Genomic DNA, 144,179 nt, shown 5'->3' with positions numbered 1-144,179 from the left:
TTTATCAACACATAACCTTCCCTCCATATACAAAGTTGGTTTCTTTGGTTGGGTACATTCCAGCTTTACTGGTGAAGACTTTAGGTGCCAAACAGGCACCTGAGTAGAACCACTGATGTCCTTACTTGAAAGAATCCAAGTCCCTGCATATTGAGATATATATTTAATAAGAAATGCACAGTTTTTTTTTCAAAAAAAGTTGCATTCTACTGATAGAGACCAAGCACTTGATTCATTGCATAAGCCCTTTACATTAAAAATGCATTTTCAAATGTAAAGATATTTAAATAGACCGGAAGATTTCATTCATGAAGTTATTTAATGTAAGGAAGCGATCCAGCTTATTAACCCTACAAAGTTCAATTGCTCTATGAGTGGCTGTTCGGCTGTATGTGCTTGACATTTTGCATGAAGGGGCATAGGTCTGTACTTCATAAATTAAAGTTTAGTTCATTTGCAAATTTACAATATATTGTTATAAGTTCAATCTGGGAAAGTTACAAGGTCACAGCAAAAACAAATAGAAAGAAATTATCAGGTGAATGTATGTGGTCTTCAGTTGTGATGAGAAAACTATTTGAGCCGTGTCATGACAAAACCAACATAGTGCGTTTGCGTCCAGCATGGATCCAGACCAGCCTGCGCATATGCGCAGTCTGATCAGGATCCATGCTGTTCGCTTACAAACCCTATAGCAAATAGAGAAACTGATAGCTAACAGCATGGATCCTGATCAGACTGCGCGGATGCGCAGGCTGGTCTGGATCCATGCTGGTCGCAAACGCACTATGTTGGTTTTGTCATGACGCGGCTCATTTTAACGATTAAACTATGCTCTCTTATCTTAAATATAAAATATTCAGCATGTATTAATGTATAATTAAGGTGACACATTAGTGCAATCTAATTGAAATGATAAAGTATAGCATCAGCTGCTGAGATAAGATTTTAACTAAATTGCTCTTTCCATGATTATATGATAATGAATAAACAAAGCAGCTTGTTATAAATGGGTTACTAGGCAATCATAAAATTCTGAATTTTGATGTGTGAGTATGACAATAAAAGTCAAATGTTAAGAAATGTAAAAGATCTTCTCCCATTTAAGTGAATGATGCCACGACGACTTCATTAACAATATTGTTGTGTTACAATGAGTGTCCATTCTAGAAATTCAAAAACAGGCTTATTTTCCTGTCACTTTAGAAAAATGGGTGTCCTTTTCAAAAACAAGGGGTGTCAATATAAAATTCAGCAATTTGCATTACATTTAATAAATTTTGTTTATATCATGCACGACAGGACAAGTAAGTCAAAATCAGATTTTGCCGGCCCTGATAGTTTAATATTATCTCACAAAATAAACAAACCGTCTCACTTCTGTTTGATGTTTTGAGCCAGCATTTTGTTTTATTTACTGATAATTAATTTACCTGATTATTAGATTGGTGTTAGGCAGGCTTGGGCATCAAAAAATATATTTCCGGTCAATAACTTAAGTACAGAATGATGCACTTACCAAGTTCAGATGGTTTTATCTTAATCAAACTTGGTACATGTATATAGAAAGGTAATGTGAAGACCTTGTTTAGGATGGCATTAAATGGGCCCCCTAGTGTCAAGGTCACTGTTAAAATTGAAGGCATTGTCAGACTGGCAGCCTTCCTTCTATTTATTATTCATAATGGAAACAAACAATATTCAAAGATCTATTTGTCTGTTTCTACTGTTTTTAAAAAATGATGAAAAGAAAGTGGAAAATTGAGAACAAAAGCTTAGTTTTGGGCTATGTGAATTCTTCATTGTCAATGATTTTAAGGTTCAAAATCTTTTTTTATCAGCCTTTAAGATGTTGAAAAAAAAACAGTTCAAGGTTAGGCTTTTATAGTTATTTAATTGCAACTACAAATTAAAACTATTAAAGAGAAATTTGAAATTTTCAAAACTTTTATGCAAGTGCCAGGTTATCAACAGCTGACGGTTTATTATGATGAGAACCTATTAAAAACGCATGACTAAATAATACCAAGTAGTTTTCTTGAAACTCATCGCACTAAAGTCAATACTATTAATAAATGAGTTCTTTTTCATATTGTTTACCAACTTGTTTAAATTTCCTTGTTTGATCTTTAATATCGTTTACAAACTTTTCAAAAAGATTTGTTTAATTGAATATCTTATTTATAAAGAGGCATTGGTTACCATTTGACCTCTGACCTATTCTTCCCAAAACGACATGACCCGTGCAGGTGGGAGAAAGGGTTTCAGCTGCTGATGCTCGGTGGTTTAAATCGTGTTGATTGTCCTCTCATACAAAAGACTTGGGAGAAAGTTGCATTCAATATGCACATGTGTGCATGACAAAGCAGTTTTGAACTTGAATCAAATTAAGTGTTATCCGATACTAGTCAGACAATATGATTGGTTGATGGTCTGTTTGGAGTTTATTATCCCTAATGGTTTGAATGAGTTACCGCAATAATATCGTAAATCATGAGAAATTGCTGAAAGGAGTAAATCTTAAAATGATCAGTACACAAAAACAGTAACCAGTAATCAATTTGGAATATTTCATTTTTTAATACAAGAAAAGAGAAAAAAGAGAAGGCCAGCTTGCAGTTGGCATGGCAATATGATAAATATCGTATTACTCTATTGAAAGTTCTGGTTTGTGGATGATTATAAGTCACTCGGTTATTAACACCTTTTAAAGACTGGGGAACCAACTCCTATAGTTGTTGTTATTTTTTTACAGGTTGAATTTTATATTTTTTTAAAAAGTTTGAATTTTTTAACTGAAATGTGTGTTTTTTAAATGAAATAGAAAACTTCGTTTGATACTTTAATGAAGATTGTGTCACAAAAAAATTTATACTATAATTTAAAACTTAATGACTTAATTAAAAAAAAATAACCCAACTTTTATCTTAGAAGTGTAAATTTAGTATGGGTAGGCATCAATTATAGGGCTAAATAGGTGAGTCTCAGTTATTAGGCGAATTGTAATCTAAATCACATTTTGTAATTACACAATATTGAAAGCATTATTGGATTTAATTCCTTATAGTTGACATTGAGTGAATAGGATAATTAGATTATCATATTTCTTATTTTTACTAAAATAATTATGTCATTAAAATAAACATTTCAAATATTGAAATTTAAGTATGTATATTTTTGTATAATTCTCAGTCCAAATTAGTACATTTATGAAATTAGATTTATACTTAGTAATCGTTTTGCCATTTAGTTTGTTGCAGATTAGGCAAATAACCAAGTGAACAAAACTGGTCTAGGGGTAATTAAAAAAAAATCTTACTTTAAGTAATAAACCCTTTTTAAAACAGGTAAATACAAAAAAAGGTAAACAGCAATTTTTTTGTTTTTGTAACTTAAAATAATTTTTTGATGTAAACAAATTGTTTACAAATACCTGAAACGTAGTATACTGTAGTATACGTTTGGTAAACAAGGTTATTTTGATTTGTTAATCAATTAAGAAAGCACTGTGTTAGATAATTGAGTAGAGTGTATTTGTAATAACAAGGATATGACTGTCAAAAGTTACATGCATCTTGCACCGCACTGGCCTGCATTTGTCAATTACAGCTGTCATATCATTACTAATTGCCAATTAAGTGGTCAGTTTTTGGACATGCTCTGCTCTTGTTGACATTTTGAAATATCTTAAAAGCTAGTATGGTGATGTTTTGTTGCATTTCATACATGATGTCCTTCATGATTTTTTTTTGTTTTTGCAAAAAGAGTCTTAGTTATGTTTTTACTTTTCTTTGCTACAGAATTTAATTTTCTGAATTGAAACATTGTATTCAATTGTATTAAAAACCCTCATTAATATTTATTTTAACCAAAAATTGTAATCCCTCATAGTGAAGCATAAATGATCTTAATGTTAATGTCTCACTTGAAGGTCAAATGTTTGTATCTTCTATGTCCTGTCCACCCCTTATTGTACCCTTAACTCATGAAACTTCTGTCAAATGTTGACCATGTTGAGACAATGTTAAAATGCATATTTCAGCTTTCACTGGCTGACAAAAGACCAAAGGTTACACTTAATGGTCAATTTTACTTCTCTTCACTAGTACTAGGTTTCGCTTAAAAATCAGCTTTTCAAAGTCTTCATTTTTCATGTTTGCTCAATATTTGCAATACATTTTGGAGGATTTTCATGAAACATGTTGGGTCAAGTCTTGACCACAATCAGATGTTGTGTAAATTGTTTATGATTTTTAGCTCACCAGTCACAAAGTGACAGAGTGAGCTTTTGTGATCGCTTTTCGTCCGGCGTCCGTCCGGCGTCCGTCCGGCGTCCGTAAACTTTTACTTTAAATGACATCAGCTCATGAACCGCAGAGCCAATTTCATTCAAACTTCACATGAATGTTCCTTTGGTGGTCACCTTTAAAAATTGTTCAAAGAATTTAATTCCATGCAGAACTCTGGTTGCCATGGCAACCAATAGAAAAAACTTAAAATATCTTCTTTTAAAAAACCCAAAGAGGTAGAGCTTAGATATTTGGCATGAAACATTTTCTAGTGAGTGTCTATCAAGTTTGTTCAAATAAAAGCCCTGGGGTCAAAATTGGCCCTGCCCCAGAGGGTCATTGATTTTCCCTATATGCATATAGTAAAAACTTAAAAAATCTTCTTTTAAAGAACCCAAAGAGCTAGAGCTTAGATATTTAGCATGAAACATCTTCTAATGGGTGTCTACCAAGTTTGTTCAAATAAAAGCCCTGGGGTGAAAATTGGCCCAGCCCCAGGGGGTCATTGATTTTCCCTGTATGCATATAGTAAAAACTTATAAAATCTTCTTTTAAAGAACCCAAATAGCTAGAGCTAAGATATTTAGCATGAAACACGTTCTAATAAGTGTCTACCAAGTTTGTTCAAATAAAAGCCCTTGGGTCAAAATTGGCCCCGCCCCAGAGGGTCATTGATTTTCCCTATATGCATATAGTAAAAACTTAAAAAATCTTCTTTTAAAGAACCCAAAGAGCTAGAGCTAAGATATTTAGCATGAAACATCTTCTAGTGAGTGTCTATCAAGTTTGTAAAAATAAAAGCCCTGGGGTCAAAATTGGCCCTGCCCCAGGGGGTCATTGATTTTCCCTATATGCATTTAGTAAAAAACTTATAAAATCTTCTTTTAAAGAACCCAAAGAGCTAGAGCTAAGATATTTAGCATGAAACATCTTCTAATGGGTGTCTACCAAATTTGTTTAAATAAATAAATTTGTTTAAATAAATAAATTTTTAAACAAATAAGAGCCCTGGGGTCAGAATTGGCCCTGCCCCGGGGGTCATTGATTTTCCTTATATGTGTAAATTAGCAAAAACTTTAAAAAAAATCTTCTTTGAAAAACCCAAATAGCTAGAGTTTAGATACTAAGCATGAAACATTTTCTAGTGAGTGTCTACAAAGTTTGTTCAAATAAAAGCCCTTGGGTCAAAATTGGCCCCGCCCCGGGGGTCATTGATTTTATTTATGTGTATAGCAAAAACTTAGAAAAATCTTCTTTGAAAAAAAACCAAATAGCTAGAGTTTAGATATTAAGCAAGAAACATCTTCTAGTGAGTGTCTTCAAAGTTGTTCAAATAAAAGCCCTTGGGTCAAAACTGGCCCCGCCCCAGGGGTGTCATTGCTTTTAACTATGTGTTTATAGTTAAAACTTAAAAAAATCTTTTTTTTAAAAACTCAACGAGCTTGACCTTAGATGTTTAGCATGAAACATCTTCTAATGGGTGTCTACCAAATTTGTTCAAATAAAAGCCCTGGGGTTTAAACTGGCCCCGCTCTGGGGGCCTATATACAGGTGAGTGACTTCAGGGCCATCATGGCCCTCTTGTTTTATAATGTCAAGATTACACTAGAAGGACAAAAAATTTATTCCAGTTTTAATCATAACAACTTGCCCTAATTGTTTAGTTTAAGATCAAAGTGATAGTTTAAGAATTGTCCTGTGGACCACCATGTTGGAATTTCTTGTTGAAGCTTTATGCCATTCCCCTGTAATGTCTCTGAGTAACCGGCTGTTAAATTGTCCTTAATTAATATAGCCAGTTGGTCTTGTCCATTTTGCAATTTGATTAAATTTTCATACATGGGTTTAAACATACATGTATCTTGGTATAGCCATGACCCTTGTTCTTACTAACCTAGGTTTAGTCATATAGGAAATTGTTTATAGAATAACCCTGCCTAATATATCTGATTTCAAGACAAAGATGTGGAGACTGAGTTTCCTAGTAGTTTTTAGATTACCAATTATATCTGATTTATAAATTATGCAGAATCATTATAATAGAACTGTTATGTTGCAATGAATGTAAAAATTTAGGGTCATTTTATAATATTGCTTCTAATAGATATATTTCAGAATACATAGTTATTATTATCCAATTGTTTTAAATTCGGTCTAGGGTACTTATTTGTTCTTCACAGATAAACACAATGATTGCCAATTAATGTTGCACAACAATGTTTTTTGTGCCCCCACTTTAATGGAGTGGGGGGCATTTAGATTTACTCTTGTCCATCCGTCCATCCATCTGTCCTTCCGTTCTCATTTTGTGTCGCACATAGCTCAGAAGTATTTGACTTTGAGTTATCAAAATGTGCAGGAATGTTGATCAGCATGTGTAGTTGTGCACCTTGGTATTTTTGTGTGGATTTCATTTTATTTAGTATTTGTAGAGTTATTGCCCTTGACTTGGTAAAAATTTGCAATTTTCAACTGGTGTGGCACGTAGTTCAAAAAAATTTTGACCTAGAGTCATGAAACTTAAAAGCAATGTTGCTCAGCATGTGAAGTTGTGCACCTGGGGTTTCGCTTGTGGATTTATTTTGTTTTGTCAAAGTTATTGCCCTTGGCTTACTAAGTTATTACCCTCAAGTTTGTATAAATTTGCAATTTTCAACTTGTTCATACATAGCGCCTAAAGACCTGAAAGTTTACAAGAATGTTGGTCAGCATGTGTACTTAAGCACCTGAGGGTTTGCTTGTGGATTTATTCAGTATTTGTAAAGTTCTTGCCCTTTACTTAGTAAAAGATTTTTAGTTTTCAACTTGTGGCACATGTAGTAGCCCAAAAAATATTTGACTTAGAGTCATAAAGTTGAACAGTGGAGTGTGAGGGCACCCATGTCCTATGGACACATTTCTAGATTAAAACTTTGATATACTGTTGTCTTGTCAGCTTGTCCGACTTCTGGCACTTGAACTTACAAAACTTACATCTTTAAATCAACACTAATTGAATTTGGACATATTTGGTTACATTATCTCAGTTATACTTTAAGGAGAATGCATGATTATGAAATGAAAAACAAAATGTGCAATGCTGCAATCTTGCGCATAGTCAAGTTCGCCAGGAAAAGACGCACAAATAAAAATTTTGCTCTATTTATTTATACCCAAGCAGGCAAGTGCAGACAAAAAAGGACAAGTATTTAATTTTTCATGTCACAACTGGGATTTCTGCTTTTTTCGCTGCACTATATTCTTGAATGTTTCTACATGGGAAAGGCTTCAAATTTCATAGCTCAGTATATGGAACATCGGAACATCCATTCTTGTTTTTAAAAATTTTCTTCTTTTACTTAGGGTACACCAGCGACAGCATTTAAAGTTTGAGCTGGACATAGTACAAGGGGAAAGCAGGTAGATACTTTGGTGTAAAATCTTTTAATATCATAGTTTACATACTATCTGGAGGTTTTAAATTTTCACACAAGACTGTATGGAGGAAAACATTGTTAACAATATGTAATTGTTATTTTCAGTAGGATTAATGATGACTTTTTGTGATTTATCTGAATTTTATAACATAATTCTTTCAATTTACACCTAAATGTATGATTTTTATCATTACATAGATAAGTGTAAATTAGGATAAGAAATATTTCCTCTACCAGTAAAGCTGGAGAGTCGCCATATGATCTATGCTGTGTTGGTGCAATGTAAAAAGCAAAAAAAAAAAATAATATATTGAATAATAATTATGATTTTAAAATAAAATGATCTGAAAGGAAGTACATGGAGTACATAATTGTCAAAATTACACTGTTTAAATGATAAAAGTACACATTTTACTGCCATTCTGTAATAATTAATTGGGTAAAATACCTTAAAAATGTCATTTTTACAACTGTAAATATTATTATGCTAACATCTTGTATCCAATTAGGAAATTGACAGGTGAACCTCTAATGTTGACAGATGTTTTTTAATGTTGTCATATATATAGGTCAACCATTGACCTTTAAGTACAGAGTTCACCAGAGGTTGTTGCCTATGGACATGCTTGACACAGATTTCTGATGTCTCCAAGGGATGCAAGTCTTTTGAAAAAAAAAAAAGGACACCAACCTATTTGTAGATATACCAGACAATAATAATTAATATAGAATTATAGAATGTAATTACGTGTAATGGGAGAGTTCACCTTGTGAAGGAAGTATGTCTTTATAATTTGATACAAGATAATTATTTGTAAAATTATTACTTATGATTTCTATTCTAGAAAGACAAAAAAGGATAGTTACCCCATAGAAAATAAGCTTATTGTTGTTACCTAGATATTTCAATCAGATCCTTTGTATTTTGTACAGCAAAAGTGTAAAAAATCTAATTGCACTTAACCATACTACATGTATATGTTAATTTTTTACGTGCAGATACATGATAAATACACTTAACATTTTATTGCACAGTATTTTCTGCAAATTGCAAAGAATGAAAAAAAAGAGCACTGTTTTTTTTAATACAAATACGTTTTCAATGTTTATCCTTAATTATCATGTTTGTATTCACATACAAAAAAAAAATCAACTTCTTCAAAATACCTAATTGGGTTGATTTAACTAAATCCCTGAAAAATACCATGTTAGGATGTACTAGCCTCTAAAATACCAAAATGAAAATTAATTGTAAATACAAACAGCCAATTGTTTCCATCAACACATCTGAAGAAACTTAATTTGATTCATATCAAGTTTTGTCAGAGAAAAAAAAAAGTCACAGATTTTTCTATCAAGTGATGTTAATCTTCCATGCTTAAATGGAACTATCTTAAAGGCTTTTAAAGAAAATGGAAAGATTATAATTTTCATCCATTAAGCAGCGAACTTACTATTCTATAATATTGATAAATGCTTGAGGCAAAACCTTGTCAAAATCATAACATGGCAATTGCTCCTTTTCACCTGGCAAATTTGTGACTAAATTACAACTTCGAAGTGCACAACTTTGATCACATGACCTCTACACTGATCAGGGTTATCCAGGTGCTTGCTCTGCAGAAGACAGCTGGTCAATGTCGTGAAGGTGCATTCATGTGTGCAGTTAATTAACTCATTGTGAAATGTTGTGTTTTCTTTCAATGGTGGATAATTAACTGATCAATAAAACTTTTTTTTTTGGATTGTGAATAATTAAAGTGGTGCCTTTTTTGAAAATATCAGGATGTATATTAAGGCAGAGGTAATCTAATGGATAGTCCTAATGAAGATACAGTGGGAATAAATCCCCAGCAGATATTTGTTTTTATTTGTTATTCTATTCAAATTAATTAATTTCTTTGATGTCTGTCTTTCATAGGGGAGATGGTACTAATTAATATTGCATTAAGGATTATAGATTTACGAGTCAAGCTCACACACAATATTATATAATTTGTCTTATTTTAAATTTAATTGTATTAGAATTACTTTGTTTGTTTGTCAGGTTATTGAAGTCCCCATATTCTCTTAGCAGTCTTTTTTTTAGGGCGAAGATATCATCACACTGGGGTTTTAACAATTTACATAAAACTGAGCTCAAAACAAAGTGTTGGGCGGTACATTTTTAAAAAAAATTTGATTCAGGTTAAAATAAGACTGACTGATCAGAAACCATATGTATGACAGAAATTACAGAGAATGATTGTAGGGTCATTTGTATGGGTCATTTGAGTATCCCTGTTCTGTGTACACCAGGGTAGCCTGACATAGTCATTGTGAGGCTCGGGGCCAGAATACATTGGTACAAGTTTCCGGGCATTTGCCTGGAGTTAAGGTTTTTTTCTGCTCTTGAAAACTTTCTATATTAAACCAATTGAAATACTACTAAATTCAGAGTTTTCAGGTTTTCTGATATTTTTTAACTTGTACCCATGAAAATGTAGAACCAAAAAGCTTATTTTTGAATTACTTCACTCCGACCTATTTTACACTTTACAGTTGTCATCTTAGTGCAGTGATAGGTTAACTCTAATTAAAATTAAATAGAAATAACCTGTTACTGCACTATTTTCCTGGATATTTTTATGTACCATGTATAATAAATCAAACAAGTAATGAGAATTGTTAGAAAAATGTGCCCCAATCCCCAGAAGCAAGGTTTGCATCACATCTCTATAGAGTTACAATACAGTTTCCTACCCTTGTTTGTAATTTTGTTTGTTTGTTTTGGGTTTTACGTCACATCAACACAGTATAGGTCATATCACGACGTTGCAGCTTTACTGGTGGAGAAAGACCTCAGGTGCCCTACCATGCATTCTTTAAGGCACGAATGGGCACCTGAGTAGAACCACCGACATTTCGTAAGCTAGCTGGATAGCTTCCGCACATGAAAGAATCCAAAGTCCCTGTGTGGATTCGAACCCACAGCGGTGAGGGGCAAGTGATTTGAAGTCAACGACCTTAACCACTCAGCCACAGACGCCCCTTGTTTATAAATAATAACTATAATAGTGTAAAATCATATAGTTTTGCATTGTTAATTATTATAGTTTCATATATTTTCTTCAGATAAGTGAAGACGAGGAAGCTGATACAAACAGGTCACAGCAAGAACAAGTCTCCAGTTCTTCTGATACCAACAAAACACTAAATAAAGAGAATGACAGAGATTCTTTGGTAAATATAAAATCATAATGTTTCATTTCTTTTCTTTTATACATTCCTGCAGCTTATAAACAATACTGTACCATGTCATGTGAGCCTATACAATTTCTTGTGTACCATGTCTTGCAAAGCATGTGATACTTCAGATCATCGTACCTTTCTTTGGCACCTCTATATTTTAACTTTTGACCTTTCTTGTGATTAACAGGACTGTTAAATAGGCTGTGATTCTGAAAAAGCTTGTTTGACTTGGATTTCTTCTTTTATCAAATTTGACATAGAATGTTCAATTTCACAATTTTTTGCAAGGCATTTAGATTTAGCCTTGTCAGTCCATCCCTCTGTCTTTCCATCCGTTCGTACAAACCCAGAGGTACTTGTGTGACTTGGAGAACAATGGGTAACAGTAAATTCTCTTTGATCCTATTCATTCCGTTTTTACTTGTGTGTCTTTCTTTAAGCCTTGTATGACTTTCTTTAAGCCTTGTATGACTAAAAATAGCCAAAACGATCAAAGGAAAGTTACATAAGTACCATTTTGTGAGTACGTCCGTCCGTTCTCTTTTGTGTCACACATAACTCAAAAAGAATTTGACCTAGAGTCATGAAACTTTGCAGGAATGTTGCAGCATGTGCAGTTGTGCACCTGGGTGTTTTTGTTTGGATTTATTAAGTATTTTTAGAGTTATTGCCCTTGACTTAGTAAAAATTTACAATTTTCAACTTGTGTCGCATGTAACTCAAAAAGGATTTGACCTAAAGTCATAAAAACTTTACAGGAATGTTGATCAGCATGTGAAGTTGTGCACCTGGGTATTTTTGTGTTGATTTATTCAGTATTTTTTTAAGTTATTGCCCTTGATTTAGTAAAAATTTGCTATTTTCAACTTGTGTCGCATGTAGCTCTAAAATATTTTTAACCTTAAGGGTCATGACACTATACAGGAATGTTTATCAGCATGTGTAGTTGTGCACCTTGGGTTTCGCTTGTGGATTTATCCAGTATTTGTAGAGTTATTGCCCTTGACTTAGTAAAAACGGTTTCATAATGTTGTGTTATTTGTTCTTTGAGTTCTTGAGTTAGAATCAACCAACTTTACAGGAATAATAATCAACATCACTGTGAAGCTATGCACCTTGGACTTTGCATGTGGATTTTTTCAGTTTTGTTAGAGTTGTCCTTGACTTACAGTAGTAAAGATTTGTAATTTTCACCTGGTTCATGCATAGCTCAAAAATTATTTGACTTGTAGGCCTGAAAGTTTACAAGAGTGTTGGTCAGCATGTGTACTTATGCACCTTGGGATTTGCTTGTGGATTTATTTAGTATTTGTAAAGTTCTTGCCCTTAACTTAGTAAAAGATATTTAGTTTTCAACTTGTGGCATATGTAGTGTTATGCGTTAAATTATAGGTTCTATTGAAGGTGGATTGTATCACAACACAATGTTCCGTTTTATATTTTAATGTTTCTTTCTTAGTGGAATACCACAGATAATATATAACATATACACAGGTTATCCTGATGTTTACAAATTAATATTAAAAACAGTAACAAATATTTCTAGTGGAAAGCCACAATACAATGTTATCACTTGGAAATCCAAAATCTAACTGACTCTAAATTTTCTACATGTATCTTTACAATAATTCTAAAATTGATTTCGTTTTAACTGACCAATAGAATTTTAACATTTTTGTGTCTTAAATAACAAAATGACCAATCAGGTTTCAATACAAAATAATGTAACATAGCAACATAGAATTTATAACAACAATCATCACCTGGATATTTTATCAGTCATAAGGTTTAACAACATGATAAGAACAGACAGCTTAATTGACCTTATCACCTATATATTATAAAACTTTTAGCACAGTTGATTGGACAAAGAGGAAAAGCCGCATTTTAATCTTCCAGTTACATAATTATTAATTTGACATCTGTTATTAAAACATATAATATTTGTAACTTAACATATTTGAAATTTCACACATTGTTCTGAAAATTTGACCTTTTAGAAAATGATTATATTTATAAATCTTTGTGTTTAAAAGAAAATCATCATGCATATTTATTCATTTTTTTTTTGTAAATGAATTTTATCATTTTTCAGCTGCACAACACTTCTCCCTCCTTAAAGACTATTTCACTCCTGTGAAATGAAGCATAAATACTATAATACAAAAATAAATATCATTAAATTAGAATACTGTTTACATAAGATATTCAGTTACAGAAATATTTACTTGAATATAAAGCACCGATTTTGCTGAAAAGCGTAAGTACCATTCACTAATAATAAATATCCTAATCACTGTCTTATTGTAAACAACACAGTTTTAATGACGTCTATTTCTGCTGTATTGCCCCCTCTGTCCTTGTTGTCTTCCATGATGATATTGACCTCCTCTCCATTCATGTCCGAACCCGGTTTCGCACGCATTTGAAAGATCTTGATTTCTGTTCCCTCTTTTTCGACATAGATATTTTGTTTTGTCTTTCAACTGGGCAATTTCATCTTTCAAGGTGTGGTTTTCATCTTTCAAGTCATCTATTTGATCGTTCTTTCTTGATTCCATCATCATAATTTCATAGGCTTTCTGGTTGTGCTTCAATCTCAGTTGTTCATAGTCGTCATTTAGTTTTTTAAATTCTAATATCAGTTTGTCCATTTTCTCTAGTTTTGACGAGTCAGCCCTTAATTTTTCTTTTAGCGATTTGTTTTCTTGTAACAATGTTTCTTGAAAATGACATAATTTTGTTTTCTTGAGGGAAACTTCATTCTGCAGATTTTCGTTAAAGTCCTTTAGTCTTTGATTTTTCAAAATAAGAGCCACATTTTCTGATTTTAAACCGTGAATTGTTTTATTCATTGAATCATTTAAAGATTGTATCTTCTGAAATTCTGCTTTAGAAACGATACTCACAGAGTTGTTTGTTTGGTTCTTCTTAAAGAAGGCATCGTCTTCATTGTAAAATGGAAATGTGTATTCAGCTGTCTTGCGTCTGATGAAAGTTGTCATGCGTTCCTGATCGCGTAGTTTTGATTCGTTTGACTTTTGACTTACTGCTGGACGTAGACAAACTCGTGCAAAATGTCCAATTCTATTACATTTGTTGCATCTTGCCATTTTTGCACAACACTTCTCCTGTCTGTTATTATGATAAAGTCCACATTGTCCACATGATTTTTCGCTTCTGAATGGTATTCCATATGTGAAACTCATTGTTGTTCTTCTTGGGGAATTTGAATTCGTAGTCTCGCTTGCTAAATTGAGAGGTTGGGAAAGACACTGATCTCCGCCACGTGTTATGCGCTGAATTATGGGTTCTATTGAAGGTGGATTGTATCACAACACAATGTTCCGTTTTATATTTTAATGTTTCTTTCTTAGTGGAATACCACAGATAATATATAACATATACACAGGTTATCCTGATGTTTACAAATTAATATTAAAAACAGTAACAAATATTTCTAGTGGAAAGCCACAATACAATGTTATCACTTGGAAATCCAAAATCTAACTGACTCTAAATTTTCTACATGTATCTTTACAATAATTCTAAAATTGATTTCGTTTTAACTGACCAATAGAATTTTAACATTTTTGTGTCTTAAATAACAAAATGACCAATCAGGTTTCAATACAAAATAATGTAACATAGCAACATAGAATTTATAACAACAATCATCACCTGGATATTTTATCAGTCATAAGGTTTAACAACATGATAAGAACAGACAGCTTAATTGACCTTATCACCTATATATTATAAAACTTTTAGCACAGTTGATTGGACAAAGAGGAAAAGCCGCATTTTAATCTTCCAGTTACATAATTATTAATTTGACATCTGTTATTAAAACATATAATATTTGTAACTTAACATATTTGAAATTTCACACATTGTTCTGAAAATTTGACCTTTTAGAAAATGATTATATTTATAAATCTTTGTGTTTAAAAGAAAATCATCATGCATATTTATTCATTTTTTTTTTGTAAATGAATTTTATCATTTTTCAGCTGCACAACAGTAGTCCAAAAAATATTTTACCTAGAGTCATAAGATTGACAGAACAGTGGAGTGTGGGGGCACCTGTGTCCTATGGACACATTTCTAGTTGATTATTTATATTTATCTTTATGCCCAATGATTTATAAAAAAAAATGTAGTTGGAAGAATTAGTGCCATTTAAAGAAAAGAATAATCAGTGAATGTACACTAGTTCAGATATCAGTTACAGATTACTTTGATCTTATAATTGTGTATGACACCAATGTTGAATCTTGCTATAGAATTGTGTATGTTTAAAGTGAAGGATATATTGGTAATATGCTTTCAATTTTTAATTAAAAAAAATCATTGCATTATTAGACAAGATATTATATAAATTTGACATCTGTCAGTTATTTAGACTACTTTCTGAGAGAGTTGTTATTTTGCAAAGTATTTCTAACAGTTTACTCCTTTTGAAGAGTTTTTGCTTTTAATTGCAGTATATATCTTCTGGCTTTTACAAACTCAAGTTTAAGTGCAGAAGGAGGACAAATTTGTTCCTTTAACTGTTTATAAAATCTCCACGTCTTTAAATGAGCATGAGAGAATATTTTATTGTTTTGGCTAAGAAGTGAAAACAACCTACTTTAAAGTTTAAGTAGGTGCACTTTGAAATTGAAGTGGAATAAAATCAAACTATTGATTTGATAACACTAAGTGTCTTAAATGTGCTACTAAAAATAATACTCTTTAAAGAATGATATCTTCTGCAGAAATAGTTTAATCGAATCTAATTTGTACATAATTTTGATGAAAATATATTTAAATGGGTATTTCTCTGTTTTTAGGAGTTTTTTCAATTATGTCCTAGCAGATAAATATAAAGCAAGTTTTCCTATGTTAGTAGTACTGTCCCGTTAATGACACATAACTTCTGCAAACATTGACAGGAGTTATTTAGACTGTCCTACTCTAATATTTATTGATAGATTATTTAATAATCTATCAATATTAATTAAGCCAGGCAAGCCTGTCAAATTCCAGTATTAAGTCGGGTAAGTATATGAATTCTAGTATTAATTAAGTCAGGAAAGTATGTGACATCCAGTATTAATTAAGCCAGATAAGTATGTGATATCCAGTATTAAAGCCAGGCAGGTATTTGATATCCGGTGTTAATTAAGCAAGACAAGTACATTGTATGTGATTTCCAGTACTAATTAGAATAACTAGACTAGGCAAGTATGTGATGATCCAGTATTAATTAAGCCAGGCAAGTATGTGATGATCCAGTATTAATTAAGCCAGGCAAGTATGTGATGATCCAGTATTAATTAAGCCAGGCAAGTATGTGATATCCAGTATAAATTAAGCCAGGCAAGTATGTAATAATCCAGTATTAATTAAGCCAGGCAAGTATGTGATGATCCAGTATAAATTAAGCCAGGCCAGTATGTGATGATCCAGTATTAATTAAGCCAGGCAAGTATGTGATATCCAGTATGTTTTAAGCCAGGCAAGTATGTGATATCCAGTATAAATTAAGCCAGGCAAGTATGTGATATCCAGTATAAATTAAGCCTGGCAAGTATGTGAATTCCAGTTTAATTTTTGGTCCAGTATTAAGCCAGGCCAGTCTGCGAATTCCAATATTAAATTAGACCAACCTTTCAAACTTGGTATACAAATTGTATCAAACGTTGGTATATCAACCATGGAATACTCATGCTTTGGTATAGCAAGTCTTTTAAATCTTTGTTATAATTTAATCGTAATAATTTTTCTTAACCATTTTAATTTCTTGCTAAATATTATGGATTGAAAGTGTTTACTTAATCAAGACAATTATTTATATATATACCCTTAATATATCTATGATATTATTGTCATTTAAAAACTAGAATTTAAGCATTCACACTCATCGATGATAGTTCACTTTTTATCCTGTTTTAAAAAAAAGGTATAAATTGTACCAAATTTGAAATAACTTGTTGTGCGACGAAGTGAATCATGGATGAATGGGACAAAGGCAACAATAATTGGCCACGCGTCTGACACACGCCAGATGCAGTACTGTTTTCACTAGTACAGGGCTTGTTTAATGTACCGATCCAACGAAATTGGCCAAATATAACCATTGAAATTTTCCTTAATAGCTTTGAAATTAGGTTTTGATATCAGAAATATTTTGATAGAGTTCATAGCCATGACAAACATGGTTTAATAAAGTTAAGAAAAATCTCAGTTTCACATTCTAGTTGGTGTAAAAAAAGTGTATTTTTAGGGTGGTATTTATTTTGGTTTGGTCAGGTTCATAGCGTAAAAATTTCTTATTTATAGCTGTATTCTGTGTACATCATATTCATTATGGATTAATGAAAGAAAAATACAAATAACAGGATTTTATTAAATTGAATTTACAAAAGTTGACGTTGGAAATAAAATAGGCAGCATCGTATTATTTGGAGTGTATTGGGAAACATCTCTGTAGGGATTTTATTGGCTTTTATTTTCTGACACTGAACATCATATTGACTTTTATTGGAGTGTCATTTTTATAAACACTACCTTCCTAGAAAGGGGGTTTGAAAATTGATGGAAGATACAGGAATATAGTTTTTTAGGGACTTTGTTTAATGTGAACGGCTAAGGGCAATTAGGGTTTGTTGATTTGAATTGTGAAAAAACACTATGCTTCTATCATATCTAGAGGAATATTTAAAGTGAACAGGTGTGTACCTTTGTGTGTGTGTGTGTGTGATTTCTGTGTCATTGAGATGATTTTAAGCAAATGAGATTTTTTTTTAAATCATAATTTTGTGTATATATACAGGGACTTGTTGAAAACTGTTTTGATGGATAACATGAAGGATTAGATACAAGTTTTAATGAGAAAAATGTATCGTTAAGTTAACGGAAGTAATAAAGAATATTATGCTTATATAAAGTTATGACCTATATAACTTAACTTCTAGATTTGTTAAACTTACGTATTTGTTTAATGTGTTTCATGTATATATGAGTGGTCATTATAAAATAGTGTTATTCAACCTTTATAACAGTATTTCACTGGGCTACAACTTTTACATTGAACAATTTCATACAGTAAACAGTATGAAAGTAATGCTATTAACAAAGAATTTGGTTGTGATAGTTCCTTTGCACAAAGTTATATTTCTACAATTTTGCCTTGTTGAAAGTTTTGTTTTGTTGTTTATAGAAATGATAAAGTGAACAGTTACATTTAGGATATAGAATTATATATGTTGGTTCCAGGTGTTATGATATTGAACAGTATTTGTATGTTGGATTCAAGTATGATTTAAGTGGTACAGATATAATCAGGTTAAATGGAGCAAAACCAATTACCATTAATTATTGATTGTAATTGATGCTTTTATATGAATATTTTATGGGTTACAAATAATAAATTGTTCTTTTTTTCTGGAAGAATGGCCAGGTATACAATCAATATTAGGTTAATTAAAAGGGCAATTATTGGGTAGATGTATTCTGTTGTGATTTTCTTTCAAAGTACATTATAGTAATATTATACTGCTAATGGCATGATATCATATTTGTAAATATTTTCAGTATTTGACTGTTAGGTACAGGTGAAAAACCTGAGAATGTGTTCATGTATTAAGAGATGTGTCTAAAACAGTTTTAAAATATGCCAAAGAAGTTAAGATGAAGATTTGATGATTAAGACCTATATGGACATGACCTGGTTTTCAGTTTAAGATGTTAAAGCAGCTTGATTTAACTTTGATACCTGATTAAAGAGTTTGTGTAGGAAATAACATTATTATGGCTTAAGGTATTAGGACCCTAATGGGCACTATCAGAAACTAAAAAATTGACATCATAGGTCAGTTGTATACCTTAAAGTACATCTGTATGCAAAATTTAAACAAAGTTTACCGTACGGAAATCAAGTTATGGCTACTTTTCTGAACTCAAGCTAGGATGTTATGAGGGCCCTTTTTTAGAAATGTGAAACCTTTAAATAATCTGCAATAACATTCTAATAAAAAATGTTTTCCCATTAATTTTTGATAAGAAACAAATAGTACCATTCAGCTAACAATCCACATAAGCAAAATTATGGTTTCTACTTAAAATTTATTAAATCTGTATAAAAATGTTACCCTACCCCACCCATTTTTACCACGTGTCTGACCATTTTTCTACTTAGGGAGCCTAATTTAAAAAATTCTTAAAATTTACCCAAATGAGTGCCTGTTTTCAAATTTTCCATAAATTTTTAAAAAGGTATATTGGTTGATCTTGTAAAATATGAAATACTTTTACCGTCTAGTTTTGATTATATTACACTTTGAAAATATCAGGTACCATATTTATTACTAGATTTAGCATAATTTAGCCAATAAATACCTATATAAATTAAAAAATCAACACTTTTTTCTTTCCAAATGGGACATGAGAGAAACATAAATAATGTTAAAAGAAAAAAAGAAAGAAAGAAAAAGTTGACCCTTCTGGGGATTGAACCCATGGCCCTCATTTTCAATGTAGTTAACAGTAGTTCTAGCCTATTTGAATACTCTTCAAAGTGGAGGTAATGCATTAGGGTGCTAATACCTTAAATGTATTCACTTGCATATAATGAAGCATAAAACAAGCTGTTATGTTGATTGTAGAAATCATGCAATCCTATGTTTATATTACAATGGACTTTACTCTAATCTAAATCCTATTTCACATGTTGCGATCCATCGTGGATCACTTGAAAATAATTGTTCAATGTCAGATTTTTATTGTTTGCCTATAAAAATTAAAGATGACAACACTGTTTGTGTAAGGAATCTTTTAGGATCCATATATTAAATACTATGATTCCAAATGACCTTAATAATAAGGTATTGTTTGATTTATAAATGTATTACATGAGTGGATTTTATAGAGACATATTAACAAAGTATGATATTTAACATAATGATGATACTATGATGAAATACTATTTTGGAAATTTTGTGTAGCTTATTGACCATATTTGAAATAAATATTTTGATAATATTGAAATATTGGTGATAATATAATAAAGAATGTCCCTTGAAATCATTTATTTTTTACCATAGAGAAATTGATAGTCATATACATGTGTATATAAAATAGTAGGATAATTTAGACAGGCCAATGAAAGGCACCAGGGGATGAGACGGCAATGTTACCCAGGATTTCAGAGAGCTTAACTACTAAGATAATGCACTTGCAATTACAATGTTACTGCAGTCTATCGTTACCACACAAAAGTTTGCTTACTTAAGTTTGCTGTAAATTATATAATGGAGAGCACACAAAAAAAGAAGTCTCTCCCCAGAAAAAAATAATACTAAATTTACTTTTGAGAAAAGACTTACTTTGATTTGTGTTTATAATAATGCAAAATGTAATTTCGTCAGTTAATAGGCCTACTTTATGAAGAATGTGTACATTGTTTATTTTTCAGATGTTCCACACACCAAGTTTTGGGGAAGAAGACTATGATTTTCTTCAGGAAAAACCAGTCATTGGTTTGAAATCATCAGTTAACCAGGAAATAAGTTTTTCAGACACTGCAAATTTTTCAAATGGTTTTGATGCAGGTTTTCAAAATCTTCAGTTTTATCGCCAACAGCAACCAGCATTCCTGACGACCGCATCGCGTTCCCAGTTTACCAACAGTATTAATAATACTCAGTCTGGTGGCTGTAGACCTGCACAGCAGCAACAGCAACAACAACAAACATTACAACAACAACAACAATCATTACAACAACACATCTATGATTTAAAATCGTCGGCACAACATAATCAAAGACTATACCAAATGGCGTCTCAGCGTGATTCCATATTTGAATCTTTGGAAAACATTACTCCAAAATTTCCACCGCAGGATGTGGACATACCGGACATTAGTTCTGCTAATGGAATCGAGACCACAACATCTGCGTCTGTTATGAGTTCAGGATTTTCTGCCAGTCACATGTACGGACAATCAAACATGAATACATCCCCAAGGACGCACCCGGACATCGGCATGCACGCTACTTCTCCAGTGAGTACGATCAGACCGCAAAGTGTTACGACAATATCACCCACTAGTTCTTCTGTATCTAACGTATCAAATGTAACTCCACCAATGGAGAGTAGTGAAGATAGTGATGACAGTGTACCACTTGCTCAGGTGAGAATTTAAGATTAACTTAAGATATTCAGGGCCAGTATTTTTTCAACATTTACAGGTGCTCTCTAAGGTAACTGGTTGATCAAATATTAGTGTTTCATAATAATCATTAATGTTTTGGCAAATATATGTCACAAAGATTCATATTAGTTTTAATTCAATTTTTGATTAATTGTTTCACATTAAACAAAATGCCATATCCTTAACTAATACTAATAGTTTATTGCAAATAGTATATGTCACAACTTAATGTGATCTCACAATCAATTAATGTAATTAATTTATTTTGTCAATTAGCGTTTTTGTATCTAATGTGATTTCTAAGATAGCCTTATAGGAAGCCATTCTGCAATGTTTCTATCAATTAACTAGAGTTACTTAGATTTTTAAAATGCTGAACTGTTGATGAATATGTACACAGATACTTTTATTCAACATCCACAGTAAAGAAAACTATTTTTCACTCATATATAAAGGTTTCTCTTCTTTTGTTCCGTGTAGTGCAAAAATATAATTGCAAAACAGTTGTATTGATGTCTTGTTATTTGCATCAACTCTTCTGTCGATTATATACTTTGTAAGATTTTCAGTTTATGTATCCCTTTTCCCCGGCTTTTATTTAACAACAATTGAAAAGTGAAACATAAGACGTCGACATGTTAAGTTTATTCTATATAAGGTCAATGTTTTATTCAATTGTTGATTCAAATCTTTTACCTTGATAGAGTATATAGAAGACAGACTGCAATGATGTATGCAAAAATTTCATCTCATCGAAAAATAGAACAGTATGAATTGTCATTGATTTTTAGCTGTTTATTTTACAATTTTTGATATAAAAAACAAACAATAATTGCTTTTATAGGAAATATTTTGAATTAACCCTTCTTCAATGTAAGTCAATGAGATTTTAATTGAATATACCTTATCAAATCAATATGTCATACGATGTAAAACATTTCAATCAAATCATTTTCTTTTCCTTCTTATAAAAGTGCATTAGAAAGTAATTTCATTTAATTGCTTATTGTTTGATCTGACAGCCAATGCAGAATTGTGAAGCAGGAATTTTTTCTGTATGACAAAGATGATATTGTTTGATCAACAGATGTTAGACAAAGCCATGAGCTACATTAGTACAAAATGATACATTGTCCATATAAATTATTTCAGAAACATCCATTATTAATCCATCAAATTGAAGAAGCTTATCATTTATAGACATCAGAATATTGCCTCTGTAACATCAAAGACAATGATTTGTTCAAGTATGACATGCGTTCTGTTCATAATTTTCTATGATTTTTGTCATGTATTAAACAGGGGTCAGCATTTTGACCTCATTTGCTGCCAGTGAGAAAATAATAAACGAAGGTGTTTTAATTATTGTTTACCTGTCAGGTGTCTGTCTATATTCCTGAACTTTTGCAATTGACAGAATATGACTGTTTGTGTTTGTTTTTTGTTGTTGTTTTTTTTAATCAAAATAAGTGTAACATTGATGTGTTATGATAAGGTTGTCTTAATATTTTGCTACTTTACTTTAATTAATACTGTACTTGTTAAATTTAAACAAAGAATGACAAGTTAGTGTCAAAACTCACAAGAAGGATTACTTGGCAGCAGCTAATTTGTAGATTGCTTTTATTTAATCCCTTAATGCTAATTTTGTTAATTCTAAATCATCCTATAGTAATTAGCCAAGTCAACCAGTAGTGACAGTACATTTTTACAGTCTGAATGTATACAGTCAATTTAGCATAAGGAGCCAGGTTATAATTTAAGAGCCAGGCTGTGCATAAAGAGTCAGGCTGAGCATTAAGAGTCAGGCTGAGCATTAAGAGTCAGGCTGAGCATTAAGAGCCAGGCTGAGCATAAAGAGTCAGGTTGAACATTAAGAGTCAGGCTGAGCATAAAGAGTCAGGCTGAGCATAAAGTCATGCAGAGCATTAAGAGTCAGGCAGAGCATTAAGAGTCAGGCTGAGCATTAAGAGTCGGGCTGAGCATAAAGAGTCAGGCAGAGCATTAAGAGTCAGGCTGAGCATTAAGAGTCAGGCTGAGCATAAAGAGTCAGGCAGAGCATTAAGAGTCAGGCTGAGCATTAAGAGTCAGGCTGAGCATAAAGAGTCAGGCAGAGCATTAAGAGTCAGGCTGAGCATTTAAAGGCCAGGCTGAGCATTTAAAGGCCAGGCTGAGCATAAAGAGAATAATCATTAAGTGCTAGATCATTATTAAGAGTCGGGCTTAGCAGAACCAGGTTAGTATGCACATCTGTCCAATCTGAACAGACTCTATAATTAAATGTACTAGTAGCTACTTTATTTTGATACTGATTAATGGGTAGTACCAAATTAAATATGCTTGCACAAATTCAGCAGCATATAGGGTTAAATTAAACAAAACACAGATGTTGCAAATGAAATTCCGTAACACTACAATATTTTCATACATTATCAATCATAATAATGAAATAAATATCAACCTATAAATTGGTCACTCAATAAACATTACTAAGCCAGTGAAACAGTGTGGCCATCAAAGATCTATTGATATTGATTTGGCCCTAGTCAATAGTTTCATTACTTTATTTGGTCAATAGTAATTTTCCCAATGCTTAATAGCTACTACCATATACAAAATATAGTTAACTATTATGGCAGTTAGTCATCTATAAGGTGATACATCCATCATGATTTGTAAATACAGTCAAACATGTAAACAAAGGCCCTATAAGGGAGAGATCAAATATGACTTTTGTTGGCAAGTGGGCTTTATTTGGAGGTTATTTTGTTCTTTTTAATCAATGAGGTGTTTGATGCCCAGACAGTATTAATGTGAAGGTCTGATGGACTTCTTTCACAAATTATTATGTTCACTTGACCATATTTTCCAATTATAACAACCATTCCACCAGAAAATAAATATTCCCATTAAAACACTTACAAAATGGGTGTTTTGAAAGTTAATCAACTTTCTCAGCATATGTGAAAAAACATTTACCAGATTGAAAGCAAACTACAGCAACAATTTCATTTAACAAAGTTTTGATTAGATGAACAAAGAGGTTTGATTTCATAATATACATGTACAAGCATTAGTATTGAGGAAATACTTTACAAGGTATTTAGCTATGAAACTTCCAGAAGAAGCTGTTTACAAGTACATGTATAAACTTAGTTACTAATTGTCTTCTTGATATGAAGATGAGAGAGATTCTTTTCCCCTCTATATTGACTTGACATTTCAGTGTCATTCCCGTTTTGACATAAATTCTGAGTAATTTTTCCCAAATGATTAACTTTGGCTTCATTTAAAGTGCAGAATAGGCAGAGATTGTGAGTAATATTCCTTTGACTCTAACATTGTAACAAAGTGCCTTTGATGTTAAATTTGTTATTTCTTTATAATTGAAAATGCTATGGGTATATACATGTATATATTATCTGTAGTAATAAGTACATCTTTATGATGGTCTCTGTAGATTAATATTATATTCCCATTAATAGAAATGTTATAGGAAACTAATATTTATTTTTCTGTTTCACAAAAACATACATTCAATTAGAATGATTGTGTTAAAAGGGCATAGGAAGGCTATTAAGGACGAACACATTCATTATACGCAGTTCAAACGAGGGCAGTAAAATATAGAGAAGAGTTTGTAACATCACTGTCCAATTTTGTTCATCAAATTTTATTTCATGCTTTCGAGTGTTTTATTGTAATATATCAGATGATTATGTTCTGATAAACCACTAGTGAAATTTATAAAATATAATTTTCACTGTAGCCGGACTATTTCTGAATGTGGATGAAAAGAAAATCATAACGAAATGGAATAACAGGCAGAAATAAATGCTGTCATGCATGAATTTTGCTTCTTTAGGAAAAGAAAGTCGATGTCACCGTACATCATGTTAAAAATGTAACAAAATTAGAGAAATTTAACAGAACTATATTTCAAAATTAATGATGTGACGTCATGATGTGATGACGTCACAAAGGAGAATGCGCGACGTTATGCGGCAAAATCAGTAAAAAATACTTGAAATCACTTAAAAGCATGAAATAAAAAGAAAATTTATTTGTTTTACATATAAGATTGAAATATATTTCATCCGTGAACACCAGCTATTATATTTTCACTCGTGGCTACGCCACTCGTGAAAATATTGCATCTGGTGTTCACTCAGTGAAATTATATTTCAATCTTACATGCAAAACAAACAAATATCCTCTATATAATACACTGATAAAATGATATTTGCTTTTAGTGGCAGAGATTGAAGAACTATTTTGTTGATATTTTAACATTCTTATATTTAAGTGCTAATATCATGTTGTTGTACAAGTGTTATATTCTAGGTACAAGTATTATAGCAGATAAATCTGTTCCCTTGTCATGATCCAGAAATCATAGAGGTTGCCAAAAATTAATGAACTTTCTTTAAAACTGCAATTTTAGCACTCTTTATTTCACACATTTTTGGTGTAGGTCAGATAGATTGAAGATTAAAGTCATCAACTTTAGAAAAATATACTGTATCCGGGATTTGAACTTTTTACCTGGAGGTCTGCTAGTCTAAAGGTTACTCTGTTTTGCTATATAACAATATACCGACGGCGAGGGTAAATAGTCCCAACATACATGCATATATAAACGTGTGTAATTGTGTGGGTCTATAATGAAGTGTTAAAAAGATTTCAAGATGTTAACTCCAATATTAACTCCGAAACTGCACTAAATTAAGGTGACAAAATTTTGAAATATGAATTGATTTTAATTGAGTTCTTTTAAGCTTTCAAATTATAATGGTTCAATTTTCCCCCTGTCTTAAGTTCTGCATGAGTGGCATACAATTTAGTTATGACATGTCCATTGCCATGGTAACAAATATGGCAGACAACACCTGGACTTCAAAAAGATGCAGATTTTTTTCACACCTGCAGTGCAAGGCCTATTAACATTTTGTTCTGTAAATACTAAAGACAAGAGGTAACCATCAATGTTCTCACATTTCATTTTATCATCCGAATTAGTTAATTTATAGGCTTTTTGAAAATAAACATTTTATTTTGCAAATTGGATCTGTTTTTTAACCAACAATGGTTTCAGTTATTTTCTTAAAATAAACTTGTTTTTTAATCAGTCATATACAGAAGGTTCAATGTTTAGTTGATTACTGCTCATTTAAAATAATGACAAATGAAACTTGGTAAATAAGTATTATGTAGTAATTGTTACTTTTGTAAAGAAATATGTGTGTTGAAAATGAATGATAGATTATACAGTCAAATATCTCATGTCACATTTTAATCCCCTGCTGCATAGTGAAGTGGCGATATTAGGAATGGTCTCATTCTGTTATAATGTCCATCTGTCCATCTTCCGAGCTTTATTATAACATTAAACTTAATTTCTTATACTGATTTTTAGAACTTTATTGATGCACTATTAAACATGTATATGATGTATATAAAGTTTATCAACAAAGTTTGCTGATCTGTCATTATAGAAACATCAGCATGTATGTCCTGATAGTTCCGTGAAAACAAAATTCCTAGAATATCATTTGCCGTAAAATTCGCCATATTTCATATTGTTTGTTGTTTTTTTTGTTTTCCCTGATCAATATCTTCTTATAATCAGTTTTATGAACAGAAAATTATGTTTGAGAGGTTGTCATTTCATCTGATTTAGATGATAATTTGTGAAGAATAGGGTAAAGAAACGCATGTTTTGTTTGCAAGATGTTCCCGAAATCAGAAGTGATGTTTGGAAAAAATTTAATTTACTGTCTCCCAGTTCTATGAAGTTTTCTGTGAAATTTCTGACATTTATTGTTCCAAAATAATATCTGTTTGCATAAACTAAAGCAAGGACTGAATTTATTTTGAGAGCTAGTCATCAAAATTAAAAAATAAATCATTCTGAAATGTTAGGATTGGTTAGTCGTTTTTAGTTGTTTTTGTTTTTTTTGTTTTTTAAGGATAAGCTGTTTAAGTTTTTAAAATAAGTTAAAATATTTAAAACGATTTGTTTATTTAGTTTTAACTATTAACATGCAGATGGTGCTGAAATTTTGTTATGGATTTGCATTGCTTTGAATTTTGAGCAGTCTGTTTCAAGTTTAAAGCCATCTGATCATGGTCTGCACTGTTCATTATTCAGTCAGTACATACTTAGAAATTTTTCCTAAGAAATAAAAAATTATTTTGTCAGATTGAAAGATGGACAAGTCAATTTAAGCGATTTTAATTTTAGCTTTTGATGGGTAAAAAACCATTTGAGCATCGCCATGATAAAACCAACATAGTGTGTTTGCGACAAGCATGGGTCCAGACCAGCCTGCGCATCCACGCAGTCTGATCAGGGTCCATGCTGTTCGCTATCAGTTTCTCTACTTGTAATAGGGTTTGTAAGCGAAAAGCTTGGATCCTGATCAGACTGAGCGGATGCGCAGGCTGGTCTGAATATTGTATAATATTATGAAAAGAATAAAATATTCAAGAAAAAAATATATAGCGGTGATATTTAGTAGTAGTGGCTATAATTTCACGCCCACTTGTGATAAAATATATTGACAATTTTATTTCATCCTAGGTGTAATCATTTTAATCACAATAGAAACAATGAAACATTGATTGTACAATCCACAGATGGTAAATATATAGCTTTATACTATATGAATTCTAGTTTGTATTACTCACCAAGTTTTATGTGCGTTTTATCAAATAATCGTTGTTATTATTACAGTTGGTAAAACGACAAGCTCAGGATGAGATCCCTACACCATCGAAACCAGCACCAAAACCGGCCGGAGTAAAGAAATCTAGAATGCAAAAGAAAAAGAAGAAGAAAGATCCAAATGAGCCGCAAAAGTGAGACTTGATTATTTCTCATACTATAACATTATCATTATGATAAACTTTAATAGAAATGCTTTTCACATAGCAATTTATTACTTCCTCTGGCCGCCATTTTTAGGGCCATTCTCAATGTATATATCATAATTATGCTTAAGATAAAATAAAAATCTCATAATTTTTCTTTCAAAATATGTACTTACTGAATACTGAACAGTGCAGACCATGATAAGACAGCGGGGACATGCTAGCTGATCTTGGTCTGCACTGGTTGCATAATTGTTGTAAGGGGGGTATACTGGAATCAGCTTGTCCGTCCGTCCGGCTGTCCGTCCGTCCGGCCGTCCGTCGGTTTTTTCTTGTCCGCCCAATAACTTAAGAATCCTTTGACCCTTAGTCTTCATATTTGGCATGGAGGTTAGTCATGATTAGTAGATGACCCCTATTGATTTTGAGGTCAAAGGTCAAGGTCACAGGGGCCTTGACTTCAAAAAGCTTGTCCGTCCAATAACTCAAGATTCCTTTGACCTACAGTCGTCATATTTGGCATGGAGGTTAGTCATGATTAGTAGATGACCCCTATTGATTTTGAGGTCACCAGGTCAAAGGTCAAGGTCACAGGGGCCTTGACTTCAAAAAGCTTGTCTGCCCAATAACTTAAGATTCCTTTGACCCATAGTCTTCATATTTGGCATTGAGGTTAGTCATGATTAGTAGATGACCCCTATTGACTTTGAGGTCACCAGGTCAAAGGTCAAGGTCACAGGGGCCTTGACTTCAAAAAGCTTGTCCGACCAATAACTTAAGATTCCTTTGACCCACAGTTTTCATATTTGGCATGGAAGCTAGTCATGACAAGTAGATGACCCCTAGTGACTTTGAGGTCACCAGGTCAAAGGTCAAGGTCACAGGGGCCTTGACTTCAAAAAAGCTTGTCCGCCCAATAACTTAAGATTCCTTTGACCCACAGTCTTCATATTTGGCATGGAGCTTAGTCATGATTAGTAGATGACCCCTATTGACTTTGAGGTCACAGGTCAAAGGTCAAGGTCACAGGGGCGTTGACTTCAAAAAGCTTGTCCGCCCTATAACTTAAGATTCCTTTGACCCACAGTCTTCATATTTGGAATGGAGGTTAGTTATGATTAGAAAATGACCCCTTTTGATTTTGAGGTCACTGGATCAAAGGTCAAGGTCATAGGGACTTTGACTTCAAAAAGTTTGTCCACCCATTAACTTAAGATTCCTTTAACCCACAGTCTTCATATTTGGCATGGATGTTGATCATGACTATAAGGTGACCCCTATTGATTTTGAGGTCACTGGGTCAAAGGTCAAGGTCACAGGGACCTTGACAAAAAAAAGCTTTTCTTCTCAATTGCTAAAGAATGTCCTGTCCGCAATGTATTGATTTTGACTTTTTCACATTTGAAGCATGTAGAATACATAACTTAGCAATGCACTGGCTTAGTAACCTCAGATTTGGCAGGGAGGTTGTCCTTGAGCTCTAAATGGCCACTGTTGATTCTGACAAAGTTGTATGCGGGGGTATTCACGCCATCATAGTGGCAGTTCTAGTTAGATTCAGTCATGGCCAGGAGGCAGAGATAACTCGAGTTGTTCTTAATTTGCCTTATCAATTTTGAGTTCACTCTTTTGGACTGCTTGGGGTATTCATAACATGACTTGAAGAACTCTAATTTCACAGGCATTGAAGAAGTTTGGATAAAACATGTTTTTGAATTTTTTTTATTTTTTTTAGTAAATATTATATTGGTCTCCAGATACAAATCTATGTAAGATTATGTACATATTTATAATGATATTGTTCTGCCATTTTGTTGTTCTTTTTAATGTTTCATAAATGATGTCTATTTTAGGCCAGTGTCAGCATATGCCTTGTTTTTCCGGGACACCCAAGCAGCCATTAAAGGACAGAATCCAAATGCAACATTTGGAGAAGTTTCAAAGATAGTAGCCTCTATGTGGGAAGGTCTCGATCCAGATCATAAAAATGTAAGTACTGGTTTGTGAGTAGTTTTCAAAGAACAAGGGACAGAAGTACTAAAGTTGTTGCATTTGCTGGCTTATATTTCTAAGAAATTTAGGTGTGAATAATTACATAATTGAGCCACGTCATGACAAAACCAACATAATGGGTTTGCGACCAGCATGGATCCAGACCAGCCTGTGCATCTGCGCAGTCTGATCAGGCTCCATGCTGTTCTCTTACAAACCCTATTATAAGTAGAGAAACTGATAGCGAACAGCATGGATCCTGATCAGACTGCGCGGATGCGCAGGCTGGTCTGGATCCATGCTGGTCGCAAACGCACTACGTTGGTTTTATCGTGACACGGCTCATATATGAACCATTATTTTAAGTTTCGGCCAGTCTGCAATGTCACATCATATTTTATACTGGTTGCAGCTTAATTCCTACATTTGGCACTGAGCTCCTTAAAATTAGCAATGGATAATTCAGTTAAACTCTTCAAGAAAAACATGATCATTACACATAATTGGTAAGTTTCAAAAAGACTTCCTTTACCTTAAAGGCCCATTAAGCCTCAAAATTGCTTTTATTTTTCAAAACCTTATTATTTCCGATGTCCTAGTACAGTTTTCTGTTACTCATTAACCATATATCTGAGCCACCTATTGCTTCTTTTGCATTTTGGCAATCAGTACAATATAGTGATATAGTATTTTGTATGAAAGTCAAAATACTTCTTTGTTTACATTTTGCAACATTGATCATAAATCATTTGACATTTAACATTAATTTTCTTTAGGTGTTAAGCTTTCAAAATGTTAATGTCTTTTATTACAACATTAAATAAATTACACCCATTCTACAGAAGACCAAAAATAACGTTGGTGGTTCTACTCTGTGTCCATTCATGCCTGAAATACTGCACAGAAGGGCACCTGAGGTCTTCCTCAACCAGTAAAGCTGGAAAGTCGCCATATGACCTTTACTGTGTTGGTGCAACATAAAAATCAACAACAATTAAATTTAATTACAGGCATAAAGTGCCTTCAAAATAAACAATATTTTATTGTAAAGCATTCTGATGGAATTATTCCTATTATAAAACAGATAAATCATATCATATAACTCATTATGGTGAATTTTGATTTCATTTTATATTGCGGCCCCTTGAGACTCATTACAAATACTGTAAAATGTAAAATTCATGCATTTTAAATGTTCTGTTATATGAAACATAGTGAAATAGAGGCATCGAAGTGCTACCTGGATCTTATAATGGGATTATATAACAAGATTTATCATTGATATTATATCGCCTTTAATTTCATTTAGACCTTTTATGATGCTCATATTTTATGCCATTGAAGTGGCACTTTAGAATTATTGTACAGATATAATGAGATTGGTTTGAGACTGGAGATCAGAGCAAAAATGTAACTAAAAAAAATAGTATCAATGTTATGGAGGATTAAGTTAAACTTTCACAAATATTGTAGGCATAAGTGACATTGTAATTTTTCTATAAAGGCCCATTAAGCCTAAAACATGCTATCAATTTTTTTTTTTCAAAGTTTTTAACCAGGTTTTCCGAAGGAAAAAACTGGTTATTAGATTGAGGTATGTCGGCGGGCGGGGCGGCGGCGGGCGGATGGGCGGACGGGCGGGCGGGCGTAAACAATATCTTCTGTGCGCAACTCCTCCTACATTTCTCAACGGATTTTGACCAAACTTTCACAGAAGCTTTGTCATCAAGTGCCCTGGCGCATATTGTCGGGGTTTTGGATTAGATAATATTTGACCTAATTATGGCCCTTTGTTTTTTTTTCCTTATATAGAATATTATAGTGAACAATTCTTCTGTGCGCAACTCCTCCTACATTTCTCAAACGGATTTTGACCAAACTTTCACAGAAGCTTTGTCATCAAGTGCCCTGGCGCATATTGTCGGGTTTTTGCGATTAGATAATATTTGACCTAATTATGGCCCTTTGTTTTTTTTTCCTTATATAGAATATATAGTGAACAATTTCTTCTGTGCGCAACTACTCCTACATTTCTCAACGGATTTTGACCAAACTTTCTCAGAAGCTTTGTCATCAAGTGCCCTGACACATATTGTCAGGGTTTTGCAATTGGTATATATTGGACCTAATTATGGCCCTTTGTTTTTTTTCATTATAGAGAATATATAGTGAACAATTTCTTCTGTGCGCAACTCCTCCTACATTTCTCAACGGATTTTGACCAAACTTTCTTAGAAGCTTTGTTATCAAGTGCCTGGCACATATTGTCGGTGTTTTGTGATTGGATAATATTTTACCGAATTATGGCCCTTTGTGTATTTTTTCCTTACACAGAATATAATAGTGAACAATTTCTACAGTGCGCAACTTCTCCTACATTTCTCAACGGATTTTGACCAAACTTTCACAGAAGCTTTGCCATCAAGTGCCATAGCACATATTGTCGGGGTTTTGTGATTAGATAATTTTTTACCTAATTATGGCCCTTTGTTTTTTTTCCTTATACAGAATATATATAGTGAACACTTCTTCTCTGCGCAATTCTGTGCGCAACTCCTACAATTCTCCAGGGATTTTGACAAAACTCTCGCAGAAGCTTTGTCATCAACTCTTGCTGCATGTTGTCAGGGTTATGAGATTTGATAATGTTTGACCTAATTATGGCCATTTATTTTTTTCCCTTATATAGAAATATATTGTTTTGTTCCATATATAGAATATAAAGTGAACAAATTCTTATTTGCACACCTCTTCCTACAAACTATTTTGACAAACTTTCACAGAAGCTTTCTCATCAAGAGTCCTTGTGCATATCATCGGGGTTTGTGATTTTGGGTGGCGGGCGGGCGTTCACTTTAAAATAAATGCCCCTGCATGACAAAGCTTCTGTGAAATATTTTGCTGAAAACCTGGTTGCATCGCATTGCGATGTTCCTTGTTTATTTTTGGTGTTCTGTTACACTTTCCAAAAATGCCATTTATTTGACAATCTTTGCTTCTTTTGCATTTTTGCAGTTAAAACGGTAGTCATACTGCAATGCTTTCGCGCCAAAAATTTTCTGACATCGACCAATATCGTAAAAAAATCGGTCATTTCCAGCATGTTTTTTTTTCACAATCTTCGGTTTTCAATAATTTTTAACTGTTGATAACTGGAATTTAGTACATAGCGATAAAAGATGATTGATGTAAATGATCTAATGCCCAAGATTTTGAGAAAAAAAAAAAAAAAAAAATTTGGAAATAACCGATTTGCTACAATATTGGCTGATGTTATTTTTTAATGCTCCCCGAAAAATTTCGGGGGAGCATATAGTCATAGGGTTGTCCGTCCGTCCGTCAGTCCGTCCGTCCGTACGTACGTACCGAATTCGTGTCCGGCCCATAACTTCCTTATTTGAAGTCAGATTTTTAAACTATTTCACAGAAATGATCACCATATTAAAATGGTGGTCGTGCGCAACATTTGGCTCGCTACCTTGAAGGTCAAGGTCACAGCATGACCTTGCAGCAAAATTGTGTCCGGCACATAACTTCATTATTTGAAGTCGGATTTTACAACTATTTCATAGAAATGATCACCACAATGAGACATTGTGTCGCATGCAACATTTGGGTCGCTACCTTGAAGGTCAAGGTCACGGTATGACCTTGCAGCAAAATCGTGTCCGGCCCATAACTTTGTTTCTGGAAGTCGGATTTAACAACTATTTCACAGAGATGATCACCATATTGAATCGACGTGTCGCATGCAACATTTGGGTCACTACCTTGAAGGTCAAGGTCACAGCATGACCTTGCAGCAAAATAATGTCAGGCACATAACTTCGTTATTTGAAGTCGGATTTTACAACCATTTCACAAAAATGATCACCATATTGAGACAATGTGTCGTGCACAATATTTGGGTTGTTTTTACACTTTGAACTTTGTCTGTGACATAACTCTGACACAACAAGAGGTATACCTTCCTGTGTCCAAAACCTATTCGGGGAGCATCACCTGGTTCAACCGGCTCTTGTTTTTGGCGGGAAAGCATTACAGTAAGACTACCTTAAATCAACATGGGCCACTATGCTGTATGGTGACCATAGCAAGCAGTATAAAAATAGCCTAGCAAGCTCATATGTGCAGTCCAACTTTGCTTTATACTTTTGAATGCTCAATTTGAAGTATCTTGCATCATGAACTGTTACTGAATACCGTGATACAAAATGAGCAGGGTGAAGTGTTGGAGACCAGCAATCATTTCTATCTTGATAGAATTATACTTCATGTTATTTTTTATTTCCATGGAATCCATTCCTATGTCACCTTTCAGTTGTGCTTCTTTATGTGTTAGTTTTCACATTTGTTACTTTTCAGTTGTGCTACTTTGCATGTTACTTTTCAGTTGTGCTACTTTGCATGTTACTTTTCAGTTGTGCTACTTTTCGGTTGTGTTACTTTTCAATTGCGTAACTTAAATATGTGGTAAATCCATATATATTTTACTCCTGCATTATTGCATAGACAGTGGAGGCACAGTATTAAAACAATTTAGATTTCTATCTTGAATTTAGATGCAAGACATACCCCTTTAATCATCATTTCATTTATAGAGCATTGTATTTCTTCTATAAAATATTAACTACATACTTGATTGATTACTTTTCCATTAGATATAGATGAACATGGAAATGTTCTTGATTATACAGATTACACTGGCTTTGAAATTGATGAAATCAGTCCATTATTAATGAAATAAAGCTTTCCCAGCATGTAAGATAAGAAATGACAGGTTTTTAGTGTTGTTGTTAAAAGCGCATTCATTTTGTTGTGGTGTTAGGAAATCAGATTGTTATTTTAGAAATTAAAAGGTGCTTTGTTGTAACAGCTAGATTGAGTTATAAGTAGGTAAAATTGTGGTAAAAAGTTGTAAGGTTACAATAAAAGGTGAAGTGTGGTAAAAATCTGTAAAATGTAGGTGACTTGCTGTAAAGTAGGTGCATTGTTGTAAAAAGATACTTCTTGTAAAGTAGGGGCATTAATTGTTGTAAATAGTTATGAAATAGTGGTGTGTTCTTGTAAAGTAGGGGCTTTGTGGTAAAAAGCTGTGAAATATAGTTGACTTCTTATTAAGTAGGGGCATTGTGGTAAAAAAATGTAAACTATAATGTAGGTTCACTCTGGTAAAAAGTTGTAAAATGTAGGTGACTTCTTGTAAAGTAGGGGAATTATGGTAAAAAGTTGTAAAATGTAGGTGATTTGTTGTAATGGAGGTGCAATGTGGTAAAAAGTTGTAGAATATAATGTTGGTTCACTGTGGTAAAATTTTGTCAAATGTAGGTGACTTGTTGACATGGAGGCCCCTTATCAGTTTGTGGTGCTGTTCACAACTTCACAGTTTTACTGCAGAAAATAAACTTCTGGGAGTAATGATTTCGAAATTATAAGAAAGCAGAATTTGTGTCTATCTTTCTATTTCATGAGTACATAAATAATTTAGATAATCTACTGGAATTCAAAAAACAATATATATTAAACAGATCTGCAAGCATAATACATTTCTTAATGCACAAATAAAGTAAAGACACTTTACTAAATTTTGCAATATTTGGGAAATCTGAAACACATAAAAGAGTTGCAATTTCATGTTGATATTGACGTTTATTGTTCACTATTTCTGTTGAAATTTTATTTCATTTCTAAACACAGGTGTTTCTGTACTGAAATAAAATATTTATTGGTGTTCAAGATGAAAATGAATTATTGTGATTAATTTTTTTTATTTATTTTTTTTTTGAAAAAGATATTGCATTTCAAATTGCATAGAAAGTTGTCGGCACTGTTTTGTTTAACAATGTCTAAAGTTTATGCTTTTATTTTCTGTGGATTCAGATTTAATGTGTACCCAGAGAAGGGCTTTGGAAGTGTCTTAAGTACAAAGGTTTAAAGCATGTGCTAGGGTTTTCATTATTTCGCAAACTAAAGTCCAAATGATATAGGTTTTACACTTATATGTTGATGAATACTCACTGGCCCTGAACATTTTTATAGATTTCTTTGTAGCAACTTAAGATGTGTTGTTTCTTTTTTGATAATGGACAATGAAATAAGGCTGAAATTCAAGCAGTTGTATTTTAAATCTTGTTTCTTTATTGAGAAAATAAAGCTTGAGAGGCTATAATGTTTTCATATTGTAGGTTTTTAACTTTTCTGATTCTTCTTTTTTGTTTAGGTTGTAGGAAAATTGTCAATAAAATGACAAAAAAATGATATTGAAGATGATTTTCACAATAACTTAATTCCATACACAGAAAACAACAGCCAAGAGCTCTGATGTTTATGAAAAACTATAAAAAGCCATTTTTCTTGAGAAGAGAACAGAAATTTTGTTTGATTTAAAGTGTCATAAAAGTTTATTTCTCACAGTGGGACGACTTTACAGCCCTCTCCTAATTAATTTATAAATTACAAATTACATTAATTATTGATGGATGCAATTACATAATGAAAAAAATGTGTAATAATTTCATGATGCCATATAATTTGAAACTACTTCAATCAAGCTTTTATTGATTTAGATCTGTCACTAATGCATTGTTGTTTTTTTTTAGTTTTTCCATCATTGGCCTTTTTCTTCTGTTTTAAAGCTCTATATCAGAATTCTCTTGATGGGCAAGGCATTCACATGTTCTTGGGGTTTTTTTTCTCCTCTACATGAATTGAATTAAGTTCTGTTTACATTTGCTGAAAGAAAACAATGAATGTGAGTGATAGAAACTTAATTAATCGCTTTTTCATCAATGATTCTGCAAAGAAATTATACTTGCCTGCCATGAACATAACAAATAAAGAAGTACATAGTTTTGCTCATGTACTGTAAAATTTCTGTTAAACACCCCCAGGGCTCTAACATTTTCCAAGAGGGGTGGGGGAGGGACGTATTTAAACTCAGTTTTACCTGAATCAAAAAATCAGTGCAAATATGTTTGGTGTTAAGCAAATTTTCATTACAATGTTAAAACAAGTTTTATAATTTAAAATTTTATATGATACATTTTTATGTTTACTATAAAATAAAATGGGTTCTGAAGGTTTGAATGAAATTATAGATTTACTCTCGAGTTCTACTGGTGAGTAGGTTTCCGTATGAATAAACTGGGGGTGGGGGAGGCTTAATAAGGGGGGAGGGGCATTTAATTTTACGGTATATCATCAATAGTTCAGAAAATTGGAATTAGAATAACTTTCAGATTATATTGTATTCTAATGTTTAATCTAATTACAATAAACCAGTGGCCTACTCTTATAATTTTAACAAATTAATAAATTGCGTAATAATAATCAAATTTTATGATTATTTTAGTTTGTATCTTGATCAAATACATACTCTCGCTTTAATTATATATATTTTGTGTGCATACTCAATTTTGTTAATGCATCACAATTTAAGGGCTGATGATAATTTTGACATTTGTAACGATCATGTTTCTTCTGTTTCCCAGCACTATATACGTGCCCTGTCAAGCCGAAATAAAATTTGCAATTGTGCGCTCAGGACCCGTTTTTCCAATCATGTTAATTTCTGCATTATTTTCTGTTGGACTTGCATAGAAATTCAGGAGTGATTATTGTTGTCAAATAAATTGTGCAGATTAAAATGACATGATGATAATAGGAGCGATTATTCAGGCAGAAATAGTTCCGAACAATTCAACTATCACACATGATGGCCTTACAATGATAGAATAATAAATAAGCAGTTTGATGACATTATAGCTTTATGGAAATTTTGTATATCGTATTTTATTGCCGTAGAATTGACTTCTATTACTCAGATTATAATGGGGGTTTCATAAAACTACACAAAGCAGCTTGTTTTATTGCTTTTCCTCGGTATTTAAAAAATAGGATTTTGCATTATTTTAGAATATATATTTAACTAAATAGGAAATTATGTATTTGGTTTGTTGACCGTTTTGCCATATTGTTTGATTTATTTTACTGATCAGGCATAATATTCTCAATGCATGACATTATTTTGTGGGGTAAATTTAGCTCTCCAATACAGTTAATATCAAAATGCTAAAATTATGTACATTAAAGGAATTGAGTTTTGTTAGACTGCAAGGTTGTGCATAATTATCGACTTGTCATTTTACTGCCGCAAGGTGAAATCATGCCAAGCATACATGACTCTCAGCCTGCAGATAGCTACCTGAGTCCTTATTGGTCATTGTTAGTTTGAGTCCTTATTTATTATTTCCTTTGTGCTTGGTTGGTTTGATTCCTTATTTATTATTTCCTTTGTGCTTGGTTGGTTTGATTCCTTATTTATTATTTCCTTTGTGCTTGGTTGGTTTGATTCCTTATTTGTTATTTCCTTTCTGTTTGGTAAGTTTGAGTCCTTTTTTGTGATTTCCTATGTATTTTATAAGTTTGAGTCCTTATACATATGTCTTTAATAAGTTTGAGACCTTATTTGTTATTTCCTCTGACTGGTTAGTTTGTCTCCTAATTGGTTATTTCCTCTGACTTAGATTAGTTTGAGTCCTTATTGGTTATTTCCTTTATCTTTCATTAGTTTGAGTCCTTATTGGTTATTTCCCTTATCTTTCATTAGTTTGAGTCCTCATTAATGTTTCCTATGTTTTTGGTATGTTTGAGTCTGTATTGGTTATTTCCTTTGTTTCTCATTAGTTTGAGTTCTAATTGGTTATATCCCCCATTTACATCATATCATACCAGTAACTGCTGGTCATACAATATATCTTTAAATCAAAGACCATTATTCTGTTCATTTGTTGATTTATTCTGGACAAGGAACTGTAGGTTGGGAACCAATTGATTACCTGAGTAGTATAGAATATTACAATTATATCATAATTCTCTGTTAGAACATTCAATGCTGTCATAAAATGAGTCAAAACTTTATCAAATATAGAATTTCTAAAATATATTGTGTGCAGGTTTGCGCAGAACATATATTTAATTTTAGTAACAGATTTGCTCATACGTATCCATGGAGATTTTGTAAATGTAATAATACCACTGCATTTATTTTGTATAAGCAATATATAATAGAAAAGTAGACATATGACATTTTGATTCTAATCAAATATTGTGTTAGAATAATTTGTTCTCCTTGTTACAATATTTTGTAATGCCATTTTATTATATTTAAATGAAGATGAGATTATGACAACATTTAGTTAGCACGCAGATTTGTGCGGCATTTTACTCATTCAGACAGGGGCGCAGTTCTTATGTTCTATTCAGATATAGCAGGGTTGTCAACAAATTTTTTCTAGGACAGTTTGTTTTGTATTTGAGGCAGTCATATTTGACTGAAACGTCTGGTTGAATCAAAATAAATTGGATAACAAATAAAATTGAAATGATTGGTATACTTAGAATAAATTCAAGACAATATGTGCCGAGAATATACCCATTTAAGTATTGGTACGAATTGCATAATGTTCGAATGATTTTGAGAACAAACCGTTCTGCAGTGATCTCCCCTTACAAGCCGTAGTGTAACCTGTTTGTTGTACTGTGAGAACCACCTCTCTGATAGTGGGCGTGGTTTAGGCTTTGTAACTTGTAATTTAATGATTCGACAAGTCATATTGATCAAAGTTGTCCTGGTTCCCTTCTACCCCGTCAACGAAGACTAAATGCTAGCATATGGAGTATAATATCAAATTTGATATGACAATTTATGGCGGAGCCCAACTTCAACAGAGGCGAAGCAAATGAAGTAAGTGACACTGCCTCAGTTGTCACCTCTCAACGGTTAAGTTTTAGAAGGATCGACAATAGATTGGCTAATTGGCACGTTATTTATTATGTAGATAAAATTAGATAATGATAAAAAGAATATGATTTTCAAACATGGCACTATCACTTCAGTTAAACGTTTTTTCTAATCCCTTAAAGCTCTGTGACATGTTGTACATCATAAAAGCTATTTTTATTAGAAAATTTAAAACACAGAAAAACAGTGTGATTTTGTTAAAACAAAAGAAATACACAAAATCAAGTCTAAAATTTTCCCCATTGCTGTATGGACAAAAGCATATCTACTAGACGCTGCTTGCAAGCGGCGTCTAACTAAATATGAAAGCCTGTTTTTCAAAAGTTTTTGTTGTCCTGTTATAGTTTTCCAAAATGTTAATTATTGACCAAATTGCTTAAATCGTCATTTGCTTAGTACAGTTATGGCAATTTAGTATTTTGTATAAAAGTCAAAATACTACTTTGTTTACATTTTGATACTTTATGACAAAAATAATATCTCATTTAGCTCTACTGTCTTAAGTTGATAAGCATCTAAGGTGCTGTAAATCTGTTATTTTGTTATTTAAACATTATAAAACTCATGTTTTCCCTGTATAAGAGAAGAGGAAAAAAATAATGAGCCTTTGATAAACTTATAATTTTACTCAAATATTGGCAATCAACTATGTTGTCAAGGTACGGGTCAAAATCCAATCAATAAAAAGTATAGAACAATCTATAATAAGCCAAATGAAAATATTAAGGATTACTTTTTAAGAGCTAATTTGAATAATACAAGAGGCTGTATTTAATGAAATAGTTGTTTTCATGACATGCCCAGTATGGCAATGTTGATTGAGTAGTGGGTGTTCGGGTTCAGAATGAAAATGTTAATATTTGTCTCATATGGTAAGGGTGGGTGTTAAACGTTTCTCACATTGTTAATTTTATTGCATTTTAGAGCCATTGGAGTTCAAATTGATCGTAACTCCACGAACATTGGTGATAGTCTGTATCATTATAATGAATGTAGATGAAACATTTAAGATTTAGCTTTCTTTCTTGGATAATAAGTAATTCAATAAAGCACAAGAGCCTTTTTATACTTAAAATTTTTATGTTTTCTTCTCATACAGTTTATAGTTATGTTGGTTTTTTTTCTAAACATTCTTTTAAAATCAGTACCAACTTTCGATTAAAAAAGTAAAAGGGGAAAAAAATTTGTAACAGATTTTTGAGAAAAAAAAAATATTGAGAAATTATAAATCAATTTGATAGTTTTAATTAACGAGGTTTTTCCCAATGAATAATTAATGTAAAGAAGAAATATTTGCAGATCAGCTGGATGATTTATTTTCTAAGTGCCTCCTAATTTACATTCTCCCATAAATGACTCATTGACGTGACTCGAAAATTATTCTTCATTATTACTAATATTTGTTTTCATCTTTTTTTCATCGTCATGGTAACCCTGTGTTTGTTAATTTCGCCATGGAAATATGAACATCATTTTGAAGTATGGAATTTGATGAATCGTGACAGGGTGAAATAGTGAAATAAATTTTGGGAGAGAAAAAAAAAGTTATAAAATTTCCAATAGACTGTCCAGTTACTCTTGTGTAGTCTTTGTCATTTTTTTCCGAGATCTGATAATAAAACTGTGATTATGATATATTTAAGATGATCTGGATTGAAGTCACATTATGCTCATTTTTTGGCTGTCAAGTTGAATAAGATATATCTTTTAAAAGGTTTGCTATAATAATGTTGATTGACCAATGATTTATAATAAAAAATGTTTATTATACAGTATTAAAAAAGGAACTAAATTACTAAAAGACTGCCCTACTCTTTTAAAGTATTGAACCTTACTGATACATTCTGAATGATAATTATAGAAAAATTCTGTTGATCACTTGAATTATGGACTATTTTTTCATTTAGAAAAATATAAAATTGAACACAATTATGGCCAAATTTCAATTATTTTTATTTTTAGCTGACAGTATTGAGTCTGATCTGACAGCATGAATATACAATACAAGCAAATCAAGCTCTATGAAGATGGTGTAGTCCATAATGTTATCATCACCAGTGCTCATATTAATTAACATGTATAATAAAAAAATGAAACTTTTTATTATAAATTACATTTATATATATCAATACATGTGATTATCAGTATAATTATTTTACTTTCAGGATTACAAGAAGAGGACGGAAATTGCTAAAAAGGAGTACTTGAAGCAGCTAGCTGCATATAGAGCCAGTCTTGTATCTCAGGTAAGCTAATTACAGTCTGGTAGTCAATCAGCGTTATTTTCTCATCATAAGACAGGTAGTCAATCAGGGCAATATTCTTATCATAAGTCAGGTAGTCAATCAGGGCAATATCCTCATCATAAGTCAGGTAGTCAGTCAGGGCAATATTCTCATCATAGGTCAGGTAGTCAATCAGGGTAATATTCTCATCATAGGTCAGGTAGTCAGTCAGGTGTAATATTCTCATCATAAGTCATGTAGTCAGTCAAGCAATTTCCTCATCATAGGTCAGGTAGTCAATCAGAGTAATGTTCTCATCATAAGTCAGGTAGTCAGTCAGGTGAATATTCTCATCATAAGTCAGGTAGTCAGTCAGGGCAATATTCTCATCATAAGTCAGGTAGTCAATCAGGGCAATATCCTCATCATAAGTCAGGTAGTCAATCAGGGCAATATCCTCATCATAAGTCAGGTAGTCAATCAGGACAATATTCTCATCATAAGTCATGTAGTCAGTCAGGTGTAATATTCTCATCATAAGTCAGGTAGTCAATCAGGACAATATTCTCATCATACGTCAGGTAGTCAGTCAGGTGCAATATCCTCATCATAGGTCAGGTAGTCAGTCAGGTGCAATATCCTCATCATAGGTCAGGTAGTCAGTCAGGGTGATATTCTCATCATAAGTCAGGTAGTCAATCATGGCAATAAACACATCATTTAATACTTTCTTGTATTCTGCTCATTTTACCTCTAATAATGTCATATGAATTTTTCCATTTTGATCATAATAAAAATTGATTGATATAAAGTTTCTATGGAAACTTTTTATAATATGAAATTCACGGGGGAGGAAGTGTTACACGAAGGATGGAGTTCTTATGATAACTTGTTTGGAGTTCTTATGATAACTGTCACGGAATTCCTGGAAAACGTTACGGATTTCTGTGGAAAACTTTTCTATATACTTCGAGAACTCGCGTAAAAAATGGTTATTTTTAACTTTAAATGGGGAGTTAGAGGTGCTAAATTAAACGTTGATAATTAAGCTTGCCCTACATATTTTAGTCCATATTTCGTCGCCGTTTAAAAAAATCTAGTAGTTTTGAGAAAAATTTCCAAATTACTTGCTAATTCGTACATATTGACTTTTTCATTTGTGATCTTCTTCGTTGCTATACATAATCACCTAATTATAGTAGAGAGTTGCAAACATAAAGCCCGGGCTAATAAATGTATACCCGATTTTTCAAATGTTACGGAGTTCTTGTGATAACTCAAAATATGTCCTGGAGTTCTTATGATAACTTTTGTTACTGCCAGTGTGTTTCTTGTGCATAATTACGGCACGTTTAAGCGTATTTTATTAGTCAATAAGTGTGTAAATCATTATGAAGCATAGTACGCTTATCATTTGCACAAAAATTTGATTATATAACGTTGGTTTTGATCGTGTTTTAGTTCCTAATTAAATTTGTGCGAAATCATATTGACATTATAAAACCCAACGAATGCACTAAATGTTTCTGTGTATACTAGCTGTTCGTCAACAAAAGTTTTATGTCATAAGTTTCCGCAAATGCAACATTGAGGCCATGTGGCAAAATTAAAACACGATCAATGAATATATCTGGAGAAGACATGAAACTGCTTTGGTGTACAGTCTACATAGGATAAACAGGTGCTAAGTTATATCTTCAGGAACGACAACCTCCGTGGTCGAGGGGTTTGAGTCGATGACTTCTAATCCAGTTACCTCTCTGGCGTGGGTTCGATCCCCGGGAGATGCTTTGGTAGTTTAGCACGGAGGAAGGTAGTCTAGTACTGGTGTAACTCTCCAGGAACGATGGAAACTACCCGCCCATATGACTGAAATACTGTTGGGAAAAGGCGTAAAATGAAAAAAACAAACAAACAAACAAAATTCTTCAGGAAAACCTGAATCAGCGGTCACCTGTATTCAGCAGTAACATGGCTTAAACCGCCAAGGAAAAAATATTTAAAACTTACACTTTTTTTCTCAGATAACTTGTTTTAAGCAACCGCCTTTCTAAAGCAGACAATAAGTAGTTGGGCTTCCCTCAAGAAGCGGCTAAGTAAATTGTATCATTATATACCATGTAACGTATATAACCGGGATATCCTTCACACCCATGCACCCGAAATGTATGATCTTTTTATGAATAAAAAATCAACCGATTACTACCGATCTCTTCGACAGATTTGCACGTGCCCTACGTGTTCGAGCGAAAGAAGTTCGACAATATATTTTTGTAATCAATTACAGCAAAAGTTGTTGCAAAATTTCCACTAGGACTCCAACTTTGATAAGAAAAATGTATGCAGTAATTTTCCGAAAAATGGAAACTGCTATACGTCACGTGATGCTACATTGGATTTAATAGAGAAAGGAACAAGGTCGATAAACGGCATGAACCTTACGGTGACTCACATATCTTATTAAAGACTTACTTTCTATCGTCATATCATTGTCATAGAACTTTATACGTTTCTATGACAAAAACTGATACCTTTTAGAAATTGAAATACCCGTTGAATACATAAAGACGACACCCACCTCATTAAATTTAGATAAGGGTAGTGCATACTACCTACTATTTTGCTGATAACCATTTACATGCATACCGATAGCATAGTTACTTAATGTTCTCTAAAACTGCCAGGAATAATGCATATATGACGAAATCATGCTTGAGTATTAAATTCAAAGCGTATTTTTATCCTGTAAGTAAATGCTCTACATCAAGTATGTTTACAGTCATTCCAATAAAATAAAAAAAACACACACACACACACAAAGACCAAAACAAACACAAAAAAACCCACAAGAAACGGAGGTAAGAAAAATATCTCTTGAACTGAAAAACACGATCAAAACCAACGTTATATAACCAAATTATTTTGCAAATGATAAGCGTACTATGCTTCATAATGATTTACACACTTATTGACTAATAAAAATACGCTTAAACGTGCCGTGATTAAGCACAAAACACACTGGCAGAAACAAAAGTTATCATAAGAACTCCAGGACATATTTTGAGTTATCGCAAGAACTCCGTAACATTTGAAAAGTCGGGTATAAATTTATTAGCCCGGGCTTTATGTTTGCATCTCTCCATAATTATTAGGTAATTAAGTATAGCAACGAAGAAGATCACAAATGAAAAGGTCAATATGTACGAATTAGCAAGTAATTTGGTAATTTTTCTCAAAACTACCAGATTTTTTTTAAAAAGGCGACAAAATATGGACTTAACGATTTTTTCTGAAACAAAATACAATATGTAGGGCAAGCTTAATTATCAAAGTTTCATTTAGCACCTCAAACTCCCCATTTAAAGTTAAAAATAACCATTTTTTACGCGAGTTCTCCAAGTATATAGAAAAGTTTTCCACAGAAATCCGTAACGTTTTCCAGGAACTCCGTGACAGTTATCATAAGAACTCCAAACAAGTTATCATAAGAACTCCATCTTTCGTGTAACACTTCCTCCCCCGTGAAATTGGGTTCAGGAAAAAATGATATTGAAAAAGATGAATTTTAGGACTTAAATAATAGTAAAGGTAGCCAATTTAAGAAGATGAACTATGTAGCTAGTTGAAAGCTGGTCTGTTAAAACTGATTTTTTTGCTCTATTCAGATATTACTTTTTTCTGTTTTTGACCTATTATACAAATAAGCACTATGGTTTCTATGTGTGGTTTGTATTTAGAGGTGGTCTTCAAAACAGCTAAGCCAAAATCATCTTTCTTGTTTTGCGCTTAATTGTGTTGGTGCACCGTAAAACCAAATGAAACAAAACAAAACAAAAATGAGCTTTTGAGAAAAAGAAGATAAATAAATTGAACGTTGACACTGAACTGTTGCCAGTTAAAAATTGTATGGACCAACATTCCATTGTATTTAGGACATTATATAAAGACATTTATTATATGAACTTTTCATTCTCAAATCTGGCCAAGTCCATTAAGCTAATTCAGTAAGGGTTTTTGAAGCCAATTTATTTACATATTCTATGTTTAATTATAGTATTAATGACAAAACACAATTAATTTGAATGAAATATTTAAATTTTGAAAAAACTCATTTGTCAATATTAAGAATTCATTAATGATAGATGGTAAAGTATTATTTGATAGAATACAAGATACAGTACATTCCTGGAATAATGTCGTGAAAGAAAGAAAGATTTCTCTGTATTTCATTCTTTTATATTATATTTTTTTTTTTGGGGACAAAACTTGAGAAGAATGTTTTGCCAGATAACACTTAACTTTCAAAAATCGATTTTAATGCAAGGAAATATGCATTAATTTCATAATAACCTTTTAGAAGTAATCTATTCCTTAAAAGGTATCAGAGAGTTTTTGATTCCTATCTCAAGAGGGGGTAGTAATTGGTTGCCACGCTTGAACAAGCGAAATGCAAACTGATCTGAAAGCAGTTGTTGCGTACGACAGGTGACAATCGTAGCTAGGTAGTCTGGAGTAGTCTTGATATTGACGGCTTTGTCATTGATGATGGCTAATTATATGTTAGAAGAAAATAAAGTAACATAAAAGACGGGACAGAGTTATCGGAGAGTAAATGCGAGTCAATGTATGTCAACATCATGATAATTTTAGACGATATCATCATCATCATATATTGTTGAGGATGAGAACATTATATACACCAATAACTTTTTGATTTATCAGTAACAGAATAATGTCCCGTGTATTACTGCGTGGTACTAAAAGTAAGCTAATTGATGGTTGATAATGCCTTAGTATTGATCTTAAAGATAGTTTGACCAGGTTTTCAAGTAGACACCTAACATTTTATCAGTTTGAGTGGAAGGTACTAATTGTTCATATATGACTGATTTAAAAAGGAAAATTGAATACTTAATATATACAATAAGCCTTAATGTCTGTCTGTCTGTACAGGTTTCTGTGTGATTTTAGTTGAGAAAAAATTCAGGGATAGATACAGATATAGAACTTAAGATATCGCATCGCCTTAAGACATCTTTCTGAACTTACATCATTCATTGTTATAAAAGACGCACATTTTAAGGTAATTTCTACAACACACTCTAGATCAAAGCCCTCAAAAGATATTATTTGAATAACAAAAGTAGACTAATTGATTGAAATGTTCTTTTACTTCCTTGTATCTATATGTTATGTTTCTCTTTGAAATAAAATATCTGTTTGATGTTAATGGGGGTAAATATTCTGTCTCAGATGTTAGATTCTACAGCTCGAGGTCCGTTGGATTTTCTTGTAATCTTAATACACAGAATTTTATAGTGTAAATCATCATAAACTGACCAGATAAAAAAATTTAAAAGGCAAGAATGTAAGCTTATTTAAATGATGTTTAAGAGAACAGTCTAATTTGACTATAATAAAAGTGTAAAATGATTTGCTGAACTAGTAAAAGCACTGGTTATTGTAGATGTAGTAACATTTTTTTGTCATGGAAAAAGTTATAAAATTACTTAGTTCTTTTTCTTTGTTTTAAGCTAAGTATAATGCGAGTGCAATAACTTCAGTACAATCTGACATGACTGTAGTATGGTGTGTCTATTTAATTTTAGTAGTACAATATTGAAATTTATAGTCTTAACAAAAATAAGATAGGAAAATCCAACAAACAATTTAGTTGTTTCGCTTGAAAGATGTTTACAAATTGTTGTCAGCCCTTTGTTAAGCATTAGTTATTTTCAGACAAAGATGTGAAACAAACACAAGAATCATTCAAATTTAAGCAACTATTACATTTTTTTGCTTTAAAATGTGATTCAGTTACAATATATGAGCCGCGTCATGACAAAATCAACATAGTGCGTTTGCAACCAGCATGGATTCATACCAGCCTGCGCATCCGCGTAGTCTGATCAGGATCCATGCTGTTCGCTTACCAACTCTATTACAAGTAGAGAAACTGATAGCGAACAGCATGGATCCTGATCAGACTGCGCAGATGCGCAGGCTGGTCTGGATCCATGCTGGTCGCAAACCCATTATGTTGGTTTTGTCGTGACGCGGCTCAATTATGTGAGAGTTATTACACAAAGAGCAAGATAAAGTCCTGACTTGAGTAAATTGTAAATAACATGGGAGTAGAAAAAGCATCTGTTAACTCATTGTGTAATCATACATCTGCCAGTTGTTCTGATATTTAAACTGATTTTAACGAACAAATATCGTATTCTATAAATCTTTGCATGAATAAAGTCCTTGTACCTTGAAAAGTTTGATATGCACATGCTATTTTATTATAAATCTATTACCCAAATGGAAAATTACCATTATGATAAGTTAGAGAAAACAGGTCTAACATAGATACATAGTCAAATTTGATAATTTCTGTAAATAAAGTTAGATGATTAGAAATAAATTATAGATTAATGTCCTGCATTAAAATAAAAAGTGGAGGTAATGCATAAGGATAGTCATACCTTAATATATGTATCATAGTTGTAACAAACACAAAAAAAAAGATAATCAAGGGCAATAACTCTTACTGAGAAATTGTTTGATTTAGTTACCTTTTTATACACAAAGGGTTATGGTCACTAGTCTTGTTGTCTGGAGTGCAGCAAATAAAGAATAGTGGAGATATATAGCTTTGAATGAATAATTTTCTGTGATAGATTGACCTGTATATTCACTGGTTCCCGTTATACCTGACTAGTTTTCTTCGATTAATTATTTTGTACATGTAAAATACAAGTAACCACAGAATCATTATACAGTTTGAAGCAACTTTGTATGAAATACCTTTAATTCTTTCCTAACTTCAGGGGCTACAACTTGCAACCCATGATCTGATTTTGCCTATTAATGTTAAGGTGTGGGTAAAAAGTGAACATTTCCTTTAAGCGTTCATATTAAGTCATAAAAAAATGTTATTTTACAACTATGGATGTTCATCCTTTATTATATATATATATATATATATATATCTTACAAGTAAAAAGGAAAAGACGTCAATACATTGGAGTAGGTTTAATCAACTGTTTTCGGTATATGTAATATATTTATAATAACAAGAAAAGAGGAGAATAACATTTTAGATTTAAATGAGAGAATAAAGACGATGATATTCACTCAATATACTATAGGGAATAAGCACTGACAATGTAACGATAAATCTCAGTTTATGCAAGTCACCCTTGCATCATAATATTTTCACTCTAGTTTCTGTAAATTATTTACAAGTGAATTTAGTCAGTACTAGGTGTGTGATGGAAATTTTAGGACCATTTAAAGACAGAATATTTAAGGGCCTACATTTTTGAGCAAGTTCATCTGTTGATATTATTTTTTGTAATCGCAGCATGTACAATAATTACATTTAAGCGTGCCGGTAGATTTGATCCGAGTAAAAACATATCAGGTTAAGAATGGTGATGCCAACCATGATGACATTATCGGCACAATGTTACTTTATCAATGACGGAGCATCACATATTGAGTATCATTAGGGTATATGATACAATGCTAATATCATTATGTGAGGTAATGATATTGAGTTAAAAGTGTGGCCTCCAGGTTTATGTTGCAAAAGTCATTTTAAATGTAGGGTGAACTTCGGTTTTAAACACAAGTCTAGGTTATTGGTTCTTAAAGAATGTATTTTATATTTCAAAATGATGAGGGGAAAATGATGCAGAGAAATCCAATTTTTTTTTTTAATTTCTGTAAAAAGAGAAGTTTGAAGAAAAGGTAGTTGAGTTCGATAGTTAGTCTGTTGAGTAAAAATCTTTAATCCGTTAATAATTCAATATGTTATTTTATTTCAAGCTTGAAGGCAAAAAAACCCTTCCTTACTTTGAATGAAACATATTATTCAGTTATTAAAGAGATAAAAATTTTCTTTATTTTATAATCAATGACCAACCTCTTTTGTCAACAGTTATCTTTTATTTTCTTAATTTTATTTAGAGCCATTGAAATTTGAAATTATTCAAGATAAACATTTGTCTGTGTTGTCATAATTATGTGTATTTATGTACTTTAATAACTGAGCTGTGAATGATTAAATATTATTTCCTTGTACATGCAATAAACTGTTTAAGCTGAAGTTAATGGCAAATTTGAATTGTTTGTGACAGTGAACATCATTTAACTATTTGGTACACTCCTGGTATTGTTTAGTGTCCAGATATGCTCTGACCTTAAAATGGTCAATTTACTGAATTTTGCTTAAATTGCTATAACTCTTTTCATTACTTGACAAAATTGATACATACTGGGACACATTATAAAAATTAAGTCCTGAAGCACATACTAATGTGTAGAGCTAATAATGACAGGCCTATGTCAGCCTGTGGAACAAATTCATTATACAGAGTCATTGGGGGAAAGAGTTGTGTTAAGTGATACTTCAATAGTCTTCCTTTTTACATGTATAATTATGTTTTATTCTCAATTTCAGACAAGAATGGAGGAATCCCCTTCTCCTCCACACAGATCCCCCACAGGCACTTCTCCACAGCACATGATGGGCTACATGAATAGTATCAGCCCACAACACATGGGTTCCCCCGCACACATGGGCTCCCCTGCTCACATGGCTTCTCCTGCACACATGGGCTCTCCGGCACATATGGGTAGCCCAGCACAAGTGGTTCCTGGGTGTCAAACTCATATCTCTAGTCCGTATCATATGACAAGTCCGCAACACGTGTCTAGTCCTCAAAACATGATGGGCCAGCACGTGACGAGCCCACAACACAACAATCTATACAGCCCACAGTCTCCACCACAACAATATAATGTTGGTAGCTATAACAACAATCAGTCCATGGACATGATGGATAATGGTGGAATGAGGTTTGACTCCCAACGGTTACCACCCACTGGGGTAAGTTTAACATTGTCACCTACTCGCTGAATTAATCATTTATGACATCTTGATTGGGATATAACCTTGAATGCTAAATTTGTTCATTGTCTGTCCTGACAGGTATTTAATATTATAACACCAGCATATGGTTATCATCATTTAAGATCAGCAATAATTAAATGTAAAAGTGTTCAAATATGGCTCTAGTATTTTATAAAAAAATCTTCATTTTTAATTATCATTTTATTACCCTTGTGTAGAGTATTTCAAATAGTGAAGAAGAAATGAATGCATTAACAAATCTGCTGAAAAAGATTGATAATTTCGTGAAATTGTATACAAACACTCTTATGCCATTTGAAACTACTGTCATATAATATTTTTTGCATTATTGATTATGACTGTCATTTCTGGTGAAAAAAGCACATGTTATTGCAGGTTTTATTTAGTTAATATTAATTAAATATGACTATCAAATCTATCTGATCAGGTGTCAAAATTAAGTAGATTGTATCAAAGTAATCATAGGAAATTGAATAATAACAAAATATGTTTATTTATTATGTTAGATGACATGTTAATATTGTCTTGTTTTTTGTTGGGTGGATTTTTTTTGGTCGTTGAGATATTTTTTACTTTTAAAAGGCGTTCATCATTCACTGCTGGAAGTTTATAGTTATTAAGAGAATGTTTTATTTTGTTCACTCTGTGAAATTTCAAGTATTCATCCTATAGCAAACCTGTGAAAAGCATGTTCTTAACTTTCCTTATCTGACAATAATTTTACACTGTATCCTATTTTACAATTTATTTTTGTAACTTTAAATCAAGCTTGGCGATATGTTAACAAAAGTGTAACTTTTACGCTGCCTTAATTAAAAAAAGTATTGGTAGTAAGAAAATTTATCACCTTGTTCTAAGTGTTTTCTGTTTTAATGTGATTTAAAACAAGTTTTGTTAACAAAATATTTTAAATGTTGGTATTGAAGTTGTTTCTTTACAAATATACAATATTTTTCTTTATTTGTTTTGATATAGGAAACCATAGCATCTTTTTGCTACATTATTTTTTAGGCTTTCATTTAAAATAAAGTATCAATAAACCATTATTATAATAAAGGTGAAGTGAGTTAATATGAATTTATGGGTCTCGCACTTGACTTGCTGTATATATAACTGGAATGTTTATGATGATTATTTCAGGGTAATGCAGGGAGGGTATTATCAGGTGGTATGTGTATCAGAAATGGTTGTGTAAATAGGGCAATAGACAACATAGGCTGGGACAGTGAGTACTGTAGCAACGAATGTGTCGTCTCTCATTGCAGGTATGCTATTTTATATCTTGTTTCCTACACTTTATTTTCTTCAGAGTATTTCAATGGTTGAGTTTTACCACGTGCCCCTTCAACAGTGTTTTAGTTGGTTTGTACAGAATTTATTTTTAGCTCGATTGTGTATGAAGCTTAAAGCTTATAGACATACTCTCAAATCCGTACCTGGAACTAACAAGAATTGAGCAGAGTGTAAAGTTCCTTGCTCTAGGAACCAATGGCTGGCCCTAAATGGGGATTGAACCCACACAGAATGCATTCCTTAGACTACTAATGCGGCATGTTAACCACTCGGACATGTTTTGTTAAAAATTATTCTAATAAAAAAAGGCAGGGCTTGTGAAACAATAATGTTTGGTTTCATTCAAGTTTAACATGTAAAGCTGCATGATATTTTGTCAAACAAAAGTCTATTGTGCTACCTTTACTTATACGCAGGTTTAATATTGTTATGATTGAAATTTTCCAATAAGAATTACTATGACTTGTTTTCAGAGATGTTTTCACAGCCTGGGTAGCTAACCGTCAAGTCCCGAATAATGCGTTCACAGTGAAATGATTACTGCATCGCTCAATTGGGAGGAGACATTCCAAAATGGATTGAACCAAAACAAGCAACGCTGGACAACATTTTGTTGACTGAATTACAGTGAACATACTTCACTAACAAACTGGGAACATACTTGTATATGTATGGATGTTTGAGAAACAGGGAACACACCTTTGTTTGTTAATCTGTAATATATGAACATGTATGAAGTGTATTACATACAAAAATAACAGAACTACATTGCTGGAAACTAAGACTAGTTCATAATGATGTGTTGACTTATCTGAAGATATCATATTATACACAAGATCTTGTATCAGTGTACATATATGAATACTAAGTGGCAAATCATTGCTTTGATAAAATTTATATACCTACTTTACATTAAAGAAATGAAAGTTGTATTGTCAAAACATGTGGAAATGTAAATTTAATATGTTTAAGTGATTTTTTTTTTGTGTACATGAAAGAAATATGAGGCTTTTTTCTTCACAAGACTGATGTGTTCAATTTAAAAGAGAGAAAGATATTTTTATTTATTATTATTATTATTTTTTTTTTTTTTTTTAAAGTCTAAAGACAATGTTTTACACATTTAGCAGTGTACTACCTTTTGTCAAGTATTTGCTGCTATTTTCATGACATTGACATGCACATGTTACACGACTCTTACAAGAAGTTTTATACTTAAGCTACTATCTTGTAGTCATGCTAAAAGTTGAGTAGGTAGGTTAAAGCCAGTCTGACCGATGTCTAGGTCTGTCAAACATATACATCTTAAATCATAAACAATTTCTAAGGTGAGGCTGACATTAACTAAGTGTCAGCCTATGTTGTAAACAACATGTCAGATTTAATTATATCATACGCTGATGACATTCCTTGCAATCTCTAAACAGTTCTTTGACATGAAATATTTTGCTCCAGATTTGAGAGACAGTACTGAGAAATGACAGTTATTGTGTCATGTATTGCATTCATTTCAGTATCATATTCGTCGGTTATTATTTGTTTCCAAGGAATTTAATTTCACGTTTCAAATTTTAGAAAATAATAACTGTAATTTTAAGTTTAGTTTCAGTACAAGAGTCTCTACCATTCAAGAATATTTACTGGTATAATATAGGTCTTATATATACTTAAAAGTTAAACAATGTAAAGGTAAACAGAAAACAAAGTACATGTACATGTAGGTTATCTGAAGCAATTATTGTATGGTCTGGTTTATTTCTGATGAACTTTCTTGTATTTTTGTATTTCATATTTGATACTTATTTAATTTGTTCTAAATTTTGAACTAGTAGATCTACATGGTATCATATTATTATATTTATTGATCAAGCTAATATTAAACTTATTTTTTTAATATGAAAATCTAAACAGTATTGAGTTTGTTGGTTTTAAGATTTAAGTTAGCATTTTGTTTGATTTAAAAAAAAGCACATAAGTAAGCGTTATTTTTGGTTGAATGATTAACTTTTGTTGTTTGTGTTAGATTATTTTTTTTGTATATTATTTAATGTTTTTAGATTATGTTACCTTTTGTATAGATATAAGGCCATGCCAACTTTCTTCTAAAATGTACCATGTAGTATTTAGAATTTATGGAAAGTTTTTAATACCAGCGATTTTTATTTTACGAAAATAGTCTTGTTCTCCCTCAGCAGTTAGTTTGTATCCATTTACGTTTAATTAGGACCGTCATTGTATATCTCGATATCGATATTCATCATCTGATACAATAATATAGATACACACTTTCAAATATCGATACAAGCTAAAATTTATTTATTTCTTTTAGTAAATATATACATTTCAATTTTGCTAATAAGAGAAGTCATTTTTTTACAGTTTTCTAGGCTAACTTGAACTTTAAACTGTGTTGACAAAAATAACAGAAAAAACTTTCGGTTAGTTTGTAGTATTTGTAGTATTATACAAGCATGCATAACACCATGATCCCAATTTAAAACACACATTTAAATGTTTTTCATTGTATCTACTGTTAAAGTTGATATATCTCTGAATATATCAATACAAAAGTGTCCATCAATGACAGCCCTAGGTTTAATATGTAATACATTAGAGAAGAATTCAAAGTAAGAAGAAATGTTGGCATGGCCTGTTTTTAGTTATCATATATATGACAGGGACTGCCCACACTTACATACATGTATAAAATTATTTATTTATTCTTTTAAACAGTGCATATGGAATATCTTTTGCAAGGCCACACAAAATAAACAAGTGCTCTTTCAGTTTTAAATGTCTTGGTTTTTTGATTGGGGTGGTACACATAATTCAAAATGTAAGCTATTAGTTATTGTATACAAATTAAATTTTAATTGCTATTCTTTTATTACCTTAGACATAAATTATATACAAGAGTCTTGTATGTAACTAAAGAGCCTGACAAAGGCAATGTAAGAGTTAAAAGCTAATGAACATTTATTAAATGAGTGTGGCCTTGGCAATACTTATCTACCTGAATGAATGAAAATGTGCTCATATTATGTACATAATGAATGGTTGAGTTAAATTGTTTTTTCCCCTATGTACATATTTAAAATTTAAATGCTGCTGTATAAAGCATACTCCAGTATTACATGTTTGTATAAAAAAGTTTTGTGTATCAATTTTCTATGTCTTAAGTTTGCCATAGAGAATTATAGTAAATGCCATAGGGAATTATAGTAACTTTAGAAACATAATCTAAGGGATGGAATATTACTGAATTATTCTTTTTTATCAGCCAGTGATCAGTGAGTGTATATAAACTATCTCTTAAGACTAAAAAATCATTTTCAACAAGACAACTTGTTTTAAACTTAATTTTTTTTTCTGCTAATTTATACAAGTTGAAAGAATGATTAAAGAACTCTATTGAGTTTGGAGAACAAAACTATGATAGCATAAGAATGATTCCTTGTATTAAATCTACATACAACAGCTTTGGATGTTGTATTTGTTGATTAAACAATGTAAGTTAATTATCTTATCAGTTAAAGTTAAAACGCTCCTTCAAGTCGGGGTAGTTATTTTGATGAACAATGTTAAATTATCATGTATCTGCTGTATCACAAACATTAATTTATGTTCCATTTTTGTTTTAAGTATATTTAAGGGAAATATAATATGGTATAAAGTCTTTTGTTTTACAATTGTTTCATTTTGTTTTCATAATTTTCTATTCAATAAGGCCTTGTACAAAGAATTATATAATTTTGGAACATTCGTTAACCATTATTGAAAACATCTGAACATTTGCTGCATTAAACAATTTTGTTGTCATTAAATTGCCCTTCAGTTTCTGTTCTTGCATGTAGTTTTGAAAATGTAAATTTAAATTCTTTGTAACAAAGAAATGGGGAAATATAAATGAAAAATATGGTTTGTTTTGTATAATAATTCATTTTCTTATTTCAGATTCATTATTTATATCTTTGAAAGACGAATGTATTGTTAAATCATGAAGTTGATCGAGGAAATAATATCATTGTAAAATATACCATCAGAATTATAACCTGCTTCAAAAAATCTTAAATAATTTGTTGTAATATATTTGCATTTCATTATATTTCAGAATATGTGAACATGATTAGTAAATTACATTAAATCTAAAAATTAAACAATGCCGTCTTATTTTATCTGTATCCAGTGAGTTAAACAACCAAAATTTATGCATTTAATACCTCCACACAACCAAAGGTAATGCATTAAATACCCCCACACAACCAAAGTTTATGCATTTGATACCCAACACAACTGAAGTTCATGCATTTAATACCCCCATACAACCAAAGTTTATGCATTTAATACCTCCACACAACCAAAGTTAATGCATTTAATACCCCCACACAACCAAAGTTAATGCATTTAATACCTCCACACAACCAAAGTTACACAACACAACCAAAGTTAATGCATTTGATACCCAACACAACTGAAGTTTATGCATTTGATACCCCCATACAACCAAAGTTTATGCATTTGATACCCCACACAACCAAAGTTAATGCATTTAATACCCCCATACAACCAAAGTTAATGCATTTAATACCCCCATACAACCAAAGTTTATGCATTTAATACCCCCCACACAACCAAAGTTTATGCATTTAATACCTCCACACAACCAAAGTTTATGCATTTGATACCCCACACAACTGAAGTTAATGCATTTAATACCCCCATACAACCAAAGTTAATGCATTTAATACCCCCATACAACCAAAGTTAATGCATTTGATACCCAACACAACTGAAGTTAATGCATTTAATACCCCCATACAACCAAAGTTAATGCATTTAATACCCCCATACAACCAAAGTTTATGCATTTAATACCTCCATACAACCAAAGTTTATGCATTTAATACCTGCACACAACCAAAGTTTATGCATTTAATACCCCCACACAACCAAAATTAATGCATTAAATACCTCCACACAACCAAAGTTGCCTGGCCATCTGTGTCCACTCCTGTGAAACTACTCATTCAATTAATATAATAAAACTTGAATGATTGATGTGATGTTTACTTTACTTGCCCATATCATAAGGAATTTGACCGATTTACAAGCCGGTAAGCAGGAAGTGGATGAGTGACAGACCTGAAATGGAATCGCAGGGTATAGGACCACGTGTTACCAAATATCAAGACGCTGTCCCATCTGCCCGACATTCACCATACTACCCGGGTTTGCATGCGTGCAACCCGGCCAAAAAAATAGAAATGCATCATGTGGAGTTTCATTTGATAATCATTATTGCAGCCCACTTTAATGCTCATTATGGTCTGTAATCCTCAACAGAACTCAGTCATAAATTACATGGAGGTTTTTTGGTTGGGTTTTATGGTGCACCAACACAATTTAGTTCATATGGCGTCAAAACAGGATAGATGATTATGGCCAACTGCGAGTGTAAAAATTAGGGGTCAAACCACCCCACCTGCTGGCAAAGAATTCAGTAATTTGAAGCCATTTAGTCATCATTTACGATCATGCAGGGATAATCGGTGGCTACAATTATGATACCTCAACCCTTAAAGGCAAAGCCTCAACCAAAGGTTTTAATCATGCTTTCTTTCCACAATGCATTTGTGTAGATGGACAAAGATAAGTCATTTTCATGTTGTGCGCACTTTGAAAGAAGAAAATACACTACTATCAAAATTTTTTATCATTTTAATGACAGTTGCAAAATTATTAATTTTCATATATGCACATAAATGTCGCAAGTTTCAAATTTTGATATTGTACAGTTACAACAAGTTTATTTAAAGAATTATTGTTACGCTTGAAAAAATAGTCTACATGTTACAAAGAAAAAAAAAAGTTTGGAAATTCAATAGATAATATTACAAATCTTTGTCCTATTTCCTTCATTTGAAATTTAAATGCTATTTTTAATCAGTCTTTTACGGAGTATGTTTTGGAAGATAATCAACTGATTGTACCACTACTTAGTACATACAATTCATTCAAAACTTTACAATCATATGATTACAATATTAACTTATTAAGAATGTTCAGCAAAATAGTGTAGAATTGTAAAAATATCTAACAGAAAAAAAGCATGAAAATATTTACATCATGTAGTTAATGTATATTGAATATTGAATGGGTGATGCAGAATTTAGCAACTGATGAAAAAATAGTTCCCTATAAATCTAATGAACACAATGTCTCTATATGTCATGTACAACATATGGGCATCATTAGCATCATATCTACAATCACATATATTGATTATTTAGCATAAACATGTTCTTTCCTGAAGTTCAAGTGTAATCTTTCATGTTGTTTTCAAACAAATACTAGAAATATGACGTAGATATACCCTTTTTTTGATTTCATTAAAAAAAAAAGTAATCCAAAATTACAGCCTCTCACTTCATAATTAACATACAAACATATACATATATAGATACATATGGTAACAATGATTCTATTAATGTTTACAACATTAAACAAAGCTGCCCCTTACATGATCATGAAACCATTGATACCAAGAAATATGTCACAGTTTTTATATATACATTAGTTAATACCTCATCTTGTTTAATTCATTAGTCTGTCTTTGATAAACAGAAAGTGCCCAGTGACTTATTATCTCCCCTCATTTATTACACTACTACAACTTTACCAGCGTAAACAAAAGTTTCACTTAACAGACACATAAAATATCCAAATATCTCCCATCGTAAGTGTATAATAGAGTTCTTATTTGTTCCCTTTTGGTTCTGCATGTAGCAAAAGCTAGAAAAACATTCATCACACTGTCGTTCATATATAAATACACTGTATAAGTATAAGCAAGAGAAGTAATTTTTGTACATGACCGACTCGAGGTACAAATATTTAAAAGGCGTATCTAGTCCTGATGTCTTCCAATTTTTTGGATACTTCAGCTGGTGTTCTGTCAAGTTCCTCTGCTACACTCTTCTGTTTGGCTACATCCATTGATGGAAACAACTCGCACAGGTCACCATCCACAACATTCTGTAAATATATTCATAGAGATTTTTCTTACCGCTGAAACTAATGAAGATGCTGAAACTAATCACAATTTACTAAATAATGGGCATATCACATAAAAAGTTATAAATTCCAAAATATTCTAATTATATTGCATGGAAAAAGAAATTCAATTTACATTTCAACAACTGCTTTTTACTTTCAATTGCTTACACAACTGAGAACAAGCATATTTTCATCTTTAATATCTAACCTAAACTAAGTTTTTGTTGTTTTTCTTTCTTTTTTTTTTAAACATAATTATGTGTTTCTTGTATTTCCAACAAGTAAACTGTAGACTTGGTGCACAAAGTTGATTCCTTGTACTCCATAAAGTTTCAATTAAGCTCAGCATAAGGTGTAAGCAATAAAGAACGTAAAAATTTGTCACCGTCTTTATCAACAAAACCTATCTAACTTGTACTACTAGAGTATTTACATAATAAAATTGTTTATTTCTTAGATTTAAAAACCATAATGATAATAATGACCAGCCAATGTTATCCCATACAAATAAGCGCACACAGAACTGCAAACAGGCAGGGCTATATACTAGTGGCATAGTTGACTCAGGTCTGCTAGTATTATAATTATATTTACAAACCTTTACTGGAAAGAAGTATGATCTGTATGAAAGGTGTTCTCTCCCACATAGAGGGGGATGCTCCTGTCTCATGTACATCTCCAAGTGTTGGAAGAAGTCTTGGTCCTGTAAATATCATATATTAGAACTCAGATGTAAGTTTAAAATACAAATTTTCTTTACTTTTTGATATCAAACTTCCTTTAATGCCATAAAAATAGACTACTCTTTTTATACACAAACTCTTTTTATACACAATATAGAATAGCTGATTAACATTTATACATACTTATTTGGCATAAAGAGAATCCAAGCAAATTGTCAATGAAGGTCCCTTTTTAAAGAGGAAGAAAGTGCCTGGTATTTTTCTTAAAAAATTTCAAGATTACCATGAAAGATCAGAGTCCAAGTTTCCATCTTTGTGTAAAGGGAGGTAACTAGCTAAGGAAAGAGTCGCTGCCCTTACATAACTAGAGAGAACCTCCAGTCAGCTTGGACAACAACCCAACCAAACATCAAAGATGTTACCGGTCACCCCACCTGTAACACTTCAGAGAATGGATTGACTTTGTCATCATTTCTTTATTTTAAAGAAACGGTTGCACATAAATTATGTTATGTATCATTTTTTATACTCTTCTTGTACTCGTAAAACAGAAAATTCTTATGTTAAAATTGTACATAAAGGAGTACCCTTGAAGATTGACCAACTAGCCAGAAAACTACCAAATATGAACAAGTTTATGTCCTTTCATATAGATAAAAGAATTTGAACTATCGAAGGTGACTGAGAATTCACTGAAATCCCTTAACCCCAAAAGAAACAGACACTTTGTGTAAATTTTAATACTTTCTACAACTTGAAAACATAAATTATGATAAATTACCTCATGTGATGTGAAGGGTACAAGCATGCCAATTCCTCCAGATAATGTAGTATAAACTAGAGATTCCGATCCACCAGGTATCAGTGTGGCTTTCTGTAATGATGTTACCACCTCACCAATATAGAAATTGATCAATATGTCAGCCTGAAATTTGAAAAAAAATATATGTCCAGTTATTTCATTGAGGATACTGTTACGGAGATTGAATAAGGACATCTTGCACATTTGCTACTAGGCCATCCTTAAAAAAATGTTTGTTTGCAGTAACCCGACCCAGAATTTTCAAGGTGGGTAGGTAGGTCGATTTTTTTTTTTTATTGAACTGTACTCCCAAATAAACATGGAATTTCAAAATGCTGGACAATATATGCTTTGATAATCTGGTAACAATTAATAAATTGATAACTGAATTCTAATTTAATAAGACCTACATTTTATTTCTTCCATTAACCTTTAAAAGAACGAAAACAAAGCACAAGGCATAATTTTCTGATTCAAAAAAAAAAAATTTGATCCAGACCATGAAAAAAAATTTGAGTAGGGGCAAATTTTGTGAGTCGGTCGCGTTACTGCAAACGAACATTTTTTTAAGGATGGCCCTAGATTTATTTACGTTTTGTATATAAGCAGATCAGAATCCAAGTTTCCATCTTTGTGTAAAGGAAGGTAACTGGCCAAGGAAAGAGTCGCTGCCCTTACATAACTAGAGAGAACCTAGCTTGGACTACAACCTAACCAAACATCAAAGATGTTACCGGTCACCCCACCTTCAACACTTCAGAGAATGGATTGACTTTGTCATCAACTCAACTATTTTCTCAGACAAATAACATATAGACAAGACATTTGAGCTTACATTAGGCAGTTTTTTTTAAGCAATTGCTCAAGTATACAATAACTAGAAATTCTAGATATGTTTTGATAAACACAGTTACTAAAGTGAAATATAATACGATTAATAATAAATAAAGCACAAAATCTTTTCCTTAAATGTTAACATTTTCATGTTTTGAATACGATTGTTTCAAATAAATTGTTTCAAATAAATATGTAAAAATAAACATTTTGTAGAAAAAGTTATATCATTCAATTAAATTTATTTTCTTTGGCTGAAAAAAGATCAGAGTCCAAGTTTCCATCTTTGTGTAAAGGGAGGTAACTAGCCAAGGAAAGAGTCGCTGCCCTTACATAACTAGAGAGAACCTCCAGTCAGCTTGGACTACAACCTAACCAAACAACAAAGATGTTACCGGTCACCCCACCTTCAACACTTCAGAGAATGGATTGACTTTGTCATCATCTCAACTATTTTCCCAGACAAATAACACACAGACTAGATATTCAAATTAGGCATTTTTTATAAGCAATTGCTCAAATATTTAAATACCAGAAATACCAGAAAGGCACAGTTACTAAAGTGAAATAATATACAATCATCAAATGAAGCACATAAATCTTTTTTTAAAATATTAACATTTTAATGTTTCCAATATGATCGTTTTAAATAAATATGTAAAAATATATACATTTTGTATAAAAATTATATCATTCAATTAGATTCATTTTCTTTTGGGGAAAAAGATCAGAGTCCAAGTTTCCATCTTTGTGTAAAGGGAGGTAACTAGCCAAGGAAAGAGTCGCTGCCCTTACATAACTAGAGAGAACCTCCAGTCAGCTTGGACTACAACCTAACCAAACATCAAAGATGTTACCGGTCACCCCACCTGTAACACTTCAGAGAATGGATTGACTTTGTCATCATTTAACTTTTCACCAGAAAATAACACATAGACATGAAATTTAGTTTTTAACAATAAAATATATAAACTAGAAATGTGTCCCATCAGACACAGATTCCCCCCTTACTTCACTGTTTTGTCTGTCTACAGTTGTACAATGGTAAATCTGTATGACCTTTCCCAAAATTGGGGGCATAAAAAAAACCTTAAATTTATCTTTGGGGGTTTAAAAAATCCTTGAATCCATCTTTGCTAAAGTTTAATATTAGAACAAATAAGATCAAAAATTAATCTTATCCTTATTATAAGTTAACATTTTTATGTGTTGGACACAAATGCTTCAAAACGCATATCTAAAAATAAGTATAGAGTGACACCATGCAATTGTTTTCTTTTTCTCAAGTCCTAAGTAAGATCAGAGTCCAAGTTTCCATCTTTGTGTAAAGGGAGGTAACTAGCCAAGGAAAGAGTCGTTGCCCTTACATAACTAGAGAGAACCTCCAGTCAGCTTGGACTACAACCTAACCAAACATCAAAGATGTTACCGGTCACCCCACCTTCAACACTTCAGAGAATGGATTGACTTTGTCATCATCTCTTTTTTTTCATTATTATTGCTCAATATTTGACACACCTAAATATAAACAAATTTGTTTACGGCAAACATTTTTCGGAAACTGCAAGTTGACATTTAAAAAAACGTAGCTATTGGGTAGGTATTTACAAGCAAGAAGAAATTTTTTAATTTTTGGGAATTAAAAAGGGAAAGGTTTTTTGGAAAAATTTCCACTTTTAAATTTTCCTTTTGGTGGGGGCCCACCTTTAAGGGGTACCCTCTTTTTCCCAAATTTCTTTTTCCCATTTGGGGGGATCCTCACCCAAAACATCATTGTGACGTTTGAGGTAATCAAATCTGAAAACTTTAATTTTAATTTTGTTAAAATTTTTAAAAAATTTCCCAAAAACCCGGGCCTCATGTCCCTCCCCAAAATAAAAACCCTTTTTTCCCTTTTTTTAATTTTGGGTTTTGCTTTGAACAAACTGTCTAATGTTGAAAAAGGGAAATTTTTAATATCAACCTCAAAAATTTAAAAACATCCTTTCCCTTTTAAAAAGCCCGGGTTGGACCTCAAAAAAATTGAGAATTAAAAATTTTTTCAAAAAAACCTGAAAAAACCCAACCCAAAAGGGTTTTTAAACATTTCAATAAAAAATTTTTTTTCGGGTTCCCTTTAATTTAAAAAAAGGGATACTAAAATTTGTTATTTTTCCAAAAACTTTTTTCAGCTCCGGGCCCCCAATACATAATCTAAAAAAACCAAGATGGGGTTATCCATCGAGGGTTTGTATCATCAGAAAAAAACAATCGGGCGGGTTCCCCCCCTGCTCTTTTAATACCGTACAAAATAAAAGTTTTCTTAAATTTGCCCAGCAACCACAAAAAAAGGGGCCCCCTTTAGTATTTGTTTTCCAAAACAACAAATTTTGGTACATGCGGGAAAAAAATAGAAAAAATTTTAAAACCAAATTTAAAAATTGGGGGATGAATATTTTAAAACTTTGGGTATCTTTAAAAAATAAAAAATTTTTCTCTTTAAAACTCTTCATAAAATTTATCAAAACATTTAACACATCAAGATAATATTAGAGAAAATTTCAACTCGAGTGCCAGTGTGGCCCCGAGTACTTAATGTGTCCGACTAGTAATCTAGTAAAGGCCAAGCTGCTGTATTATGATCTTAAACTTTACACTCATTGCTTAGTACTGGTTGATTCCAGTAACAGATTCAAGAGTTATTCAATTAGCTTATAAACTTACTCAAGGAATATTTAGTATGACAGGATCAGTGATATGGGAAAATATAGATCAGTTATACAAGACAGATAATAATCATTTTCTCTCATTAAGTGGAGAAGTATACTTCATCATTTCTATATTCTATATCACTGATACATAAGCAAAAAATAAAATACCTTATTTCTGAAGCCACTGTATTTACCTTATTTTCACATTTTCTCAGCATTTTCTTCTTGCCAAGATCATAAATCCTCAAGAATTTTCCTATTCCTATCAGGGCCCTACCCTGGAATGGTGCAATGGCTCCCGGCATTTCATCAACCACAGTTTTATGCACAAATTCAAGTCTTTCACCTTCTATCAGTTTATAAGTGTATAAAAATCCATTTCCTAATGTACGAGGATTTAATGTCAAATCTTTAGCAACACCAACTATAACATGAGTGTCATCTGGTGAGTTGGAGAATTTCACTATAGATAAACTGTAACAGAAAAAACCTCAACAATGATAACATACAATTTATTGACAGATACACATCCTTTTATCAATTATATTCTTTAATCCTTTTAAAACATCTAAACACCAAAATTGTTATTGAAGATCTTGGAGAATATAAATAACTAAGCAAGAATAACTCAAATATTCTAAAATAATTTCATACAGTGCAGTAGTTTTTTAACTTTATGATAAAAACTTTTTAGTGATTTGTTACTACATCTTTCATTGTGAAATTTTTTTGTACGAGGTATTTTTTCGTTAATTTACACTGTGATGGATATAGTATGAAACAATACAACAGTCAAAATTCAGGTAAAAGATCTAATTGAGGCATTATACTTGGTTTTGGTAGATTTGATCAATACCACAGTATGTCATATCATCTCGTTAATCTTAAAAAGAATCTGTTTTAAAGAGGGAAATAGACAAGGGAACAAATAAAAGTATACCAATGAGCTGCCTCATTCTGTTCAAGATTTATTGAATCCAATGTTGCTCCAGTAATAGGATTGATGACTCGGATAATTGACGCCCACATGCCAGCGCTGGCTTTTGGTGCTCCAAACACAGACTCGGGTAATTCCTCGTTCAGAAATGATGCAGCCATTTCAGCTGCTAACTCCCTCTCATCCTCTTGTGCGTCCTCTATCATTGCCTGTATATAACAAAATATATCAGTATTTTATAGATAATACTCATGGTAAATATCTTATTAAACAATGCCTAAAATAATGCATACCAACTGACAGTCTCAAAAATACTTTTTCTTTATCAAAATGCTATCATAAAAGCATAATTCTTAAACTAAGACAACTTTAATTCATGGTTAACTTGTTTGGCTTTGCTTATGAATGAGTCACTTGAAATCGCAACAGCAATTTATACTCTGTTACTATGATTCAATACTCTGCCGAGTTTTAAGGATATAATATTTACTGAAATGCTCGACAAGAGTAACTAATATTCTAAAACGGAAGTTTGCCACTATGATGTAAATAGGAAATACATCCAATTTTACAACTTAAACCTTTATAAACATGGGAGTACAATATACTTACGTCAGCTAATGTTTGTTTTCTCTGAGCTTTTGTTGCCTCAGTATAAGCACTATGATCTGTTTCTATGATAATGAGATGTCCTGACTCTGGATGTATGACAAACTTGCGTGGTGTATATTGCAAACTGTGAGATACTTGATTAAATACTGCTCCAAGCTTTTCTAACGCCAAAATTCTGAGGAACAATACACACTTGATTAGCAATACACAATCATAATATTTTATAGATAAAATATCCAATGTTTAAATAAAATCGTGTTAATATCAAATTCAAGTTGAAAGAAAATTCAGACAATGCTCTTGAAGTGCATTTTAATTCTGGAAAGTGTCAAAGCATCATTACAACCCAAACACCTTGATACTTCTATATTAATATCATTAACTTAGGGTTTGTTGAGGAATGGAGATGGACTAGAACTATGTACATAACTTTTTTCTATGTATATGTATTTCATTTTTATAGTATTTATCAAAGTTAAATAATAACAAACTATAAAACAGTTATTACTGGAAAAGTCAAACAAACCTCAATGTATTAGTAGAGATGGCTACAATACCCTCTGGACACTGTTCTGAGGCAAAGCCCGAGGCATACTCTAAACTCTCATATGATAATGGTGTTAGATGAAATCTGCTTTGGTAAGCATAACTTAACCAAGATCTACTTGACATGGCCAACACCTGGAAAGGTTATTATAAAACATACGTCATTGATTACTTATAATTATTTTTACAACAGAAATCACTAGTCTCAACAAACTTTCAAATATAAAATTTGCAAATTTTGAAAGAAATTTCAATATTTTTCAATGTTAATATCATTTTAGTATATCACTTTTATAATTGAATCTAATGTTAAATTTTGAATTAAATGTTGAAAATTAATGATACGGGCCTGACAATTTTTAATGACAACCCTTTCTAAAGTCAGTATAAAGGAGACAGTGTAAAGCTAGATTCTCTAATACAGTACTTACAGCCTCTGAGCCTTGCATGGCAATTCTGAAAAGTTTGACTGGTCTTGAACCGAGGTACCTGGTTCTCGTGTCGGACAAATCTCCTGTTACAGTGTCCAGCACTGTACGCAACAATACTCCATTCTAAAATATATACATACATAAAGTTATTTCATTCATTTAGAGTTATTCTTGTTTATCATACATTACATATTATAATCATTTTTATTCAAAATTTTTCCTTACTAACATAATAGTTGGCAAGCATGAATAAAGACTGCCTAGCAGCTAGCTTATTAAACACTTGGAACATGAACAGTTTACTGGCAAATAATATTTTACATTTTACAATACTGTATGTTTGCAACATCGCTTTTCATTGGCTTATCGTGTTTTTTATATAGATTTATATACAGGACTGCTGTCAATTTATGAAGAAATCTCACTTTTTTCTCTTAAAAAAGTTGCTTGCTGTATTATTAATATTTCTGACAGGTTATATGGCCATATATACAGTTTTTTTTAAAATATAACACCGCTTAATTTCCAAACCATTTATATAAGGCCATATAACTTGTCAAAAATCTTTATAAATACTAATAAAACAGTGAGAATATAGATCAGTTTATATTGACTGTTTGTAATCATTCACTCTCATTAAGTGGAGAAGTAAATTACATCATTTCTATATTCTCACTGAACACAATTATGGTCATAATAAAATTACTATTATTGTAATATATGCAATCTTTAACTTATAGTAAACAAGTTTACATTTCAAATTCCTGAGTTTAAAGTAAAATCAGGAAAATTAAGACATGCAGCTACTTCTTTACTTGGCTCGATAGAAACAATGCCTTTGAAAATTAAGCTGAACATAATCCAACTAATGAATAAACACTATTCAGACATGTAATCTATGGCAACCTAGGTAAAATGATTTGTTCTATTGACAATGAATATTATTTTTTCAAAATATATTTATACAAAAATTACAATAATATAGAGGAAATAGATCAGATTCATCTTGACTAGTGTGGAATCACATGCTCTCATAAAGTGGAGAAGTTCAATACATCATGTCTATAACCTCTTATATTAACATTTATATCTCAACAAATTCATTTAAAATTAAACTGTTTTATTTGATTTTTCCCCTAAAAATGTTACAAAAAAATTGAGGAATTATCATTAAGATTTTACCTGTAATCCAGTATTAAGGAACAATCCACCAGCTGTACCAGCCTCACCGGTCTCCTCTTTGGCTTCTGTACCTCCCATTTCTACAATACACAGTGACTCTGGTGCTGCTGGTAGAGCCTGCATACTCAATGGTGACAAACAATCCTACACATACAAATATAATACTTCACTTATCTGAGCAAAACTACACAAGGGCAAAACTATAAATACATTATGACAGCATTCAGTTTCAAACAAAATCTGTGACGAAAATGTCATAAATATATACAAACAATACTAGGAAGATTATAGTCCCTGTATAATTTTTGGGAAAATACCCAGAAAAAGTGAGAAAAAAAAGTGTTAAAATGAGAGAAAAATTTTCTCTTGAAACAACGTTTGCGTACATTTGTATTATTTAATTACTTTGTAAAAAAGTTAATATATTTATAATGTCTTTGATCATCTTCTGCTGAGTGTTTTCAAGTCAATATTATATCTTTGATGTGACAACTTTCTTGGTTTGCTTGTGGAGAAAATCCACAATTCAAATTATTCAAAAATATCTTTTATTAGTGAAATACTTATGTTTTAAAGTACATAGCCCAAATTGGATGCCTTACATAAATGTTCTGCTGTTATAATGCTTCTACAAAGAATATGGAGAGGAAGATAGATCAGTTATATTTGACTATTATGGAATCATTATCACTCTCATTAAGTGGAGAAGTTCAGTACATCATTTCTATATCCTCTTAACAGTACTATCTTCAAGATAAAGTTTGTTTCACATAATTTCATTTATAACTTACTGATGGATCAAGGGAGACAATTCTGACTGTGTTGTCAGCCAATCCAACTGCCAGGAACCGACATCTCTGCTCTCCTGACGGTACCCGGCCCAGTGCCATACATACAACATCTGAAGACATCTCTTTCCTCTCTGTGTATTCATTTAGTTGGCCAGTCTGTAAATTAAATTCAGGGACAATGAAAAAGTAATTATCTATACCTTACCAACTCTGACTTCACTAAAATATAACATTAGCTTTTATCTCATCATTTGGAAATGTGAATGATGCAGTAAAATTAAATACTGTTGCGAATGACATAACCTTCTAAAAACAATGAAAACAAAGTCACCTATTTACATCAAATATGTAAACCTGCCTATATCTCAGAAAAAATATCTCGCGTTTATAAAATCATACAACTTGTGACCAACATTTTTTTAATTTTCAAGAAAAATACATACAGGGTCCATTTCAAAGTAGACAAGTTCACCACCTGACAGGGCTATAACCACCTGTCTCTGATTTACAGCACACTTGACAATATTCTTCTTGCCAGGAGTTTTCCACTCATTAACTCTCTTGTCAGATCTAATATGACGAATACCATCTGGATAAATCTGTAAAATAATAAACAAGATTTGATGCCTTCATAAATCAATTGATTACATAACACGGCTTCAAATATCTATGCATTCTTTATTTCAATTTTAACACTGAAACTTTGTTTCACAGCACTGAGGGCCATTTGGCAGCCAGCTTGTATACTGGGCATTTTGTAAAAACTTCCTCGCAGTAAAACAGAACTACAGATTTAAGCAGTCCGATAAAAATGTAACAGTGCTTGATCAGGCGGTCACTACTTTCTGTCAGATCACTGACGTCATTGTGAATATTATACTATAGGCCCTTTGACACTTACATAGATAAAGAAGGAGCATAATTAAATAATGTATAATAATACTAGAACTATCACTAAATGTGATTAATACCCCCACAAGACTGCTTCGGAAATGAGGATGTTCAACTAGTAACAGAATACCTTGTAAAAGAATTGAAATATAGAGTTATGGTTGTTGGCAATTAAAGGTAGTTGTGGTTCTTGTATATTGCATTTCCTTTCAATGTGGTTGGCCATTGATGAAGTTTTATTGAATTACTCTGTAATAAGTCCAGAAAGACAAAGAAAAGGAACAAAGGGCAATAACTCTATAAATACTGAAGATGTAGTTATAGTTCTTGTGCACTGCACTTCCTCTTTTTGTGCTTGACCATTGTATGAAGTTGTTTTGAATTTCAACCAGTACGTTTTAAGTTATGCTCCAGACAAGGAAAAGTAAAAAAGGGCAGTAAACTCTGTATTTTGTCAAAAATGGAGATACGGCTCTTAATGCACTGCACTTCCTTTTAATGTCCTTGACAACTGTATGAAAATGTATTGAATTCCAAACAGTAGTTTTTCAAGTTATGCTCTGGACAAGGAAAAGTAACAAAGGCAATAACTCTGTAATTTGTCAAGATGGAGTTATGGTTCTTGTGCACTGCACTTCCTCTCAATTTGCTTGACCATTGTATGAAGTTATATTGAATTCCAAACCATTAGTCTTCAAGTTATGCTCCGGACAAAAAAAAGCAATGGAAAAGTAACAATGGGGCAGTAACTCTGTAATTAGTCAAGATGGAAGTTATGGTTCTTGTGCACTGCACTTCCTCTCAATGTGCTTCGACGCATTGTATGAAGTTATAATGAATTCCAACAATTAGTCTTCAAGTTATGGTCGCGGACAAAAGAAAGCAATGGAAAAGTAACAAAGGGCAATAACTCTGTAATTACTTTAGATTAGAGTTATGGTTCTTGTGCACTGCACTTCCCCTTAACTGTGTTTGACAATTGTATGAAAGTTGTTTTGAATTCCAACCAGTAATTTTCAAGTTATGCCCCGGACAAGGAAAAGTAACAAAGGGCAATAACTCTGTAATTAGTCAAGATTAGAGTTATGGTTCTTGTGCACTGCACTTCCTCTCATGTGCTTGACCATTGTTGTAGTTATATTGAATTCCAACCATTAGTCTTAAAGTTATGGTCCGGACAAAAAGAAAGCAATGGAAAGAGTAACAAAAGGGCAATAACTCTGTAATTACTTTAGATAGAGTTATGGTTCTTGTGCACTGCACTTCCCCTTATTGTGTTTGACAATTGTATGAAGTTGTTTTGAATTCCAACCAGTAATTTTCAAGTTATGCCCCGACAAGGAAAAGTAACAAAAAGGGCAATAACTCTGTAATTAGTCAAGATAGAGTTATGGTTCTTGTGCACTGCATTACCTCTCAATGTTGCTTGACCATTGTATTGTAGTTATATTGAATTCCAACAATTAGTCTTCAAGTTATTGGTCCGGACAAAAGAAAGCAATGGAAAAAAGTAACAAAGGGCAATAACTCTGTAATTACTTTAGATAGAGTTATGGTTCTTGTGCACTGCACTTCCCCTTATTGTGTTTGACAATTGTATGAAGTTATTTTTGAATTCCAACCAGTAGTTTTCAGTTATGCCCCGGACAAGGAAAAGTAACAAAGGGCAATAACTCTGTAATTAGTCAAGATAGAGTTATGGTTCTTGTGCACTGCACTTCCTCTCAATGTGCTTGACCATTGTATGTAGTTATATTGAATTCCAACCATTAGTCTTCAAGTTATGGTCCGGACAAGGAAAATGCAACGGACGTCTGGACCGACCGACCGACCGACCAACCGACCACCGGGTGACTCCTATATACCCCCCCAAACTTCGTTTTTGGGGGTATAATAAGAATATCTATACACTAAATACCAAGCTAGTCATTCAAGGTTTTAATAGATTTGGTTATACACAAACATTATCGAAACAAACTGCATCTAGAAATTATCCTGCTCCAATATTTTAGAAGAAAAAATTTTCTATCCGAATTCAGGAGTTTAAGCCTAGCATTTAAACCGTTTTTCTACATTATCAATGTATTTCCTCACCTGGACAAGAGCATCTTCCCCAAGTTGAGAACAAGACAGGGTTGGTGTTGTACCGAGAAACCCGGAGTCTGTCACTTCCTCAACCGTCTCTCCGATAGACAGTACCAAGGTAGCATTAACGAAAGACACAATAATGTATGCATCATAGTCATCTGAAAGTATACAGGTCTAACAACGTGAGAACTACGATATCATACTTTACGGAGATTATAATTTCAATCATTTCAGCACAATGTATTTAAAATATTTGATTGATGGACATAAAAATGAGAAAACTCAGTAAGAGGGCCCTGTGCCCTTCACTTTCACCTTTAGTCAAAATTACTCTAAAAGCAATAACTTGTGGCCAGTTGATCACATTATGTTGATGGATTGTGTATGTGCCTGTTTACATATTAACAAACAAGTTATTTTCTATTTCAGACACATGGTGCGACCCGACAATAAATAACCTTTGAGATGAAAATCCAATACCGCTTTAAACTTGATCTAAGCTAAGGAGGGCAGGCATAAACAAAAAGAAGCTTGAAATGAAACAATTCTAACCATGAAAAAGGAGCCATTTTTCTTCATAGGTAAACATTTCTTAGATGGTCTTAAAATAAAGCATCTTATTGCACTAATGCATGCCTAATACAAGAACTACATCTCGCTTCTAAAACTAGTTTTTAGTGCTTCAACAAATACTTTGAGTTAAATAATTTTTTTCTTCATATTCAGTGTCATGTTTTGTACCATATTGATAATGTCATATGATGACCATCTATTTTCAGTCTTTCAGGACCTCTCCAAGTGTCATTTTGGAAAAAAATTTAATACCACTACTCTGGTAGGATTCAAACAAAAGTATTGGACAAGTGCAAATCATTTAGCCATAGAGGATAACTTTTTTTAAAATTACGGACACATAACATCCCGTCTTAGAACAGCGTTCACAATTTCATACATTCTATACTTTTATTCAGATGCAAACAATTTATCTTCATAAAAAGTTAACTATTATGATATGGAAGTAGTCTTGGTTTAAAACACGATCCCCTGAGTCCTATATACCAACCTGAGTCAATCTGTATCTAATGCAAGTGGTCCAGAATCTGAAATAGAAAGCAGGCATGGTGATGGTGTTAACTCACACACCAGCCTTGCTTAATTAGTCTCGAATCTTTCTAGGTTTCACAGGGTAAAATGTTCCATAAAGTTAAAAGCTCCACAAATGTAAAAAGTTTCTTTTTTGAACCAATTGATAAATATGATTGCAAATTCTCTACTAGTTGCTTTATAACCCATATTCTACAATTTATTTCTGTAATGACAGTAGATTCTGGAAATACTATTACATTTTTTCTGAAAAGAAAGCAGTTTTTTTTTCAAATGAAAATCACAGTAAAACTTGACTTTTTCCAATGCTTTAATGAGTATATCCTGCAAGAAAACTTCTTAGATGTGTCAAGCTTATTTTAGAAAGCTTGCAGAGGAAGTTACCTTGCAGGGAACGGCTTCAATTAATGCCTGGTAAAACTGTGCCTAAACTTGCCTTTAAAGATCCACTCAATATTGAGCTACCTTCAAATCTGGTCAAGTTTGTTCAGCAAACAGTCTTAGCAAGGCTTTGATAAACTGTAAACAAGACCCTGACCCTGAAACATTTCTAAAGAAAGGCACACCCTCTATAGCTGCAACAGAACCTAAAACAAATCTAAACATGTTTATTAGTGCTAAATGTCTGCAAGACTTCATGTATATACAGCTTATATTGATGCTAAACGCTCATCTTTATTCTATACGATTCCAACATAAATTTCATCTTCTAAATGATTTTATTTTTTTGTACTTTTTCCTCAAAGCTGAATCAAACATTGAAAACTTTTAAGCATTCTCTCAGTGGTGCTTAGAATAAGATGTATTTCCTTGGTTTCACAAAGATCATCCAAATTTACCAATATTCAGTACAATATAGTTTTATTAAGCTGTATATCCAGGATGCCCATTGGACAGAAATACACACAATACGTCTTACCATCAGAGTGTTTCTTCACAGTCCATACAGCATTAGGGTTACCGGGTAGTTCCGATACAGCCATTTCAGACACCTGCAATGTATTAAATTAATACATGACATGTATAATACCAATCAGATATCTATACATATAAGTTTTACAAAGTAATGTTATGCCTACAATATCAGCTTATTGTCAACCTCATAAATAAAGAGTAAAAAAACCTTTATGAACCCCTTTTATTTTAGATCAAAAGATCTTTACCACACTTTCGGATACTGATTAAAGTATCAATTATTTCATAGATCTGTTATGATGGATGAATTGATCAGTGTTTGTTAAGTTATAATCATTCACATCAGGTGAAACACGGTAAACATCATCTCAATGCATGTCTTCTAACAGTCTATGTAAATACATAGTTGTAAATTAAACTGTACATGGATTAGAAAAAACTGCATGTATGTCTAAATTCTTACCTCGAGACCATGTCTGAGAACTCTCAGAGAAGATCTAGGACCTCTACCACATAAGGTATACAACTGTGGAGTGTCTTCATTGGCTAAATCAGCTATCTGAAATAACAAGTTTTTTCATTCATAAATATCTTATTGCCTTTAAATTTTATAGCACTGTATTAGTACATATTCTGGGAATGGGATTTTTTATGTATTTGTTTCAATTGCCACATTAATATTGTTCTCTAATTATTTAAGCAGAAACAGTTTTCAGTTTGGTCAGAGTGAAGTAATTTTTTTCAGAGCCACAACTTGTCCTGCATTTCATGCCCAATTTTCAATATTAAATGTACCGTTTAAATTTATCTGCGAGTGCCTTTTTATTAAATGAATAATAAATAAATATACTCAGTAATCAATTTGACACATTTAAGTTAAAAATTGCTGGAATAAACATATTTCCACTAGCGGAAGGAAACTGGAAACCTGGAAACAAAGATAATTCTGGGTATGTATGAAACAAAACATTCTGTAAATCGTAGATATAAGCAATAATTTAATGTGCCTGTCAGGTGTTTATACAGTGCATGCTTCAGAATATATGCTGTCTTTCTGGTTTTCCATCATGAAATGTAAACAAATTCCAGCAATATTCTAATTTGTAGATATTCCACTTGGACAAGCAGGCTTATATTTCTAATCATCCTGCAGCAAATTCTACTGGTAAATACGAGCAGGCAAATGGAATTTTACATCACATTTCAACCTTTGAACGATAGGGGACTTGTTCTAAATAAGTGAGATAATCCTGAAGAGTTTGATTACTAAGAGGTAAAGGTTTCCACAGTCAATGTCACTGTAACTTCCAACATATTAGCACCCTTCACCATAATTAATTGAAGCAAGACTTGCAATAATTCAATATACGTAATCAACAACTACATAACGTTAACATATTTACCTGACAGGATGTTATAGGTGACAAACTGTCCATTTCATCAACCATGACCAGGTTTTTCAGTGGTCGAGGAGAGAAGAAGAAAGTAGTACCTTCTTCTAGTGGACTAGCACTACTAAAGCGAGGCTCATCATCATCATCTCCTAGTCGAGCTATCTGGTATAAATTACTGTAAATAAACAAAATCATCTTATTTCTTTAATACTAAATTTAATGTTCAAAATTTAAAGATTTTTACAGGACAGAACATGTACTGCTTAGTTTTTCATGAAGACTGCATAGTTCAATATGTTTGAATGAACAAAGATCAGGTAATAGTTAAAACATAATCATTGTGATCAGGTGAAACACGGTAAACATCATGTCAATGTTCATCCAAAAAAATTTCCTTCTAAAAAATAAGTTTACTAACCTATTCCCAACAGAATAATTATATATATTATTAGAACTTTAACTTACTGATTTCCAAATTCCGAGGCAGAAAACAGAAATCCAGATTTCAACACACACAGACTTGCAGCAACAGGGATTGTATCAAAGTACTTGAGGTGTATTTCTGTAACCATATCCTCATCTGTTTCCAAGGTGATTTTGAAAATGTCCCCTTGTTCAGTTTGTGCCAGGAAGAAAAACATCGACTGAAACAAAATAGGTGCATTTTCTTCATTTTTCTAATATAACATCATCTACACAGATACATTTCTGAATACTGTATTTTATTTAAGCTTCAAAATAAAGAAATCAAGTTTTTATTGTACAAAATCTGTAAGTATGAAAATCAATCTTTTCATAAATATAACAGGATATTAAGATATGCTTTTATCGGTTTTACCTTTGTTTTATGTGTGGCACTGCATACAAATATCATCCCTCTTTCTGGATCATCTAAATCATTCTGAAAAGAAAGCAAACTACAAATTTACAATATTGAATATAGAATAAAGAAGTCTTTTGGGGTTTTGTTTTGGTTGGGTTTTATATCACACCAACAAAGTCAAGGGTCGTATGGCAACTTGCCAGCTTTATTGGTGGAGGAAGACCACAGCTACCCTTCTGTGTGTTATTTCAGGCACCAAGGTAGAATCACCAATGTTCCCTAAGCTAGAATAAAGCTTCTTAAACACAAATAACATATTCAAAATTTGTATAAAGGTAAGGTTCAATAGTTGTGAATTGCTAGTGTATAAACATGTCGCTAAACTGAAGATGTACTTTAGTTGGTCAAACTGCATGAACATGCTGACTGTAACTAGTCACTAGTTACTAGTGCTACATGACTATCATTATTGCCTCATGTGTTTGAAGGACAAAAGTTTAATGTATATATCATATGCAGCCACAGATCAGTACAGAATATGTTTTAATCATAATATTCAGGTGAAACACGGTGAATCATCATTTCTATGCTGCACATGTTTGTTTGAGCCGCTTCACGACAAAACCAACATAATGGGTTTGCGACCAGCATGGATCCAGACCAGCCTGCGCATCTGCGCAGTCTGATCAGGATCCATGCTGTTCGCTTACCAACCCTATTACAAGTAGAGAAACTGATAGCGAACAGCATGGATCCTGATCAGACTGCGCGGATGCGCAGGCTGGTCTGGATCCATGCTGGTCGCAAACGCACTATGTTGGTTTTGTCGTGACACGGCTCATATTTCTATTCCATCACTTTTGTATAGTAGATTCATTTCAAGCTACAAACACTAAAATCTAGTTTTACCTTGAGTGTAATTTAACTACTGGAGGAACACACATCAACACCAGGTCAGTTTGACAATAATTATTTATTTCTTGCAGTTTTAGATACCACCTTCATTAGATAGATATAGAAATAGATCAGGAATTTCTTACAGAAGTACTAGTTACATTTTTTAAAACTGTTACTAAAAATAGAAATATGTGCAACTTAGTCAACTGAAATTAAAATTTAAAACTATTTAAAGTGACATTATGCTCATATTTTCATCGTCAAGTTGAGCTAAATTAACTTTAGGTTTCAAAAGATTGACTGTCAAAATGGTGATTTATGCGAACTTAATTATTAAACTAGAAATGTGTCATCATGCCACGGATGCCCCCGCATGCAGCCAAAATTTCAGATGGTGCATTAATTATTTTTTTCATTTTAAGTTCAAAGCCCTTAAAACTTTTCAATGTTAACACTAACCATTTTCATACAATGTTCAAGGCACTGAAATAATTCAGTCTTAACCTTTTAAAAATAGCATATTGCATATTTGTAGCCAAAATAATGGCTAAAAGTATGAGTGCTGAAACTGAAAGTTCAAAATTTTTCCAACATTCAGGAAAGATAAGTTTGTCTATAATCATTGAACCACGACCAAATTCAAACTTAAACTGCTTATTCCTTAGATGTATCTATATTATTTTCAAAAAGAAAGGGACATAACTCTGCCAAAAAATCATCAAACCATGACCAAATTCCAACTTGGACCTGCCCATTCCTTTGACATATCCATATGTCAAATTTAAGTTGAATATGTAACACTGTTGGGTAAATAATGAACAGAAACTGTAAATTTCACATTATTTTCAAAGTGAAAGGGGCATTATTCTGCCAAAAATCATTGAACCATGACCAAATTCGAACTTGGCCTGGGCATTCCAAAAACATATCCATATGTCAAATTTGAGTTGAATGTGTTGTACCATTGGGGAGATAATAAACGGAAACTGAAAATTTCATATTATTTTCAAAGTAAAAGGGGCATAACTCTGCCAAAAATCATCGAACCATGACCAAATTTGAACTTGACCTGTATTTTCTCATGACATATCCATATGTCAAGTTTGAGTTGAATGTGTTGTACCATTGGGGAGATAATGAACGGAAACTGAAAATTTTATATTATTTTCAAAGTAAAAGGGGCATAACTCTGCCAAAAATCATCGAACCATGACCAAATTTGAACTTGACCTGTATATTCTCATGACATATCCATCTGTCAAGTTTGAGTTGAATGTGTTGTACCATTGGGGAGATAATGAACGGAAACTGAAAATTTTATATTATTTTCAAAGTAAAAGGGGCATAACTCTGCCAAAAATCATCGAACCATGACCAAATTTGAACTTGACCTGTATTTTCTCATGACATATCCATATGTCAAGTTTGAGTTGAATGTGTTGTACCGTTGGGGAGATAATGAACGGAAACTGAAATTTCATATTATTTTCAAAGTAAAAGGGGCATAACTCTGCCAAAAATCATCGAACCATGACCAAATTCGAACTTGACCTGTATTTTCTCATGACATATCCATATGTCAAATTTGAGTTGAATGTGTGTAACCGTTCTTAAGATAATGAACGGAAACTGATGATGACGGAATGACAGAATGACGGAAGGATGGAAGGACGGAAGGACGGAATGACGGAACAGGATAACACTATATGCCCCGGCCATTACATGGCGGGGGCATAATTAAAAGGAATTATGGCAAAATGAAAATATATTTTGACTTTCACCCGTTCACTCACTATACACCCTTGGATGGGCATAATGTCACTTTAAAATGACATGTAATCAGTTGCTTGGTTGACAAACCAATATTTTCCTCATACTCTGAACATATGTTTTACAGCTTTCAGGGCAGTCAAATAATATAATTACACATCATTATTTACATTCAACATCTAAATCCTTAATGTGTAAACAGCACATATATATACATTTCAGTCAAAACCATATTTCTAACAATTTACAAATAGCATAGATCAGGATCCAAAAAGTTGTAATCAAATGGTTTCAGGTGAAACACGGAAAACATCATTTCTATGCTTATTTGTTATCTATATAACATTTGGTATAATGTTAGATCAACAACATACAGGTCACCAGGCCACTACAGAAAAAGAAATATAAGATAGAAGACTTACCCGCCTTCTTGGAATAGGACATCTTATATCTGGTTGGTCACCAAGATTCTTGTATGTAATATAGTTCTCGGAACATATCAGAACACCACTAGGTCCATCTGTGCCACCAGGAACTGTAATCATATTTATATTTGTTTGTTGATCAAATACAGATATTAACTTCAGAAGATCTTGCCTTTATCAAAGAATTGTGTGTAAATTTTAGCAACATACCTCTTTTCTATTATTGAATTCAGGATAAGAGGGTTAATACTCAGGGTTCTCACTAGGACTTTAAAACAAGGAGTCCATGGACTCCAAAAGCGCGTCGCAATTAATATGTTTACAGATTAGTCATTCAATGCTCACAATAGCATTGCTGATATTTTGAATCTTCAAGAGACTTTCAAAGTTTATAGTTATTCAAAAGAAACTCTGAACTACATAGTATAATTATTGTTTTGTTGTTAATATTTATTATGAAATTATATCATTATAATGCATCAACACATGGAAATCCTTTTGTTTTTTGTTTGTTTTTTTTCCACTTTATACCAACAGTCTTCACGAAAACTTTTAAAAAGCACAGGACATTCGGGCCAGTAAAATATCAAATCTTACTGATTTTTAGCCGGACCAAATACATAGATAGGTAATAAATTGATGGGAACAGGAAAACACTTTATCATGCTTCCCTTGATAATTTTGAAAGAAGCACAATACGTCTTGTATTCTGGGCCATATGTTGACAGCTTAGAAAAATCTTTAAGGACCAAATGTTTAGGCAAAATTGACTAGAATTGAACATGAACAATGCAATTTGTTTCAAACAAATCACTTTCACACAAAATATTTACTTAACTCAATAATCACAAAATCATAGCTAAATAATGACTATAATAAACAATGGTTTAATTTCCGTAACTGTACGGTGCGGAAAATATCCAAGAAAAAAAAAAATGGCGGCCTCCATTACTCAATACAATTTAGACATCCCTCGCTGTGTTTTGAACATTTAGGACAGAATTGATGAGTATCATTTGCAAAAAAGGCAAAAAGATCAATCTTTTAGAGAACCCTGCTTAATTATTTTGATGAATTTTTCTTATAATATTTTTTCATGGCAAAAAATCTACTGGTTCGTCGGACCACCAACCTTGCCATAATCATTGGACCGATGCTAAATTTAGTGGCCTCGGGCTTCGGACTGGCGTTAATTTCGAAGACTGTACCAAATCAAATTTTATTCTGGTTAAATAAGTCCATTCTAAAGACAAAAAGTTTATATTTGTAAAAGAAACGTAAATGTATATAGGCAGCGTTTAGCGGAATGAATAGGAAAATTGTGTACAGCTTCACACAGTGTGCAAGAGATTCATCCGATCGACAATTATTTTAGCAAATATCTTCAAAAGAGGGCAAATTGAATATCGATATTTAAAAATTTAATGTTGATTAAATAATAAAGGAACAATTCATTCACATGTTTGGCTTGGAAACTGAAAATTTTTGCGAAATTTTAGGGTTTCCGGCGAACGTGAAATCGCCGATGTTCGGGATCAATTTTCGGATTTGTAGAATCTAAATATCAAAGAAAAGTGTATGTGTATTTTTGTTTGTTGTCCTGGCATTTCGGCACAATATCTAAATTTCTTATTACTTTTATAGAACGTTTTTGCAAGAATGAAACTAAAGCAAAATTGTGCCTAGAAAATGCCGAAAATATTCGACAATCATTCACTCATTTGTAATTTGAGAAAACAGTCTTTAAACTTGGGGCGTAAATCCTTTAGTCGGTAAAATTTGCTAATTTCCAATCAACTGTTGATCAAAGATATAAAATTATCACCTCGTGTTATATCTGGTAATTACATGTACAGCGTGTGTAAACATTAGTCTGATCACTATTGCGTGATAATGATCGGAAGCGTTATCACTGATTGGCTAATCGCTTCACAGGGCGATGTGCATAGGACCGCCTACATGTACCTATAGACTGACACACGCCGACGTATTTGTGTATTTGTGGTTGTAAACAATTGGTAATGTTAATGCGTCCCCAGGCAAAATTAAGCGTACGTGGAATCCTTGCTCTGAAAAATTTGCGTCCAGCTGTAATAAACATGCACATATAGTTAAAAACAATGACACCTCTGGGGCGTAGCCAGTTTTAACCCCAGGGCTTTTATTTGAACAAACTTTGTAGACACTTACTAGAGATGTTTCATGCTTAATATCTAAACTCTAGCTATTTGGGATTTTTCAAAGAAGATTTTTAAGTTTTTGCCATACATATATAAGGAAAATCAATGACCCCCGGGGCGGGGTCAATTTTTACCCCAGGGCTTTTATTTGAACAAACTTTGTAGACACTCACTAGAAGATGTATCATGCTTAATATCTAAACTCTAGCTATTTGGGTTTTTTCAAAGAAGATTTTTTAAGTTTTTGCTATACACATATAAGGAAAATCAATGACCCCCGGGGCGGGGCAAATTTTGACCCCAGGGCTTTTATTTGAACAAACTTGGTAGACACCCATTAGAACATGTTTCATGCCAAATATCTTAGCTCTAGCTCTTTGGGTTCTTTAAAAGAAGATTTTTAAAGTTTTTACTATATGCATATAGGGAAAATCAATGACCCCCTGGGGCGGGGCCAATTTTGACCCCAGGGCTTTTATTTGAACAAACTTGGTAGACACTTATTTGAAGATGTTTCATGCTAAATATCTTAGCTCTAGCTCTATGGGCTCTTTAAAAGATCTTTTAAGTTTTTACTATATGCATATAGGGAAAATCAATGACCCCCTGGGGCGGGGCCAATTTTGACCCTAGGGCTTTTATTTGAACAAACTTGGTAGACACTTATTAGAAGATGTTTCATGCTAAATATGTTAGCTCTAGCTCTATGGGTTCTTTAAAAGAAGATCTTTTTAAGTTTTTACTATATACATATAGGGAAAATCAATAACCCCCTGGGTCGGGGCCAATTTTGACCCCAGGGCTTTTATTTGAACAAACTTGGTAGACACTCACAAGAAGATGTTACATGCCAAATATCTAAGCTCTAGCTCTTTGGTTTTTTTAAAAGATATTTAAAGTTTTTTCTTTTGGGTTGCCATGGCAACCAGAGTTCTGAATGGAATTAAATTCTTTGAACAAATTTTAAAGGTGACCACCAAAGGAACATTCCTGTGAAGTTTGGATGAAATTGGCTTAGTGGTTTATGAGGAGATGTCATTTAAAGTAAAAGTTTATGGACAGACGGACGATGGACGGACGCTGGACGAAAAGTGATCACAAAAATTATTAAAGGGCCATAACTCTGACAAAAATCATTGAACCGGAAAATGCTGACAATATGCACAACTAGACATGATACTGATCATTCCTGTAAAGTTTGGATGAAATTGCACGAGTAGTTTCTGAGGAGTAGTCCGGATAAGTTTTGTGACGGACTGACGGACAGACAGATGACGGAGAAGTGATCCCTATATGTCGCCACTACTCCGTAGAGGCGACACAAAAAAGGTAAGACATTTTTACAGACAAGTTAAAAACAATACCAGAGATGAGAAAGTTGGCATGTTCTTCTAAAGGTTCCGAGTATTTTCTCACAACATGATTCAGCCCAAGATCCAACTCGTAATATGTTAATAGTTGCTGTGCTTTATCAGCAGATTCCCCAGTAGGATCAGCATCGCATTCCTGTAATATATAGGAAATAACAGATGTCTGGGAAATAACAGATATTATATGGGAAATAACAGATATCTGCAAAACAACAGAATATATGGGAAATAGCATATTATCTGGAAAATCTAAGTTATGTTTAACATTTGAATTTATACCTACACTAGAACAGACAACATAATGTGAATTTGAGAATTTAAGTGACAAAAGAACGATCATTTGGTGATATGTATCATCAATGATGAAGGTCATTTACTTTCAATTAAGCATGACGACATTTGCTTAAAATATGTTGTCATGTACAGCTGTTCTAAATTGATGAAGCCAATTCAGGGCTCGCGCTGGCAGGAGCCAATGAGCAAATTGGCTCCAAAATTATTAAATTGGCTCAAGAAAATCATGATTGGCTCCAACTAACGAAAAGTATAACTTTTGGAATATCCAGTCTAAATTTAGCATTTGCTATTTTAAGAATGGAAAATTACACATTTGGTTTTCCATTTACAACTTCCGCTTCACCGTTTCTTATCACAAAACACTGCGACACAGTCTCCTTTTTGTGGGGGTCATTGACTGGTCTATATTTGTTACTTCCCTTCCAAATAAACAAGATATGTTTGTAAAACATGTATGCCCCCTATCAGCAGCCAATTAGTCATGTGATAAGGTTATTATGCATGACTTCTGACCCAGTGATCAAACAATTAATACGGGTTATCAAGTATCTACTGGTCATGACCTTAACCTTTGACCCCTTGACCCAAAACTCAATAGGGGTCATCTGCTGGTCACGACCAATCATCATACAAAGTTTGAAGTTCCTAGGCCTAAGCGTTTTTAGTTAATTGATCGGAAACTGTTTTAACATACAAGGTCAATGTGACCTTGACCTTTGACCCCTTGACCCCAAAATCAATAGGTCATCTGCTGGTCATGACCAATCACCATACCATGTTTGAAGTTCCTAGGCCAAAGGGTTCTTAAGTTATTGATTTGAAAGCATTTTTACCTACAAGATCAATGTGACCTTGCCCTTTGACCCCTTAACCCCAATATCAATAGGGGCCATCTACTGGTCATGACCAATCACCATACCAAGTTTGAAGTTCCTAGGCCTAAGGGTTCTTTAGTTATTGATCGGAAACCGTTTTTAACCAAGAGGTAAATGTGACCTTGACCTTTAACCCCTTGACCCCAAAATCAATAGGGGTCATCTACTGATAATGACCAATCACCATATCAAGTTTGAAGTCCCTAGGCCTAAGGGTTCTTTCGTTATTGATCGGAAACCGTTTTTACCTATAAAGTCAATGTGACCTTGACCTTTGACCCCTTGACCCCAAAATCAATAGGGGTCATCTCCTGGTCATGACCAATCACCATACCAAGTTTGAAGTTCCTAGGCCTAAGGGTTTTTTCGTTATTGATCAGAAATCGTTTTTACCTACAAGGTCAATGTGACCTTGACCTTTGACCCCTTAACCCAAAAATCAATAGGGGTCATCTGCTGGTCATGACCAATCACCCTACCAAGTTTGAAGTTCCTAGGCCTGAGGGTTCTTTTGTTAATGATCAGAAATCGTTTTTACTGAAGAGGTCAATGTGACCTTGACCTTTGACCCCTTGACCCCAAAATCAATAGGGGTCATCTACTGATCATGACCAAACACCATACCAAGTTTGAAGTTCCTAGGCCTTAAAGTTCTTTAGTTATTGATCAGAAACCGTTATTGCTTACAAGGTCAATGTGACCTTGACCTTTGACCCCTTGACCCCAAAATCAATAGGGGTCATCTACTGATCATGACCAATCACCATACCAAGTTTGAAGTTCCTAGGCCTTAAAGTTCTTCAGTTATTGATCAGAAACCGTTATTGCTTACAAGGTCAATGTGACCTTGACCTTTGACCCCAAAATCAATAGGGGTCATCTACTGATCATGACCAATCACCATACCAAGTTTGAAGTTCCTAGGCCTTAAAGTTCTTTAGTTATTGATTGGAAACTGTTTTTACCTACAAGGTCAATGTGACCTTGACCTCGGACCCCTTAGCCCCAAAATCAATAGGGGTCATCTGCTGGTCATAACCAATCACCATACCAAGTTTGAAGTTCCTAGGCCTTAAAGTTCTTTAGTTATTGATCGGAAATCGTTTTTGCTTACAAGGTCAATGTGACCTTGACCTTTGACCCCTTGACCCCAAAATCAATAGGGGTCATCTACTGATCATGACCAATCACCATATCAAGTTTGAAGTCCCTAGGCCTAAGGGTTCTTTCGTTATTGATCGGAAACCGTTTTTACCTACAAGGTCAATGTGACCTTGACCTTTGACCCCTTAACCCCAAAATCAATAGGGGTCATCTGCTGGTCATAACCAATCACCATACCAAGTTTGAAGTTCCTAGGCCTAAGGGTTCTTTAGTTATCACTCGGAAACCATTTGGTCTACGGACCGACGGACCGACAAGTGCAAAGCAATATACCCCCTTTTCTTCGAAATGGGGGCATAAATATCGTTATAAACAGTAACACAGTCTAATACACTGACCTCATGGTATGTTTACATGTTTATCAGCTGATAAATATGACACTTATTGGTGTGAATTGTTGAATGTGCACTGGATAATTGGTCTTTATATTCAATATGAAACAATAACTAGCGGCATCTTAAGATTATCGCCAATCATATCAACAGCTTGGTTATGAAATGGACGACTTTACGGTAAGTTTGCATTCATATAATTTTATTGTTGTTGATAAAAAGATCAAAGGAATTATGAGTTATGGAATAGAAGTTTTTTGTTTTTTTTAATTGCAAATTAAATCTGACCTAATAATGGCTCCAAAAAAAAAGCATAAATTTGACAAGGAGTATATTTGACAATTAGTTTTCCTGAAAAAAAATGACCTTACTTTGTACATAACCTCTATCTGGAGCATTCATTTACAAATGGCATACATGGCTGTGAAATGTTTATGGAAAATTCGAGAAGCATACAACATATTTTTAGGAAACTTATGCTAATTACTTTACTCTTATAATGAATAGTTGGCATTTTTTTTCCCCTGAATTATGTTTAGTTTAGAACTTTTCAATATTCTTTTCATTAATAATTATTTTATAATTTCAGATACAGATAGTCCTCAAACCAAATCTTTGGCATTAACCAAGCAAGCTGAAGCAGCACATTGGAATGTGGTTCTGATGTCACTGTCATGCCACTAACTTAGATTTTATGAAAACATTGCTGACCAAATTAGCCTGGAAAATGTTATTCTTATAGCTCCTGAGCTGCAAGCTTTTATGATCAGTTTTAAAGTGATTAAAATGTAGCTACCAAAATAAAGTTGGATTTACGTGTAGTTTATGTTTTTCTTCTAAATATCTCATGCCTTTTTAAGGTGTTGCATATATGAACTAATGCTATAAATAAGTCTGACAATTGAATTCTGGTTATTTTGCAGTACCATTGCCTTCTTGAAAATGAAATATTGGCACGCAATTTTCGCCGCGAAAAATTGGCTCAAAGAAAAAATCTGCCAGTGCTAGCCCTGCAATTGGATTACAATAATAGATTTAAAACTGCCAACAGATTTTCAAGAATAAAGCATAAACTAATATTTAAATAAAGAATTAGCAATATTTTTCATCAAGTTTCGGCAGAAAAATCTATAAGAAAAGATTACCTCATAATCGATTTCAAGACAAGCAAATGTAGGATTTTCAAAACCAACATCTACGCCGACCATGTTAAACACCAAGGTGTTTGCTTTATGTGCTTCTAGTGGTGATGAGATTGTCAGTCTGGCCTGAGCATCTCTGTTTAATATATACACTAACTTCTGCTTCTCAACAGCACCTGGACAACAATATTACAATCTTTTAATAAAACAGTAATTTTAGAGGTGTGCAGTATATTATTTTTTAGGAGAATCTTTATTTTCAATGATATTTGAATGACAATCCACCAATGAATTTTTGCCATGGTTATAAAATTGAAATGTTGATAAATGATAATATCTATAGCAAGAAGGTTTTGGTTTTATAATATTGAGAAGACTCTAATTGTTGCTTGATGTTTATAATGGATGTTAACAATTACCTATCATAACAGCTCTGCCTTTAGGATCAACAGCTAGGAATTGGCCAGGAACAATACGTCTACAGCCACTCTTGCCAAATGTTTCCTGATGTACTTTCTCAAACATGTTCTTCTGTGCCAGAAACTCCAGGATTACAATTCTACCAGAGTCTGAGCCAACAACAAGATAATCTGCAGAAAAACAAAACTAACAGATAAACATATGTACAATAAAAGAACTTGTGCTACTAGTGTATCAGAGACATATACCAGTGTGATTTGAAATACAAAACAATCATGCCACATTTCTGTTGTTGTTTGAAAAGAATTTCAGTAGTTCATTAGTTAGATCAGCCTAGTATTAACCTTTCCAGCTCCAGATCCCTTTACCCTTTATATCTAAATCTTTAGTTATAAAATATATTATGAGGGTTTAATATGTAGTTCATAAAGAGAAGCCTGCAATTCTTCTACAAATACCAACCTTTGGTTCCTCCTGTTAATCTGAATGGCATCAAAGAACGTATAATTCCAAATGATTCTTGTGTCAATACAGGATAAATCTTCCCAGTGTTTGGATCATGTCTGAGTAGCTCCAGAATCTTTCCCCTAGCAACAATCACTTCCTGCAACTTGGAACCAGAAAAATTGCCATGGACAGCACAAGTGACGCCCGTGGCTCTCTGTAGTGTAAGGTTGTACAGATGCATCCTGTATCTAAATGTAAATAATAATATAAATGTTGTTATTCATGCGAATTAACGATTAATACATTTTAATAAGAAATCCATATATTTCAATGACTATATTCAATCTAGTCCTAATTATAAGACCTATACGTAACCTATGTCATATTTATCATTCATTAATCTGATATTTTACATTTTTCATTTTCCATGTTACGTTAGGTCTCAACAGATCTTTGCAAAATCGTGTAGCAAAAAAATTGACATTAGACATTGATTTAGATCTAATGAATTTAAACAATTAAAACAGCGTGTATTTACATTAATTTTTACCTATTTATGAACAAAACTAAAAAATAAATACCTTTAAACAAAATAATTGAACTGTCACAACCAAAAAGTCATGATTAAATCCTCTCATTTAATTAAATTCTTTGTACAGCCGATATACAAATGGCCGCCATACAGTGCACAAAATCTGATTGGCTAATTCAAATGCAAGCTTTAAATGAGTCCAGAAGTTTCTAACGGAATATTTTTTCAACGAAATAATTGCCCATGCACCGTCAGTGTGTTCGAATATATTTTTCTGTTCAAAAAATTGGAATCAATCTGTAAAACGCTTTACTAAACCAGTTAGTATGGCCGATGAGCGAAATAGACTGATATTTATATTTTATTTTTAATTGATAAGTACATTGTTTGAAAGTTTTTGTTGATGATAGACCATGCAATTGAAAGAACAGAAGATAAGCTTTTGAATAAAGCTTGAAAGGCAAGTCAACAGGCATTTTTTTAATTTTTCAAAATGCTACGCGTTTATGAGCAATAGCTATTAGACGTCAGACTTGACCAACATAAAACTATAACAAGCCTGTAACGTCTAATCTATTGAACAGGCTGGTGAAATTGCCAGATCGGGCTTAAAATGAAAATTGCACATTTCTTGGAAAGTATCAAAGTTATTTTTACCTTTTTAAAGCATATTATTTCCTACCTAATTTGTGATGTATAAGAACTAAAATTAAATGAATTTTAGTTATTACACAAGAATATTTTGCCTTTGTTGGATTTTAAGCAGCTAAAATTTTCAAAGTCCAAGAACATGACTTTTTAAAATGAATTCCAATTGAATTTTGAGTTTTATATGATCATATATATTCATTTGAATGCGCCATCATGTAAATTATGGCAGTTCTAATCTGTGTAAATTTTTTTTAGCAAAAACATGTAACCCCTGTGGGTGAGTGTGGTCAACAATTGTTATGCAATTAAAAATACAGCATACAATACAGAAATTTAAGGTGCTGGCGCATTAGAAGAGATACCCAGGATGCAAAATAATCCAGATTTGAGGAAAAAGTCAAATGCAAAAGATGTGTTTATGGACTTAAAAAAATTGGACCATATAAAAATGAAAAAAGTGATGTGAAATCTGTATTACTCATAATAAAAAATGTAAAGTTTGTTTAAGTCTATCTAATTATAATGCCTAAGATATATCACAAGTTTAAAAGCAATATCTTTGACTGTTTTTGAGAAATTACATTTTTTCATTTTAAGCCCGATCTGGCAATTTCACCAGCCTGTTGAACTATATTCCATCCAAAATATTGGTTTGTTGTTCAAAAACAGTTGGAACAATTGTGTTATTGTCAACGTCTAGTGGTGAAATTTAGCTGCAATTTGATATATAGCTTTACATGATTTACGTATGAATGACTTTACAATTTTGACTTATACTGAAATAGTGGCATTTGGCCGAATTTTGACGCGTTCAACTCCTTGTCTATATTTTATATATACAGTATATATTTTTTTCTAGAATTACTTTTTTTTACATAATCATAACACTGTGCTGAGTCCCGAGTCATCGAATCTAACCCCTCGAGGCTCGACCACGGAGGCGGTTGCATGAGCACTATTTTTCCTACGATTTTGTTTCTGAAAACTCTATTATGCCTTTATAAATGTAGTACTGATAAAAAAAATCAAGGTTCTTTTACATGGACCCCTGATTATAATCATATACTTTACTTTATCCAGCGTAGGGTCGCGAGATCAGAAATCTCTTGTAACCCCCTCAAGGTCTGACACCCAATAATCAATTTAGTGTTGCCCTACAAGGAATTTTGGTAAGCTAAACATGTGGGAATTTATTGCTAGTGAATGGCTCGAGTAACTGGAAAGATATTATCATATTATTTTTTAAATAACTAAATATTACACATTCACTGTGTCGTATATCCTACGGTGTAAATTAAAGTGAAGTCACTGTATTGTTTTCAGGCAATTTCCTCAGGTTAGTCCAGTAATCATCTAACATAAGCATGTTTTCAAGAAAAGTGGAAAATGTAAATACCATTCGTTGTGCCCTTGTTATATATGCATTATATATAGATATGATGTTTACGGATTTTCATCCACAGTTCTTTTTATCTCTATTTTTCGCACTCCGGAAATTGAAACCGGCAAGCTTTCCCACAATTCTTATTATCAGCGGTGCTATTATACCATACACGGTAACAAGTCGAGGGTAGCTATAAAACCCGGCGTCCCTTAGGAAAAGACGGCGCTAACTACAAACTTCTTTATTTCTTAAACAATTTTAATAACTTATATATATATATATATTCAAGAACTTCAAGTAGAAACAAAAGTTATTGAAATTATTTTTTATTACTTAAAAAAAATTAAATAAATAAAAAAGTATCAAAAAATTGGACTATCTACTTTATGTGAAGTCAGCACATTTTTATTTTATACATACTGTAAAAATGTGTAGCATTTACCAATATTTTCATATATCGAATTTGAATTAACGCATAATACTGTAGACCTGCAATCAGTCAAATTCATTAATTTATTCCAATGAACATTACATTGATAAAACTCTGTAAGTCTTTAGTTCATCTTAGAATACACACCAGACAGTAAACAGACAGTAGTTGCGGACGGTGACTACTCATCTGAAATACCATTTACCTCTGTAGGGTCCCAAGGTTCGGTGCTAGAGCCCGTCTGTGTCTTTCCATACATTAACAAGCTAGGTACCATGTTCTGTCCTTAATTTAAATCTTAAGTCAGATTATTTGCAGATGGCACTGCTGTCTATCTAACTACATGTATGTATCTATTCCTCCTCGATCAGACCCGACACTCCAACGTGATCCAGACAATATGGTCATTTGGAATAAGCAGTGGGACATGTTTAAGTTTTTCAAAGATTGATTTTTTTTTCATTTTGTAAGAATATGCTGAAAATATTCCCATTCATGTTAATGTCATTATGTATATGATTTCATGCCAAATGAACGATTTTCATGTTCTATAAATTGTTAAATTGCCATAAGTGCTGTCTCTTGTACTATTGAATATACATATGCAGTATGCTAATTGGTCCCTCAGATGCTACTGTAATAGCTAGGAATGAACACTAATCACGCAGTATGTCTTAAAATTGTTGGGTCTTTGAAGAAGAAGAAACTCTCACAGGCTTAAGAAAAAATGATTTCAAAAGAACGAGCCCGGGCCAGAATGGACAACTTCGCAGAGATAGGCAAAATATATTTTATCTATATGCTGAACAGAGAACTGATAACGAACATATTAATTATTTCAAACAGATGGGTGTGTGCACAGACACTCGGATTCAGATTCTGACCATACCTTGCCACGTCCTTCCCAGTAACTTTTAAAATTTAACCATAAGTGAGACATCTTTCCCAGTCATTAACTCACATGTACATATAGTTTGATCTAATTTCCACATGAATTTAAATATCCCATTTACTGTACCATCAAGCATCAATATTTAAATACTTGAAATTTTGTGGTTAATAGAAACTGTGTTTGAAAACAAGATTAGTTTTATTATTGAGATGGGTGTCCTAATCGTGATTTTATTTGTAATTACGCTTCTATTTTAATACTACTTGGGATATAACTTAAAATTATCTTGTTTCTTTGCTGATGTGGCCAAGAATGTTCCTTGGGTTATCCCCCATCAAAATTGTTCAAATGGTCGGTTGGATTAGTAAACATGATCTGATGGATCTCTTCCTAGATTGTTCAAATCACAGACGCGAGTATTGGACCTGAGAGGAAAATACGACAACATTTATAAAAAAACCTCTGTGTTCATCTTTAACACTTTGAGGGTATGACTTAATACCGGATATGACTTTAAATACCGGATATGACCTATATTTTACAAAGTAATTATTTTTTATAAATTTTTCTTGATACGATGTTTTATAATAATAAAATGAATTTACATGCAAAATTTCGTTAAATTTGGTCCATAAATAAAAAAGTTATAAGTTATATTCGAATTACGTTCTAAAAAAGTCATATCCGTGGCGGACAGGAGATACCGAATATGACTTATTTTTTATGAATTGATTATTTTTTTATGATTTTTTCTCGATACGATGTTTTTTTTATAATATAATTATTTTACATGCAAAATATCGTTAAATTTGATCAATAAATAAAAAGTTATAAGTTATATTCGTTGCGTTTTCTATAAAAGTCATATCCGTGAAGGACAGAAGATACCAAATATGACATTTAACATTTTTATTTATGTTTCAAATTTAACCATTTTTTGGCATGTTATTGAAGAAAAATCAGAAACTTTAAAAAATATATGTCATATTCGGTATCTTCTTAACAAAAATCAATTTATAAAATAAAAGTCATATTCGGTATCTTCAGTCCACCACGGATATGACTTTTATACAGATAGATAGATAGATAGATAGATAGATAGATAGATGACTTTATTTAGGACATGCAACGAATATAACATGTAACATTTTTATTTATGTATCAAATAGAACCATTTTTGGCATATAATTTCATTTTATTATGAAAAAAAATATCGTATGGAGAAAAAAAAACCTTTATGATCTATAAGTCATATTCGGTATCTTCTGTCTTTCACGGATATGACTTTATAGAAAACGCAACGAATATAACTTATAACTTTTTTATCTATTGACAAAAATTAACGATATTTTGCAGCATGTAAAATCATTTTATTATTATAAAACATCGTTTTGAAAAAAAATCATAAAAAAATAATCAATTTATAAAATAAAAGTCATATTTGGTATCTCGTGGTATCTCCTGTCCGCAACGGATATGACTTTTATACAGAGCGTGCGATATATGTTACTAACAAAGTCATATTCGGTATCTTCTTTCCGCTACGGATATGACTTTTATTTAGAACATGCAACGAATATAACATGTAACATTTTTATTTATGTATCAAAAATCAATTTATAAAATAAAAGTCATATTCGGTATCTTCAGTCCACCACGGATATGACTTTTATACAGAAGGTGCAATATAATTATGTAACTTTTTATTTATGTATCAAATTGAACCATTTTTGGCATATTATTTCATTTTATTATGAAAAAAATATCGTATGGAGAGAAAAAACTTTATGATCTATATGTCATATTCGGTATCTTCTGTCCGCAACGGATATGCCTTTTATAGAAAACGCAACGAATATAACATATAACTTTTTATTTATTGACAAAAATTAACGATATTTTGCATGTAAAAACATTTTATTATTAGAAACCATCGTGTCGAAAAAAATCATAAAAAAATAATCAATTTATAAAATATAAGTCATATTCGGTATCTTCTGTCCGCAACGGATATGCCTTTTATAGAAAACGCAACGAATATAACTTATAACTTTTTTATTTATTGACCAAATTTAACGATATTTTGCATGTAAAATCATTTTATTATTAATAAACATCGTATCAAGAAAAGTTAATAAAAAAATAATCAATTTATAGAATATAAGTCATATTCGGTATCTTCTGTCCGCAACGGATATGCCTTTTATAGAAAACGCAACAAACATAACTTATAACTTTTTTATTTATTGACCAAATTTAACGAAATTTGGCATGTAAAAACATTTTATAATTATAAACCATCGTATCAAGAAAAGTTAATAAAAAATAATCAATTTATAAAATATAAGTCATATTCGGTATCTTCTGTCCGCAACGGATATGCCTTTTATAGAAAACGCAACGAATATAACTTATAACTTTTTTTATTTATTGACCAAATTTAACGAAATTTGGCATGTAAAAACATTTTATAATTATAAACCATCGTATCAAGAAGTCATATTCGGTATCTTCTGTCCGCAACGGATATGCCTTTTATAGAAAACGCAACGAATATAACTTATAACTTTTTTATTTATTGACCAAATTTAACGAAATTTTGCATGTAAAAACATTTTATTATTATAAACCATCGTGTCGAGAAAAATAAATAATAAAATAATCAATTTATAAAATATAAGTCATGTTCGGTATCTTCTGTCCGCAACGGATATGCCTTTTATAGAAAACGCAACAATTATAACTTATAACTTTTTTATTCATTGACCAAATTTAACGATATTTTGCATGTAAAAACATTTTATTATTATAAACCATCGTATCGAGAAAAATAAATAATAAAATAATCAATTTATAAAATATAAGTCATATTCGGTATCTCCTGTCCGCCACGGATATGACTTTTATAGAACGTAATTCGAATATAACTTATAACTTTTTATAACGAAATTTTGCATGTAAATTCATTTTATTATTATAAAACATCGTATCAAGAAAAAATAATAAAAAAAAAATTACTTTGTAAAATATAAGTCATATCCGGTATTTAAAGTCATGTCTGCGGATATGACTCATATCATTGTAATTATTGTAAGACATACAAAAGGGAAATATGAGCCCCCTTAAAAATATATTATAACTTATTATTATAATTCTTTTTTTTTTTTTGGTTTTTGACACATTTAAGATGAACACAGAGGTTCAAGCCATTTCATTTGGAAAACTTGTTCCGGTAAGGTGGTTTTCTGCTTGCAATTGTTAGTGCATGATTGAACGGGAAACCAGCTGCAATCGTGCCAATCGCAACTTTTCGGCCTTTTCCGTCACTCTTCGGATTAATGATAAAAGCCGATATAGTTCCGATTGCAATCGTGACAATTCGGGCGATTCCGTCATACTGCGGAATCAGACGAAGTAATATTACGGAAATCTAAGCTATTTTAGTTACTTCGGTAATCCCAGTTTGTTTATATAAATAGGATTTCTATTTTTACTTGATTAAAACCGTAATAAATTATAAACGAAATTGTTCCGTTTCAATTGTTTTTCAAGACGCAAAAGTTAGTTTCTTTATATAATTGTTTTTTGTCTGTATTAGTTTTATACAATAGAGAATGGTGACTGTAGTAGTATTCCGTCTTGGCTTACCAAATCACGCATGATCGAGTTATATTTAGATGAGGTAATCTAAAAATAGCCCATGCATATCATTAACCTTGCCACGTGCTGATCTACAGATAGTGATCGTGTAACATAGTTGATACATGCTTATTAATTGGTACCACGTAACGAAGTATTTTAGTGCATTTACTTGTCTATAAAGCAACGAATGATTTCTCTGCGAAAAATGGGATATGAAATGTGCACACTTGTTTCCTTTCAGTGTGATAGATAGCTCTCCACGTTAGTATTTTTACGATTGATCATTTTCTTTATTAGTTTTATACAATAAAGAATAGATTTCAAATCGTTTTGACAAAAAATATTCGTTTTTCCAAAAAAAAAAGACCCAACTAAATAAACCCTTTATGATATACAAATACCGTAACTCAAAAAAAAAATGTGATAATAAATTGAAACAAAAAAAAACAAAAAAAAAAACGCAACAATTTTAAAGGGTTGGGATGAAGGCACAACTGTGCAAGCCTTTCCTTTTAAAAGGAAACTTTATTTATTAATGTGGTCATATTTTCTTCCCTGGCCTGTGGTTCAAAATCTTCTTGTTTGGGGTCCGCCTGGGCTCCTTGCCGTTGGTTCTTGTTGCTGGGTCATATGGGGGTTGCGTTCATTGAACGCCGCCTTTCCTTGTTGATCTTGTTTTTGGCTTGCAGCCACGGCTGCAAGCCATTTCATATGGAAAACTTGTTCCGGTTAGGTGGTTTTCTGCTTACATTTGTAAGTGCATGATTGAACGTGAAACCAGTTGCAATCGTGCCAATCGCAACTTTTTGGCCTTTTCCGTCACTCTTCGGATTAATGATAATAGCCGATGTAGTTCCGATTGCAATCGTGACAATTCGGGCGATTCCGTCATACTGCGGAATCAGACGAAGTAATATTACGGAAATCTAAGCTATTTAGTTACTTCGGTAATCCCAGTTTGTTTATATAAATAGGATTCGTATTTTTACTTGATTTATTGATTTAAACCGTAATAAATTATAAACGAAATTGTTCCGTTTCAATTCTTTTTCAAGAACCAAAAGTTAGTTTCTTTTATAATTGTTTTTTGTCTGTATTAGTTTTATACAATAGAGGATGCTGACTGTAGTAGTATTCCGTCTTCAAAGGGTGGTCCAAATCACACAGATTATTACTGCATATAGTTATATTTAGATCTACTGAACTTGTTGAGGTAATCTAAAAATAGCCCATGCATAGCATTAACCTTACCACGTGATGATTTATAGATAGCGCATCGTATCTGTGAACATGCTTACTAATTGGTACCACGTAACGAAGTGGACATGAAATGTGCACACTTGTTTCCTTTCAGTATGATAGATAGATCTCCACGTTAGTATTTTTACGATTGATTATTTTCTTTATTAGTTTTATACAATAGAGAATAGATTTCAAATCGTTTTGACAAAAATATTCGTTTTTACAAAAATAAAAACAACTAAATATGTTGGGATGAAGGCAAACTGTGCAAGCCTTTCCTTTTAAAAGGAAACTTTATTCATATTTCATATTCTTCGCAATTCGGAATTGTACGGGCTAGAACAGGGTTTAACGAAGTTAAGTTTGTATCCAAAATGGCCACCACCAGGACGGATGCCACGTCCGAAACGGACTTTGACAAGATTCAGAGCCTTACAGACGTTACAGAAATGCAAAGAGCACTCGAAAAATTAAACAATGAAGAGGTATCTGTATGACTGTTGTATTGTCAACAGTTTTTATTAACCTTTTAGTGATTTAAGGAGGAGAAATTTTGCAATGTATTCGGCGTAAAGAAATGTAACTGACATTATAGTCGGATGAAATTAATTTCGGATAAACACAAGTCATGTAAAGGATGTATTTTCCTTTTGTGACTTATATCTGTGAAGTATTGTTTTGAAGCAAGGAACTATATGTTGCACACTTCATAATTTTGTTCATGTTAATCACATCCTTTTCTTTTACATTTTTCATTTAAAGGTGTCATTTGGTATTCAATCAGAAGATCTGAACGATTATTCTTAAGCCAAATTGTTTTGATTGTTCTGTTATCAGAATACCCTGCGAATTATCATTGAGTAACCTTAAAAACAGCAGCGCCAAAGTAGAAATGACACCGAAAATTTCACTGATAGAATATATAGAATAACAATTCTATATAGAATATATTGAATAACAATTCCATACATTTTCATTGGTTTTTATTTGATTTCCTTTCCAATAAATTATATACCCTTGATTGGGCAAGCCAAAGCCTGGGCCCATTTCGCAGGCCCTTGACCTCACTGTTTAATCATTGATCATGAACGTAGGCATGGCCTATGAACGGGGAAGTCATTTTTCGTTGTAAAGTTGTTATTAGGTATTCATGTAACAAATCCATTTTCAATCAGAATACCTTGACGATTATTCTTAAGCCGATTGTTATGTAATTGGTATACCTTGCTGATTATCATCGAGTTACATTAAATATGGCGGCATCCAATTAGAAGTGATACTGAAATTTCAGAGATTGTATATTTTTCAATTTTTTTTAAATTTGATTTCCTTCAAAGTATAGTTACACATGTAGTCTGCAGCCGCGCAAGTCAAAGCCTAGGACTGTGAATTTTACTTCCCCTTATTAAGGGTTGTTAAAGGTCATAGTTTTGTCCATTGTAAACAGTGTAATAAATGAAAGATGTAAATCTGAAGATTTTGACAGTCTTCTAGTATTTAAATGGTCATAACATTTTATGAAAAAATATCTTTTCATATTTTTATGATAATTATTAATATATTACTTACTAATACTTAGAGACTACACTTAACAGATTATCAGCAGTCAGTGGGACACCTCATCTTGTGCAGGCTTCGCGAAAGTTGCCGGACCGTCGGACATGTCCGGCAAAAATCAGGCCGGTCCGATATTTTTTTTTTGAGTTCCGGACCTTATGTCCGGTACGAATACCGGGATATATCCAAGACCGATCAAGACCGAGTTTTCTCCCTTGAATAAAAAAACGTAAACCGAGTTTTGATTCGCCGTTTCATTATAAGTGTCCAATCAAATTCTAGATACATACATACGACTGTCAATAACCAAAATGTCGGTGTTACTACATTATTACGCTGGCGCTACGCCCGGCAAAAATCGTAAACTAACCAATGAAGAAAAAAAAGCGAAACAAAAGGAATACGAGTCCAGGCGCCCGCTGAGAATTTGTGGGTAAATGGAAAAATGGCCGCTTTGATCATGAATGTTTTGATTTCCAGACAGAGTCCATCAATCTGGATAAACTAATGTTTTATTTAAGGGAATAAAATTGTGTTGCAAATCTTTAAAAGTTGTTATGTCTTTAAAAAAAACACAAAGGTATTACCATATACATATATTTGGAAAAAAAAATCGGTCAGACAAAATTTCTTTCGGTCAGACAAGAATTGAAAGTTTGTCTGACCGAATGTCAGGCAAATTTTTCAGCAGTTTCACGAAGCCTGCTTGTGAGTAGTTGCTTGTCCTTCTATATTATGCCCTAGGGTCACTGAAGAGTGACATGCTCAATTTTATCAATTAAACAGATTAAAACTGTCACAATGATTATTTACTCAATTGTAAATCTACTCGGTTACATTACTCTTCTCATCTTACACTTTGTTCAGATCTGCCCAATAGAGACGTTTTTTTCCCAAATCTCTTTACCTAAATTATATAGTAAATGTTCCCAAAATGTAGAGAAGACTGGTGTCTCCTATCAGACAAAAAAAATCCAGCATTATAGACATTTTCAAAACAAACATTGTGCTATTGATCTGTAAATTACAACTGAAATAAATGTGAGGAAGTTAATATCATATGCATTCTACTGTGTTCATGCCTTTTCCCTTCTATTTTCCTTTCATTTTATAATGCTGATATCGGTATCAGTTTTAGCATGATATTGGTTACAATGTACATATATTTGCCGTCCCATACATATTTTCACAAATTTGAATGAGGTCACTCCACTGGCAGGTTGTCTGCATCAGTTTTTCTATAATGAAACAATTTTTTGAGTAATAAACACAAATGAAACTGCTTATTTCTTGCTACATGTATGTTATTCAGTGTTCGTGAGAAATACAATACATAAATTTTGAAAACTAAATTTAAGATACATGTATGTAATTATAAAAACACACAAGGTAAGAAGTAGTTCTTGTTTTTAAATGTTTTGTTTAAATTCTTTGATAGCTTTCATATATACATGTATAATCAAAACACTAGGTGTAAGGGTATTATAATTTTGAAGAGTTGCCTCCCTTAATGTGCACTTCGAAACCGAAAGTAGAAATAAATGAAGCCCCACAGTGTCAGATTTCTCAATTTGTTCTGTCCTGGTTATAATTAAACCCTGTTATAAAGAGGAACAACGCAAAGTCCCAATGACCTCATTGTATCTGGAGCGGCCTGTATAACACTGGATTAACCAAGTATTAACAACAAATACATATATGTGAATGTCTAGAGATAAATGAAAAAAAAATTAACACATTTTCTTCTTCCCTTCTTCTTTACTGATATGATTTTTTTAGTAATTTTGTATCAGTTGATAAATAGAAAGCAATATTTTGTATATTGAAATACAGGATAATGATAGGTAGGTAGCCTGAGGGAGGTTTGATTCGTTATACAACTGGTTACCACCTGGTAGCTCTATTGACTGAGCTACCTGCATGCTTATTTTCTTTCTTAGATTACTGTTAATTTTTGACATAAAATGTTTGCCTTATATTTCCAAGAGGTATGCTTATAACACACTTATAAGTTTATAACACAAATTTTTAGCACATTTCATTATCTTTATTGACTTTAATGAAGTATTGTTGTTGTTGTTTTTTTTTAATATACAGGATTTTATCAATAATGACTTGAGTCATCTGCTAGAAAGACAGGCCAATTTAGAGGACAAGATGCTTACACTACACAGGACATTGTAAGTTTCAGTTTCTAAAATTTGAGAAGTTAATTAATATATATTGTGTGCAACAAAAACATTTGAAATTGTAATTTCCTCAGGTTGTAGTTATATTTGATCATATTAATAAGATATTGTTTCTGCTTGGTGTTGGTAGTTGTCACTCCAGATCACAGCAATAAGCCACATTGAATTTTCCAGAGCACAGTTCAGCCACCGCATGACCGTATTATCACAATGGTATACTGTAATAAACTATGAGGAGAATTCTTCCTTTTTATCAACCGAATACCATAATGATAATTAATTTGCACTTTTTTACTTGCTTGTGGACCTTTACATGTATGTATATCAAACACAAATTGACTTTGAATCACCATGAATGGAGCTAATTGTGTGCACAGGACCTTGAAATTCTATCAATAATTGCCCTAAAGTCAAATTCCCCAAAAAAATCCATACCTTTATATTAAATAACACTTTTTTTTATACATAGGTATAGATTTTTTTGGGGAATTTGACTTTAGGGCAATTATTGATAGAATTTCAAGGTCCTGTGTTGTGTGCATTAGATAGGTGAAAGTATAAAATAATGTATTATATGCCTGTAGTAAATTAAAGGGAGGTAATAAAATATAAAAATAGGTATACAGGTATTTTCCTTAATAATAAAGGGAGGTAATAAAATTAATAAAAATATATTTTGTACTCTTTATGAATGAATTTTATATTTATATAGATAGCATTTAATGCATTTACTATGTTGTTTTAGTGTTTAAATTAGGTTTTAATCAATTATACAACATTTAATATCCTGTCTTACATTCATAAAAGTCTCATATATAAAGTACAAATTTTCTGTGTCAGTACATTCTTGTAAAGTTTCATTTAACTCTGTGTGGATGTGTAACTTGCATCCAGTACATAGTATATTTTGGTAGCCCAGTGAATTTCATGGGCCAATAACTTACTAAGATATCTCTCTTGTACCTTAAGAATGTAGAGGTCAATATTTAACCATAATATAAGAAAGAAGATTGCTCTAAGGAATTGTACACTAGATAATAAAATGCTTAATTTAGCTTTTCTTCATAATAAAATAGAGAAAAACAGAATCCTTAAAGAAAGTCCAACACAACAAAATTGAAAATGTTGCAGGCTCGGTTTGATTGAGCCTGTTCATGGACGGTACTGGAAAGTGCAAGTTACCGTCCAGGCCCCCTAGCACCGGCTTAAGCAGAATTCAACATTTAACACGAAAATGAAATTTTGGATTTAGAACATCCGCAGATGTTTTCATACGGCGGTTATCATGGAACCTTCAATGTGACACAGTAGTGCCATTCCATGAAAAGCGGCGTATGGTCCCCTAGTAAAAGAATGCTTTTGCCCTAAACGAGAAAACAATGGGCCGAACGAAATAATATTGTAAGCTAAGTCAAAAACTGTTTAAATAACAACTTTTATTGATAAAAAGTTAATTCCACAATTTCTTTAATTAACTCTGAAGAGCACTAAATTTGCTATATTTAACAATAGAAGTTTCCATGAAAATGTTACAAAATGCTCTTGTCACTACTTTTCGCGACTGTCAGGATTTAAAGCCAAAATGCAAACTGAACACATCCTGTCATGGCTACTTATATAGACTCTGAAATAGCCAGGACTGTCACAATTGACCAATCATAACATTCCATTTGGCCTGGCAGTCTGGCAGGAAAGACAGGAATTTCTTAAAATGGCAGCCATATTGACAGGAATAATTTAGAAAATGTAAATTAACAAAGTTAACAAATAACGAAATATGCAATTAACACTTGAATTACATGCTTAACTTGATGCACTTAATATCTGGACCAAAAACGATCATGGTTATAGCTTAGAAAGATGAACAATTGATATAAAAACATTCCAAGTGCCAGGAATTTGAATTTTCCCTCCTGACAAACTTAGAGGTCATACTGGTCATCAAGATTATTATGAAATACAGCAATGCCAGCTAACTATTTGGAAAGTAACTTAGGTCTTAGGTAAATAAGGATTACATTCTATGTTCTTGCATGTAAAATGATAAGTATTTGTACATGTTTATGAAAATAAATGCATTTAAAGTTTTGAATCAAGGTAGACAACTCTTATCGGCCATTTTGATGCCAGGATAAACAAAGTAGTAAATTAATCATTTCTTGAAGTATAAACTTTCTTAGTGTGCCTTATATAGTCCTAGAGCCTCAGAATGTCCTATATTATGGTCTTAATTCCTTCATTTACCAGAAAATTATCTAGACAAATAAATTCAGCAAATATGGATGGCTTAGGCAAGTTCAGGAATCCTGGCAGGTAAGTTTTAAGCATAAATGACTGAACAATATTACCTCACTTGTCAATAAAATTATGCTAGTTTGATGTTCAAATTTTCATAAAACATATTTTGTTTTCAACTGATATATCCATTACAAGGTCCTGAAAGTAAATTATTTGATAAACATTCACAGTCCCTTACAATAAGGAATTCTGAAAGGGGATCTGAGGTTATGAAGACTGCATATCACAGATAAAACGTTTATGTTACATGCAGAAGGTTAGCAGCTCACACGATTTTGATAACAGGAGGTTAAGGGTGAAAAATTATTTGAAAATTTCAGACCTAACTTACAGATGTTACAGACAGATTCTAAACAATTGTCTAGTATGGTGTCCTTCACATCAACATTGGCGGAAAATGTCAGTAGCAAAGTTAGGCAGTTAGATCTAGCAAAGGTGAGTGAAGTGAAACTACCAATGTGTCATTTTCATATTACACAATTATACACAATGTATATCATAGAAAAAATATATTATTCAAGCGTATATGTTTACAATATAAGTAAATATTGAGCATATTTATATAACTCTATCTACTAACAGAACATAACTACATGTGAATAAGGAGAATTCTTGTTGTATTATATTGAAGATAATCAAATTTCTGTCTGAAATAAGGGTAGAATAATGTCGATGAAGTAAGGGGTTAAATACAACAATAAGATACAGTTTTCTTTGCTGATATAACATTATGAAAGTTGGTTATAAATAAAGTAATAGAAAGAGCACCAAAACACAAAGTTATCTAAACTGTACAAAGGTCTTGCCCCCAAGTATCAATCAGGATGCTGAGTGTATTGATATTTTTTCTGTTTTGTATCATAGACTAAAATATAAATATATTCCATGTCATCACAATTTGAAACCCCAGAAAACAGTAACCTATGTTACTGAACATCTGAATATGACTTTTCTATCGTTGTAAACCCCAGAAAAAATGAGCCAATCAACAAGCATGCTCTATCTTTATCACTAACAAATGTGCTGTACTCCAATTAACACACTGTGCATGTATGAGTATATGATTTAACTCTGACACATTTTCAATAGAAAAGTCTTCGAACTATGATACATGTATTATTACAGAATCGTGTGACAGCATGTATACAGAGAGTAGAAGATATTCTAGATTTAAAGTACTGCACTGATGGTGTGCAGCAAGCTCTACAGAATGAAGATTATGAAAAGGTAAAACAAAATCAATACAATGAAAATAACTCCTTTTCTCTTCTTTTTCAATAGTCCATCTTTACCTTGTTTACTGCTTTTGAATTGCAATTTTGTAAATTTCTAAACTTATAAGTTATATCTCTTCATCCCTAATTATAAATTTATTGTCTCAAAGACATTCCTTTGAAATTTTCAAAGCAGGTAGTTTTGAAAGATTTCAAATTTTATAATTTTTTCACAATATTTGATTTTTTTGTTGTTGTTATTTTGTGTTTCTAGGCTGCGGGTCATATTCACAGGTTCCGGAGTTTAGATGAGAATGTTTTAAGAATGAGTGAAATGGCTAGTGAAGGTAAGGTTTATAATCAATGATAAATCTTTTATCAAAAGATAAAAAGTAAACAATGTAAATTCCAAAAGTTCCATTTCTCCAGATTTAAGAAAAGTTGCTTACATAAAGTTTATCACCTCCAGAAAAGACCACTCTGTAAATAAAGGTAATTTTTGACGACCCTCCATTGATAAGATAGAACAGAGTAACCTCCAAATAAAGACAACTTGTCTATTAAGGACATGTTCAATCTCTTTGGGTGGCCTTTGTCTGCAGGTATAATGTTTTTAAGGAAGGAAAACTGTATCTACCGCAGTTAAAATTGTCAGGATAGTCTGCTGAAGGTGAATTTTTAGCTCATCTGTTGCGAAGAAAAAGTCGAGCTATATTGATTGCTGTGGAGATGGTGTTGTGCAAAAAATTTAATGTTGCCCATTACAGGTATCAACATGAAACTTGGAGTACTTGCTAATCATGACAAGGAGCAGTTGTTAGACAAGGGGCATAATTCTGAAAGCCATATTTTTGGAGTTATGCCCTTTTCTGAACTTATATTTCTTAACAGACTAGCATTAACACCTCATGCAGTGCTCTTGTTAAGTAAGGTAGAAAGTGATATAAAATAACAGTTTTTGAATATTGTTAGTAAAAAGATTTAATTACATGTTTTTACAATAGTGTTTCTATATTGTAGGCATGTCCAGTAGCTCATTGGACACTTCTTTCAAGCTTCTACATGAATCAGAAGAGAAATTGCGAGTAATTGTAAATTCAAAGTTTGATGCATCAGTGCATTCTCGTGATGTGGCGTCCATAGAGAGATTCTTCAAGATTTTCCCTTTGTTAGGAATGTATGAGGAAGGTCTTACAAAGTTTGGCAAATACCTAGCTGCAAAGGTGAGATATACATCTCTATATCTTAGGGTAACCTTGCTATGAAAACATTTATATGGCACCTAATGATGAAAGACATTGTTTCATTTTCACTTTCAAAAAGTGGAATGTGGTATTATTCCATACAATCAAAAAGCATGATTTCTATTTTTACAGAGAGGACTGTTATTTATACATTCTCTGCATAAAATTGACTCCATATATGAATTCATTAGATATATTACAAAAAGTGTAGAAAAGCCTTTTATATTTAACATGTGTTCTTATTTTATTATAAGCATGACATACACAGGTTTTTGTGTCGAAGTTCAGTAGAACGCTTCACCTAAAATTTATTGAATTTACTTGTATTGCTCCATCTAATCAAACATTTTGTAGTTTTAAATTGTATTTAGATATGAGCCGCACCATGACAAAACCAACATAATGGGTTTGCGACCAGCATGGGTCCAGACCAGCCTGCGCATCTGCATAGTCTGATCAGGATCCATGCTGTTCGCTATCAGTTTCTCTATTTGTTATAGGGTTTGTAAGCGAACAGCATTGATCCTGATCAGACTGTGTGGATGTGCAGGTTGGTCTGGATCCATGCTGGTCGCAAACCCATTATGTTGGTTTTGTCATGGCACGGCTCATATATTTGCGTATTACAGTTATCAGAAGATGCTGACAAGAGTTTAAAGTTGGCGTTACATGGAGTTGATCCAGATGATAGAAGATCTAGTGTTGTTTTTGCTGATACTATTACAAAACTATTTGAAGATATTGCTAGAATTGTTGAAATTCATCAACCCCTTGTGGAAACTTATTATGGTAATTACAGTACTATTTGTTAAAGTTATACCATGCTCATCTTTTATTAAAGTATTTTTTTTGCAGTAATATATTGAAATCTAAGAAATTCTCACTAAGTATGTCTAATAGCACAAACTATGTTTAGGAAGCTGCGTTCCCTATTACAGGTCAAGTTAATTAATTTTGGTCCTTTCTTTTAAAAAAAAATGCCACTATGTATTCATATTGTATATACTTCTACATAGAGTTTACAGCTTAACATATTTTCAGTGTGTTTACTCAAAAATTGTTTTTTTAAAGTTTAAAAAGAAGCAATTAGCAGTATTTTCAAATTTGAGCATAATATATCTTTAAATAAATTCATTTATGACATTGAAACTTACATTGAGTTATTGTCTACCTCCCAAATCAAAGAATAAAATGATCTTTAATTCAAATTATTTCTTTCTTTCGAAAATTTCCAATTCTTAGCTATTCAACACTTAAAAAAAAGAGGAGCTTTTGTTATAGGCTCAGCATTTTAAGTTTGGTTCAGCATGGTAAATTTGTTTTAAAAATACTTATAACTAATTTAGGCAGAGAAAAAATAAATTCTCTTGGGTGTTTTGTTTGCTAAAAGATAACAGTTTATAATTTATATTTTCAATTATGTAAATTTACATTAGAGGTGTCATCGATAAGGATTTTTGTATCAATATATCGGTAATGAATTATCGGCGATACAGCGATATATCGATTGCCACGCTAAATTTTAGCTTTCAAGTCTTTTTAAATGTTTCGTAAGGACACTGACAAAGCAGTTATATTTAGACAAATGCAAAAAAGATAAACTATGAAAACTGAACAATTTGTTTCTTTTTTTATCATATAGCTATAAATGAAAAGTAATGTCTAGTAAATATAAAGTTTAAAGCCTTTTCCATTTTAATTTAGTTGTTGTTGTTGCTATTACGTAGTTACTGATCATGCTAAATCCCGTCCTTGCCGTTCCAATTAAGCCAGGTTTAATTGGCAAATTATAGTGTTTAGAACCTGATTTATTATTAAAGTTTAACATTTTGTAATCATAATTTTTATAGAGAAACACTGACAAATTTTTCTTGGCATTTTCCCTTTTTAAAATCTGAATTGAGGGGTCTTGCCATCCACTTAGCAGACGTGCAAGATTACAACGAAATTAGGCAGCATTCGTTAGAGACACTGGGAGGTAACTTTGGCATTGATTTCCGTTTTCATTTTAGAAAAAAATGTTTCTTGCTTCCATAACTTTATATGTCGCTTTTATTTTGACGTTTCCAACGGTAAACAGATCTTTCAGTTCTATAAAACCTGTTCGCTGAAAGCTATTTAGCTAGAAATATATGTGCATTTGATATCCGATATTTAAAAAATGGAATCGATATCGAATCGGATAATTAAGATCGTTGATACACCGATATCGATTGAATCGATGACACCCCTAATTTACATATAATAAATATAGAATTGTTAGACATGTATTAAAGGTGGTGATAATAAAAGAGGTGTTTTTATTACAGGTGCTGGGAAGCTTATTATGCTATTAAGCATTTTACAGAAGGAATGTGATAGACAAACAAGGAAATTAGTTAAAGAATTTAGAAATAAAAGAGATTTCGATCAGCGGGTATGGTCTTCCTATTTTCTCTAGTTATCTTGTAATTTCTTCATTGTTTCTTAACAATTGACCTTTATCAATTAGGACAATCTATTTCACATGATAATCATTTATGTGCTTTGGAACAGTTTCTTTTTACCTTCTTTAATTTGAAGGATGGAGTTCATTTTAGCCATTAACTGGTTTATTTATCAAAAACCTGGCAAGAAATTTCGGAAACCCACTGTTCCATAATTAAATGGCATAAGTGGCCAGTAATGATATAAATGACTGAATTGTTGTTTATTGTATACATCTGTCAAACTTTTGATTGCCCGCCCCTCACTAACCACGGTCAATTTTCAATGGAATTTACACAGTTGAAAGTTGCATGGATATTTTTATTACATTGAACCTAGAAATTGTAGATTATTTTATTATGCCCCCGCCATGTAATGGCCGGGGCATATAGTGTTACCCTGTTCCGTCATTCCGTCCTTCCGTCATTCTGTCATCCCGTCATCATCAGTTTCCGTTCATTATCTTAAGAACGGTTACACACATTCAACTCAAATTTGACATATGGACATGTCATGAGAAAATACAGGTCAAGTTCGAATTTGGTCATGGTTAGATGATTTTTGGCAGAGTTATGCCCCTTTTACTTTGAAAATAATATGAAATTTTCAGTTTCCGTTCATTATCTCCCCAACGGTACAACACATTCAACTCAAACTTGACATATGGATATGTCATGAGAAAATACAGTAAAAAGCATCATTGACAAAATGCATGTACAAAATAAATAGAAAAAACATCTTTTCATTTATAAACATCTTTAAAACTAAAATACACCATGAATCATTATCAATAATGTGAATATACTACGGTCATGTACATTTGTTGATATAGGAAACGGAAGCAAAAATATGAGCATGCGCCGCGGTAAGGTAATTCCCCGTTCTAATAATAGACTTTATCTAATTTTGTACAAGGTAATTCCCGGGTCATGCTTTCGTTTAAATTTTGATGCATGCATGTAAAGATATCATTGAAAATATGTTAATAATCATATTGATCTTTAAATATAATTGTTAAATAAAGTTTTTGCATTTCAAATGATTTATTGTTTTATCTAATATAACAACATTATAACAACTTAGTCAACGAAGACTCGTATACGGCTGTTGTCATCAATTCGTCGTAATTAGCCTGGATGATGATTGATGAACTGATGTTTTAGAAAAACTACTGAATACAAAAAATATTTGTGTCTAACTAACAATCAATTTCATAAACAAGATGTCTAGTTTATTGCCTTATGTTAACATTACCTAATACAAGAAGTATTAATGTATGAGCTTGGTTGTCTTTTCTGACTGATACATTTTTACCATTTTTAGGTCAGGACAAGTAAGTCTTAGGTCAGGGCAAGTAGTTTTAAAAACTACTTGCCCGACAGGACAACCTGATTCAAAAGTTAATGTCTAGGCCTGCAAAGGTACAACACATTCAACTCAAACTTGACATATGGATGCGTCAAAGGCATGCGCAGGTCAAGTTCAAATTTGGTCATGGTTCAATCATTTTTGGCAGAGTTATGCCCCTTTCACTTTGAAAGTAATATGAAATTTTTAGTTTCCGTTTATTATCTCCCCAATGGTACAACACATTCAACTCAAATTTAACACATGGATATGTTTTTGGAATGCCCAGGCAAAGTTCGAATTTGGTCATGATTCAATGATTTTTGGCAGAGTAATGCCCCTTTCACTTTGAAAATGATATGAAATTTACCGTTTCTGTTCAATATCTACCCAACAGTGTTACATATTCAACTTAAATTTGACATATGGATATGTCAAAGGAATGGGCAGGTCAAGTTGGAATTTGGTCATGGTTTGATGATTTTATGGCAGAGTTATGTCCCTTTCACTTTGAAAATAATATAGATACATCTTAGGAATAAGCAGTTTAAGTTTGAATTTGGTCGTGGTTCAATGATTTTAGACAAACTTATCTTTCCTGAATGTTGGAAAAATTTTGAACTTTCAGTTTCAGCACTCATACTTTTAGCCATTATTTTGGCTACAAATATGCAATATGCTATTTTTAAAAGGTTAAGACTGAATAATTTCAGTACCTTGAACATTGTATGAAGATGGTTTGTGTTAACATTGAAAAGTTTTAAGGGCTTTGAACTTAAAATGAAAAAAATAATTAATGCACCATCTGAAATTTTGGCTGCATGCGGGGGCATCCGTGGCATGATGACACATTTCTAGTTTTAGTATTATTTCACTATTCTGGCATTACAATGTGAAAATGAAGTGATACGTTTTCTCTAACCGATTACTTGAACATTAGCTCTGGAGTCTGATCAAGTAGTCGATTAACCAGTTATTTGTTGCTATCCCTAGCGGAAAGTAATGATCACTTTTGTATCATCTGTTCAGGTACAGCAAGTAAAACAAAGCTTGATGTTCCATAAACAACCAACTGCTGAAAAGTAAGATATTTTATTGAAGTCATTAACAAAACATTATAGAAATATATAGATATTATTATCATCATAATATTTTCTTCAGGTGGTAAGCATGAAAAATGCTATAAACCCATTATTTAAAAAGTTCTAAAACTTGGGTGTGCCCTTTCTAAAGAAAGAATAAATTATTCATTTTTGTTCAAATTTATTGTTACTATTATTTTAATCATGTTTGAATGGTTTTATGTATAATTTTAAATAGTCAATTTATGATTGTGATATTTCAGACCAGATTCAAAGGACCTGGATGTGTTGTTGTCCGAGGTTGTTTTATTGAACACAAGAGCAGAACTTTATCTGAGATTTGTTAAAAGAAGATTAATGGTAGGGTTATGATTTTTTAATTAGTAGATAATTATTATAGTAATAGAATACTTACAAGGCTGACTTTGAACTTGCACCTCACTGCCGTGGGTTTGAATCCTGCCAGGGACTTTGGATTATTTCATGTGAGGATGCAATCCAGCTAGCTTACAAAACATAGGTGGTTCTTCTCAGATGCCCATACATTCCTGAAATAATGAAGGATGGGGTACCTTAGGTCTTCCTCCACAAGTAAAGCCAATAAGTGACCATATGACCTTAACCTTGTTGATGCGTTGTTTAACTCGACAAAAAAGAAAAAAAAACATATTGGTCTCATCTGCTTTGAATTTGGACTTTGCAAGTTACAGGAAGTCAGTTTGTTTTATAAATATCTCTTGTCTTTATTGGCAGATACATTCATTAACATAAATGTTGATATTTTTACAGGGTGATTTTGAAGCAGCATTCCAAGACTCAGAAACAAGAGAAGGTAATTATATGATGTACATGTCCTTTTGATTTTGAAACTAATTTTAGCGTTAACATTCAGAGAATACTGAGAGCACTTACACTCACCCAGGGGTTGGCATCAGAGTCACACTTTGGTTAAGTTTTTACGTTCAAGTTTGTATCTCCAAAACTACTAAAGAGAATAGGTTAAAACTTCAAACACATGTTTGAGGGCAAAGTAGGTGCTCACTTTCCAATGTCTCTAACATGGACTTTGACAGAATTGTGGCCCTTTTTGAACATAGAAAATTCAACATCATTCTGGCTTTAGTTTTGCTAATAATCAATGACACTGTCCTATTGACAGCTCTTGTTATCATAATAGAAATATGTGATATTTATTCATAAAAATTGTATTCCTTAGTAGTTCACATGGTTGATTTTTGAAGAATCAAAAATTAAAACATTGTGCACCCTTAAACTATTTTATACTTATACATAGACTGGCATCTTGGATTCCTCTCTTCCAGCAACATTGTAGAAAATTTGCCGTATGACAAGCTTTAATAAATATTTAAAAAAAAATAGAAATGAATTAATGATCATAACTATTTCAAATTTCCTAGATTTGATGACATACCAATCTCTATAATTGCAGAAAAAGAAAAGGAAGTTGACAAGTTTATTCAAGATTGTGATACAAGTCGAGTAATGATGGATTTGATAGGAAATTATATTCTAATGGAGGAATATTTCATGAGAGAAATGGTTCTAAAGGTATGAAGACTGCGTCAAGTTTATAAATATCAGACTTAAACTAGTCTGAAATTTAAAGGTCACTCTACAGACAAGTATATATATATTGAACTGATTCCATTGCCGTATTTCCAATTGTTCTTCCCAAACCTTACATCTTGGAATGGATCTTTTAAAATTTATTAAGAAATAAATGTTTATCACAACTTCAAGGAAAATGTTAATTTCAAGCGGTGACTTATAAATTTTTATAAAATTTTCATACATATTTGGGATAATTGGAAAATGATTATTATACAGGCTGTTGCCATGGATTCCATAGATACAGGGACACCAACATCTAGTATGGTAGATGATTCCTTCTTTATTGTGAAGAAATGTGTAAGGTAAGTTGACACATGATGTTATTAAGTTAAATACAGTTTGATCTGCTCTAAGGGTTGTCTTATATTGATGGTCACCTTATGTCAATGGTCATATCATGATGTTCTCATTAAAAACCTTTCTCTTGTCAACTCAACACTTCTTACAATACATGTTTATGTCTGTTATTTGCATTTTGCAACCAGGCAAATAACGTTGTTTTTTTTCCCGAAAATTATCTGATCAAGAATTTAAAATAATTCTGATACAATAAGCACTAACATACAAGTAATTTGATGATGAAGTGACACAATTAATTTGATATGCATTTGAATTTTAACTTCCAATAAGATGTTTTTGACACACAGCTATTCCAGCAAAAAGGTTGATTCCACTTTCTAATATCCCTACAGGTTAAGCAATGTTTGTTACATACTAGTAAAGGTAATAATTTCAGCAGTCAGGCAAACTTTTAAAACTTTTCCTGTCTGGAATTCTTACCTGATATGGGTATACATGGTCAGCTCATAAGTTTAACTGAGCACATTGTACATTATACCTGTAACTTTTAATTAGTGACTTAAACATCCTCGTCCAAATTTGTCATTTTGTAGTACAAACGCTGGCACTACATCTAGACTTTATATATGATAAATTTTAACGTAGAATAAAGCCATCATTTCTGCATAGATCTAGAAATTTATTCTAATAGATTTTAATCTATCAAATCTTTGGTAAGTGTAGGCTTTGATTAAATGCTTGTAACAGAATACATTTTTTTCTTTCCCAGACGTGCCATGTCCAGCTCAAGTGTAGATGGGGTTTGTGCAATGTTGAATCATGCATGTACAATTTTGGAACAAGATTTTCGTGAAGTTTTGTATTCGCGAGTGAGGGCAGGATTTCCCTCAGGGTTTGATCTGACGCAAGCTTATAACATGGTTATACAACAGGGAAAATCTACAGATACTGAAAAAGCAAAAACACAGTTTATAGTAAGTATTAAATTGTATAATTAAAACAACATGACTTTGCTTGAAATTTCATTGTTGAGAATATGATAAAATCATTCTGGAAACATTTAATTTATTATTATCTACTACACAAACTTTTCAATTCTCTAATGTTTTGAGGGGTGAAAGAACATAGTGTAAGATAAGAAGATAAATATGTAATTTATAAAATAAACGGAAACTCCTTGAAAAAATGGGGTTTAATCTCTTGAAACGTTGGAGATTGAAAAGTTTGTGTAGTAGATAATGAGAATATTATAAAAACTAGGTTTTTTTCGTAAATTTTATTTTTATAATTTTTTTTGCTTTCATAGTTAAAATTGCATTGTAAATTTCTGTAGAACTTAGAAGAATAAACTTCCTATTTTCAGAAAAAACATTTTTCCAAAGTTGTTCGTATTGATATTGTAACAGTAAGAAATGAAGTTTTGATATTTTACCAATTATTATCCCTGTATATAAGTTTACGGAACAGATTTCATCCTAATATTATAACCCTATTTCTATACCCAAATTTATAATTCAAATGAATGTTAAACCCTGAACCTGCATGAAATATTTGGGACAGTCCATTATTAGAAATAAGGGATTCTACTTCAAGATACAAAAAGCGAGCTTCAGACAGGAATCAAGCTTGGTCAGACTGAACAGATGTGCAGGCTGCCCCGGCTCTTCACTTGTAGCAAAGGGCAATCACTTCTTGTTTCATAGAGGATATTGAATGAGTGTAAGTTCAATACTGAATTTATTGCACAAGTTGAATAAAATTATATTATGCAAGCCTCTGGCGAGCAGAATATTATTTTATTCAACAAGTGCAATAAATTCAGTAATGAACTTACACGAATCTAATATTCTATTTATCACATACCCCCAAAAAAGACCGTTTAATGTGAAATAAAAGTCATTTTTCATTGACGCGCCTATAGTATAACGCTTACATATAGCGCGTCTTTACACTATGTTTGTATAACGCTTATGTCGTCACGTCAATATATATGCACGGCCGTGCAATACCATTTTTACGGAGTCGCAAAATCGGCACGGGTGTGTGATAAAACAGGATAAAGATTAATTGGTCAATGATTTTCATATCTGTTATCGGCACTATGACAAGTGGATGCTTTCCATTACTTTTGCAAGCAACTATTACTCATATGCATATGTATCCTTATGTATACCCTCAATGCCCTCCTGTCCCAATATATAATACAGTTTAGATCTGCATGTATCTACAGAGTAGAATACCTTCTTGAAATTTAATATATATTACAAAATAAACAAAGCTTTTTACATGTGCATTTATATCAAATATTAAATTAGTTGTGTAATGTAAATGGAAATGAAAATACAGTATCTTAATAATGAAAATATTCGAAACATAGTTACAAAATCTATTTTGATAATAAACAATTAGATATTAAAGCAGCACGCCTCCAGATTCATGCTAATTTTCATGAAAATTTTGAAAATGTATTTAAATGTATAATATTGTGAAATAACCAAAAGGAAGCAATTTACACATTATCAATGACACTTACAACCCACGTAAATTACCAAAAAGTGGTCAAAATATGCATAAAAAGCCCTTACTGCGTTAGTAACGCAGTAGAAATATACTTGTAAATCCCGAAAAAACAGTCATTAATCGCACATAACATGTAAAATATTACTTAAATCTTGAATCATTTTATTTTTCCTAAAATCTTAGTACATATTTCTCAAGTTTGATTTTATTGAAATATTTTGACTCATCTGGAGGCATGCAGCTTTAAACAGAAGGTAATATTCTCTAAACAAAAGGTTATGACCTCTGGCTTCGAATCATTGCCTGGAAAAGTCTGGGGATCAAAGCCTACGAGATGTTGCATGCTTAAGTGTTTGAAAACTATTGTGCTAAATAAAGGAAAGCCATTGGTCTTTCAAAGAAATGTTAATGGACATTTCCAGTGTTTACAGTATTATGCAAATTTGCTGACTAGCTATCCAATATAGCTACACTGGGATAATACATAGTCACTGGTTGACTTGGTTTACACACAAAAACAACATGGTTTTGTTTGTGATATTGTTAGTGAGCAGTTAACCTAGCATTAAATAGAAGGTGCGGGACTAAATATTTTACTGCTAAAAACTTGAAATGTCCATTTTGCCTTTGACTGAAATAAAACATGGAGGAGATATGTGGCATACCAGCAGTAGCACAGCCAGATAGTTGTCAGTGTGACATTAAATAAAAAAATAAAAAGACAAGTTGGTCAATTGTCAAGTTTTGAATTATCAGTTTATAAATAATAATATACTTTATTTTATTCCAGACAACATTAAACAATGCTGAAGTGAGTTGTGACTACTGTAAACAACTAAAGGCAAATCTAGAGGTATGTTTTTAACTTTATTCGTATATTATTTGTTCATATAAATAGTAGAACATTTGTAAGTACATGTAGTATTGTCTTGAGAAACTTGTTGAAATTTCGAGATAACTATGAAATATGGTAATTAAATTAAGTGATTTATGTTGCTCAGTTATTGCAGACAGTTTGTTAGATGAGGAAGCTTAACATCCCCTGAGAAGGGTGTCACGATTAACCGAAATACCAAAACACTACCGGAATACCCCAGGAATACCCGATAACAGATATAAGAAAGCCGAAATACCTGGTAGTAGTGAGGTGTAATAAATCAATAATTACTGAATTAAAAGCATTTATATACTGTTCCAAAGGTCAAAGTATATGTTTTCTTTACCGAAATAAATAAATCAATTGATGCCTGATTTCATTTCGTCATGTCGTCATGATATCCACAACATACATAATGAAACAGAAAAAAAATGTACATGTATAACTGAGTTAAAAGAGCCGGATTTTTTTTATTTCGTCGTTTTTAACGATAGAGTTTTTTTCAACCATCTGTTTTCTAATGATTCCAAACAATCTGTGACATAAAAAAATTATTCACATAATTATATCAATTTTAAAGACATTTTACTTACAAATCAGCGTTATTGCAATTTGTATTGTCCTAATTTCTGCTTTTGAATTCAAAGCAGTAATTAGATGATAATTTGGTGAAAACCTGCGGTATTCCGGCCCGAAAAAAGTATCGGGAGTATTTCGGCTCCTTTAATCTATCATTAATGGGTATTTCAGCTTTCTTATATCAATTATCAGGTATTCCGGGGGTATTCCGGTAATTCGGTAGTGTTTCGGTATTTCGGTAAGTCGTGATACCGCCCTGAGAATAAACATTTTCAACGTATCAATGATTTTTTTGCTTTCTTGCTAAGTTATCAGTATGTAATGTTTATCCCTGTTTCAATATTTGGTATTCTTTATGTTGTGAAAGACATGTTTGAAAATATTTTAACAGAGTAATGATACATGTATTATAATACAAAACTGAATGAAAATACTCTGTAAAAGTGCATGGCTCAGATGTTCAATTGTTTATTTTGAATCTGAAATTTTGTAATATTATATATGCCTATGTTGTAACATTATTTTATACGTGGATATAGATATATTAATTTACATAACTCATGTCTGACTTTAGGATGAGGTAGCAAAACTCTACACACAATGCTCAGAACAAAGTAAAGCCAAATTAGAGGTAGGTGAACTTTTTAACCAGGTTTTCCGAAGGAAAAAACTGGTTATTAGATTGAGGTATGTCGGCGGGCGGGCGGGCGGGCGGACGGGCGGGCGGGCGTAAACAATTTCTTCTGTGCGCAACTCCTCCTACATTTCTCAACGGATTTTGACCAAACTTTCACAGAAGCTTTGTCATCAAGTGCCCTGGCGCATATTGTCAGGATTTTGCGATTAGATAATATTTGACCTAATTATGGCCCTTTGTTTTTTTTCCTTATATAAAATATATAGTGAACAATTTCTTCTGTGCGCAACTCCTTCTAAATTTCTCATCGGATTTTGACCAAACTTTCTCAGAAGCTTTGTCATCAAGTGCCATGACACATATTGCCAGGGTTTTGCAATTGGTATATATTTGACCTAATTATGGCCCTTTGTTTTTTTTCCTTATATAGAATATATAGTGAACAATTTCTTCTGTGCGCAACTCCTCCTACATTTCTCAACAGATTTTGACCAAACTTTCTCAGAAGCTTTCTCATCAAGTGCCCTGACACATATTGCCAGGGTTTTGCAATTGGTATATATTTGACCTAATTATGGCCCTTTGTTTTTTTTCCTTATATAGAATATATAGTGAACAATTTCTTCTGTGCGCAACTCCTCCTACATTTCGCAACGGATTTTGACCAAACTTTCTTAGAAGCTTTGTTATCAAGTGCCTTGCACATATTGTTGGGGTTTTGTGATTGGATAATATTTGACCTAATTATGGCCCTTTGTATATTTTTTCCTTATACAGAATATATAGAGAACAATTTCTTCTGTGTGCAACTCCTCCTACATTTCTCAACGGATTTTGACCAAACTTTCACAGAAGCTTTGTCATCAAGTGCCCTGGCGCATATTGTCGGGGTTTTGGGATTGGATAATATTTGACCTAATTATGGCCCTTTGTTTTTTTTCCTTATATAAAATATATAGTGAACAATTTCTTCTGTGCGCAACTCCTCCTACATTTCTCATCGGATTTTGACCAAACTTTCTCAGAAGCTTTGTCATCAAGTGCCCTGGCCCATATTGTCAGGGTTTTGGGATTGGATAATATTTGACTAAATTATGGCCCTTTGTATATATTTTCCTTATACAGAATATATAGAGAACAATTTCTTCTGTGCTCAACTCCTCTTACATTTCTCAACGGATTTTAACCAAACTTTCTTAGAAGCTTTGTTATCAAGTGCCTGGCACATATTGTCGGGGTTTTGTGTTTGGATAATATTTGACCGAATTATGGCCCTTTGTATATTTTTTCCTTATACAGAATATTATAGTGAACAATTTCTACAGTGCGCAACTTCTCCTACATTTCTCAATGGATTTTGACCAAACTTTCACAGAAGCTTTGTCATCAAGTGCCCTGGCGCTCACTAAATTCCCATGTTTCTTCCAAGACATCATTCAAGTTTTTTTTTTAAATTGTGAACATACTTTTCTTGATATCGCACAAAACACCACAGGCCAATATTGTTGACAAAAGAAAATGACAAGAGATGCAAAAATGCAAAAATTAAGCAAAAATAATGTACTGTTTACCTTTCTAAAACATTTGGGAAAAAAAGGCGAATAGACAACATAAAATTTCTCAATCATTTTTGTTTGAGGAATACTAAAAAAGCCATAATTCCTCCTAAAAGTTCAATTAAAAACAAATGCCCCTTCATGACAAAGCTTCTGTGAAATATTTTGCTGAAAACCTGGTTGCATCGCATTGCGATGTTTCTTGTTATGTCATTTTTGTCAATTTTTTGATGCATTATTAAATTGTTAATGTATGATATTGTGTTTAACTAAGATGAATTACAGGTTCTTAAATAAGGTAGCCAACATATATTGTATTTTAGAATTTCTTATAACACACAGCATATTAAGGCAATGTTAATATGTTATCTCAGAAAAATCCATGACATTCAAAATTCACATTGTAATATCCCAAATTTGTCTTATTTTTTCCTATCATTTACAGGTGGGGGCAATAGCTCAGTTGGTTAGACCACTGACTGTCACTCCTGAGGTCCCGGGTACGATCTTGAGTAACACCCTTGTGATTTTTTTAGAAACACTTTCAGTATTTCCCACCTACCTAGAAGTGTACTGGTAAGAAATCCGGGTAATCCTTGCATGTATCAGTGTCATATACTAGGCATGTAAAAGAACCAAGGGGTCTATTCAATAAGAGCTAGGGACTGGTTCCTGGATTCCCTTTTATCTCATAGCTGTCTATGTAGTCTAGAGTCATGTCTACATCCTTGCAAGGGGTTTGACATTAATGGAAGATAGATAAATCATTTATATATATATGTATGTATTACTGCTTATTCATATATGTAAAACATTTTTCAGAGTTGTTTAACAGACATTGGAGCATCAGCCACAAGGTTTAAAGATGTGGTAGAGTTTGGGTTTACACAATTAACCACAGCTGTGATAAAACCAAGATTAAAACCTCAGATAGATATCTTCTTATCTACATCTCATAACATCAGTGATGTAAGTAATGCTCTAATGTGTGTACTTTAAAGCTGCACACCTTTAGATTAGCCAAAATATTTCATGAAAATCAAACTTGAGGAAAAAAATGTAGTAACATTTCAAGAAAAGATAAAAGATTTTCAAGATTCAAGAAACAACGTACATGTTATGTGCAATTTATTATTTATTAACATATTTCTAAAGCAGTATGGACTAATTTTGCATTTCTTTAACCTCTATTTTGATAATTTTTTACAATATAATGTATTTTTACAAAAAAATCACAAACTTAAACTCGTAGAATTAATTATGTAGCTATAAAGAGTAAATATTTGAGAGATTGTTCATAAGTTCCATATTATGAAAGTAATTTTAACAAATGTTTTAGAAGATTTATACAAAGTTGTTTAATATTTTATACTCATGGTGATGTGATGGATATATTTTAACTAAGTTATGCTAAGCTACCACGTTAATGATGATAGTTTAATGTTTATATATATATATAATTTTAGGATGATTACACCAATTTTGAGGCCAATGATCCATGGGTCCAGAATTTCATTGTTTCATTAGATAGTATGCTAGGTAATTTTAAGGTGAGTACAGGCACTTTGTTATATTATCCCCATGTGAAATATCCCAACATGATATATAATTTATGTAATTGAGAGATGTAAATAACAACTAACAAAAGGGTAATTTAGAAATAATATCAGTCTCGGCGATGTGTATTGGCTATTTAACACCAGATTGGAGTTTTGATGTGTAGGAATTGATCATGAAGGCTGAGGCTTTCTCCATAGTGGAGTAGTAAATGTCATGAAATCATTTGGTTTATGAAGTCATATGGTTTGTAAACATTCTTTTCCATGTTTTATATATATTACTGTGTAATTATGGTCTCAATTGTTCAGTCTTTTTAATAAGGAAATAGTGTGAATGGGTTAGAAAAGGAATTACAAGTTCTGTAGCTAAAGAAGAAGTTACCTTATAAAACAGAATTTCAGGCAGTTAATGAACATTATCAAGATTCATCTACTTGTTAGAAATATCTGCCTAACATAAGGATAACTGTTATTTGTAGCCAAATTCTGTACAATTTTAACACTCCTGCAATAGTAGTAATTTATGATTTTTAATACAGGAATCTCTGACAAGCAACAATTATGAAAAGTTTGTGAGTTTGATAACAGGCGAGATAACAACATCATTAGAAAAAGCTGTTCTCAAATCTGCATTTAACAGGGTATGTATGAAACAATTTGTAGTTTTTCACTTTATCAATAAGGCTTTCAATCAGTTATCAGATATAGAGAGAAATATATTGGCTGATAGTACAGAGCGTTTTATTGTTACATACATAAACCATTTTCGCTCGAACTCAGATCGCTGGAATACCTCCCTTCGATCGAACTCATCGCCTGGTCCCGGCAAAATTCCTATGTAACATATATTGTTCTACCTAGGATCGCTCGAACACCGATCGCTAGAACTCTCAAACCTGATCTCTGGTCCCTTCGGTAGAAATATAGAGAAAATCACATCTTTGCAGTCGAACACTCAAAGACAACGAAAGCTATGGGTCGACATGTTCTAAATAAGTGTCAGCCGGTGACACATAGAATGAATCTATGGAATGATACTTGTTTGTGCATTGTTTTAGTAAATGACTACAAAAAAAAATGCTGCTGTTAAATTTTATTTTATTTTTTTAAGATATTTTATTAATACATTGTTTAAAATTAAATTTATCCCATAATAAACAATGCATATATTTTGAACAAGTAAGGTAAATGATTGTCCAATCAAACTCAGCCAATTACAATATGCATGAATATAGATTATCACAGTGTACCGTTAATACTCATTTGAAAACACTGGGACAATAATTCCGATTTCGATTCTCAATGTACAGAAACTTTTCAGGTCTGGGTTATATATGTGTCTTTTCTTGTTGTTCTCTCATGCAGTTTAAATTTATTATTGTTATTTTGGTGTATTTTCAGTTGGGAGGTTTGCAGTTTGATAAAGAATTAAGAGTTTTGGTTGGTTATTTAACTTCTGTCACAACTTGGACAATACGAGACAAATTTGCTAGGTTAACACAAATGGCAACTGTTTTAAATTTAGAAAAGGTAACTAATACATCTGGATTTATATTGATTTAGGCTTTTTTTACCGATTATAAATGTTTGTTTACACTAGCTAATAAAACAGGTATTTATGGTTCTTCTGTCTGGAGTCAGTCTACTGCCTGTACTAACATGCACTGGTATCATATCATTTCTTCCCTTGAAAACTAAAATTAAAATGAAATTTATTTTATTTATTAGCAAATAACATGCAATAAACATGCCACAAACTCAACTTTTAGAACTATAAATAATAGAATATAGACTTTTAGAAGAGTTTGTTTGGTGTATCGTATTGTAATTTAAACCATTGTAGAATAACATATAAAGGGATAAGTTATATATTTTATAGGTAGATGAACTGTTAGATTACTGGGGACCAAACTCGGGACCATTAACATGGAGGCTAACACCATCAGAAGTTAGACAGGTGCTCTCATTAAGGTATATATCATTTGTACCATACTTTAACTTAGTGATGAGTGATTTTTCTTTTATAGTTAAGTTGTTATTTAAGTACATTTACTTAACTTTGAATCTGCTGGCAGCAAGTGGTTCTGCTTGTGCAACCATTGCAGACCAAGATCCGCTGACACATCTATCCAATCTGCTCATAATCTGCGCATTTCTCTTTTCAGTCACTACTTATTATGAAATTTTCCCTGAAAATGAGGAAAGCTGGACAAGTCCATTCAAGATATTTAGAATAGTTTTGGTTAATATTGTGTTGTAGTGAGCTTGTTTGAAAGACAGAGGATCATGTTTTGAATCTTTGTTTTTAAAATGAAAATACCAATTGCAGTGCTTGATTTTCTGGAAGCAGTTTGATAGTATGCATGAATTCTTTAACATGTCCATTGTTGTCTTATTTGGGCCAGAGACAACTTTTATCAAGGACATTACTGAGTCACATAGTTTGCAGTTTTTGACTAGAAAATCATAATTTTATTTTATATTTTACAATGTATTCCATATTATCAATAATTAGCATTCTTTATTATATACTTATAAATGAATTATTGAAAAATATTAATGAAATAACATGCATATTTTCATTTTCTTTTTTTTTCACTGAAAAATGTATTTTTCATTGCAGTGAAACATATTTTCCATATTTTCACTGGTGTCTTGCTTGACTATTTTCTTCTCAATTTAGCCAATACACAAAATTAAAGGAGAAACCTTTCAAATTGTAATGTCAAAAAAAGAGGAAATTGTATACAATAAAAAGAAAATTCAAGTTTTATCTCTAAATACAGGATTTATTTTCATCTTGTGGTATAAAAATTATCATATTTCACTCCTGGCTATTGTCACTCATGAAATATTTATTTCCATACCACTTGTTGAAAATAAATCCTTTATTTATAGAAAAACCTTGAATATCATCTGTTTAGTATTTGTATTGAAATTTAAAATAAACTATTGTTTTTGTTTTACAGGATTGACTTTAGGACAGATGAAATCAAAAGGCTGAAATTGTGACAATTTGTTTATATTGTGACATTCTTGACAAAGTATTTGTTGCTGAAATCCATTCCATATTTACAAGCATGGACCATCCAGCCATTATGTTTGTGATTTTTGGGAACCAATACATTTGGAACCAGCTAGATAAGTCACATGACCTATCACCAGTCAATGGAAACCAGTTAACACCAAATTTACAAGTGACTTTTAAAGGAACTTCCACTGAGGTCCAAAAGCCTAAAAACATAAAATTTAAAATTCTTACCAAGACCAACTGGGACAATTAAACAGGCGGATGTGCAAAAGATAAATACGAAATAGACTCAGAAATAAATTAAAAGTTGTATTTTTATGCTATTTTTAGCAAGATTTGAGTGAAAAGCATTGCAATAATTTTCAATTTTGGGTAATTTTCCATAATTAGAATAATTATTCTGGAAAAATGGAATGAGCAAATGGTCTGAAAGTTTGCATGCAAGTTATTATGTAGACTTGCATCAAATGGAACAGTAATCTTGAAAAATAAATTTCCAGTCCCGTCATGTCAAAAAACCTCAGTGGAGTCTCTATAATAACTTAGGTGTTTATGTCTTTCCCTAGAAAATGTTTGTTTAACGTGATAATTGAAATATGATATCAATGTTCATGTGTACATGATGATTATGTTATATCTTATGCTTGTTGTTTTGGTTATTTTTGAAATAATAAGTTATTACAAATTATGTATTATTTTTAAAAATACTTGAAATTTGTTCAGTTGCAGTTAAAATAGATTTAATATTAATCAGATTTGGGTTTCTGAAACCAGTCTTTTAATTAAACATTAATCTTTGATTGATAGAGTAAGAGTCCAGTCATGTATTTTGATGATAATCATGAATTTCGTTACAACCACTCCTATTAAGATTAAATTTTTCCATAATAGTTCTGCAGACTTACAGTTCATGAATGGATTTAGTTTAACTAAGTCTCCAATTATCATTTGTTGCTTTTTTTCATTGCTCTACAGTGTAAACCCTGTTTCTCTGTATCAATATGTGGATGCCCACTTTGCTCTTCCTTCTTGCGTGTGTTTAATAATAAAATTTAAATGCACATGTATAATAATAGAAAGGTAAATTCATTTAGTAAAAGTATATTTAATCTATTTAAAGTAAGAAAATTTATAACATTACTTCAGAGTTCACTTGGTGGACCAATGTCTGTCATTGTCAGTTATAACCCCCCCCCCCCCCCCCCTGCGAACTACCAAGTACATTTCAACATTGATGTAAAGGAATGATTCTTAGGTGATTCTCAACAATTATTGTATGAATATGTATATCAGTTTACAGGAGCTAAAATATTATTTGAAAAAAAAGAAGAAATCTTTAAGAAAAATTTTATTGTCGGAAACTATGAGTCCCAGAGTTTTATTATTTGATATATCACATTGCATAATGGTACAAAAGTATGATAAATCATTATACCTGGGATCATACGTACCTATGCTTTTGGGAACTGTTTGTATACTTTTTCATTCACTCAGGTGATTGATATAGGCCAATTAGAGTCTCTTGTTATATAAACTTATTATTATATTTTCATAATTGAATACCAGGGCTAGTAAATGATTTTTTGAGTTGTCGACATTTCTTTGATGTCATTCTTGATTTTTTTCTTAAAATTAGTTCAGCTATTTTGTCCAACAAAGTCAGATTATTTTACAGTAACACCTCTGCAGTAAACACCCTTTGGGAGACAAATACTTCGGTTTTTCCTGGAGGTGTTGCTCTATATATAAACTACGGTATAGTGGAAATATTTATTTTGTGGAGAAATAATGTTGTTGTTGTAAAGAGATTGTTGCTCTACATAGGGTCGCTTTGGTGAACCTATATTGTAGGCTATTCATTGACAGATATATCTTAAAGTAATGAGAATGAATTGTTATTAGCTCGACTATTCGCAGAATAATCGAGCTAATGCAGTCACCCATTTGTCGGCGTCGGCGTCCCTGTGGTTAAGTTTTTGTATGTAAGCTGGTATCTCCATAACTACTGAAGGGAATGGATTGAAACTTCACACACTTGTTCTCTGTGATTATCTAAGATGATTGGCACAAGTCCCATAACTCTGATTTGCTTTTTTACATAATTATGCCCCTTTTTTGACTTAGAAATTCTTGGTTAAGTTTTTGCGTGTAAGCTGGTATCTCCATAACTACTGAAGGGAATGGATTGAAACTTCACACACTTGTTCTCTGTGATTATCTAAGATGATTGGCACAAGTCCCATAACTCTGATTTGCTTTTTTACATAATTATGCCCCTTTTTCGACTTAGAAATTCTTGGTTAAGTTTTTGTATGTAAGCTGGTATCTCCATAACTACTGAAGGGAATGGATTGAAACTTCACACACTTGTTCTCTGTGATTATCTAAGATGATTGGCACAAGTCCCATAACTCTGATTTGCTCTTTTACATAATTATGCCCCTTTTTCGACTTAGAAATTCTTGGTTAAGTTTTTGCGTGTAAGCTGGTATCTCCATAAGTACTGAAGGGAATGGATTGAAACTTCACACACTTGTTCTCTGTGATTATCTAAGATGATTGGCACAAGTCCCATAACTCTGATTTGCTTTTTTACATAATTATGCCCCTTTTTCGACTTAGAAATTCTTGGTTAAGTTTTTGTATGTAAGCTGGTATCTCCATAACTACTGAAGGGAATGGATTGAAACTTCACACACTTGTTCTCTGTGATTTTCTAAGATGATTGGCACAAGTCCCATAACTCTGATTTGCTCTTTTACATAATTATGCCCCTTTTTCGACTTTGAAATTCTTGGTTAAGTTTTTGCGTGTAAGCTGGTATCTCCATAAGTACTGAAGGGAATGGATTGAAACTTCACACACTTGTTCTCTGTGATTATCTAAGATGATTGGCACAAGTCCCATAACTCTGATTTGCTTTTTTACATAATTATGCCCCTTTTTCGACTTAGAAATTCTTGGTTAAGTTTTTGTATGTAAGCTGGTATCTCCATAACTACTGAAGGGAATGGATTGAAACTTCACACACTTGTTCTATGTGATTATCTAAGATGATTGGCACAAGTCCCATAACTCTGGTTTGCTTTTTTACATAATTATGCCCCTTTTTCGACTTAGAAATTCTTGGTTAAGTTTTTGCGTGTAAGCTGGTATCTCCATAACTACTGAAGGGAATGTATTGAAACTGCACACACTTGTTCTCTGTGATTATCTAAGATGATTGGCACAAGTCCCATAACTCTGATTGCTTTTTTGCATAATTATGCCCCTTTTTCGACTTAGAAATTCTTGGTTAAATTTTTGCTTGTAAGCTGGTATCTCCATAACTACTGAAGGGTTTGTACCTTTTCGGACAATTTTATGTATTCATATAGGTAAGCATTATTATACTCAATGAAACACCCTTGTGATGAATTTTCGAATAGTCGAGCGTTACTGTCCTCCGACAGTTCTTGTTTTATTAAGTGCTTTTTTACATATGTTACTTATACTTTCTTTTTAGTTCATATGCTTATTTTTAAATAGAAAATAGAATATAAAAACTGGGATTATACTTTAAGTGTATTTTACATATGTAATTGTTAGATTAGTTTAAACTGCTGTAATGAAATTACGCACACATGTATAAAAACTTTAGTTGTGATATATTCTGTAATGGAATTAGTTTCTACATTAGTAAGGGACAAAAATGTTGGTGCAATTTTTTAGTTGTACAAGTCATTGTTTTATGATTGATCATTTATAAATGATGTTTTGATTAACAGATAAACTCAAGTAGCTTTTCAAACTTATATTTTCCCCAGTGAATAAAGAAGGCATATAGTTGGACTGCATAAGTTCTAAAAGTGGCTTATTCACTATTAAGACCAGTTCACTATTACGACCACTTTGAGTCAGTCCTGTTAGTGGTCTAAATAGAGGGAATTTACTGTACTGTTGACATACTTTATCACATACCCATGCTGCTTTTGCAACTCCGTAAAAATGGTATGGTCATACATATATTTTGATATGACGTCATTTGTGATATACAAACATATATATAGACCAGGTAAATGTTATACTATTTGCGCTTCAATGAAAATTTATTCTTTTTCAGTATAAACAGTCTTTATTTGGGTATGTGATAAATTTATTATTATATATTTATGTAGGTTCTCTACTAAATTTATTGAACTTGTTGAATAAAGTAATGTTATGCTCACCGGAGATGTGCATAATATAATTTTATTCAACTTGTTCAATAAATTCAGTATTGAATCTACACTCATTTAATATCCTCTATTCATGTTAATTTGGAATGAATTAACACAATATTGCTGTAGCTAGGCAGCATTCTGGTATGTTCATCCTAATATTATTGAAGTTTTTATACAAAGTACAGTCATTGTGTACTCATATAATTATCATTTTTGCAGTATAGTTAAAGCCCTCAATGCATGTAAATGGATTAAACTCAAACTTCAAAAATGTTTTTCTTGCAGGATTTAAAATTGTTTAAAGTAAAGTCTTTGTAAGATAAAACCTAAGATAACTAATATCATTCTGTAAGGATAATGATGAGATAATCTCATCTCAAATTTTTTTTTCTTTCTTGAAATATTTTGGCTTATCTGGATGTATCTTTAATGCAGGCAATATGATTATGTACACCATGAGATATGTTTGAATGTTGTTTTAGTGATGTAATTTTTGTGAGATAAACAACTAAGATTGTTAAAAAATACATATGCCTATCCAGTGTTGAAAATCTGAGAACAGTTTGTCTATAAATAAACAATAGTATTTAGCAGTTGATACTTATATTAATTGATTACGTTTAAAGTGTGAAAATTTCTGTAATTAATTTTTAGATATCGGGTTACAGCTTGGAAGGATTGGGTTTCAAAAAGTTATAACATGTAGACATATGTTCTTTTAAGAAATGTTTGTTATGTTTTGTAAATTCTGTATATCATTATTATTGATGACTCTGGAATATTGTTTTGTAATATATTTAATGTGTAAATATGATTTACCTTATTTTTGTGAAACAGAGCATGTATATAATTTATGCAATGGGAAAAATATGAAAAAAGGGGGTTATTTATTATAGTTTAAAAAAGAGCAGAATAAAAAATAAATAAAATGCCATATTTGGCTCAAAATGAAAATTGTGTTGTTTATAGTTCATAAATTCCATGGTGATAACAGTTATGCCTACCAGATTTGTGACAAATAAAAATGATTGTTGAACACTATGGCATTGTGACAGAGATTACTAACTCTGAATTACTTGTAACTCAGTCTTTATTTAGCACACTAGCCGTTGTTATTCATGTAAATTTCTTTGATGTGATTGCCCTAGGGTTGGGATTTCCCTATCCTCTATCTAACCCAATGATTGATTATTTTTCTCACTAACCTGGGCTAAAAATATTAGGGGGAAAAAAACAATTTAAAGTGGTAACTACTTTTTTATGCACAATCACATTATTGGCCGTTTTACAGCCTCGTTCTCAATACAAAAATTCAACACAAAGAGTTCATGCAACTGTGCGTGAAAATGATTAAATACACCATTCAGATGGATTTAATTTGCGATAAATGAATCTCAAAACAATAAAATGATTGCTGAAACATGAAAATCTACAATGAAAAGTATGAGTCATGGATTTGTTCTATAAAAGATGTGATGATAGATGTCTGGTGAAACAGATGTACGGTATTCACTCTAGAATTGCGGAAACTATTGACTTTGATTTCTTTATACCAACATTATCTCTACATATATATATAAACATATATAAACTTAAAATATATTACATATAATTAGACCAGGGACATACATGTAGATATATATGATTGATATTCCGGATTACATTTTAACAACTGATCCTACTGAAAGTGATGAAGTTAATGTAATGAATGCATGGTTAAACATTTTGTTGTGACATCAAACATTTTAGTAAAGAACATAGGTAGACCTTATCACACATTCAATCTCGTGTATCTTATGTGTCCATCTTAAGAATTTGGCTAATTGAGAATCTCTAGAAATCTTGTGTTAGTTACCACTCATAGACTTTCTAACTCTCAATGTAATCTGCCAAAATTTATAGCTTATATCAATAGAGCAAAAAATATAGAATTTAATTCTTTATAAATACATGGCACATAGATGTTGCAACAAGATTAACAGCTAGCCTTAATTTCTTTCCAGTAGCAGTTTATCTTAAGGATAAAAAATCTTATATTTCAACACCTGGGGCATGTAATATTATGTCCAAGGTATAACCATCAATATTTATTGATCTGATCATCAGCTGTTACAAACAAATGCTTTACAACTGATGCCTATCTTACATCTGTTCATACACAGACCTGTACGTCTTTGTTACAGTTACGTCCCTTAGCGCCTTTCAGTTTGACAGCTGTGACGTCACACAAGGAAGAGATATAGGTTACAAGCAGAAACATGTAAATAAACTTGATCGTTGTATTATAAATACGGCAAATGAAAGGAAATTTTTACAATAACTATGACGTGCAAATGTTAATCAAGTGTTTAGAATAAACTTTTAATTCGACATAAAATCAACAGATCACTGGGTGTCTAGATCCGATAAATTTATTTTCGACGTGGACAGTGTCATTGACTTACCGAGATAACTGCCAGGATCGTGAATATTTTGGACATTAAATTATGGGACGCAGGCAAAGTAGCAACGGGAATTCTTCTGTTATTGGACATATTACTGTGTACAAGTATGGGAAATTGTTTTCCCCGGCAGTGCCTCAAAAGGTAAACAAAGTTCAAGGGTCAAAACCCTTTGATCGACCTGGCTTGATTTCCAAAATACACCACCTTCTCAAAATACATCATGATAAGAGAGTAGAGAACGTTCATAGAAATACAAGATGCTCGTCAAATATACACATTGCTCTCCTGAAAGTGATACGTCTTTGCTACGAACAGAAAATTTGCGAAAGTAAACTTTATCCAGTTGGTGATCTATTTTTAGAACTGTTCCTTTGTTCCGGAAATTCTTATGCTATATTTAGCATTTTGTTAGACAGTCACATGACGTTGACGTCACAGCTCATGAATACAGGTGTAAATATTCTATACCCAGAACACGTGCACAATGACAACAAAGCATCTTTTGAGTATTACCTTCATCATGTCAGTAATATTAGAAACCCTGATGGAGGCCAAAGACTGGATTATGTTAATCATGAAATAGACAAGCATTCTGGGACAACTCCTCTGGCTGCAGCTGTACAAAAAAGGGACCCATCATTTGTATTGACCTTATTAAGATATGGGGCAGACCCATTTTTATCATGTGAAGATGCAAGTTTTGATTACAGAACACAAAATCCAACAGAGCAAGTGATAGATGACTTAAACGGTTTGTTCTTGTTTAAGAACACAGATTTCAGTAATGAAACCCGTGCAAAACTTGCAGCTGAAGAAAACAAAATGTGGGAAATTTTATCTTATTTCCGACGTGCAGTTCCAGGTATTCCTTTAACATCTACCAATCATATCATAACAACATCATCAGAAAATGAAGAGGACAGTGTTGATTATGTAGATGACAGATGTCTGGTGAAACAGATGTACGGTATTCATCCTAGAATTGCAGAAACTATTGACTTTGATTTCTTTAAACCAACATTATCTCTCAAACACTTATGTAGATGTTCTATCAGAGACAATTTGAAGAAAAGTCAATGTATTGTTACAAGTATTCCGAAGGGAATAAGTGCCTTGCCATTACCTACAAAGTTGAAACAATACCTTGACTTACAAGAAGATTAATGTGCCATATGTTATACAAGTGGTTGAAATGATTTTAAGTATAGCAATGAGGATTTGCACACTTTTTGTTTCATAAATATCATCTCAAATGTGATGCCGGTCCAGAAATAATAGATGTATACAGTCATACTTAAAGTACAAGAGATGTTTACGTTAAATACAGTTAGGTACAAGAGAGCAATCCAATTCTTTTCCTGTCAATAACTTAAATAACTGTCTTATTTAATTCTGATGTATTTCTTATGATTGCCATGCATAAAATCAACAGTAACCTAGAAAAAAGAAGAAGAAAAAACAAGGGTCATCTTAGATTTAGCTTCAGGTTTCTAATTAAATTGGGCACATTTTTTTTTATTATTTTAATCTGTATAATTATGCTTTGACTTAAAGCAGACTGACTGATATGTTATCAAACTTTATGGTAGCTTATTAGAAAGACATAGATATTGATGGATTTATTTACATTATATATAATATATGATGATTATTGCATGTGCATGTATACAAGTATTATTTATTTTATTTCATTTTGATCTCTATTAACTTATTGTGTAAACTTTTAATATTAAATTAAATTATTTATTTATAATACACCTGTTTTAACCATAATGTGCTGCGAGAGCTTTTATCATAAAATTTTCATGGTATTGTCATGCAATATTTCTAAGAAATACAGGGATCTTTTACAGAAGTTGGAGTCTTATTTTTTACTTCATATTTATATATATATAATATATAAAAACCAACATTTTGATAAAAGAAAATGAACAAGGTTTAAATATAATGATTTTTTTTTTGTCCCAAAGCAAACCAAAATGATGAGATTAGAAACAATGTATTATATTTCAAAGATGGGTATTCCTGTCTCAAGCAAATAAGAAGCATGGTGAATAAAATGGGTATGGCAGCAAAAAGGTTAATGTACATCACTCACAGTGGAGCTTCATTCAAAATGGGAAATCAAATGTAGTTAAATATGTTAACCAGTTCTTATGGTATATTAGGAAATAAATATGTTTCTATTGTACATTAGGCACTGTGAATAAAGGCCTCTGCCCTGTATAATATTCATGTTATTCTCCAGTCAAAAGTAACTTGTTCTCCAAACCTCTCACCCATCCCATATCCGCCCCCTCCCTCTATCTGTCCCTGCATTGCCTGGTGAATGTAATGGTTTTTGTTTTAGCCCCACAATGGCCGTGGGTACAAATATATGTTTTATTCTTAACACTGGAGCTTTTAGCAAAGATTTTACAATCTGGCTGGTATCTAATTCGGTTTAATGTATTTTTAATAATTTATGCATATTTATTTTAAATCTTGTTGACTACTTGATTTAACTGTCAACAGTAACTGTGATATAATATATAACTAATGAAATTAAAAATTTGCAATAGTACATTATTGATAAGAAAAAAAAACTACTAGTATTGTTATGGATTTATTTTTACTTTTATTTTGTATTTTTTCATTACATTTTATTTGCTAGAATTATCTTCACATAGTGGCACCATTTATATAGTACTATTATAGTGTGTTTTCTGTTATAATAAGGGTTTTTAAATGTATATAATTGTAATATATTTCTTATAAATAGAAGTTTTATGTGAGTTAATCCTTTTATGTCATTCTTCCAAATAATTTATTCAATTTACCTGCACTAACAAATTTAATTTGTTGAAATTATTTTACAACATAAACAGTACATGTATATATAGTTACATTTTATAGAGTATTAATTCAAAGACAGTTTACTAAAGCAGTTAAACATATCATACTATTTCATTTATAATCATTGACTAAATCAGTCATTCTGAAATAAGTCTATATTAAAGCTGAATTAATTTAATTGTTTTCAATTCATATGTATATTATAAATTTGTGTTGTGGTTTTCATGTAATGTTTACCAAGTTAAAATCAGATTTGAAGTTATTTTGAAGGAATAAATTCAGGTTTTCAATATCATAGAGTTATTATAATAATTCCTAGCCAGGTGGTGACTACTACATGTAAATATACACATATGATCAGTGAAGACCACGACCTGATGCCATATCCTTGCCATCTGATGATGGTCTGCACTGTTCACTATTTAGTCAGTATATATGCATAATTTGAAAATTTCGTTAAAATGATGAGTTCCATTTAGTACATTAATTTTAGACTGATAAAGGTTATATCTGATAAAGGTTATATCTTTATCTTAGAACTATGATATAAGTTATCTTATCAGTTAAAGTTATGTTATAGATTTAACCTGCTTTTATCATGGAACTGACTATTACTAAAAAAAAAAACATTTCAAGATGAAAAAAAAAAAATTGTAAAATGATGGAGCTGACAGTAACAGATGGCACAGAAGTTCAGGCTAGTCTATCTGACAATACTAACGACAGGCTTGCCTTGTTGTGGCTGGCACTAATATCAGCAGATTTCAAATACAAATTTGTGTAGTACAAATGAAAATGCAAAGTTGATTGGTTAGCAGACAAGTAATACAAGTAATATCTAAATTTTGTACATTTTGACTAGAAAACAAACTTGTTGTTTACAAAAATTAGTCTGATTTAAGTCAACTAATGATAACATGAACAATTATACATGTATGTCCTGTACAATAATGATACAAAACACGCATGTACTCAGTTGTACTGTCATCAATAAAGCATATTTACAATAATAAATTAACTGCATGCACATTGTACAATAATCACTAAATCATATGTACAGTACAGAATGACTATGTATAATTATCAATAAACCATATGTACAACAATCAGTAAAAATGATATATGTACAATGATATATTCTGATAAATTGATTAGAAAAATGTACACTGTAGCTAGCAATTTGTCTTATTGTAAAGTGACAGGACATTTTGGTTTTGAAGTAGGGTATAATTTAGTTATGACCATTTGAAATTATACAATACATGGTGACACTTTGCTGAAGGCATTCATTTCTTTTTATGGTCAATTGAAATTGTAGAATGTTATGTCATATCAGGATTTATTCTGTAGATGTTATTTAAGATATACTTAATTTTATATACATATATTTGTAAATCTCTCAGCTGATATGCTATTGCACTTAGTGACATACAAGATAAACTGTGTCAAAATAACAAAAATGTTGCTTAGTTTTCATACTGTACATAATTTTATTATGTAACTAGATGAAACAAAAATATTTGAATAATTAAATACACTAAAAATATCAAACAATTAAAAGCCACCAATCTTCGTGAAAATAATCAAGTATGAAACTTAAGAAAGTAGCTGGTTTTTTTTATCAAACAAGTTAATCCATCAACTTACTAAAATTATATTATTGCTATATTGTAAATTGAAGTTACACATTTTTTAAGAATGCTGAATTTGTCTAACTATGATATCAACTGCTCATATAGACATTTGATAAAATAATCTTTTACACAAACAGATGGAGTATAATGTCATGTTAACGAAGCAGTTGATAAAACATTTTAATTTAGTTTTATGGCTAAAAAATCCATACTTTCTAATTAATTTTATTGATTATTCTTTGTTGTTATTTAAATTAAATGTTTTTGTTTTTTTAAACAGATTGATTTTTGTTTATTTATTTATTTGATAATTCCTAAAGATTATTTTTATCCATACCAAATTGTAGTTGTGAACATATGTTTGGCTAATACTTGCAATAATATGAATGTTAATATATTTGATAGACAATATAACTTTGGTTAAAGTTAAAATGCATGCATGAAGGAAGAAATAAATATTTAAAGTTTGAACAGTTTAGCGTCTTATACTTTTGCAATTCCCCCTACCCCTGCCTGCACCTTCTTAAAGTTATTCAAAGCAAAGTTCATTTAGTTTAAGTATTTAGTTAAATTTGTCATTATAAGTTATTTGTTTCATTCTTTTATATTTTATATAAACAAGGAGAGAAAACAAAACAAAGTCGTGACTCTGGGAATGCTGTTCTCTTGAGGGTTGAATGATAAAAAGGATTCAACTTTTGGAGATTTACAGAACTGTGTGACGATATACATTTTTCATTATTCCATTATCTATCAGTTACGATATATACAGCGATAATTTATGAAATATTTGTATTTAAACTTTAAATGTGTACGACACAGCCATTCTTTATCCGTGAAAGTACCTACGTCAAACGTTCCAATAAAGTTCTGAAAGCTTTATTTTTAGGTAGGAATTTTGATCGTTTTTACTTCCCTACAATGTAACAATGGCCAGCAAGTGGATGTCATTGATAATATATTTCCCTATACGCATTACCAAACGAAACTTACTTGAGAATGAACTTAGCACGTGCGTATTGAGTACAATATCGTTAGAAACTATAGTAAATACGCAAGGAAACAAATTTACTAAAGATATAAATTTAGATATATTAAAAACCCAAAGTTTGCCTCCTTTTGGAACATCAAATTTGCAGGACAGTGGGTGTATTATATACACGAACATTTTGGGGGCTATATTAATTTCCATACAGTGGGAATTCAACCCGATTTATTTTGCCCTTGAGTTGTCTTTTCAGGTTTTTTTTTCGAAATGCACTTGTGCACAGCAATTTTTAAGATATAAACAATAAAAAAATCAACAGAACGTGTTCTAACTATATTCAATTTGTTATCCGGTTCTTTTGTACATTGTATATCATATATATACACTGATCCAGGCGTTGGTAGTTTATCAAACTGATTTAGTATAACAACGTCTTGAACATATTTTGATATAGCTTAAGGTCTTCAGCGTACCCGTTTATATACTATGACATGACGTGAACAACAAAAATGTTAAATAGCGGCTTATAAAGTTTTGGAAGCCAGAACTAACTTTGTTATTGTTTTATTTTGGTCAAAATTTCGTATAAACGTCACAGAGGTGGGATAAAATTACATATTGTATGTGTATATCATGTGTATGTTCTTAACGTTTATATCTTCTTTCCATATCTTATATGATCTTGTCATTTCTATGTTCTTGCCATTTCTATGTTCTTGTTATTTCTATGTTCTTTTCATTTCTATTGTCTTGCCATTTCTATGTTCTTGTCATTTCTATTGTCTAGCCATTTCTATGTTCTCGTCTTTTCTATTTTATTGTCATTTCCATGTTCTCGTCATTTCTATGCTCTTTTCATTTCTATGTTTTTGCCATTTCTATGTTCTTGTCACTTCTATGTTCTTGCCATTTCTATGTTCTTGTTATTTATAATTTCTCGTCTTTTCTATATTTTGCCATTACTATGTTCTTGTCATTTCCATGTTCTCGTCATTTCTGTGCTCTTTTCATTTCTATGTTCTTGCCATTTCTATGTTCTTGCCATTTCTATGTTCTTGTCCTTTCTATGTTCTTGCCATTTTTATGTTCTTGCCATTTCTATGTTCTTGCCATTTCTTTGCTCTTGTCATTTCTATGTTCTTACTATTTCTATGTCCTTGTTATTTATATGTTCTCGTCTTTTCTATATTTTGCCATTTCTATGTTCTTGTCATTTCCATGTTCTTGCCGTTTCTATGTTCTGGCCTTTTACATTTCTATGTTCTTATTATTTCTTTTTTCTTGCCATTTCTATATTCTTCTTATTTCTGTGCTTACCATAAGTATGTTTGTCCCATTTATATGTTTTGCCATAAGATTGTCCATACCGTTCTTATGTTCATGGCATTAATATGCCCATAAACTCTGCAGCATTTTTACTTAAAAGATGAGGACGATTAAAATTCGACACTTACACGTGCAGTTCGTTCCAAACAACTATAAACATTTATAAAGAAAACTTTTAAACATTTGAAATGCATGAAAAGGGGCCAGAACCGAAAGGTTATACTTCTATAGGCCTTATCCTAATATATATTTGCTTAAGTGTGTATAAATACGTATATATAATATGTTACGACGGGAATGTTCCTAAAAATGATTTCTTTCTTATTTATTTTATTTATATATAAACAAAAACCACGATCCTTAAGAGTGAACAAACAAACAATACAACAAATGACTAATGACAAAGATGACATCTTAATGGGCAAAGATTGTGATCCCAAGAGAGCTAAACCTTAACTTGCTATAACAAAAGTTATAATTCCCACCACAAAATGGGGGGGGGGGGAGCTATAATGGATTCGCTTTGTCGCGTCGGTCCGTCCGTATCCAAGTTATGCCCCTTTTTCAGTCTCCAAATTTACATACAATCAAATATTAGACAATATGTCTTGTCCGCTCTATAAATCCTATACTAATGGAAGAATTTTCTTCAAACTTTACTCAAATGTTCACATCAACAAGGTTATGTGCAGAATCCATGTTACCATTGTGCCGGCTTAAAGTCAATGTCACACTTGAAGGTCAAAAACTGACTTAGAAAATGTTCTTAAATTTTAACATGTACTTGAATATTTCTGAAACTTGCACAGGTATTTGCTTGAAACTTAAAATATATATGAGGTGTCACAAGTAAGATATGCAGGTCAAGTTTCTTAACTCTGTTTTGCATTTTGACAAATTATGCCCCCTCTTTAAATTAACATACAATGAATACTAGACAATATGTCGTGTCCGCTCTATAAATTCTATACTAATGGAAGGATTTTCTTCAAACTTGACTCAAATTTTCATCCCAACTGGGCAATGTGCAGAACTCATCTAACCCTTGTGCCATCTTAAGGTCAAGGCCACGTTTGAAAGTCAAAAATTGACTTAAAAAATGTTCTGAAATTTTAACATGTATTTGAATATTTCTAAAACTAGAACAGATAATCATTGAAAAATCAAATATATACGAAGTGTCGCAAGTAAGATATGCAGGTCAAGTTACAAAACTAAAAAAAGTGGGGGGGGGGGGGGATAACTTTGTATTGTATTTTGACAAAGTTAATTAAGTCCATTTTTATGTCTTTAAATTCATTTACTATAATATTTCTTAAACCAGAACAGATATTAACTTGAAACTTAAAATTTATGTGAATGGTTACAAGCAAGCTCAGATGACGAAAATTCTACAATTCCATTGAATTATGACACAAGTTATGCCCCTTTTAGGCTTAGAAAATGTTCTGATATAACCATTAATACTTAACTGTTTCTGAAACTATAGAACAGATATTCACGTGAAACTATATAATATATGAAGGGTCACAAGTAAGCTCAGTATGCAAAATTTTTCACTCTTAATTACATTTTGACATAATTATGATATTTTATTAACTTCACTGCTTTTGTTTGTTTAAGTACATTGGGAAAATGAAAGGTTATTTGTAACTGTTTCGAACATGATTTGACAATATATATTTTACTGTTACCTGTACAATTTGTCTTTTTTCACCAGAGATAATTTCTTTTTATGTATATGTGTTTGTGCCACTAAAGTTATTCCCTTAATCACCTTTCCAAGTTGTCTTCTGTCAAGGACATAGGTGGGGGTATGAATCGCATTAAGCGATAGTTCTAGTTAGCCTTTTCCATCAGTCAATGCAGCCTGAACAGGCTTTATTCTGTTGGTATCTCAGTTTCAGTATTTTGATATTGTTATCCCTTTAAATACAAGTAGATAGTTCTAAGTTCAAAGCTGGGCAAATCCATCACACAATTTCAGCATTGGTTAACAAGATTTGTTTTTATAACTGTTTCTCTAAGAGCTGAAGATTACGCTAATTTATCCTTATTTTTGCACAACACTACATAAAAATGATTCAAATACATATCAATAATAAATGACATCTTAAATCGACATGTTTCTTGGTTTCTTGAAATTAAATGACCCATTTCGAATAGCTTTTATAATGTCATCTTTTTAATTACATTAAATTTATCATTATTGCCATGGTTCAATTGATATTATATTACAATGTACATTGTTGGCCTCTGACGAGTTAGAGTTAACATGTTATCTTTTTACTAAATTTTTCCCATCTTCGAACGACCAATGAAAGCATTAAATGAAAAAATAATGTAATTTCTGCATCTACAACTAACGGACATTTAGTGAACACAATAGCTAAAATGAAACAAAGTGTTATTAAAGATAACAGCCGAGGGCGTTCCTATTGCTCTTCCGTGGTACTAAACTTCGCAAACAAGTTTTCTTGATAAGAATGAACTCATTTTAGTGTTACCCTCCGATGAGGGCAAGAAGCCCACGCCCTGGGCACATGAATATGTAAGCTTATGTAGACTTCACACGTATTATTCTAAATAAAATATCTTCCTGCAATATATATGTATGAGAAGTGATCAATTTTTTGTCCTTGGGTTATTTTTGTGTCTTACGTAACAGAATACTTCATTATGATTAGATCATTAAAATTTTAATATCACAATGATTTAACTTCCCGAGAAAATACAAATGATAAGTTTATACTTATTAGTCATTTGATTCAGTGGTCATATGATAAATTTAGACACTATTTCAATTGTTTTCACTTGTGACGTCGTAGGTAGCCACTTGAACATTATAAAGAAGACCTTGTAATGTGGTAATACAGCGTAACTTAAATTAGATTTTATTGTAATTGATTAGGAAATTCCAAATTTTTTTGTTCTATATATAAGTTGTAATTAAATATACCCACGCAATGTCTTCAAGCTTTGTATAAATAAGAAAAATTCCCACCTCATACCTCATAAACGTAAAATTAACAGTCAGTGAAAAGATTAAAGTTAAAAATGAATATCTTACTGGATTATGTCTCGGTAGAAGACCTTGAGATAAATAATCATACAACTAATATAACCAACAATGGGGCACGTGGCGTTCAAATTGATGAGACAAGCAACTTTTCAAACATGTTGACTATGCGATCTTTTGTTTACTGTTCAGTTATACTGCTCGGAATTGTCCTCAATTCAGTGGTGATCATTGTATACTTAAGGAAACTGAAGAAATCCACATACTCTTTCTTATTTTCCTTAGCTGTCGTCGATTTATTCAACTGTTTATTTATATCACTGGACATTATAAAGTCGGCAGATGTACTACCTAAATGGACAACGCGAACGTTTTGTTACGCGCATGCGTATTTGGTGGACACAGGGTGCCTGATCTCGGCTGCTATTGTGTTTTTGTTGACAGTGGACAGATTTTTACGGTCAAAATTCTTAAAACAATCTTTGTCACCGACTCAGTGCTTGGTACTTATTTGGACAGTTGTAGGTTCAGCAATTATTGTGACGTCACCGTTTCTGATAATATGGGTAGCAAAGCTGATGCCTCTCAATGATAGAGAAATGGATTTAATGTGCGGACACCAACATACATATTATCATTTAGAAATAAACTATTCAGATACTGGTGGGGTTGGATTTTCAGGTCCAAGACTATTTTTACTGGTTAGTGCCGCCGTTTCAGTGATTCTGCTGATTTGTGCTTTTCTATCGATAGCGATACTGTATGTAAAATTGACTTCGCAAATAAGAAGTAAATCTTTTACAAGACGCCAAAAGGTATTGCCAGTAACTGGAGATAATGAACCGGTGAAATTCAACAACAGCGAAGCGATTCGTGGCGCTGTAATAATTGATATATCAGCTGAAAATTCGGATATATCAAACTCAGACATAGAAGAACTTGCGGACAATGACAAAAGAATACACCCAGAACGTTTAGATCAAAATCAGAATAAAAACTTTAGAAGATGTGAAGATAAAATGTCATCAAGGGACAGCATTGTTACAAGAAGAAAATCAAGTATTTTCTCGTCAAGAAGATTTCCATCAAAAATATTGACTCCAAGATTTTATTGTTTAATAGTAGTCTCCCTTGTAATATTTTTATTTTATCTTGTTCACTTTATTTTACATATTGTAAACATTTGCCGTTTTGATATTGGTCCTGACAGTGGGATAAGATTTGTTCTATTTGATTGTCTCCGACATTCGTATATTGTATGCTTTATTTTAAACCCAATTATTTATAGTTTCTTAAATCGTGGCTTTTTCAAAAACTTCATAAGATTATTTTGTTGTCATCAAGCTCAAAAACAGACTAGAAATAGAAACTCTGCAGATTCTTCTATTATTGTTTAATTCATATGTTATTGATCATTTCTTATTTATATCTTTTAATTTATTGTTACTTCAATCTTATATGACATGTTGACTGTATTGTTCAATGAAAGTAAACCATTGCATGCATTTGTATGTAAAGTGTTTGCTATTTGCTGACAACCAAGTACAATAATAGAAACTGTGATATTTAAGTTATTTTATCCTTTTGCATTGTTAAGTTTAAATAAAAGACATGACTATAGTCAAGTATAATGCAATGAATTGTTTTTTTCTGCTCCAATCAGATAGCGCTAATTAAGTAACTACTTTACAATATATATGCCTCTTTGCTGTTTATAGGTCTAAAGTAACACTTAACGCAGGGTATGTCTTACTACGGTTTGCTTCTCCAGATTACAAGGTCCAACTTACAGACATCATGGTTAAGATATAGAGGATTCAATAGTCTTTTGATAGTGTAAGACTTTGTGAAGAGATGGTTTGGTGAAGTGGCTCCATTTTTTAAAGTAACATCCAATTCCGTAGGGACTTTTCGTGGATTTTAATCATCATCAAGAAAACGTTAAATATCTTTATACGCAAAAGAAAATTGTCAAATATAGAAACACTTAAAATAGGTACAAGTAATTACATATATTACGCATTAAACATTCCGAACAGCTGACACATATATATGATAGTAATTTGACATCATGCGCCTGACAATTTTCATTTTCGGTAAGTGTGCCTACGAGTTTTACTAAAACAATAAGTGCATTGTGAAACAAGCAAGTGACATAATATAACGGAAAACAGCACTTATAGTGGTCTAATTTCAACAAAATATCACACGGTATCTCTTGTTTCATATGTTACACGCAAATCCTTATTATATTTTCTGTTCATTTTTCATAGCTCCTATTGTAGGATTTTGTTTTACTAAAAACAATGGTAAAAATGGCATATGACCGTTATTTTAAAATATTTTTTAATAATTTATACTAAATGAATCTTTTATTCTATTATTATGTTAAACTTGCAATCAACTCAGTAAGTATAAAATAAAAATAATTTCTGGAATAATGACATTTTGTAACATTTTTATACATGTATAATAAAATTACCTACATTCTGAAAACAATAACAAAATCAAAACTTCATCATCAAATGACAAAACCAGCTAAATGAGGGAAATTACCTTCCCTTGACCAACAAGATCATATAAATATCTTTTGGTACGTTTTTCTAATATTGATTTATTTAATTATCTTTATAATACAATTTAGGTGAGGGACTTACGGTGTAATTTTTGTAAGTACTATCAAAACAGTTCGGGGCTGCCGTAGTCAATCGGTTAAAATCTCAGATGCTCTGAGCCCTCTATCGGGTATGGGTTCATATCCCGCCTAGTACTTTAAAATATTGCATGTGAAGAAGTTATCCAGATAGCCTGAGGAAGAACGTAGAGTCTATTGAGATGTGCGTTCGTGTCTTACACAATTCACGGGCACTGAAGTCGCCGTATAACCACTGTGGTCCATTCATTTTGAAATTTTTACTTCTATTTTTACTTACGAAAAGAATATCCTTTGAATTCATATTGTAAAAATTGGATACTTAAGGTACCAGCAACGCAACAACAACAAAATCTTTAGGTGACTCTTGTCTACAGAATTTAACTGACTTATGGTCTTATTACCTTGGTAATTGTCTATGCTGAAAAATATACTCTCGTTGTGGAATATTTGATAGGAAAAGTTTTAAAGACTCTACAGTAAATACTTAAAACTGCAACAAATTTTGACTTTTAAAGTTAACTAGTGTTATATGAAGTGGACAGAATGTGACTCATATGTATAAAGTTTACAACAAGTTAAAATTCTACAGATCAGCTGTTCGCAAAATATATTTTCGTTGGAAATTACAATTCCGTCTCCTTCATTTTCACAAATGAGCCGCGTCACGACAAAACCAACATAATGGGTTTGCGACCAGCATGGATCCAGACCAGCCTGCGCATCCGCGCAGTCTGATCAGGATCCATGCTGTTCGCTATCATATTCTCTACTTGTAAAAGGGTTGGTAAGCGAACAGCATGGATCCTGATCAGACTGCGCGGATGCGCAGGCTGGTCTGGATCCATGCTGGTCGCAAACCCAATATGTTGGTTTTTGTCGTGACGCGGCTCAAATATTCCTAGACAGGACACACATTATGTGACGGTTACACTAATATCACTGTTTTATCTAATATATAGTGATCAAGGGAAATAACCGCTGTCACCAAATTACGCAAAAATTTGAAACTCTTACTAGTCCAGGAAAAGACTATTTAAAATCTACTTTAACATGACGCACTCATCTTGACTTTACGTATTTCAAGTTTTCAAGATAGATTAATATGTTGTTGAACTAGAAATATGGGTGAAAATACTGAAAATAGTATTCAGTAAAATAAAGACAAGTTAAATATTAAAAAGTCAATCTTCCTCCCTTTTTCTTCTCTAAATACTTCAAATACTAAGACATGATTTTATTAACAAAACTGGACTAAACAGTAGATAAATAAACTATATGTCGTATATATATTTTTTTCGTGATTTGGCGCAAGATGAACCTCACAACAAGATAGGAAATTAACGGGGTGGTAAGAATTCTAAGTTAAAAAGGGGGGCATAATTTTGTAAAAATCCATCACAGAGTTATGTCCACCTGCCTTGAAGTGGAGATGAAGGTCACTAACAAGTATTCAAAGCAAAACCTCAGAAGTGTGACGCTGACACCGACCGGGTTTACAAGGATAGCTTTCCCTATTATATACATGTATATTTAATATAATAGTGAGAAAAAAGTAAAAAAAGTTGTTCAAACGTTTTGTACTATAGTTCTACTTAATTAAAACTAGTTTATATAAGTTAGTAGAAAGTAAACACCGGTAAATGATTTTTAATTTTTACAGAATTTAGTGCAATGTGTGCCTTAAAACAACGGCTTGTCCCTAGTCAGCAATCTTAAAGATTACCAGTCCGACACAGATGTTTATTACCACGTGCGCACGTGTTAACTACCGCGTTAACATATACATGTATATAAGCAAACCTATCTGTCAAATATAAAATCAGTTAATTACAAAACATTCTTATCTGTTTCACAATTGATTGTTTGTGAGTGTTGGGGGGGGGGGGTCCTCTCCCTCTAAAATTTATAAATAGCTATAAACAAACTGTAGTCATTTTTCTCTAATTTATTTTATGACTCATTCTACTTGGATTTATTAATAAAAAGCTAGTTTTCCATTTTCTTCCTGCGTTGGTATAGAAAATATAACAAACCATGGACTGAGTATTCCCACAAAAAATACTTCCTTAATTTGATCTTATTATATCTACTTTAAGTTATATAAGTGTTTATGACAAAGCTGCATGTGTATTTCGTATCGAAGGTACTTCAAATTTTGAAGTTGATTTTTTTTTACTTTGGTCATACAATTTTGGTATTCCAGTCATATACTTTTGGTATTCCAGTCATATCTACTTTTAGTATTACAGTCATACACTTTTGACATTCAAGTCATATACAATGTACTTTTGACATTCAAGTCATATAATTTTGATATACCAGTCATAAACATTTGATATTCCAGTTATATACTTTTGATATTCCAGTCATATACTTTTGGTATTTCAGTCAAGTGCTTTTGCCATTCACGTCATATACTTTTGACATTCCAGTCATATAATTTTGACATTCCAGTCGAATACTTTTGACATTCCAGTCAAGTGCTTTTGACATTCCAAGCATATACTTTTGGTATTCCAGTCAACAGGTTTGTCATTTTTACTTTCGGTTTCTAATGACTCTTGAATTTTTTAATTTTTTAATGACTGTGTAAGAACCAACTATATTTTTATATGTTTTAGTTATTTTTATTCGTTTTTATGCTCTTTGTATTATGTGCTGGGTCTCTGATATTCTACGGTATATTTTAGGCAATATTTTTTTTTTGTTTAAATTGTCTGTATCACTTTTATTATTTGTATTTTAGCATTTTTTGACGATGCATTCATGTTAAAACAGTATCATTTATGGGATTTTAGTTTAAATTGTATTTTATTGTAAAACGCCATTGAATACATGTTTAATTGTAAATAATAGGCGTTTAACCAA

The 144,179-nt window shown here is 32.1% G+C and overlaps 3 protein-coding genes and 1 long non-coding RNA gene across 8 annotated transcripts in view; 3 read left to right on the top strand and 1 right to left on the bottom strand.

Annotated features, from left to right (window-relative positions):
* Positions 1-56,408, top strand: part of LOC132722725 (thymocyte selection-associated high mobility group box protein TOX-like) — a 72,728-nt gene extending 16,320 nt beyond the window's left edge. The window contains exons 1-9 of one of the 4 annotated variants that reach the window (XM_060707260.1): positions 7,650-7,688; positions 10,820-10,927; positions 20,397-21,113; positions 27,871-27,995; positions 29,861-29,996; positions 41,967-42,047; positions 50,482-50,910; positions 52,096-52,220; positions 52,722-56,408. In XM_060707260.1, the coding sequence (XP_060563243.1) occupies positions 20,397-21,113; positions 27,871-27,995; positions 29,861-29,996; positions 41,967-42,047; positions 50,482-50,910; positions 52,096-52,220; positions 52,722-52,785 (1,677 nt within the window). In that variant the 5' untranslated portion in view covers positions 7,650-7,688; positions 10,820-10,927 and the 3' untranslated portion in view covers positions 52,786-56,408. Of the gene's footprint in view, positions 1-7,649; positions 7,689-9,270; positions 9,510-10,819; positions 10,928-17,410; positions 17,655-20,396; positions 21,114-27,870; positions 27,996-29,860; positions 29,997-41,966; positions 42,048-50,481; positions 50,911-52,095; positions 52,221-52,721 lie in introns of those variants that run through there. The other 3 variants (XM_060707257.1, XM_060707258.1, XM_060707261.1) reach the window with 3 other exon arrangements.
* A 1,542-nt stretch (positions 56,409-57,950) lies between these two features.
* LOC132722736 (splicing factor 3B subunit 3-like) lies at positions 57,951-90,072 on the bottom strand. Its single transcript, XM_060707278.1, has 23 exons — positions 89,926-90,072; positions 87,362-87,594; positions 86,899-87,069; positions 86,483-86,655; positions 82,664-82,805; positions 79,117-79,229; positions 76,043-76,105; positions 75,670-75,848; positions 75,214-75,379; positions 74,274-74,369; positions 73,815-73,887; positions 71,798-71,949; positions 69,256-69,411; positions 68,813-68,968; positions 68,022-68,165; positions 66,840-66,962; positions 66,389-66,543; positions 65,863-66,037; positions 65,254-65,459; positions 64,508-64,787; positions 60,769-60,996; positions 59,903-60,007; positions 57,951-59,283 (listed from the first exon to the last, which is right to left on the bottom strand). The coding sequence occupies exons 2-23, from the start codon at positions 87,585-87,587 to the stop codon at positions 59,143-59,145; spliced, it is 3,423 nt and encodes a 1,140-aa protein (XP_060563261.1). The 5' UTR covers positions 87,588-87,594; positions 89,926-90,072; the 3' UTR covers positions 57,951-59,142.
* Positions 85,308-86,158, top strand: LOC132722724 (uncharacterized). Its single transcript, XR_009624653.1, has 2 exons — positions 85,308-85,517; positions 85,927-86,158. It is a non-coding gene; the product is annotated as an uncharacterized LOC132722724 (long non-coding RNA).
* Positions 90,073-96,455: 6,383 nt separating the features above from the next.
* LOC132722722 (conserved oligomeric Golgi complex subunit 4-like) lies at positions 96,456-123,049 on the top strand. Of its 2 annotated transcripts, XM_060707255.1 has the most exons (23): positions 96,456-96,604; positions 99,774-99,856; positions 102,484-102,598; positions 103,289-103,390; positions 103,652-103,724; positions 104,398-104,600; positions 105,251-105,410; positions 106,931-107,037; positions 109,464-109,516; positions 109,780-109,876; positions 110,306-110,348; positions 110,967-111,085; positions 111,365-111,450; positions 112,218-112,422; positions 112,812-112,853; positions 114,759-114,821; positions 115,999-116,055; positions 118,440-118,586; positions 119,084-119,167; positions 119,716-119,817; positions 120,578-120,706; positions 121,056-121,147; positions 122,146-123,049. In XM_060707255.1, exons 1-23 carry the CDS (start codon positions 96,494-96,496, stop codon positions 122,186-122,188), a joined length of 2,316 nt encoding a protein of 771 aa, XP_060563238.1. In that variant the 5' UTR covers positions 96,456-96,493; the 3' UTR covers positions 122,189-123,049. The 2 variants fall into 2 exon arrangements, with proteins under 2 accessions (XP_060563238.1, XP_060563239.1); XM_060707256.1 differs by lacking the exon at positions 112,812-112,853 and having other exon boundaries at positions 122,146-123,044.
* Positions 123,050-144,179: the final 21,130 nt, after the last annotated feature.

Source organism: Ruditapes philippinarum, unplaced genomic scaffold, assembly GCF_026571515.1.
Source record: "Ruditapes philippinarum isolate M1 unplaced genomic scaffold, ASM2657151v2 ctg147_1_1_1_1, whole genome shotgun sequence".
NCBI classification, from domain to species: domain Eukaryota; kingdom Metazoa; phylum Mollusca; class Bivalvia; order Venerida; family Veneridae; genus Ruditapes; species Ruditapes philippinarum.
Note: the sequence above shows the minus strand (reverse complement) of the source record. Positions and strands in the feature narration are given on the sequence as shown.

Excerpts from the sequence above, each read along its gene's own strand:
- LOC132722736 (XM_060707278.1), bottom strand. The coding sequence starts at position 87,587 with ATGCATCTGTACAACCTTACACTACAGAGAGCCACGGGCGTCACTTGT. Across the intron at positions 66,963-68,021 it reads TCCTTAATACTGGATTACAG|AATGGAGTATTGTTGCGTAC; the intron begins GTAAAATCTTAA and ends TATATATTTTAG. Across the intron at positions 60,008-60,768 it reads TACCCTTCACATCACATGAG|GACCAAGACTTCTTCCAACA; the intron begins GTAATTTATCAT and ends TGATATTTACAG.
- LOC132722722 (XM_060707255.1), top strand. The coding sequence starts at position 96,494 with ATGGCCACCACCAGGACGGATGCCACGTCCGAAACGGACTTTGACAAG. Across the intron at positions 103,725-104,397 it reads GAGTGAAATGGCTAGTGAAG|GCATGTCCAGTAGCTCATTG; the intron begins GTAAGGTTTATA and ends TCTATATTGTAG. Across the intron at positions 118,587-119,083 it reads CATCTCATAACATCAGTGAT|GATGATTACACCAATTTTGA; the intron begins GTAAGTAATGCT and ends ATATAATTTTAG.